The 144,179-nt window shown below is 46.4% G+C and overlaps 2 protein-coding genes, 1 long non-coding RNA gene and 1 pseudogene across 6 annotated transcripts; 2 read left to right on the plus strand and 2 right to left on the minus strand.

The window, feature by feature from the left end:
- Window positions 1–13,930: 13,930 nt before the first annotated feature.
- Window positions 13,931–80,364, minus strand: LOC145520236 (uncharacterized). 4 transcript variants are annotated; one of them, XR_014064330.1, is made up of 12 exons: window positions 80,212–80,364; window positions 76,037–76,166; window positions 74,135–74,278; window positions 54,448–54,584; window positions 53,997–54,090; window positions 47,767–48,096; window positions 46,072–46,245; window positions 45,390–45,511; window positions 44,789–44,952; window positions 16,300–16,424; window positions 15,902–16,032; window positions 13,931–14,132 (listed from the first exon to the last, which is right to left on the minus strand). It is a non-coding gene; the product is annotated as an uncharacterized LOC145520236 (long non-coding RNA). The 4 variants fall into 4 exon arrangements; XR_014064329.1 differs by lacking the exons at window positions 53,997–54,090; window positions 54,448–54,584; window positions 74,135–74,278; window positions 76,037–76,166; window positions 80,212–80,364 and adding an exon at window positions 49,390–51,207; XR_014064331.1 differs by lacking the exons at window positions 44,789–44,952; window positions 45,390–45,511; window positions 46,072–46,245; ... (4 more) ...; window positions 76,037–76,166; window positions 80,212–80,364 and adding an exon at window positions 66,822–66,885.
- On the plus strand, window positions 33,287–40,189 carry LOC145520242 (histone-lysine N-methyltransferase PRDM9-like; annotated as a pseudogene).
- A 1,490-nt stretch (window positions 80,365–81,854) lies between the features above and the next one.
- On the plus strand, window positions 81,855–92,314 carry LOC145520954 (histone-lysine N-methyltransferase PRDM9-like). The gene is made up of 7 exons (XM_081528490.1): window positions 81,855–81,875; window positions 83,825–83,892; window positions 85,018–85,211; window positions 86,876–87,485; window positions 90,047–90,166; window positions 91,812–92,073; window positions 92,153–92,314. Exons 1-7 carry the CDS (start codon window positions 81,855–81,857, stop codon window positions 92,312–92,314), a joined length of 1,437 nt encoding a protein of 478 aa, XP_081384616.1.
- Window positions 92,315–123,480: 31,166 nt separating this feature from the next.
- Window positions 123,481–130,587, minus strand: SEC61G (SEC61 translocon subunit gamma). The gene is made up of 4 exons (XM_081526147.1): window positions 130,527–130,587; window positions 128,951–129,049; window positions 127,314–127,416; window positions 123,481–123,645 (listed from the first exon to the last, which is right to left on the minus strand). Exons 2-4 carry the CDS (start codon window positions 129,042–129,044, stop codon window positions 123,636–123,638), a joined length of 207 nt encoding a protein of 68 aa, XP_081382273.1. The 5' UTR covers window positions 129,045–129,049; window positions 130,527–130,587; the 3' UTR covers window positions 123,481–123,635.
- Window positions 130,588–144,179: the final 13,592 nt, after the last annotated feature.

Consider the following 144,179-nt stretch of genomic DNA (forward strand, 5'->3'; position numbering starts at 1 on the left):
AATAATAAAAGCACATGGAAAGATACTCCACACGAATCATCAATGCCAATCAAAACTACCATAAGGTATCACCTCACGCTGGTCACAATGGCCATCATCAAAATGATCTACAAAAAATAATGTTAAAATAAATAAATAAATAAAAGATCTGCAAAGAATATACAGAAAATGAAATCCTCCTACAAGCTTTTTGAGAATGTAAATGGTGAAGCCACTATGGAAAACAGTATGGAGCTTCCAAGAAACACAAGACATAGAGGTATCATATGACCCTGAAATCCCACTCATGGGCTTAGGTCCAGAGAAAGTGAAGAGAAATTAGCTCAGTCGTGTCTGACCCTTTGCAACCCCATGGACTATACAGTCCATGGAATTCACTAGGCCAGAACACTGGAGTGGGCAGCCTTTCTCTTCTCCAGGGGATCTTCCGATCCCAGGGATCAAACCCAAGTCTCCCTCATTGCAGGCGGATTCTTTACCAGCTGAGCCACAAGGGAAGTGCAGGTCCGCAGAAAATCACAGTTCAAAATGACACGTGCCCCTTGATTTTCAGGGCAGCACTATTTCAATAGGCAAGACATGGAATCCACCAAAAGGTCCACTGACAGAATAATGAAGACTAGGGGGTACATCTATACACTGGAATACTACTCAACAATAAAATAGAATGAAATAAGGATGCTGTCAGCAGCATGGATGGACTAAGAAATCATCACAGTAAGTGAGGGAACTCAGAGAGAAAGATAAACATGTGAGATATCACTTACAGGTGCAATCTATAAATTCATACCAATGACTTAATATACAAAACAGACTTCACAGCCTGAGAAAATCAAACTATGATTATCAAAAGAAAGTTAGAAAGAAGGGATAATTAAGAGTTTAGGATTAACTATACACACTAATATCTAACAAATTAATAATCAAATAGGACCTAGGGAATAGAACAGGGAACTCTACTGAACAGACTGTAATCATCTATAATACGAGGGAAAAAAATGGAAAAAGAATAGATACGATTATATGTAAAATCAAATTAAGCTCCTGTACCGCTAAAACTAACAAAACAATGGAAGTCAACTTGACTCCAATAGAAAATAAAAATTAAATTACCTGAAATCCATCTGGGGAACCGCAGATACTGGTGACCCTATAGATTAGATATGTGATATGCTATGACATTAATATGACACCACCAAAGGTTTTCACTCAGCAGAACACAGAGCAGCAACCCATTCAAAGGTGCCTGACCTCATGTGAATGTCCCAAGATGAAGAGAAGAAAAAAGACCACAGGTTAATCAGGGCAACACCCTCAATTCAGATGTTGGGAATCTCCGAGGGGCAGGAGCAAACACGGGGTCTCCAAGTACGGGATCTGGACCCACGTGGATGGGGTGAGACACACACAATCCCCGGACCCTGCATCTGGGGTCGCGTGACTCTTGGTTAGGACACCAGGTCTCTGCTGGCTGGGCCCCTAAGGCGGAAACGAGTGGGTTCCTGGAACCTCCTGGGATGGTAGAAAGAAGCGTAGGGTCTCCCCTCCCCACACTTGTCCCAGGGAAGTCCTCCTCTCTCGCCCTTCGGTTCTGTCTGATACTGTTTTTACAGCTGTCACGATAATGTTGAAGACACTACCTTGGTTCCAGCAGGTTCGGTCCTTCGTTTTCCCACTGAGGTGTTGAGAAAACACACCAGGCGCGGGGCTAGGAGACGAGGGGCAGGTCTGGTTTCTGCTGAGCAGGGACGGCCGACCGGAAGGCGATCACCATAGCAACCTCACCTGCTGCCCGTCGGTTTTCTGCCTCATCCCAGTACCCTGGAATCAATTTACCAGGTGACCCTGCCTTCCTACTCAAACTGAATGTGCTGGAAAATGGGACTAATTACCAGGTAGCCCACCTGAGGTGTCTCCGTGAGCCCCAGGGCAGGGGAACCTGGCAGGAGGAAAGACTAAGAGCCCTACTGCAGCCCTGACCCCTGCGAGGGCCACGGAACCCCACTCAGAGGAGGGCACGTTACCCAGAGGAGCCCACCTCAGCTCCAGACCCCAGGCCTCTGAGCACTGACATTCAGACACAGGCACGGAGTTTTCCAGGACAGAGGAAAGGCCCAGTCTGCACCCAGGTCTCCACGTCCTAGTGCACACAGAACATGGTCGGTGTCAATATTCTCACACTATTTCAATAGGCAAGACATGGAATCACTGTAGAAAGCACGCGGTCTTGTCTAAACATAATCAGTGCAGACGGGATTGAAAAGTCAAGGTGTTCGTCACTCAGACATGTCTGTTTGTGACCACATGGACGGTAGCCCTCCAGCCTCCTCTGTCCATGGGATTCTCCAGGCAAGAATACTGGAGTCGGTTGCCATACCCTTCTCCAGGGGATCTTCCCGATCCAGAGATCAAACTCAGGTCTCCTGCACTGCATGCAGATTCTTTACCATCTCAGCCACCAGGGAAGCCCCTAGACAAGACTTAGGGAGGTCTAAATTACCATGTAGACAGAACGTGGTCAGGTTTAAACTAGCATAAGGTTGCTCTCCCTGGAGGCACAGGTCACACACATGCAGGGTCTCTCATCGTTGGACAGGGGCCTCACCCTCATGTGGGAATTAGCAAGTAAGTTTCTTAAAGAAAAAACCATCACTGGGCTCCACATGTCACCCACATCAGGAAACTGAAAGAACCTTTGTCATTAAACACTTCAACAGGCAAAACCAAACCGTTACCAGTATCTTTGGGCACGTGGTGGTCAGGATCCAGGGGAGATCCAGGGATTTCTTAGAGTTGAGCCCAGGGTCCTGTACAGACAGACAGAAAGTGCCCTGATTCCATCACCCAAGGCTTCCAGGAGGAGGTAGCCACACTGGAAGCCTTCTAGAAAAGGGTATTCTTTATCAGAATAAAAATTGTTGAAATTGAAAGCATATTAGTTAGTATTTGCCAACCTAAAATATTCTTAAAAGCCTGGCCCCCAGATCTTTGCAGTTCCCACTGGTTCCTTTGTGTTCAGATTGTCAGGGTAGAAACAATCCATCCTTTGAAATTAGTTTCTTCTAATTCTGTTTATTTGTTATTATATGAAGGAAAGGTCACACTTGAAAAACTACATCAGAAAATTCCTGCAAAACGATTGAGTCGAGGAGCCCATAAGCTGCATGAACTCTGCCTTCTAACAGTTTCCTTTTGAAAGACTGAGGGTGGAAGAAGAGGGGACGACAGAGGACGAGATGGTTGGATGGCATCACCGACCTAATGGACATGAGTTTGAGCAAACTCGGGGAGATGGTGAAGGACAGGGAAGCCCAGCGTGCTGAAATCTATGGGGTCGCAAAGAGTTGGACACGACTGAGTGACTGAACAGCAACAAGCTTCCATTTTCTGCCTGGAGAAATCTGATAAAATAGGCATCCTGATTTTGTCACTTCTCTGTTCAAAGGCTGCTAAAATGAAATTGATCTTCATATCAACATGTAAGAATTTCTGGGTTTGGAGATGTCACACCAAGGTAAGAGGTGCTGGTGAAAATAGAACGCTACTAGTAGGCAAAACATTCTTAAAGCTTTGTTTCAAATTGGATTTAAATACAACACTACATGGTTACATGAAGTATGAACCGAGAGTCTAAACATAGCAGGCAATATGTGAAAGCAAATTTGATGTCCCATATGTGAGAGTAAAAGCTGCTGGGTTTTGCAGGAGTCATGTACGGATGTGAGAGTTGGACCACAAAGAAGGCAGAGCACCGAAGAACTGATGCTTTCGAACTGTGGTGCTGGAGAAGACTCTTGAGAGTCCCTTGAACTGCAAGGAGATCAAACAAGTCCATCCTAAAGGAAATCGGTCCTGAATATTCATAGGAAGGACTGATGCTGAAACCAAAGCTCCCATCCTTTGGCCACCTGATGTGCAGAGCTGACCCACTGGAAAAGACCATGATGCTGGGAAAGACTGAAGGCAAATGGAGAAGGGGATGACAGAGGAAGAGATGGTTGGATGGCATCACCAATTCAATGGACAGCAGTTTGAGCAATCTGCAGGAGATGGTGAAGGACAGGGATTCCTGGCGTGCTGCAGTCCATGGGGTCACAAAGAGTCAGACATAGCTTAGCAACTGAACAGCAACAACCACGTGAGAGTAACTGTTTCTTGTCAGATCTGCAGCTGGTATACACAAACTGGAGAGCACTCTCCAACACAGATTGTCTCTAAGTCTGATTAAGTGTGTCACAAGGGCCTGAATCAAAAGGTGATGTATTCATTCCAGGATGGAATAGAATGTTACTTTGAACAGTCTGTAAAACTTACACAGAGTCTGTAATCCACTCAAGATGTCAAATAATAAAACAGTTACCTGCAATTTAAAGCCTCTTGGAAAGTTGTGTTCTAAATATTTCATAGATTTCTTTTCATAATCATTTTTCACAGTGATAACACTTTAACTCCTCAGTTGTTGATGTTATTACCAAGATAAACTTGTCCTCATGGGTGTGGGAGATAAAGTTGATCCATTGTGATTGTTCTCTGGTCAAATGACTCCCGCAATTTCTAATTAAGTTCTACATTCACAATATTTTTTTTTTATCCATCAAAGTCTACTCAGATCTTCATGTATACCAAATAATAGATACCTGGTGAGTTCAGATTATATTAAACACTCTTTCCATAGCTTTTCCCATGTCAATTGAATCAGAACAAGGTGAAGCAGGGAGAAGAGTTGAAATTTTCAATGATTCCTAGGGCCTCTAAAAAAACATTAGACAGAAATCCTAGCCTTTACTGGTCTGTACGAAAGAATCACAATGTGCCTTTTTCGTGAAATTGCAACAATTGGCTAACTAGAGTTGCAATAAGTTGGAATTATGCTTGAAATGATTTGAGATGAAACAGTTTGGATGTGGGCATGTGAGGATATATATAGCATGATACATACTTAAGGAGGTATCAACAGGTATGAATCCATAAATTGATGAGGTATACTTTGTAAACAAAGATGACCCATTGAACTTGTTTTCACTATCTGACCCTTCCAGAATTTGCCATCATCTACTGACTCCCCTGTGGACTTGGTTTATTGCCACCAGATTAAAACTAGTTACAGGAATCTTTGTTCTCTTTGTTTGAAATTGTTTATGTTTCTCTCTCCTAGGATGCTCTTATAAATGCCACTATCTGTATCACTTATTTTGTCTATAAGGTTGTCTCTTGCATTTTCCACTGTGTAACCATCTTCCATGTATACAGATATTTATATGTCTATGTATATAAATATCTATATGTATCTATAATAATTTATATCTGCATGTACATAGAGATTTATGTCTATATGTACATAGATATTTATATGTCTATGTATATAGATATTTATGTCTCTGTGTATCAAGGTATTTATATATCTATATATCTATGCACATAGAAATTTATATATCTATGTGCCTAGACATTTATAATTATGTACACTTATGTACACACAAATAGATGTTTTACCAGTGTAACAGGGTCTGGTGAAAAGGGAACACTCCTACAAAAAGAGTCAGACATGACTTGGCGACTGAACAACAAAATAGAAAATACACTCGGTTCACCTGCCACCAACAACACATAGTATATCAGTGTTACTACAATATAAAATAAAAGTTCATTTAAAAAAAGAATGCCCAGGGGGACTTCCTTGCAGTTTACTGGTTAAGATTCTGTGCTTCCAATGCAGAGGGCGAAGGTTCGATTCTTCGGCGGGGAACTAAAGATCCCACAAGCCGCATCGCATGGCCAATAAATAAAACAATTAAAACAAATAAATAAGAATGTTCAGGAAGAACCCACAGGCTTTTGGGTGTTTCTTCAGGTACGTTCCGTATTAAATTACAGTCCTGAGTTAAAACTCGAAAGCTTTCATTTCCAAGGAATCACAACAGGGCATGAAAGAATCCTGCCGCCTTGTGGCCATTCCCTGCAATAGCAACCGTAAGAGTTTTGCTTATGAGTATCTCTTTGTTGTTCAGTCCCCAGGTCGTGACCCACACTTTCCTCTCTAGGACGTGAGGCCGCCTCTCACTGGTCGGGGACGTCTTTCCTGTCTAGAACCTGACTCCGCCTCTCACTGATCCCTGCGCCGTCCTCTCTAGGACGTCACGCCACCTCTCACTGCTCCGTGACGCCTTTCCTCTCTAGGACCTGACGCCGTCTCTCAATGATCCATGACGTCTTTCTGTGAGGCCTTTCCTCTCTAGAACTTGACGCCGCCTCTCACAGCTCCGTGACGTCTTTCCTCTCTAGGACCGGACGCCGCCTCTCACTGATCACTGAGGTCGTCCTCTCTAGGACCTCACGCCACCTCTCACTGGTCCGTGATGCCTTTCCTCTCTAGGACCTGACGCCGTCTCTCAATGATCCATGGCGTCTTTCTGCGACGTGCTTCCCCTCTAGGACGTGACGTCTCTCGTCTCTAGGACCGGACGCCACCTCTCACTGATTCCTGAGGTCGTCCTCTCTAGGACCTGATTGGGGAGGGGGCGGTTCTCTCACTGATCCCTGAGGTCCTCCTCTCTAGGACGTCACGCCACTTCTCACTGGTCCGTGACGTGTTTCCTCTCTAGCACCTGACGCCGCTTCTCACTGGTCTCTGAGGTCGTCCTCTCTAGGACCTGATTGGGGGGGGGTCTCACTGATCCCTGAGGTCGTCCTCTCCAAGACATGACGCCACCTCTCACTGATCCCTGACGTCTTTCCTCTCTAGGACGTCACGCCACTTCTCACTGATCCCTGACGTCTTTCCTCTCTAGGACGTCACGCCACTTCTCACTGGTCCGTGACGTCTTTCTTCTCTAGGAGCTGACGCCACCTCTCACTGCTCCCTGACGTTTTTCCTCTCTAGGTGCTCACGCCACTTCACACGGGTCCGTGACAGCTTTCCTCTCTAGGATATGACGCCACCTCTCACTGATCCCGGACGTCTTTCCTCTCTAAGAAGTCACGCCACTTGTCACTGGTCCGTGACGTCTTTCCTCTCTAGGAGCTGACGCCACCTCTCACTGCTCCCTGACGTTTTTACTCTCTAGGTGCTCACGCCACCTCTCACTGGTCCTTGACGCCTTTCGTCTCTAGGACCGGACGCCGCCTCTCACTGATCTCTGAGGTCGTCCTCTCTAGGACCGGACGCCGCCTCTCACTGAGCTCTGAGGTCGTCCTCTCTAGGACTGGACGCCGCCTCTCACTGATCCCCGAGGTCGTCCTCTCTAGGACCAAACGCCGCCACTCACTGATCCCTGACGTCTTTCCTCTCTAGGACCTGACGCCGCCTCTCAGTGATCCCTGAAGTCTTTCCTCTCTAGGACCTGACGCCGCCTCTCAGTGATCCCTGACGTCTTTCCTCTCTAGGACCTGACGCCGCCTCTCAGTGATCCTTGACGTCTTTCCTCTCTAGGACGTGACGCCACCTCTCACTGGTCCGTGACGCCTTTCCTCTCTAGGACAGGATGCCGCCTCTCACTGATCCCTGCGGTCTTTCCTCTCTAGGATCTGACGCCGCCTCTCACTGCTCCCAGACGTCTTTCCTCTCTAGGACGTGACGCCGCTCTCACGGCTCCGTGACGTCTTTCCTCTCTAGGACCAGACGCCGCCTCTCACTGATCCCTGAGGTCGTCCTCTCTAGAATCGGACGCCGCCTCTCACCTTTCCGTGATGTCTTTCCTCTCTAGGACCCGACGCCGCCTCTCACTGATCCCTGAGGTCGTCCTCTCTAGGAGCTGTCACCGCCTCTCACTGAGCCCTGAGGTCGTCCCCTCTAGGACGTGACGCTGCCTCTCACTGATCCCTAACGTCTTTTCTCTCTAGGACTGACACGGCCTGTCACGGCTCCCTGACGTCTTTCCTCTCTAGGACCTGACGCCGTTTCTCAATAATCCATGACGTCCTTCCTCTCTAGGACCTAACGCCACTTCTCACCGCTCCGTGACGTCTTTCCTCTCTAGGACCAGATGCCGCCTCTGATTCCTGAGGTCTTCCTCTCTAGGACCGGACGCCGCCTCTCACTGATCCCTGAGGTCGTCCTCTCTAGGAGCTGTCACCGCCTCTCGCTGACCCTGAGGTCGCCCCCTCTAGGACCCGACGCTGCCTCTCAATGATCCCTGCGGTCTTTCTCTCTAGGACGTGACGCTGCCTCTCACTGATCCCTGACGTCTTTTCCTCTCTAGGACTGACACGGCCTCTCACTGCTCGCTGACGTCTTTCCTCTCTAGGACCTGACGCTGCCTGTGACCGGCCCTGACTTCTTTCCTCTCTCTATGCCCTTTTGACGGCCCCCTTAAGGTCCTCTCCGCAGACCCCGTGCGCCGCCGCTCGTCCACTTACGACTCCCCACCCCAGGTCGGCTTGACTGCTCCCCTCAGGGTCCTCTCTGCGGACCACCCCCACCCCGCGCCCAGGTTCTCTCCGTGGGTCCCCCCCAGGTCCTCTTATCGGCCAGAATCGGGTCGCCAGTTTCTCTCGACGGCCCGCCGCTGGTCCCCTCTCGTCGCCTGCCAATGGTCCTCTCACCGGCCCACTTCTGGTCCTCATTATTTCATGTCTCTGGACCTCACTACGACCTGACTCTGGTCCTCGCTATGCCCTTACTCTGGACCTGACTACACTTTCAACCCTGTCTCTGGTCCTCACTTGGGCCTGACTCTAAAAGAACTGTTAAAATATGCCATACAATACCTACATAAACAGAGTGAAGTTATTTCAAACACAAATACAGATCACTTCAAAGCAAAGGAATTCAGAAGCACCTTCCAGATGAGAGTTCCTGGAATGAACCACCACCAAAACGGGAACCAAGATTATCCTAAGTCTACATAACCACAGAGTGCATGCCAGCGAGTTATCACACAGTCTGAGTTCTTGAAACACCCCAAGTGCTACTTTCCTAGTTTCCCAGATTAATTCCTTGGAGTAGGACATTTGGAACAGTCCAGACAGGATGGAGAGAGGATTGTCCTCAAGGCAGAGTTGGTCTTGGCAGCGGCTAAGGCAGTCCCTCTTCACTGTCTCCTCCTGCCCTGGAGTTCCAGTTGCCAGATGGGGTATGACTCAGTCTCAGCCTTTCCAGTCAAGAATGCCATGTGATCTGCCCTCTAATGGAGTTCTCCAAACTTCCACTCTTGAAAGAGGCTGGCATGGAGAAAATCTTGGAGCATCTGATCAAGTCAGAGGACCCACAGGGGCCATCCCCAAGTCAGCCCGACAATGAGCACCAAATCTGATCCCAAAACGCCACCTCTGTACACCCGTGCTAAACCGAATCTCAGAGGTAGAGTTTCAGGTGAAGTAGAAAAGCATAGCTATACTGCTTTGCTAGCAAAGAGGGACACAAAAAACTCATGCCCTCAAACACTGCCCCAAGGCAGGAGGATTTGCTGAGGAATTTTGTAGCTATGGGCTTCCCTGGTAGCTCAGCTGGTGAATAATCTGCGTGTAACGCAGGAGACCCCGGTTCAATTCTTGGGTTGGGAAGACTCCCTGGAGAAGGGATAGGCTACCCACTTTATTATTCTTGGGCTTCCCTGGTGGCTCAGCTGGTGCAGAATCCACCTGCAATGCGGGAGAACTGGGTTTGATCTCTGGGTTGGGAAGATGCCCTGAAGAAGGGAATGGCTACCCACTCCACTATTCTGGTCTGGAGAATTCCATGGATTGTATAGTCCATGGGATCACAAAGAGTCGGACTGAGTGACTTTCACTTTATAGCAATGGTTAAAGGGCAGAGTTGTTGTAAGGATTAGGGTGTGTACAGGGCCTGAACTCCCTTCACCTGACCTCAGGTGGTCTCTTGGTGAGCTTCTCTGGAATGAAGAATGCTACAATTTTCCATTTTGCTGGAGAGGATGTTTCAGTTCAGTTCAGTCGCTCAGTCATGTCTGACTCTTTGCGACACCATGAATTGCAGCACGCCAGGCCTCTCTGTCCTGAGAGGATGTTTAGTTGGGTAAAAAGTTTAGAGATATTTTTATGTGTATCCCTTTTGACAGAAACAGGACCCTGACCCAAGACAAAATATGCTTTCTTGAGTGCTCTTTGCTTTTCTCTGCATCCCCTCCCTCCCCTGATTAGCACCTCTTCCAGTCTGCCCTTTGGAGCTCAGGGTAGGTCATGGAGCCGGGAGTCTATTCCCAACAAAGAAACAGGGGACATGGGAAAGGCTTCTGGGCCCAGGAGCCCCACAGGGTCCTGCTCGATTTCACTACCAGGCCCTGGACCTACACTAACTATGGCCCTGAGCTGTCCCCGATGGCCTGAGCTTTCCCAAACTGTCCTCTGAACTCTCCCCCTAACTAAGGCCCTGATGCTGGTTGTAACAAGCACCCTGACAATATCCCTGGGACAAATGGTCTAAAGTGTCTTTTACTAAGATCTTCAGTTTTCTCTGAGGCCCTGACACGCTCCCTAATTAAGCCCTTAACTCTGTATTTAAGTGACGGCCTGATGCTCTCCCTCACTTCAAGGCAATAGGGCCTTGAAGAAGTCTCTACCTGAGGGGCTGGTACTGTCTGTAACCAATCTTCTGACTCTTTCCCTAACTAACATCCTCATTTTGCCTCTAAATAACACCCTCAGACTCATCCTAATGCCCTGATGGTGTCCCTAATAGCCTTCAATATCCCTACTTTTGCCATGATCCTGTCCTTAACTAAGGCCCTGAATGTGTACTGAAGTAGGTCTCTGATGCTGTCCCTAACTAACACCCTGACACTGGTCACAACTATGAACCTGACGCTAGCCCTATTAAGGTCCTGAGGTGCTGCTAACTAACAGCCTGAACTTCTTTAAGGCCCTCAAGTTCTCTCTAACTGAAGCCTTGAAACTGTCTTTAAGCCCCAGACACTGTCCCTAGCTAAGGCCCGAACTATACTTTATGAAGGCCCTAAGCCTGTCCCTAACTCTGACACTGCCCCTAATTGAGGCCATGATACTGCCCCTTATAGCCTAAGCTGTCACAAAATAACACCCTGATCCTATTACTAAGGCCCTGACTATGTCCCTAAGAAAGTCACTGAAGTGCATCTAACTAACAGCCTGAACTATCTCTTACTCAGGCCATGAAGTTATCTCTGAGGTCCTAACAAGGTCCCTAAGTAAGGCCCTGTTGCTGGCCCTAACTCATGTCCTGCTGCTGCATCTGAGTCTCTGATGCTCTTCCTGTTATCCTTTGCCCTGCCAACAGAGTTTTGCCAAGACAACACACTGGTCATAGCAAACACCCTCTTCCAACAACACAAGAGAAGACTCTATGGTTAATACTGAAATCAGATTGATTATATCCTTTGCAGCCAAAGATGGAGAAGCACTATACAGTCAGCAAAACAAGACTGGGAGCTCAGATCATAAACTGAGCCGTAAAACTGTGGCTCAGATCATCAACTCCTTATTACCAAATTCAGACTTAAATTTAAGAAAGTAGGGAAAACCACTAGACATTCAGGTCAGCAGTGACCACAGGACTAGGAAATGCCAAAGAATGTTCAAGTTCAGATCAGTTGCTCAGTCCTGTCCGACTCTTTGCGGTAGTTTGAGCATTCTTTGGCATTGCCTTTCTCTGTGATTGGAATGAAAAACTGACATTTTCCAGTCCTGTGGCCACTGTTGAGTTTTCCAAATTTGCTGACAAATTGAGTGTAGCACTTTCACAGCATCATCTTTTAGGATTTGAAATAGCTCAACTGGAATTCTATCACAATTGCACTCATCTCACATGCTAGCAAAGTAATGCTCAAAATTCTCTAAGCCAGGCTTCAACAGTACGTGAACCATGAATGTCCAGATGTTCAAGCGGAATTTGGAAAAGGTAGGGAACGAGAGGTCAAATTGCCAACATCTATTGGATCATCAAAAAAGCAAGAGAGTTCCAGAAAATATCGACTTCTGCTTTATTGACTACACCAAAGTCTTTGACTGTGCGGATCACAACAAACTGGAAAATTCTTAAACAGATGGGAATACCAGACCACGTGACCTGCCTCCTGAGAAATCTGTAAGCAGGTCAAGAATCAACAGTTAGAACTGGACATGGAACAACAGACTGGTTCCAAATCAGGAAAGGAATATGTTAAGGCTGTATATCATCACCTGGCTTATTTAACTTCTATGCAGAGTACATCATGGGAAATGCCAGGCTGGATGAAGAACAAGCTGGAATCAAGATTGCCAGAAGAAGTAACAATAACCTCAGATACACAACAACACCAGCCTTATAGCAGAAAGCAAACAAGAACTAAAGAGCCTCTTGATGAATGTGAAAGAGGAGAGTGAAAAAGTTGGCTTAAAACTCAACATTCAGAAAAATAAGATCATGGCATCTGGTCCCATCACTTCATGGCAAATAGATGGGGAAACAATTGAAACAGTGAGAGACTTTCTTTTCTTGGGCTCCAAAATCACTGCAGATGGTGACTGCAGCCATGAAATTCAAAGACGCTTGCTCCTTGGAAGAAAAGCTATGACCAAACTAGACAGCATGTTAAAAAGCAGAGACATTACTTTGCTGACCAAGGTCCATCTAGTCAAAACTAGGGTTTTTCCAGTAATCATGTATGGATGTGAGAGTTGGACTATAAAGAAAACTGAGCACTGAAAAATTGATGCTTTTGAACTGTGGTGTTGGAGAAGACTCTTGAGAGTCCCTTGGACTGCAAGGAGATCCAACGAGTCCATCCTAAAGGAAATCAGTCCTGATTGGAAGGACAGATGCTGAAGCTGAAGCTCCAATACTTTGGCCACCTGTTGGAAAGAACTGACTTATTGGAAAAGACCCTGATTCTGGGAAAGATTGAAGGCAGGAGAAGGGGATGATAGAGGATGAGATGGCTGGATGGCATCACTGACTCGGACATGAATTTGAGCCAGCTCTGGGAGTTGGTGATGGACAGGGAAGCCTGGCCTGCTGCAGTCCATGGGGTCACAAAGTGTTGGACACGACTGAGCAACTGAACTGAACTGAAGCTCTTCCTAACTAAGGTCTTGATGAGGACTCTACCTAAGGCCCAGACACTGTCATTAATAACCTAACTCTTTCCCTATATAACACCCTAATTGTGGCCCTAACTCATGACTTGACAATGGTCCTATTTCTCTGATCCTGTTCCTTAGTAAGGTTAAGAACCTCCGCCTCACAAAGGCCCTGACACTGTCAATAATAATGACCTGACTTTTTCCCTAAGTAACACCCTGATTTTGTCACTAACTAATGCCCTGACACTGGTTCTAACTACAGCCCTGACGCTGGTCCTATTGAAAGCCCTGAGATATCGCTAAGGAACAACCTTACCTGAAGCCTTGACACTGTCCGTAGCTTAGGCCTTGATGCTGTCCCTTATAGTCTATGCTGTCACTAAATATCCCTCCGAATCTGCCCATAACCAAGGCCCTGAATATGTCCCTAATAAAGTCTCTGAAGTGTCCCTAATGAACAGCCTTAACTGACTCTTGCTAAGGCCATCAAGTTATCTCTGAGGTCCTGACACTGTCTCTAAGGCCCTGATGCTGGCTCTAACTAACGGCCTGATGCTGACCCTTACTAAGTCTTTGCCCAGGAGATGTCCCAGGCTGCTGGGCTCTTTTCTGTTTTCCTCATCTCTTGCCAGCTGCCTGCCATTGGCCAATCTAAGATTCTGCGGTGTGGTTGGTCCCACATAGGATGTGCCTGAGGAGGCTTACCTACCGGAGGATGGTCATGGCCATTCCACCCTCCAAGGGACAGTGGCTCAGGGTGGGAATCTCTCAGCCAGTGTCTGACCTCAGGTTCTGTGCCCCTATTTGTTGTAAAACCCTTGGAGTTACTTCAGTAACATTTTTAAATGGATCTCCCCCTTGGTATATTTATATGATAAATTTTTACTGAATTAAAATTCAGGAACAACATTATTAGAATGAGCAGAAAGACAAAGAATGCCCTCAATGATCTATTATTTGGAGAATTTTACAATTCTCATGAGAAAACATTCACTCTCCTTCACCCTCTAGGCATCAGCGCAAGGTAGGAATCATCTGCATTCTTTATTTATCCCTCTGAATCTTTCAGAAACTTTCCTTCAGGAGAAATCTCTGGGCTCTTCAGGAATTGTGAGTGGCGATGTCAGGTAGATCTGCAACTGAAAAGCAGAGGAAAAGAGAAGGTGAGGAGATGAGAATTCTTGATGGAGAAGCAGGGGCATCCATGTTCAATCTCAACCTGTGAGTCTGAGTTAGGATCAGTGAAAGTAAGGACCACCAGGACCTGGCCCCTTGGCCTTGTCACCTGGTGTGGGGACTGGAGACACCCAAACTGCCCTGGCCACTTTCAGAGAAATGAAGAAGCTGGGAGAACACCATGGGAGCCACATTGGAAAAGGTCACTGCTATGAAGTAAGATGTACTTTTCAAGAAAGTGAAGGATGATCCCTTGGTTCTCAAAGATTTGCAAAGATTTTGTGTTCTTCTGGAGACATGTTGAAGCCTCCAGTCTTTGAGGGCAGTGATAAGAAGGAACTGTGCTCAAAACCTTCCAGCACTCACTCCTTGAGGGTGCTGAGGATGACCAGTGTCCAGCCCAAGGGTGTTGTGGGCCTGAAACCCCCTTATCACCTGGGACGGGAGGGGCCCCACAGGCACCCCCTGGGCCAGCGGGGTCTCGGCTTGTAGGCTACAGACCTTTATTAGGTGCATGATCTGCAAACATCTTGTGCCATTTTGGATGGTGGATCTTTTTCTTACTCCTTTTGTGCATAGCTTTTGTTTTGAGAAGTCTAATTCATCTCTTTTGTCTTTTGTTGTTTGTGGTTTTGGTAGCAGATCTAAGAAATCATGGCCAAATCCAAAGTCGTGAAGTCTTTCTCTCATGTTTTCTTCTATGAGGTGTATAATTTTGGTTCTTACATCTAGGCCTTTGATCCATTTTGAGTTGATTTTCTATAGTGAGGGAAGTAGGGGTCCAACTTTGTTCTTTTGCATGTGGGATCTGGTTGTCCCAGCACCTGTACTAATTGTTGGGGGAAAATATTTGCAAATGATGCCACCAAAAAGGTCTAATTTCCAAAATACACAAACAGCACATGCATCTCAAAAATAAATTTTTAAATGGGCAGGTCTAAATAGACATTTCTCCAAAGAAGACATACAGATGATCAACAGGCACATAAAAAGACACTTCACAGTGCTAATTATTAAAGCAATGCAAATCAAAACCACAATGAGGTATCACCTCATAGTCATCAGAATGGCATCGATAAAATGTCTACAAATAACAAGTGCTGGTGAGGGGGTGGAGAAAATGAAATCTCCTACTGTTGGTGGGAACTGATGCAGCCCCTGTGGAAAACAGTATGGAGGATCCTCAAAAAACTAAAAAGTTGCCATATGAATTAGCAATCCCATTCCTGGGCATATATCCAGACAAAGCTATAATTCGAAAAGATACATTCACCACTATGTTCGTTGCAGCACTATTCACAACAGCAAAGATGTGAAAGCAACCTACCTGTCCAACAACTGATGAATGGATAAAGATGTGTGTGTGTGGCTGTGGTGTGTGTGTGTGTGTGTGTGTGTGTATATATACAGTCCATGGGGTCGCAAAGAGTCAGACATGACTAAGCAACTTCACTTCACTTCATATATATATATATATATATGAGTATCTCCCATGCACACATGAGGTACACACATTATTTAACTTATTTGTGCAACCATGTGAAAGTAATTAACATCACAAAACTGCATACTTAAAATGAATTAAATGGTTAATGCCACATTTTGTATTTTTAATGACAATGAGAAAAAAGTGTAGTGGTCATAATTGTTACAACATAAATGAATATTAAAAACGTCCTTAGTGAGAAAAGCCATACCATAAAAGGCTACCCAGATCCCATATTCATCTTACCTGCTTTAAATCCATCAAGGCTGTCCAAATGAGGGGAAAACTCAGTAATGGTTCCCGGATAAGAAAACTGGATCAGGATGGAAAAAGGTATCTTCACACAGTTGGGGCAGCAGGTGATAGTGGAAGCGGGCCTGTGTATTAAACCATAACACAGAATTCATGCTTTCCTCATGGGGGTCTAGGTGCTGGCTCCTCAGGAGAGTGTCACCGTTTTGGGTAAAACACACTGAACATTTTGTGTGAATTTGCAAATATGAGTACTTTTTGCCATTATTAAAAGCTTTCTGTACATTTTAAATTAGTGGAAAGTGAATTATTTTTCAAAACAACCATGACAATACCATTCAAGAACTCAGGCAAGACAGGCATCAGACTTTGTTATAGAGGCCAAGACTTACCAGACCAAGTTCAACCGAAGTTGTGACACTTATTTCCCTTGTAGGAGTCCATATGGTATTAGTATTAAGAGGCATCGTGGGAAAAGGGTGTTAGTAGCCACTAAGTCATGGGTCCTGTGGATGATCTGGATTGCAGGAGAAACAGTGAGATTTTAGCTTCACAATCTTTTACATTATTTCAAAAAAAAATATTAAAAGATAAATTCAGCAAAAAAAAGTGGAATACACACAAATCAATTTTGTTTTTATACATGAATAACAAACCATCAAAAAGAATAAGAAAACAATCCCATTCACAATTCAAGAAAAAAAAAAAACTATCTAGGAATAAATTTAACCAAAGACATAAAAGACCTATAATCAGAAAACTATAGGGCATTGATAAAGAAATTGAAAACAGAAAAGAAAAATATCCTATACTCATGCATCAGGAAAAAATATTTTTAAAATATTTTCTACTGAGCCCAAGAGCCTAGAAGCCTGTGCTCCACAGCAAGACAGGCCACTTCCAAGGGAAGCCCACATGCTGTAACTAGGAGCAGCCCCACGACCACAACTAGAAAAGGCCCAGGCACAACAAAGACCCAGTGCAGCCAAAAATAAAAATAAAACAAAAAATAACTTTTAATAAAAGTCTATCAACAAAAGACAAAATAATGTGGACTTTACAAAATTAAAAATTTTTACTCTATGGAAACCTTATTGAGAAAACCAACAGACGGAGCACACCCTGTATGTACGCTCAGTTACTTCAGTCGTGTCTGACTCTGTGACCCTATGGACTGTAACCTGCCAGGCTCCTCTGTCCATGGGGCTCTCCAGGCAAGAATGCTGGAGTGATACCTTCCTCCAGGGGATCCTCCCAGCCAAGGGGTCAAACCCACATCTCCCATGTCTCCTGTATTTGCAAGTGGGTTCTTTACCACTAGTGCCATTTCCAAAACACATAGCTGAAAAAGGATCTGACTCAAATCATACCAAATGACCTCTTTAAAATTTGGTGAAGATTGAAATACACACCTGGCCAAAGAAGATATATAGTAAATAAGCATACAAAAGTACACTCAAGATGCTGGTGGAATGCATGTACAGTCAACTTTGGAAGGCAGTTTGGCACTTTTCTCCAAATCTAAACAGTCTTCACCTCAGGATCCAAGAGGTCAATCTCTTGTATTTAGACAACTGCTTTGCAAAACTGAAATAAAAACTAGCATCAAGTGATGCACGAGAGCTCTAATCATAATAGTTAAAAACTTAGATATCAGGCCGTCCTTCCACAGACGCATTCATAAATAAATCAGGACACAGACATGTCAAGGGGAGCACAGTACAGCACACCCAAAATATGCGCATTTGACAAAAGGGTTATTTTGGGGCTGATTAATGTTAAAAAACAGCAGCACCAGGAGAATCTTGGAAAACCAAGTAGAAATGCCATTTTATGAAGCAGATTTACATTTGCTAAGGATATGTCATCTGTAAGGGTGTGTCCCTCTCTGGGACAGGAATTGGATGATGACTAAATATCAAGAAAAGCTTGTCTAAGCTGGATGTTAATCTGCAAAACCACCACACCCTTATTTACTGTGATTCACCTAATAAGTTCCCTTAAATGGCTTCTTCCATTCCCTAATCTCCTCCTTTCATTCTTACTTGATGATAGTGTTTAAGGTAAAATCTTAGACCATTTCTTGGACCAGTCTTGGAATGCAAAAGTCAAGAGATACCAGGAGTAACAGGCAAACTTGGCCTTGGAGTACAAAATGAAGCAGGGCAAAGACTAACAGTTTTGCCAAGAGAAGGCACTGGTAATAGCAAACACCCTCTTCCAACAACACAAGAGAAGACTCTACACATGGACATCTCCAGATGGTCAACACCGAAATCAGATTGATTATATTCTTTGCAGCCAAAGATGGAGAAGCTCTATACAGTCAGCAAAAACAAGACCGGGAGCTGACTGGAGCCCAGATCATGAACTCCTTATTGCAAAATTCAGACTTAAATTGAAGAAAGTAGGGAAAATCACTAGACCGTTCAGGCATGACGTACATCAAATCCCTTATGATTATCCAGTGGAAGTGACAAATAGATTTAAGGCATTAGATCTGACAGACAGAGTGCCTGAAGAACTATGAATGGAGGTTCAAGACGTTGTACAGTAGGCAATGATCAAGACCACCCCCGAGAAGAAGAAATGGAAAAAGGCAAAATGGTTGTCTGAGGAGGTCTTACAAATAGCTGAGGAAAGCAGAGACGCTAAAGGCAAAGGAGAAAGGAAAGATATACCCGTTTGAATGCAGAGTTCCAAAGAATAGCAAGGAAAGATAAGAAAGCCTTCCTCAGTGATCAATGCAAAGAAATAGAAGAAGATAATAGAATGGGAAAGACTAGAGTCTCTTCAAGAAAATAAGAGATACCAAGGGAACATTTCGTGCAAAGATGGGCACAACAAAGGACAGAAATGGTATGGACCTAACAGAAGCAGAAGATATTAAGAAGAGGTGGCAAGAATACACAGAACTATACAAAAAAAGATCTTCATGACCCAGATAATCACAATGGTGTGATCACTCACCTAGAGCCTGATATCCTGGAATGCGAAGTCAATGGGGTCTTAGGAAGCACAACTACAAACAAAGCTACTGGAGGTGATGGAATTCCAGCTGAGCTATTTCAAATCCTAAAAGATGATGCTGTGAAAGTGCTGCATTCTATATGCCAGAAAATTTGGAAAACTCAGCAGTGGCCACAGGACTAGAAAAGGTCAGTTTTCATTCCAATCCCAAAGAAGGGCAATGCCAAAGAATGCTCAAACTACCACACAATTGCACTCATCTCACACACTAGCAAAGTAATGCTCAAAATTCTCTAAGCCAGGCTTAAACAGTACGTGAACCATGAACGTCCAGATGTTCAAGCTGAATTTAGAAAATTAAGAGGAACCAGAGACCTAATTGCCAACATATGCTGGATCATAGAAAAAATAACAGAATTCCAGAAAAACATCTACTTCTGCTTTATTGATTATTTCAAAGCCTTTGACTGTGTAGATCACAACTGTGGAAAATTCTTAAAGAGACGGGAATACCAGACCACCTGACCTGCCTCCTGAGAAATCTGTATGGAGGTCAAGAAGCAACAGTTAGAATCGGACAAGGCACAAGGGATTGGTTCCAAATTGGGAAAGGAGCACGTCAAGGCTGTATACTGCTACCCTGTTTATTTAACTTATATGCAGGGTACATCATGGGAAACGCTGGGCTGGATGAAAGACAAGCTGGAATCAAGATTGCTGGGAGAAATATCAATAACCTCAGATATACAGATGACACCACCCTTATGGCAGAAAGTGAAGAGGAACTAAAGAGTCTCTTGATGAAAGTGAGAGAGGAGAGTGAAAAAGTTGGCTTAAAACTCAACATTCAAAAAACTAAGATCATGTCATCTGGTCCCATCACTTCATGGCAAATAGATGGGGAAACAATTGAAACAGTGAGAGACTTTATTTTGGGGGGGGCTCCAAAATCACTGCAGGTGGTGACTGCAGCCATGAAATTCAAAGACACTTGCTCCTTGGAAGAAAAGTTATGACCAAGCTAGACAGCATATTAAAAAGCAGAGACATTACTTTGCTGACCAAGGTCCATCTAGTCAAAGCTATGGTTTTTCCAGTATTCATGTATGGATGTGAGAGTTGGACTATGAAGAAAGCTGAGCACTGAAGAATTGATTCTTTTGAACTGTGGTGTTGGAGAAGACTCTTGAGAGTCCCTTGGACTGCAAGGAGGGCCAACCAGTCCATCCAAAAGGACATCAGCCCTGAATATTCATTGGAAGGACAGATGCTAAAGCTGAAACTCCAACACATTAGCCACCTGATGCGAAGAACTGACTCATTTGAAAAAACCCTGATGCTGGGAAGGACTGAAGGCAGGAGAAGGGGACGACAGAGGATGAGATGGTTGGATGGCATCACTGACTCGATGGACATTAGTTTGAGCCAGCTCTAGGGGTTGGTGATGGACAGGGAAGCCTGGTGTGCTGCAGTCCATCGGGTTGTAAACAGTTGGTCTCGACTGAGTGATTGAACTGAACTGAACTTGCACCATTTCAGGAAGTGATTCAGTTTTCCCAGGTATCTTTCAAGCATATACGAATGCATGGCATATATTAAACCTCTGACTGTTTTTCTCCAGTTCATCTTCCTTTCATTATGAGGATCTCAATGAAGAACATCGAAGGGTAGAGAGAAAATTATCTTTCCTCTCATATAATGCAATACAATAGTATTCAGAGATACAAAGGAATGAACCACCAACCCATTTATTAAAAAAAGCATGAATCTAACACATTACTAAGCGAAGAAATCCAGCCTCAAGTGCTACACACTGTACAAACTTATCAGACATTCTAGAAAAGGCAAAACAGACATGATAAACAGTTTATGGAATATGTGGTTGAAATATTTTATATGGTATTGTAGTGATAAACACCTGCCACTATGCATTTGTCTAAGCACATATATTTTTGTTTTTAGAACCCAACAAGTAAATTATTACCTATTCAAATTTATTTATTTATGGTATGGGAGTGTCAAAGACTGGAATGCAGAATTTAACTGACTGATTGAGAAATGTACGAAAAACTTCAGGACTTCCCTGGTGGTCCAGTGGTTAAGACTCCACATTGCCAATTCAGGAAAGGTGGGTTCAATTCCTGGTCAGGGACCTAAAATCCCACATGCCATATAGCACAGCCAAGAGATTTTTTTAAAAAAAGAAGAAAAAGAAAAAATCCACTCTTAGTGGTAGGACAAAATGAGCTGACCTAAGTTCACTGTGGGAAATGAATGGGATCTGCAGGCAAAGGCAAAGTGTACCATGCACAAACAATGGACTCTGTAAGTTCTTTCCTATGGGAGCGTGTAGCTAACAGGACTGGAACTACTGTATCAGTCATCTAACGGAACAGGCACTGGATTTGATAAATGACAAGTAGTGGGAGCCGGGTTTCTTACCCCTGGAGTGGGAAGTTACAGGCGGACAAAGGGAGAAGGTTACAATACCTGTGTCATAACAGGTCAGGTTGGAGACATAATTATAAACTATCTTTAGCCTAATACAAAAACACATAGCTCCCTGTGAAAATCTTCATAATTGTGTGTATGCATAGTCTGGGATACATGCATATGTATTTTCATGCGTTGTCTGCTGAGAATAGTAAGTTCCCACATGCAAGTTTTTATTACCATTCTCTAATAAAAAGGAATAAGGGTTCTTTAAATATGTGGCTGACACTAGGACTGAGACAGTAAATATGTAAAGCAAGATCATCTTAAAGTATGAGAAAGAAGTACCAAAAAATCCCATGAAAGCTGAATTATGTAAAATAAAAACAGGAGAGCATGGAAAAAGCTCTCAACAGCCAAAGCAAGAATAAACTAAGCAGTCTAATAACGTAATGCTGGATTATAACCAAAAGTTTAAAATAATTTTCATGTGTCCAAACTGGTTTTAAAAAAAAGTTACATAGGTTTTATGAGTAGTGTTGAATAAAAATCTCTATGCAGAAAGATTCTAACAATTGATACTGACACTCAGCTGTCCATCAAGTATGTGAAGCTAACTCCCCTCTCCTCAAGTGCGGGCCCTGCATCATGACTTCCTCCGTAATAAGGCACACAGGACGGACATGGGGAAAACTGACAATAAAGACAAATAACAAAGGTTGGCAAAAATGTACAGAAATTGGAACTCCAACTTTACTTGTGGAGATGTAAAATGGTGCAATCAATGTGTGTAAAACGTCAGCATTTTCTCAAAAATATAGAAATGTAATTATCACGTTTTGGAAGCTCCACTCCTAGACGTACAAACAAAGAATTTAAAACAGGTGTTCAAATATAAAGTTGTACACCAATATTCATAGCAGCACTGTTCTCAACAGCCCAAGGTAAAAACAATGAAAATGTCCACCAACAGGTGAATGAATAAGCACAATAAGGTAGCTCCATCCATAGATGCATTCCTCTGCCATATAAAGGAATATAGTATAACAGAGCCACAGCTGCAGAAAACAGTAGGGGGCTCCTCAAAAACAAACACAGAGTTAACATAGAATCCATCAATCCCGGTCCAGGGAATACACCCATAATATTTAAAACCAAGAACTGGAACAGATATCGTATCCCATATTCATAGAAGCATTAGTCACTGTAGCCAAAAGGTGGAAGCAACACGAGTGTTCCACAGATGAATAGATAAGCACAGTGTAGTATATACACAATGGAACATGATTCAACCTTTAAAAACAAGACAACTCTCACACATGCTCTAATGTGAATGAACCTTCAAGTCATCATGTGAAGTTGAAACAAGGCTGACACAAAAGGAAAGATGTTCTATGATTCCACCAGTACGAGATATCCATATAGGACAAATTCCAAGTAGAGTAAGGTAGCCAGGGATTGAGGGTGGTGATTTTTTAATGGTTACAGTGTCACTTCAGGAAAAGGAAAAGATTCTGGAGATAAATGGTGAGGATATTTTTACAACGTGAGTGCAGTTAATGTTATAGAAGTGCATGCTTAAAATGACTCAGATGATAAATATTATATGTTTGTAATCACAATTAAAAATGATACAGGTTACAACATGGAAAAAGCACTGAAAACATCCTCAGTGAAAGACGCCACACAGAAAAAGCCATGCAGATCATAGTCATCTTGTCACTTTAAATCCACGGAAGTTTTTAACATGAGGGAAAGCCCCAGTGGTGGTCCCAGAAAAAGAGAACTGCATTCGAATGGAGAAAGACATTTGCGCAAAGTTTGGGCAGCTGATGCAAGTTGAAGTGGTCCTATGGATAGGATTGTAATGTGGACACCGTAACTATCCCCCATTTTGGGGTTATGGGCTGGTTCCCTGGGAAAGTGACCCTGTTTTGGGTAAAACACATTGCATTTTTCGGTGTGAATATAGAAAACTTTGTACCACTATTTAAACTTGACACTTTTGAAATTTTACTAGAAAGTAAATTACTTTTCACTACAACCATGTAAGTCACTTGGCCAGAAAATCAGAGATGGCATCAAACATTGCAATAGAGTCCAAGACTTAACCAGACCAAATTCAACTAAAGTAGTGATGCTAACTGCCTTGCAGTAGTCCACATGGTATTAAAGGTCACCGTAGGAAGAGTAGCCACCATGCCTTGGGTACTGTGGATGGCCCTGATGGAACTGAAACTATGAGATGTCTGAATTCTAGTTTTCCATGTAACACTACACCAAAGCAACGGGCAGAACTATAAAGTGAATTCAGGGGCTTCCCTGGCAGTCCAGTGGTGAAGATTCTGCACATCCGCTGCAGGGGATATGGGTTTGATCCTTGGTCAGGGAACTAAGATCCAACATGCTGAGTTGCATGGCCAAAAAATAAATCAGTAGAACTGCAAGATCGTGTGTGATTCTCTACACTAATAGTGAACTATCAGAAAGAGAAATTAAGAAAATAATCCCCTGTAAAATTGCATCCCCCCAAAACTAGAAATTTAATGAAGGACTTGAAAGAGCTGCAAGCTAAAAACTGCAAGACACAGGGCTCAATTAAACTGAACAGACATGAAAAGATATCCCATGCTCATGGGTGACAATACTGCTAAAATCTCCATTCTAACCAAAGTAACATACACATTCATGCAATCACTACCAACATCTCACTGACATTTTTCACAGAAACAAAAACAATGTTAACATCCGTGTGGAACCACAAAGGACCCAGAAGAGCCAAAGTGACCCTGAGAAAGGAGAACAGGCTGGCAGCACCTCCATCCCTGACTTCAATCTACATTACGCACCTAAAGGCACCACAAGACGTGTGGAACTGTATCAGAAACAGGCACAGATACCAGAGAGCCCAGCAATAAATCTACAGGTTCATGGTAATCAACTTACAAGAAAGGAGCTAAGAACACACATCCAGGAAAGGAGAGTCCCCTCAGTAAACCGTGCTGGGAAAACGGACACCACACACCAAGGAACAACGCTGGACACCATTCTATACCACAGACAAAAACTGACTAAAACCCCACAACTTTCCACATCAAGCCCTAACAGTCCTGGGTCCTCTGAAGACAGACCTCAGCAACAGCCACACACAGAAAGTTTCTTCCCAATTTTCCTCACCTTTTCCTTCAGCGGCACCACCTTCCTGAAGGTCCTGAGGAAACCAGACTCCTGTCAGACTCAACTGAACCCCACAATGTACCAAAGATGAAGCCCCAGCAGGTCCTGAGGAAACCAGGCTCCCATCAGCCTGAACTGAACCCCACAATGTCCCAAAGCCAAAGCCCTAATGGGTCCTGAGGGGCCAGACTCCCATCACCCTGGATTGAACCCCAAAATGTATCAAAGCTGAAGCCCCAGTGGGTGCTGAGGAGACCCATTTCCTGTCAGCCTGAAGTGAACCCCACGATGTCCCAAAGCCAAAACTTGAGCAGGTCCTGAGGAGACCAGAATCCCTTCAGCCTGAACTGAACCCCACAAGGTCCCAAAGCTGAAACTCCAATGGGTCCTGAGGAGACCAGACTCCTGTCAGCAGCCACAGGCAGCCAGGTGCTCAGTCACAGCGGGAATTTCGCTTGCGGTGGGAGTGGGTCAGGGAGGCGGGCTCCTCGCTCCCTGCCAGCCAATGAGAATGCAGATCAAGCCTCCCTCACTCGCGCAGGCACAGCTAAGTGGAGACTCCGCCCCTCAGGGCAGTTCCACTAGGTCCATTAAACTATGGAAATTCAAACCGAAATATTGCCAATATCCAAAACTTCTCCAAAATAGTTAAAGAATAATTAACTTGGCACTATAGAATGAAATGTAGTCACCAAATTCACTCAAATTTATTAACAGACAGACATTTAAATTTTGAAACTGTCAAAACTGTGGACATAAACATAGAAAATCTACATGCCCCTGGGTTTGGCCTGTGTATCATGAGCTTTGAGTTTTAACACACAAGCTGTCAGTCCACAGAAGAAAAATATTGTGGACTTTATAGAAACAAAGATGTCTATTCTGAAAGACCTCATTCAGAAAATCAAAATACAAGCCACAAACTGGGAGAAAAATATTTGCAAAATTCATAACTGATACAGGATTTGGACACAAAATAGACAAAGACCTCTTGAACAACCCTATAAACAATAAGTAAAGATCTGAACCCAGCCAAAAAAAAAGTTATACAGATAGTACAAAACAGAAACACGCTCAACATCATACACCATTAGGGAATTACAAATTAAAGTCACGAGCTATCACACTACACATATTAGGACTGCTAAACTCTAAATATATGACAATACCAATTGCTGGAGGCTGAGGAATAGCAGGCGGAGAAGGCAATGGCACCCCACTCCAGTACTCTTGCCTGGGAAACCCTATGGACGGAGGAGCCTGGTGGGCTGCAGTCCGTGGGGTCGCGAAGAGTCGGACACGACTGAGCGACTTCACTTTCACTTTTCACTTTCATGCACTGGAGGAGGAAATGGCAACCCACTCCAGCATTCTTGCCTGGAGAATCCCAGGGACGGAGGAGCCTGGTGGGCTGCCATCTATGGGGTCGCACAGAGTCAGACATGACTGACGCGACTTAGCAGCAGCAGCAGCAGAGGACTAGCAGGAACGCTCCCTCACTGCTGGTGGGACACACGCACAGCCACCTTGTAACACAGTTGGGCAGTTTTATCCAAAGCTAAACAAACCTCACCTTGGGATCCAACAATCGTACTTCCAGTATTTAGGAAACTGCTTTGAAAAATCCATGCCCAAATGCAAACAAAGATGAACTTAGGCACAGCAGCACTATCCAAAATAGTTAAAAGCTTGAAGTAATCAGGGTATCCTTCAACAGATGAATGCATAATCAAATTTGGGTATATCCATGTCAAAGTAAGTAGAACATGCCACTCAAAATATGCCTCTCTGCTGTGAGGATTGCTTAAGTCCACGTCCATCAAAAAAAGAAAAAAAAAAAAGAGGAATCTCCGGAAACTATGTAGCAATTGCCGTTTTGTGATGGACATTTACAACAGAGAAATCTCTGCATTTAAGGGTTGTCCCTGTTTACATTCAGTAAAGCTGAATAATTTCAGATCAATTTACAATCATATAAAATACTACAATTTACAATCCTAATCAGTATACAAAAATCAGTTGCATTTCTATACACTAATAACAATCAGAAACAAAAATTAAGAAAATCCCACTTATAATTGCATCAAAAAGAGTAAAACATCTAGCAACAAACTTAATCAAGGACATAAAAGACCAGTAGTCAGACAACTAGAAAGCACTGATAAAGAAACCAAAGAAAACACAAACAGAAAACTCTTCCATGCTCATGCGCTGGAACAATGAGGAATTAAAGTGTCCATTCCAGCCAAAGCCATCAACAAATACACTGACTGCAATCACAAAATAATATTCACTGGCATTTTTCACAGAAATAGAAATATGCCTAATATTAGGTTGCTAATATTGAACAGGACCTTGAACAGCCAAAAAGACTGAGAAAGAAGAACACAGCTGGAGGCATCTTCCTCTCCGACTTCAAACTACCTCCCGGAGCTGTAGCAACCACCACAGTGAGGAACTGGCACGAACACAGACACACGGACTCGAGGAAAGAACAGAGAGCCCAGGAGTGAACCCACATGTACTGGTCAGTTCATGAAAATCAAACCAGGAACGAGCGAAGAGGAAAGGACAGTCTTCTCGAGAGACAGTGACAGGAAAACTGGCCACCTACACTGAAGAACAGCACTGGTCATCCTCTAGATCATCTAACAGAAATCTAACTGAAAACCCACCATTTCGCACATGGAGCTCTTTGCCCCCCGAGTTCTCTGTGATGGACCTCCGGTCAGCGCTCAGCTGGACACAGGAAACGTCTACTTCATCCTCATTTCTCCCTCTTGCAGCGCCTCCGTGCTGGCGGGCACTGAGGCAACCCCGCTCCTCTCAGCCTGGACGCAGCCCCGTTATCCAGAAGCCCGAGCCTTGACGGCCCTGAGGAGACAAACCTCCCGCCAGCTGGTCACCGAGCCGAGTCTGAAGGCAAAGCGTCCTGTGCCCGCGGGTCAGAGCGGGGTTTGGCGCCCCCTGCGGGCCGCCAGAGAAGAGCGGGCAGCCGCGCGCTCACAGAGCCCAGGGGGCTCACCCAGAAGCAGCTCTGCTGTGAGCACTCAGACCGGAAGCACGAACTGAAATGGAGCAGAATAGCTTCACGACCCTCCTCAAAACACGGCTAAGCAACAATTAGAGCCTATATGGAACGCAGCCATAAAAGGAACGCATTTGAGTCAGTGCTGACGAAGTGGATGGACCTAGAGCGTATTAAACAGGGAAGTCAGTCAGAAAGAGAAAGACATGGAATCGAGAAGGATGGTACGGACGAATCTGTTCACAGAGCAGCAATGGAGATACAGACACAGAGAACAGACCGACGGACAAGGGTGGGGAACAAGAGGGAGAGGGTGAGATGAATGGAGAGAGCGGCATGGATGCATGAACACCAACATTTGTAAACAGACAACCAATGGGAATTTGCTGTATGACTCAGGGAACTCAAACTGGGGCTGTGTAATAACCTAGAGAGGTGGGAATGGGTGGGACGTGTGAGGGAGATTCAAGAGCGAGGGGACATTATGTACACCTACGGTTAATTCACGTTGATGTATGACAAATCAAACCAACATTGTAAAACAACGATCAATCAACTAAAAATAAATAACTGTTAAAAAAATATGGAATGAAATGAACACAAACACAAACTTTACAACACCATAATTCAATTTTAAAAACTGTAAAAATTTTAGAAAACAACAAAAGACCTACATGACCTTTGGTCTGGTGATGAGTTCTAACACACAACAAAAGAGCCAACTTGCCAAATTATTAACATAAATTACTTAAAACATTGACTTTAACAATTTTATACACTTACTCTGTGAAGGACCTTACTCGAGAGAACCAAAAGACAAACTGTTAAGGGAACCACTGACCACCCGCCCTTGCCAGGCCCCAGAGAAGAGAAAACACTTGCAGGAGTCGTCTTACAACAAGAGGTCCTGGTACGGAGCCAGGAACTAACAAGCTGCCACCAACCAGGACTCTGGAGAGGTCAAAAGGAGATGCGGGACTCCAGCCCAGAGGGCCTACCAACCTCCCAGGATCCTCCTCGCTGGAATCCATCTCAGCTGAGGGACGCGTGTGCTCCCAGGAAGGATCCCAATTCAGAATGACGGGCAAGAGACAAACCAGAAACTAACCCAATGACCATAAAACCTGAGACTGTGAGCCGCGTGGCAGAGCAGTTCTCTCCGTTTCCCTCGCCCTCCCGCCCTCCGCCCCGGCAGCCCTTCCCAATCAAGCCTCTCGCTTGGACAGCGCTCCGGCCTCGGACAACTCACTTCCAAGGGTCAGACAAGAACCCACTCTCAAGCCCCGGAAGGAGTCCCCCTTCCTTCATCAAAACCAATACCCAGGAGAAAATATCTTCAAAATGCTGTCTTGTGGAGAAGGAAATGGCACCCCTTCCAGTATTCTGGCCTCAGAAATCCCAGGGACAGAGGAGCTTGGTGGCTGCAGTCCAACAGCAGGGCATTTCTGAGGGGAGGAAACAGTCCCAGGAAAGTTGAGGCGCTCGCCAAAAGCCCCAGATCTTTTGATAGCACAGCCAGAACTGTGGCTGAGGACTCCCAGCTGCCAGGCCTCTTCATCCTGGCCTCTCTCACCAGATACATGTGTGGAAAACTAGAATCTAAAATATGCCCTGGTGGCTCCGTGGTCAAGAATCTGCCTGCCAGTGCTGGAGATGCAGGTATGATCCCTGGTACGGGAAGATCCCACATGCTATGGAGTGACTAAGCCCGTGTGCCATGCTCACCAAAACTAGGGAAAAGCCCACAAAGACCCAACAGCCAAAAATAAATAAAATCGTTTTCCTAAAAAATGCATGTCTGACAAAGAATCTGAACTCAAATTGTCCAAGAAGGCTAGAGCAAACAAGCCCATTCATAACTGGTAAAGACTGAAATAGATGCCTGGCCACGGAGGGTATACTGATAGTAAACTATCAGACAAAAACACACTCAAGACACTGGTGGGATGCATGCACAGCCCCCTTTGGAAGACAGTCTGACAGTTTTTTCAGTAACCCCATGGGACAAGCACTGAATTCTATACATGACAAGTGGTGGAAGCCAGTTATCTTACCGTTGGAATGGGAAGTTACAGATACACAAAAGGAAAGGTTACAATATCCATGTCATGGTGGATCAGGGTGGAGACATCATCACAAATTACCTTTAACTGAATATGTCCAAAGGTAAGCTGGAATACATGTATATATTTCCATGTATTGTCAGCTGAGCATATTTAGCTCCTACATGTATGTTTTAAATATCATTCTCTAAGCAAAGGGAACAGGAAATGTCCCTGGTGGGCCGACAGTAAAGAATCTGCCTACCAATGCAGGGAACACGGGTTCAATCCCTGGTCCCAGAAGATTCCACCTGCCCAGGGGCAACTAAGCTCCCCTACAACTATTGAAGCTCGCATGCTCCAGAGCCCAAGTTCTGCAACCAGAGAAAGCACTGCAATGAGAAGTCATAGGACAGCAACTAGAGGGTAGCCTCTGCTCACTACAACTAGACATCTAGCAACAAAGACCCAGCATAGTCAAAAATAATTTAATGTTAAAAAAAAAAGGACAGAAGTTCTTTGAAGAAATGACTGAGACTAGGGGTGAGACAGTAAATATATAAACCAGGGTAATCTTACATTATGAGAAAGTAAAGAAAGTAAAGACAACTATCAAGCTGTCCAAAATGATGAAAATGAATGATTGCACAGTTTTATCTGTATACACTAGCAAATAACAATCTGAAAAGGAATTTAAAAAAACAATTCCCTTTCAATAATGTCAGCATTAATAAAATAACTTGTCACAGATGTAATGAGGATGACAAAACTGGCACACTGTAAACTATACATGATTGCTGGAAAATATCCTAAATACATGTACAGATATTCCATAGCGATGGAAAGACTTAAGATGGCAATACCATGGAATGCATCTTCAATCTGAAATGAAGATTCAATATGAATTACAAAAGGCTGAAAGGTTGTTGCTAAACCATGAAAGGTGCCAGGATTCTTGGCCTCCAGAGGAGAATTCAATCCAGGGCCAGTGACGAAGCTTGATCGCTCAGAGCTTTTGTGTCATAGTTTTATTAAAGTATAAAAGAGAGAAAGCTGCTGACACAGACATCAGAAGGAGGTAGAAAGAGTACCCCCTGCTAGTCTTTAGCCAGATGTTATACAGCCACTAACAGTCTGCTAATTAAAGAAAGGCAACGTCTCAGAGAATGGCACCAGGCCCCTCACCCACAACAAGCATTGAGATAACATTGACAGCAGGTGAGTCATCCCAGGCCATAAAATGATTGACCTGAATCTTGAAGAAAGGCAGATTTCTAAGCAAATATATTGTTTCATTAACGTAGATTAGGAGAACAAGGTAAGAGTAAAACATACTGGTTTGTCAAGTCGGTTCTGAGCCTTTAGGAGAACCAACTTGAAGACAGAGTCTAGGGTAAATACATAGCACATTAACATAACTTAAGACAAACATTTCCATAAGAAAAATGCATTGCTTACCTCAAGGTTTGAGAAAAGTTAAGTTCAGGTGGAGCCAGGAGTCGTCATGGCAACACAGATTTTTAAGAGAAACTTCCTTTTAAATTTGTATACAGAAGGGCAAAAAATGCAACACTAGTTTTTTTCCTCTCGCCTCTTAAGAGAGAGAGAAAAAAAAACATTTGACACTTGCAGCCTATTCCCTCTGTCCGGAGACCCCTGGCCTTCCTGCCTGTTACCCTCTCGAGGCCTTTAGGAAGCAATACACAAGCTGACCCTAACATACACGTGGAGTGACAAGGGACTCCAAGGAGGCAAAACAATCACATGAGTCTGCAGTTCAAAGGGCCTCCGGTGTGCTGTGCTAAGTCGCTTCAATCATGTCTGACTGTCAGAGCCCGCCAGGCTCCTCTGTCCAGGGGAATTTTCCAGGCAAGGATACTGGAGTGGGTTGTCATGCTCTCCTCCAGGGGATCTTCCCAACCCAGGGATCGAATTCCTGCATTGGCAGGTAGGTTCTTTACCACTAGCACCACCTGGGGCAAAAGTGCCTAAATGGAGATCAGGGAAACCCAGTTAGGAGAAAAGAGGAGGCTCAGAGAAAAGGAAGTGAGGGAAGGAGACTCTTAGTCACATTCAGAGAAGCCCAGCAGGTAGTTCTCCAGGTGGAAGAGGAGGAGGAAGCAGGCTGGAGCTACATAGAAGACGAAAGAGGGAACTAAAGCAGAGGCCCCCAACCTCTAGGATCTGATGCCTGATGATCTGAGGTGACGCTGATGAAATAACAATAGAAACAAGTGCCCGCTCACTCAGCCAACCCTTTGTGACCCTATGGACTGTAGCCCACAAGACTCCTCAGTCCATTGAATTCTTCAGGCAAGAATACTGGAGCGGGCTGTCATTTCCTTCTCCAGGAGATCTTCCCGACCCAGGGATTGAACCTGGTTCTCCGCGTTGCAGGCAGACTCTTTACCAACTGAGCCTCCAGGGGACAGAAATAGAAACAGAGCACACGGGAAACGGAGGGCACTGGACACATGCTGGGGAGGAGGCTCATTACAAACCCCGGAGCCAGGGTTCCCGGAAGGATATCCCATTCTCCCTTGGACCGTCCTCCACCCTCTCTGGGTCTCAGTTTCCTCATCTGTAAAATCATGGACAACTGACTATAATTCAATCCTGGAACCCAAGCCTATTGAGAGGGATGGGAAATATTACTCCAAGGCCTGGATGACAGACCAGATTTAAAGAAAAATATGGCATTGCTGCTTTTCAGTCAAACAGACAAATACAATCCAGGAAGGAGTCCCTGGCCCTGCGGGATTTGCCTAGGGGTCTAGTCTGGGAAATTCTTACACATTCGGAGATGGCTCCGAGCTGGATTTCCACAAACAAGAACATCCATGCAAAGGACAAGCCTGCGGAGCTCTGTGCCCATCAGCCACGGGAAGAGACTGCCTCCCGACAGCCAGCAGCATTTACAAGTGACCTCCTAAGGCCATCACCAAACTTCAGGGGCACCTCTGGGTTTTCTGCTTCCCTCACTTTTCTGACTCTTTTCTTAAAAACACGCACATTTCTTCATAGAATGCCACAGTGGAAGGAAAATAGGCCTTCAATTTTAGACCTCAATTTGCAAAAAACTTGAAGCTTTTTTTTTTTTAATTAAAGCGCAACATAATTTAAAGATTTTACACGTTCTAATTATTCAATTCCAAAACACCACACTTATTGCACAGGGTCCCCATGGAAAGGCCCCCTCTCAGCAGGACAGCCACAGATGCCACCATGAAAGGTCAGCAAGGTGCCCTCCTCCCTTCTTTTCTGCCTGGGTGGCCGCCAGGCTTTTAAATCCATGCACCCTACTAAGTTTCTAGGGTGCAATTCGTGGACCCCTCCCTTTCCCATCCCAGAAGGTGGTCAAGGGCCCGCTGGGCTGCAAACTGCCCCAAGCAGGGCTGGGCCAGCCGGCCAGAGGAAGGGTTGTGGAGTCCCAGCAGGTGAAATCACCAGGCAGCATAAATCCCTTGGACTTCCTGGGGATCTCGCTGCGGGCACTGGGCTGCTTGGGAAAACCGCGCGGGTCTGAGATTTACGCGACGGGGTAAAGTGGTAATAAAGGCCTTGACCCCAGTGGCGAGGCCTTTCTGCGACCGCCAGGTTAGGGGGCTCCGAGACTGTGCCAACAGAGAGGGCGGAATACGTGGTTCCCTGCTCCGCCCTGCGCCACCGAGCCCCAGTTCCCTTACCTGTGGTCCGCACCTCTCCGCTCCGCTCACTGGATGCCGAACGATGGGGACCCAGGAGCCCACGAAATGGGCGCTCCCAGCCGCAATGGAGACCCCTGAGACCCGGGACCCGCTGCCTAAGAGCTCGGAGGAGGCGCGCTCCGCCCCCGACACGGCCGGGTGTGCTCTGCCCGTACGCCCGCTCCCAGGAGAGGCACGCGGGCCTCGCTACTGCCGCCAGGTGACATCCATCCGCGAGCAAATCCACCCCACCGAGACAATCCGAGCTTTCTATCCGCTGATCTGTCTATAATTCAGGGATAAAACTATGACTACAGAAAGGAAAGATGACCTGACCTAGGATGGCCATGATATTCTATAGAACCAGAGTAAATTGGTTAAAATAAAAAAAAAATTTCTTGGAAATTGTAAAGCTGGTTCTTTTGCATATGCAATTAAGAACACTTAGCTTGTTAAAAGGCCTGCCTAGGGCAAAGCTTGAAGTTAACCGTTTCCTTGAAAAACACTGCCCACTTTGCCTGAGATCTCAGCTTTGGGTAAATGAGAACTTCAAGCCCCCCCCCCCCCTCAAAAAACAGGAGGTCAAAGAGATATTTTAGATCTCAGGCGGAAAACTAGAAGATCTCTGTCTGTCTGTCTGTATGGATTTATGTATGTATCAGTGTGTCTTCTGTTTTTTGATAATATTGCTGAAGTTGGGAGTTCTTATTTAAATAACCTAAAGAAAGGAAGCCCTTTCAAATCAAACAGTTCTAAATACAAGAAAAAAATTGACCTAAATGAATTTTAGATTCATGTGAACTGGGAAATAGTCAATATTCAATATCTAGTATTTATTTTTTTCGCTACTCTAATATCGACATGTCTAAGAGTCATTAACATTAAGCATAAAATTTTTATAGTGCCTAGGGTTATTCTAAGGTAAATATTGCTATATTGTTATATGTCACAAGCTTGTCAACAAAGAAAGTGCCTCTAAAAACAAACAAACAAAAAAACTAAAAAATGTAAATGCGATATGAGCTTTTAGATAAACTATTAAAAATAATTATATTGTAAAATATCTGTCTATAATAGTCTCGATTGAAGGCAGAGGAGAAGGGGACGACAGAGGATAAGATGGTTGGATGGCATCACTGACTCGATGGCCATGAGTTTGAGCAAGCCCCGGGAGTTGGTGATGGGCAGGGAAGCCTGGCATCCTGCAGTCCATGGGGTCCCAAAGAGTCAGACACAACTGAGCAACTGAACTGAACTGAACTTACAATAGTTTCTCCAGATTTTGGTTACCTGAATTTCTATCGTTGTGCTAAACTAAGTGGTGTATTGAATAGCTAGGTCATTTCCAAATACATTAAGGTTATGAAACATTCACTACTTGACAGGACCTTCCTCTTACACAGAAACTAAAGAGGTTTCTGACTGTCCATGAATAGTGCCTGGTGCCATCCTAAAATGTTCACTGTAAGAAAGCAATTTTTTTTTAGATAGTATCACTGATACGTATGTTCACCAATCTGTAGAATGCCAATATAAAAGTCAGTTCTTGGTTGCTTAAGGAAAATGTATGTCTTGTTATTAAAGAAGGTATGAGGAATGAAATCACATTTTATGAAGGAAAAAGAAGTAGCTCTGACTTACAGTTTCTGGCAGCTTCAGGGTGGGAGAAGCAAAGGAATGGGTACAGAAAGGGATGAGGAGGTTTTATGGAAGGTGGGCCCCCGGAAAAGAGCTCTGTGCCTAGAACAAGTTTTCCTGAGATGCCGAACTGCCTTTGCTAATGGATTTTAAGTTTCTTTACCTCTTAAGTGATCTGTTCTAGGTTTTCCTTTGAAATCTTTTGTTAACTTTGGGTAAGTGGGTAAGTATTGTTTCACAGTGACTTATGTGATCCTATCTGACTGTTATAAACCCTTTTGATATTTATGAACAAACCTTCCTAAATAATTGACTTCTAGCTAACTTTGGGATGCTTCAGAGAGCCCCTGAGACCTCCCAAAGAGAGATATTAAACAACCTGAGTTCATTTGGCCTGTTAAACTACACGGGAAGTGTTGTCAGAAGGAGTGATGAATCTTCTGAAGTTATATTGTATGGTTGATGATACCAATATAGATATCCTAGAAATTATGTGACATTCGTGAAAATCTGATATGTTCTGGTAAAATGCTGTCAGTTATAATTCTAGTTATCATATTAAAGTGTTTCAAGTCACAGCAATGACCAGATTACTTTGTCAATTTCAATTTAATCAGGTTTTAAACATGCCTTCTATGGTTTCACACTGATGCTTTTGCAAAAATACTGCTACTTCAAGATATATGGAAAAGATTTTTCTAAGCTTACCCATAAACAAAATTTTTTGTTTGTTATCTGGTGAGCTAGTATCAGACTGGAATTTAGTCTAGTCTCTAGGTTAAGAGAACACAGTTTTCTTAGAATGCAGCTTTTGATCACAGATTATGAATTTCTTTACCTTTCAATGATTTATATTTGTTTTTATAACCTTTTTTTTTCCTTCGGTAAAGTAAATAAGCATTATTTAAGATTATGGTACATGTAGGATGGACCAAGCTTTCCCCACTCCTGCAAATTCCCTTAATCCCTCAGATTCTTCTCATGGGGCCAAGGTCTCACTTCCCAGAGGAACAATCCAAGCTTTTTATCAGCTGATCTGCCCCTGATATCAGAGTCAATTTGAGCACTATCTGGTCTATAATTTAGGCATGAAACTATGACTACATAAAGGAAAGATGACTTTTTGATGCAGGATGGCCATGATATTCCTTGGACTTCAGAGAAAATGGGTTAAAATGAATCGTTTTTTTTCTTGGAAAACGCAAAGCTGGTTCTTTTAGCATATGCAGTTGAAAACATCTAGGTTGTTAGGTCAGTTTTCATTCCAGTCCCAAAGAAAGGCAATGACAAAGAATGTTCAAACTGCCGCACAATTGCACTCATCTCACACGCTAGTAAAGTAATGCTCAAAATTCTCCAAGCCAGGCTTCAGCAATACATGAACCGTGAACTTCCAGATGTTAAAGCTGCTTTTAGAAAAGGCAGAGGAACCAGAGATCAAATTGCCAACATCCAATGGATCATCGAAAAAGCAAGAGAGTTCCAGAAAAACATCTATTTCAGCTTTATTGACTATACCAAAACCTTTGACTGTGTGGATCACAATAAACTGGGGAAAATTCTGAAAGAGATGGGAATACCACACCACCTGACCTGCCTCTTGAGAAATCTGTATGCAGGTCAGAAAGAAACAGTTAGAACTGGACATGAAACAACAGACTGGTTCCAAATAGGAAAAAGAATATGTCAAGGCTGTATATTGTCACCCTGCTTATTTAACTGATATGCAGAGTACATCCTGAGAAATGCTGGGCTGGATGAAGCACAAGCTGGAATCAAGATTGCCGGGAGAAATATCAATAACCTCAGATATACAGATGACACCACCCTTATGGCAGAAAGGAAGAAGAACTAAAGAGCCTCTTGATGAAAGCAGTTGAATCCATACAGGCTGAAGAGCACCAGTGACAGCAGAGGGAAATAGTTCTTCTATTTCTTCCTACCAAAAAAATAAAAAATAAAAGAGAGAAGAAAACTTGTAACTCTTTTTCTGACACTCAGATCACCAAAGGGAGAGATTGCTATGAGTATATGGATGCAAAGGACACGTCTTTGGCCAACTGGATGAGGTGAGTGCAGTGAGTCTGCAGTTTGTAGATGTTGCTCTTCCCTCAAGCCCACACCCCTTTCCTCTCAACCTGTCTCCCTCAATAGCTTTCACATCTTCTTTCCTCTTTTCTGTCCATATCATGCTCTTTTATTTCAAAAGACATTAGAAAGAAAGAAATAAAAATATAGCATGTGCCCTCAAAATACAAGTCTATATGCTGAACAAAACTGGGGGACTTGAAAACAACTTGAGGAGTCTAGATTCACCAGGGACACTTTAACTCACTTAACTGACACTTACCAAGCACTTTATGTTTCAGTTTAGACAGTGAACTTCATTACTGAAGCAGATCACACAACCCATGGCCTTTTGGAGAACATACTGCAGACAGACATTAGCCAGACATTTTAGGAATAGTAACTTTAATTTTTCTATTTTGAGTAACTGCACAGCGCCAGGATAGTCTAACACAGGAGATGTTGAGTCCATGTGGGCAACAACTTCCCCAGGCTCGGTTCCAGTGAGAAGTGAGCCCTGAGGCCTGGGAAGGAATGGGAGGCAGGAGGGCCGTGAGCATGGCCATTCTCTGAGGGCCTCTCCTTTCATCAGGGCAGGCAGAAAGTGACTAAACTATTACTGTTCTGGGTCTCAAGCTATGTCAGAGCACGCTCCAAGTTTCCATGGGAGGAGTGGGCAAGTGAGTAGGACCCTGGATACACACGGGGAGATTGAAGAAAAGCCTCGGGAGAGAAGGCAGGCTGGGGTGAGCGCTGAGGGCTGCGTGCTAGCCGAGGAGCACCAAGTCCTGTGGAATGAAAGAGGTGAAACTTTAATTTAAAGTTTAGCGGAGCTGGAGGTCACCAGCCTCATGGACAGTCCAGGTGGAGACCAGTCTAGAACTGGGCTCTGGAAAATGGCTAATTAGGTAAGGAGAGAAAAGCATTCCAGCCAGGAAGAGGACCAGAAACAGGATCTGGAAATAGGAATTCACACGGCCTGGTCAAAGGTGTGAACAGAAGGTCTGCATGAGGGGCGGTGGGAGCCACGGCGGCCTCAGAGCCTGAAGGCAAGGAGCTGGGCATGGCCCGACCCTGGAGGGCACTCGTTACCTGAGGTTTCTTTCTGTCTCCCCGCCTCGACCCCAGGTACGTGAACTGTGCCCAGGACAACAAGGAGCAGAACCTGGTGCCCTTCCAGTATCACGGGCAGATCTTCTACCAAACCTGCCAGGCGGTCAGGCCGGGCTGTGAGAGCTGCTGGTCTGGTACGGGGACGAGTATGGCCAGGACCTGGGCATCAAGCGGGACAGCGGGGGGGAAGAGCGAGCTCGAGGCCGGGAGAGGTGAGCGCCACCCCTCTTCCAGCGCCCCAGCCCATCCTGGGGACCCTCCGTGGTCCGATTCCGAAGCAGAGTACAATCCAGTTCAAAGTCAGTCAAGTCGTCATTAAAATGCCTCAGAATTTGATTCATTTCATATGACTATTAGGAAAGATTTTTATATTAAAAATGTTAGTTCTAATTTTCAATATTTCATGTAAAAACTATGTCACATCACCTTCTGCTGAAAGGCTCAGAAGCAAAAAGCAAGTTTCCCAGCACCTACCCACCCTCTCCGCTCTCCCTGTTTCCTCCTCATTTCCTCCCATTTCTGAGCGACACGTGTGCAGTGATTTGCATTCAGTCACTGTTTCAGTTGGTTGTCATGTGAGCTCATACTCTGCACCAGACAGGGCTCCACGCACCGAAACAGACAGAACCACTGCCCTGGGGCAGCACAGGCTTCATGCCAGACAGGGGCTGGTGCTCTGAGGAAAACAGCGCAGGAAAAGTGCCTCGGATCAGTGTGATCAGAGGGTGGGCTGTGGCACAGGATGGTGGGGCAGGGTCTCTGCAGAGATAACACCCCTGGGAAAGGATTCAGGCAGGGGAGCAGCCAGTGCCGCAGCCCCAGGGCCGGGACGAGAGGCTATGCCAGTGGTCGCAGGAGGAAGCACAGAGGGCGAGGAAGGAGGCTGGACCGGAAGCCTCAGGGCCCGTGTCCACGTGCAGGCCCCAGGGGTCTTCCTGGGTGACACAGAACAACCGTGAGGCTTTCAGCTGCAAGCGGCACGTTCTCTGTTCTGTGACGATGCTTTGGTTCATTTTGGGGAAGAGACAGCAGCGGGGAGTCCCCTCAGAGGTCAGTTCATTGCCAGACATGAGGGGAGAGTGGGCTGGCTGAAGATGCACGGGAGTGAGGGTGTGAGGAGTCTGGCTGGAGATGTATTCTTAAACAGGACTTCCTAGTGCATGCTAAATGGACTAAGACTGAAGGAAATAAATGAGGTATGAATACAAGTGAGGCTTGAGAAAGGACATGCCTTTATTTTCTGATTTATGGAAAACTGAGAGAGGAGCAATTTGTGAACCAGTTGGGGCAGTAGGAGCCAGAGACCTGTAGTCAGTGGGACCTGGGCCACTCGGTCTCGTCCAGTCTGAAACCCACTTCCTGCAGAGATCGGCACAAAAGCTGCTCTTTGAACCAGGAGCCCCACGGTCAGCTTTACTGACACCTGCTCTAACTACCCCCTGTGCTCCCTCCCATATGCAGAGAGCTCCAGGCCAGGCGCCCCTAACTTAATAGACCCTTTCCCCTCACAGGGAGCTGCTCAGGAAGATTCCACCTAAGTCATCAAGAGTCTTATCTCTCAGTAGGGTAAAATACCTGTGGCCACGGTGACATGACTTTTCAGATACTTACACGCAGGGAAAGGTCCCTGCAGATCCACCTCTATCAGGAGAGACGCTGCCTCTGATGCTGCGGGAAGGAACCTACTCTGGGTGATAATGTAGAAAAGGCCCTTGACACAGGCTTCCTGGATTTCTGTAGATGTAGCGAATAAGAATGGAATGGAAAAGTGGACTGTAAAGACACACTTGGTGGGAGACAAATCATGCGCTGTCAACACTAAGATGATTAGTAGGCAGGCCTTCTCATGGCAAACCAGCTACCTGACCAAAAGCTTCCTCTTTCAGCAGAACCGAAGCCCAAGATCCACCCGTGTGCCTCCTGCTCTCTGGCCTTCTCCAGTCAGAAATTCCTCAGCCAACACGTCCAACGCAGTCACCCCTCTCAGACGCTCCTGAGACCATCTGCAAGAGACCACCTCCAAGTGGAGGATCTCTGCCCAGGCAATCAAAATCAGCAGCAGCGATATTCCAATCCACACAGCCCGAGTGACAAACCTGAGGGTCACGAGGCCAAGGAAGGGCCCTAACTTTTGCTGAAAAGCATAAGGCTGAAGAGGATTTCAAGGGCCTCTTCCTATTCACCCAGAGGACAAATGGGGGGTTCTGGGGTGCATGAGAGAATGACAGAAGAGCCCAGCACAAGCCAGAAACTGAATCCAGAGGACACAGGCAAATTATTCATGGGGGCAGAGGTCTCAGGGATTATAAAAGTCACATGCAGAGAGTGTGGGCAAGGCTCCACGGATAGGTCAAGTCTCATCACACACCAGAGGACACACACAGGGGAGAAGCCCTATGTTTGCAGGGAGTGTGAGTGAGTCATGACCAACAAACCACATCTTAGCCACAGGAGGGTTACTGCAGCCACCCCATGCCGCAGCTCTAAGGGGGCCTCAGAGGAGGTCTATGACCTGTTACTGTCCCCAAGAGTATGAGGAGAGACTTCCCAGGTGGTCTAGTGCCAAGACTCCAATGCAGAGACCCATGTTCAATACCTGATTGGGGAACTAGCTCCCACATGCTGCAACTAAGACACAGAGCAGCCGAATAAATAAATACATAAATAAATATTTTAAAGAAAGAGTGTGATAAGCACAGAATTAATTGATTAAATAGACCTTCCACTTTCCTGACAGGAGAGGAGGTAGATAAACAGCAGAGGGCTTCTTAAGTGTTCCAGAGATGTTCATGCCAATTGCCTTTGTGGTTTTTTGTACTCCTAATAAATTTTGTCTCCAAACAAATGTGAAGCCCAGACTATGTACTCATTTCCCCCTTATTTCTGAGAGCAGTGGGGTCCGGTGGTAGCTGAACCCCTGGGGTGGCATAATTTTGGAGCCAACTCAGTTAGGTCATGGGACAGTCAGTTCCTGGGTCCAGGGAGAGGAATCTAGGGTTTGAGACAGACTCTTCAGTGAAGGGAATTCCCCGGCCTCCTGGGAAGTGTGGCCTCTCCTCCTTATAGACCTTGACCCTCCTTTGGCCTCTCCTGGTTGCCCTCTGGTTTCCTCTGACTTCTGTGGCCTCGAACGTGAAGGCCTCATGCACGTGTGTGTGTGCATGTGTGTGCATGTGTGTGTGCCTGGCTCAGCCTGGGCCATCTGGTCTTTGCTGCTCCCTCAGGGTCATCACAGCATCTGGACTCCAGATTTGACCACAGGGGTCCAGTTCTCAGCCCTGCCCTCAGCAGCTGTGCAACCTGGGGCAAGATGCTCAGCCTCTCTGTGTCTCTGTTCTCATCTGTGACACACGGTGGAGGCAGCAGCATTTTAGTCTGATGCATGAGCACAGGGAGAATCTGGCAGAGGCTGGCTGAGAAGGCAAGCCCCACCTTTGCTGTTCTTGGTGTTTTTTTCTTTAACCTTTTCTTATTTTTTAATTGAAAGATAATTGCTTTACAGAATTTTGTTTTCTGCATGTCCTTCAGCCCCTACACCTTCCAGGTCTTCAGAGCTAGACGAGGAAGGGACCGTTTAGGCACTCGGCTGCCCTGATGAGTGTGTGTGAGGTCAGGGGTGCTAAGGGAGGGCGACCTCCCTTCCCATCACTGCCGTTCCTGCTGAGCGGGGCAGCTCCAGAGCCCCTCCACAGACAGGCAGTGCCAACAGTCATCCACCCTGCCGAGAACAGAGCCTGGGGCCACGTGTGCAGGAAGTCCCTGTCCGGCCCCCATCCCACCCCCACACGGAGGGTCCTCGAAGCACACACAGCAGCTTCTCTATGCATGGGCCTCGTACCTGTGTCCACGTGCTCTGGTCACCGCTGTCGCGACCTTGAAATTCTTAACTATGGAATAGTTCATCCTTACACGTCCCTTATACGAGTGAAGTCTGATGGACCCCGGGGTGTGCTGTGAGCAGAGCAGATGCGCACAGCAAGGGTCCCAGGGGTGACCAGGCTGCACGAGGGGACAAGGTGGGCACACAAGGCCCCCCGGTGAGTGAAGGTGGGGACCGCATCAGGAAGCCACGCTTGCTTTGACCCAGAACTGAGCTCCGACACAGAGTAGAGACAATGGCGTGCTAAAGAGTCGACCACACCCTCCCCTCTGTGAATGCCCTCTGCCCTGGCCTCATCCTTCCAGGATGTGTTCAGGAGGCTGAAGTTCGCCCGGTCACCAGAAGACACCAAGGGAAGAGTGGGCCGCGGGACGGGGGGCAGAGAGTGCAAACTCCAGGACTGGGGGCAACGGCCAGGCTTCCGAAGCGTCTCTACATGAACTGTGTCAGTAATAACCAACCACTATTACTTTCTCGTTTCTTTCATGCTTTCTTAAAGGAACACGTTTGTCTGTGGCTTGGTTTCCCTACAGGAAGGGAAGCCGTATAGAGTCCCCATCTTCTGCGGCTTTAGGCAGGGGCTGCGGGAGGGAGAGTTAGGGGTGGTGCAGGCAGAGGGGCTTCAACTGAAACACGGTGGGGACCGAACAACTTGCAGGGGCTTCTCACCTGCACCTCCCACCGGAGCTGGGCCTGGAATCCCCTGGAAGCCTGAGCAATTAAAGCTTCTCCTTCCCCTCTGCTCCCCTCTCTTCCGCTCAAAAAGCTGGCTTCTGGGCCAGCCCACAACACCCCCAAATCCCCCATCACCCACAGCCCCGCACAGGCCCTCCCTCACAGAAGGGGGACGACCTGCATGGTGGCGGGGACGGTATGTGACCCCAGAGCTTGGGGTCTCAGCTGACCTTGAGCAATGGGGCTGGTGCTTTCCACAGCCTCCCAGTCCAGGGAGCTGCCAGCAGCCACAAGCCACGATCTGAAGCGGGGTGTGGGGTGGGGGTGTGAGCTGTCTGAGGTCCCATCCTGTCCCCACGACAGCGGCCAGGTCTCACCTGACACCGTGACTGCTCTGCACGGGCACACAGGACAGCAGCAGTCACGGGGCCACCACAGGCTCCACTCTGACTGCAGCGCTCCCATGGCTGTACCAGCCTCGCCTGCGCGCTGCTCTGCTTGGCTGCCAGGGCTCGGGGACCCTGCGTGAGTTGGTAAGGGCAGAGCTCCAGAAACCAAGCCTGTCTTCAGCCGCCAGACCCACCCTGGTTGCCATACTCATGAGCCCAACCGGTATCTGAAGCCTTTGGGAGAATGACACCACAGACGCTGACCTCAGAGTTCAGGATCCTGAAAACTTACTAAACAGGTTGCTTTTAGTCTTTTATTAAAGTAGGAGGTTGGCAGGAAGGGGGGAGTGGAATGACTTCCTTGGTGGTGCCATGGTTAAGAATCCACCTGCCAATGCAGGAGACACGGGTTCAATCCCTGAGCTGGGAAGATCCCACCTGCCATGGAGCAACTAAGCCCATGCACAACTACTGCAGCCATGAAATTAAAAGACGCTTTCTGCTTAGAAGAAATGTTATGACCAACCTAGCATATTAAAAAGCAGAGACGTTACTTTGCCAACAAAGGTCCATCTAGTCAAGGCTATGGTTTTTCCAGTAGTCATGTATGGATGTGAGAGTTGGACTATAAGGAAAGCTGAGCGCCAAAGAATTGATGCTTTTGAACTGTGGTGTTGGAGAAGACTCTTGATAGTCCTGTGGTCTTCAAGGAGATCGAACCAGTCCATCCGAAAGGAAATCAGTCCTGAATATTTGTTGGAAGGACTGATGCTGAAGCTGAAACTCCAATCCTTTGGCCACCTGATGCGAAGAGCTGACTCATTGGAAAAGACCCTGATGCTGGGAAAGATTGGAGGAAGGAGGAGAAGGGGACGACAGAGGACGAGATGCTTGGATAGCATCACGGACTCAATGGACATGAGTTTGGGTAAACTCTGGAAGTTGGTGATGGACAGGGAGGCCTGGTGTGCTGCAGTCCATGGGGTCGCAAAGAGTCTGACACGATTGAGTGACTGAACTGAACTGATTCTTAAAGATCTTATTCAGAAAATCAAAAGACAAGCCACAATCTGGGAGAGAAGTATTTGCAAAACTCATATCTGATGAAGGATTTGGACTCAAAATAGACAAAGACCTCTTGAACAACCCCATAAAAAATGAGTAAAGATCTGAACAGACACCCAGCCAAAAAAAGATATACAGACAGTCAAGAACAAAAACACGCTCAACATCATACACCATTAGGGAATTACAAATTAAAATCATGAGATATCACATCACACATATTATTAGGACTGTTAAACTCTAAATATATGACAATATCAATTACTGGAGGCTGAGGATCAGCAGGAATGCCCCCTCACTGCTAGTGGGACGCATGCACAGCCACTTTGTAACACAGTTGGGCAGTTTTCCCCGAAGCTAAACAAACCTCACCTTGGGATCCAACAATCGTTATTTCCAGTATTTAAGAAACTGCTTTGAAAAATCCATGCCCAAGTGCAAATGAAAATGAACTTAGGCACAGCAGCGCTATTCATAATAGTTAAAAACTTGAAGGCAAGTAGAGTAGGCCACCCCAAAATAAGCCTCTCTGGTGTGAGGATTATTCACGTCGGCTTCAATGGAAAAAAAAAAGAGGACTCTCAGTCAACTAAGTAGAAATTGCCTTTTGTGAAGGACATTTACAACAGAGAAATCTCTGCATTTAAGGGTTGCCCCTGTTTGCACCAGAAATAGAATGATAATTAACTCAAGTAACTTATCAATGGAAAGGTCTCACCTTAAATCTACCAACAATCATCCTTCTTTACTGTGTCTTGCATGATAACATTCCATAACTGGCTTCTCACATTCCTCAAGATCTTCTGTCTTCAGCTGAAGGTGGTATTTAAGATGATGGCTTGGACATTTCAGGGAGTGACTCAGTTTTCTTTGGTAGCTCCCCTGTATACAGTAGGCATTTGTTGTTTTAGTCACTAAGTCATGTTCAACTCTGGGATCCCATGGACTGTAGCCCCGCAGGCTCCTCTGTCTATGGGATTCCCCAGGCAAGAATACTGGAGTGGGTTGCCAACTCCTTCTCCAGGGGATCTTCACAACCCAGGGATCAAACCTGTCTCTCCTGTTCTGCAGGCGGATTCTTTACCACTAAGCCACCAGGGAAGCACAGAGGAGGTATGCTACTGTTTTTTCTCCTGGTGATTTGTCTTTTATTATGGAAGGGCAGAATGAAAATTGTTTTTCCTCCCATACACATACAATAGAGTATTACTCATCAGTAGAAAGGAATGAACCACCAACCCTCAAAAGGCATGGTTAAATCTCACGTGCATATTACTCAGTGAAAGAACACAGTCTGAAGAGACAGCGTGAAGCCTGACCTCATTGATGAGGGATGGGCTCGGTTTGGTGGGTCCTCCTGTTTCCTGGATCTCAGAGGGAGCAGGCTTCAGGGGGCCGTGGAGCAGATATGTGCAGTTCTGCTGCAGATAAGAAATTCAAACTGAAATAGAGATGAATATCTTATGACTTCTCCAAAATAGTTACAGAACAATCGAGTGGAAACCATATGAAATGAAGTGACTGTAAACACAAACTGTAAAACTTACACCAAATTCACTCAGATTCATTAACAGACATTTAAAATGCAAAACAATCAAAATTACATGCATATATAAGAAAATATACATGACCTTGGCTTTGGTCTGCAGATCATGAGCTTTGAGTTTTAACACAGAAAACACCAATATACAAAAGATAAAAATAGTGTGGCCTTTATAAAATTAAAGATTTCTCCCCTGAAAGACCTTATTCAGAAAGTCTAAAGACAAGCCACAAACTGGGAGAAAAATATTTGCAAACACATCTAATAAAGGATTTGGACCTAAAATAGACAAAGACCTCTAAAATAGCCCCAGTTTAAAAAAAAAAAATGGGTAAAGATCTAAACAGAAACACCTAGCCAAAGGAGATACGCAAGATGCTAAATATCATAGAAAAATTATACAAAAGTATCATACTACTAGGGAATAACATTTAAAATCATGAGTTAACACACCGCACCTATTAGCACTGTTGTGCTCCGAATATATGACAGTAGCGATTGCTGGAGGGTGACGAACAACAGAAGCTCTCCTTCGTTGCTGGTGGTGTTGCAGGAAGGGGGACCCCTTCCAGGCCCCGAAACTGGTCTCTTGTCTAACAGCCGGAAATGAATTGTCCGAGGAGACACACGTGCTGACAAAGAAAGAGAATTTATTGGGAAGGGCGCTGGATGGAGAGCAGTAGGGGAAGGGAACCCAGGTTTTATGGTGATGGGATTAGTTTCCAGGTTGTCTTTAGCCAATCATTCTGACTGAGAGTCCTGCCTGGTGGTGCTGAAGGAGGAAAGTAGGCCGAACAGATTCCATCTTGGAAATCAGTCTCCATCTTGAAACCACTGTGAACTTTGGACTATATGCCTGGGTGCTCACCTGATGGACACTAAATAATGTGCCCAGTATCCATGGAGACGACGTAACAATTGGAAAACCGACCACCAGATAAAAGGCCTTCAGGACTCCTACCGAGAAATCCCGTCACCAAGGGAGTGTACTAACTTACCCCAAAGCAAAACAAATTATCTGTACAATACCTATTGATATATGTTACCCTGTTTATCCAACTAAGACTTACTGCATATAAATCATAGCTAGCCTTGATTGTATCTCTCCTTTACACTATCCAGACTAGTTTCAAGGAATTTGGGGATGTGGGTTTGGGCACGTACACTTGTGGTATATAAGGTCGTCACAAAAACTGGTCGGGGTCCTTGGCTAAGAGGAGACTCTGCCTTGGGCCCACCAGTGTAATAAATTGCTCTCCACTATTTGCGTTGTCCTTCTGAGTGAGTTTGCCTCCGGAGAGCGTGGCTACAACAGTGTACATCCTGTTCAGCCAAGATGGATGCCAGCGAGGATTCTGGGAGCTGGTCTGACATGTGGTGTCTCCTTTTGACCTTTCCCGAACTCTTTCGGTTAGTAGTGGCTTCTGAGTTCCTGTTCCTTACCAGGACCTCCAGTGGTAAAACAACTCATGCAAATGGTTACCATGGTGCCTGGGCAGGTTGGGCGGTTTCAGTCAGTGTGCTTCCCCTAACAGTGGGATGCCTGTACAGCCACTGTGTAAGACAGCTGGGCAGTTTTTTCCACAGCTAAACAAGTCTCACCTTGGGATGCTCAGTACTTAGTCAACTGCTTTGAAAACCTATCTCCAAATTCAAACAAGGATGAAATTATGCACAGCAGCACTATTCATAATAGCTAAAAACTTGAACAAATAAGGATACCCTTCAACAAATGAATGCACAAGCGAAGTGGGATACATCCATGTCAAGGCAAAGAGAATATGCCGCCCCCAAATATGCCTTTCCAGCATAAGGAATATTTCAGTCTCACTAAAAAAACAAAACAAAACAGGAATCTCAGAAAACTGTATGGAGATTCCTTGGCTATGAAGGACATTTACAATAGAAAAATTTCCATATTTAAGGGCTGTCCCTCTTTGCACCAGAAATAGAAGGATGATTAAACCTCCAGTAGCTCTTTTCAATGCAGGAGCCCTGACTGAAATCTGCAAACAAGCATACACTTCTTTACTGTGTTTTGCGTGATAACCTGCCAAAACTGGCTTCCCCTCCCCCAGGGACTTCCTCCTATTGTTTTTATCTGAAGATAGTATTTTAAATAATGGTCTTGGACGTTACAGGGAGTACCTTACTTTTTCTGGGTAGCTCCTGTATATACAGAAGGTATATGCTTAGTCGCTCAGTCATGTCCGACTCTTTGCGACTCCATGGACTGTAACCCGCCATGCTCCTCCGTCCAGGGGGCCTCTCCAGGCAAGAATACTGGAGCGCGTTGCTGTGCCCTCCTCCAGGGGATCTTCCCAACCCAGGGATCGAACCCAGGTCTCCCACATTGCAGGTGGATTCTTTACCATCGGAGCCGCCAGGAAAACCCATACAGGAGGTATACAGGTTATTAAACTTCTGTTTTTCCACTGGTAATCTGTTTTTTCTTTTTTACAGGGGAAGTCTCTACCAAGAATCTGGAAGGGTAGAAGGAAAATTGTTTTTCTTTACAAGCATATGCAATGGAACACTGCTTAGCAATACAAAGGAATAAACCATCAACTCATACACTGTTAGTGAAAGAATCCAGTGTAAAGAAGCTGCACACACTATTGAACTCAACGAGGCAGCAGTTGTAACCAGGGAGGGTTAATTTTAAATTTACACTGGATCTGCTTCTATGACTGTAACCTTTTTTTTGTTATAATAAATATACATAATGGCCTGCCTCTGGGAGATAATCTGAGCCCCCTATGAAGGACTGTAAGGAAGTGAGACTAACACATCCCCCTGCCTGAGGCTTGCCATTCTAGGAGACATCTGCAAGGATTGAAAGGTCTTCTTGCTTTGTTTCCTCACCTCCCTCCATTTCTGATCCATAAAAAAGCGTGGCCACCAGGCCCTGACAAGATGGATATTTTGAGGCACTAGCCTGCCGTCTTCTCAGTCAGCTGGCTCCCCAATTAAAGTCTCTTCCTTGCCTGACACCTTGTCTCTTGGATTCATTGGCCTGTTGTGCGACGAGCAGAGTGAGCTTGGACTTAGTAACACAGTGAGCAGGGCATGAAGCGGGATCTTAATTCCCTGCCCAGGAACTGAACCTGGCCAGCCTGGATGAAAACCAGGAATCCTAGACATCAGAGCAGCAAGGGCTACAGGCTAGAAGATATTTTCCCTTGACTCTTTGTCCCAGGGAAAAATGCATTTATCCCGGAGGAAGAGCCTGTAAATGCAAGTATAAAATTCATTATCATAGACACAGCGCAACAACAAGTGGGAGTGCACAGAGAGACACTATTTGTTTAGTTGAGACAGAAGCAAGGCAGAGACGCACATCCGGAGGGAAAGTGTGTGGGCAGCCCCCCTGGTGAGGAGGAGCGCAGTAAAGAGGCGGTTAAGTCATTCACACAGGTCGAATCTTCCGGGTCTTTGTCTTCCTTCAGCCAGTTACCTGGTTTCTTTTTCAACCTGATCTAAGCTGGGACCCTCCCCTTGGTGTGCACACACCCCTCAGCCAAGATGGACCTCAAAGTGAAAGGAGGCGCCAGACTCATTCTGGCCTGGCACTGTCCCCAGACTTTCAACCCACAAAGAACCTTCCTGTGCATGAGGAGTGTCTCCTTTGTCCCAAAGGAGGGGGAGCAGCGATTCCTGACTCCTCTTCTCACACAGGGTTTTGCCCTTCTTTGTCCTTGCCTTGACTATTACCTTGACTATTGCCATGACTGTTACTTTAAGGTGTTTCCAAGAGACAAACCCTGGCTATTTACCCTGTTGCTGTTGCTACTGCCATTTCAGAGGGCAAACAGGAGGCTGATTGTAAATGCCGTAACCGGAGTCCAGCTGTCCCTTGTCTCAGGAAATGCTAACCATTGTGAGTATCCAGCTGAAGCCCACTTCTTCATGCCCCGTGAAATGCAAACAGGAGGCCAGTTGCTAGTGTCTAACCTGGAGCCCAGCTATCTCCTACATCAGTGTGACCCCATTTATGACATCCTGGATGAGGCAAAGCTACACAGATAATAAGCAGATCATGGGGTGGGGGTTTAAAGGATTCCATGTGATACTTTAGAATGGATACCTGTCACTATGCATTTGTCTGAGCCTGCAGATGTGTATAGCCCAAGGGGTCGATTATAATCTATTTGACTTTAGTTATTTTGGGTGTAGGAGTGGAACACACAATGGGACACCGCATCTGACTGTAGTAGAACTACATAGAAAAACCTCACTGTGCGGGATGAGGCAAAAGGCACTGACAACTGTGGGAAAGAGCAGAATCTGTAGACTAAAGGCAAAACGGAGCTTCATAAACAGTGGGCTTGATTTTACAGAGGTCTCTCCAGGGTGTGGCAGCTGAGAATGCTCAAACCTCTGAACATGTCATCTGGAAAGGAGCAGCACACAGAGAAACGGCGGAGGGTGGGCACCGGGTTCCTCACTGTGGGACTGACAGCTACACATAAAGGGAGAGAGGGCCTCTGCCCTGGTGACCCTGGGTCTGGGCTTCCTGGGAGGATGACGTGGGGAGCTGACTGGCCGGGGAAACGCACAGACCTCTGCACTGGGAAGGCCCTGCCCACGTAGGAACCTCACGCCCCGTGGTTCCCCCATACCTGCTGGAAACACTCAGCCCTCCATGATCTGCGAGGTGCAGATTTTAAGACATTCTTGACCCCAGGCAGGTACAGGAGTGTGAGGGTCTTCCTTACCCCTAAGCTGTCCCAGAAGCCAGGCCCTGAAGGCTGGAGCCAGGATGGGGATGCCTGGGCCTCTAACCAGCAGCTGATTGGAAGGAGGAGCCAGTCCTGAGGGCAAGAGCTCCCTGTTGTCTGTGAGCCCTGGGGCCCTCATGGGACTCATTCCCAGTGAGGACACGGGCAGGGCCAGCAGTGGTTCTGTTTTCCCAGGGACCCTTTGATGAAAAGGCTTCCTGGGTGGCTCAGTGGTAAAGAACCCATCTGCCAATACAGGAGACACAGGAGAAGGGGATTTGATCTCTGGGTTGGGAAGATTCTCTGGAGGAGGAAATGGCAGCCCACTCCAGTATTCTTGCCTGAAAAATTCCAAGGGCAGAGGAGCCTGGCGGGCTACAGTCCCCAGGGTCAGACATGACCGAGCATGGTCACACGCCCTTTGATGAAACATTGCAACACTGGGCTCAGAAGTCTCCTGATAGGGTTTCAGACTCTGACATGGGGGTTTTATAGGAACAGAGAAAGAGGCTGAGCTCCTGACAGGCAGCCCTTTCTGGCTCTGAGTTGATTCCACCAGGACTGCACGACAGTCACCCGCGTGGAGTCTGCTATGACCCACATGCCCCCGCCCGGCCTCTCCTCTTCCTGCGACAATTCAAGTGACATTTCCAGCCTGGACCCTCTCCCAGACCAGGTGCATCTGTCCAGCCACCGCATCCCCATCTCACCTTGAGGGCCAAGAGGCCTCACAGAGGACTGTGATCCCGCTGCTCCCACACCCAGGAGGCAGCCCGACCTCCCCGGGTTGCTGAGCCCAGACGCCCAGGGCCTCCCAGTCTCCCACTTCCTTGTGCCCCAGTGACTGCCAGTTGCCCCTCCAGAGCCTATGGCCAGTCCCCACACTGATTTCCCTCTAGGGCCACAACCTTGGTTCAAGCCTGATCCCTCCATTAGGCCCTAACAAAGCTCCCTGCCCCCACGGTGAATCTTACACCCCATCTCAACATGGTCCTTCTGAAGCATAAACTGTGGAACCACATGCTGGGGTCATAGGGCAATATTTCCAGACTTAGCGAAGCTCCATGGCAACCACTGTCATGGGCCATTCTGTCTGTCATTCGTCATTCTGTCCCTTGGACTTCCCCGGTGGTTCAGATGGTAAACAGTCTGCTTACAATGCAGGAGATGCAGGTTCAATCCCTGGGTTGGGAAGATGTCCTGGAGAAGGAAATGGCAACCCGCTCCAGTATTCTCGCCTGGAAAATCCCATGGACAGAGGAGCCTGGTAGGCTACAGTCTATGGGGTCGCAAAGAGTCGGACATGACTGAGCGACTTCACTTCGCTTTTCACTTCACATTCTGTCCCTAAATAGCAAGTTCCAATCTCCATATTAGGCAAGGTGGGCAATCAAAAGACCCCCAAACCAATGAGAACATCATCCCATCTCATAGGAGCTTTCTTTGTCCTGAGACTATAACAATTGACTCAAGCCCATGAAAGAGATCAGCTCTTCCTGGTCAGTCAGGAAGTCTGCCCGCTGTCTCATCAGTGGCCCTCCCTACCTCAGTCCTCTGTTCTCAGCAAATTCTCTCTAAAATACTGTCTGCTCTGCCTGGGTGTCTCTCTGTCTCTCTCCCTGCCATGTAAGGACACAGTGTTGCACATATTATCCTTTGCTTATCCTCACAACACTCCCTTCCCCATGTAGTTACATATCAGAAAGGCCACAGAGTCACTGAACTGCTAGACTCAATTACTGGGCTATTGAAACCAGCCCAGCACTGTTTTTGTCAAGATCCTAACACCTCTGTTCCTCATCACCAAGTCCTGACTCCAGTAAGTCCTCATCTTATATAAGCCCCTGGACTCCTCATAGGAGGGGGCTCAGTTCTCGAAGCATGACCCTATGGGGTTCCCCTCTCCACTGGCTGGAAATTTCTTTTAGGAAGTTCTATGTTCTGTAACTTCAGAGTTAAATTATTATGCCTTCAAAGATTGTATAAGGCATTCAGCACAGACGTTTTTCAATTTATAAATCGAGCCAAAGCAAAAGTCCTATTTTTAAATCAGAGGTTCTGGGATGGCCAGAGTAGGGTAAAGCTGAGGAAGTCAGGCCCTTTTTGCCTCAGTTCCGCTCAGTTCAGTCACTCAGTCTTGTCCAACTCTTTGCAACCCCGTGGACTGCAGCACCCCGGGCCTCCCTGTCCATCACCAACTCCTGGAGCTTACTCAAACTCACGTCCATTGAGTCAGTGATGCCATCCAACCATCTCATCCTCTGTCATCCCCTTCTGCTCCTGCCTTCAATCCTTCCCAGCATCAGGGTCTTTCTCAGTGAGTCAGTATTCGCATCAGGTGGCCAAAGTATTGGAGCTTCAACTTCAGCATCAGTCCTTCCAATGACTATTCAGGACTGATCTCCTTTCGGATGGACTGATTGGATCTCCTTGCAGTCCAAGGGACTCTCAAGAGTCTTTCCAACACCACACTTCAAAAGCATCAATTCCACGGCGCTCAGTTTTTTTATGGTCCAACTCTCACGTCCATACATGACTACTGGAAAAAACCATAGCTTTAACTAGACGGACCTTTGTCAGCAAAGTATGACTCTTCTTTGTAATGCGCTGTCTAGGTTGGTCATAGCTTTTCTTTCAAGGAGGAAGCGTCTTTTAATTTCATGGCTGCAGTCACCATCTGTAGTGATTTTGGAGGTCAAGGGAAAAAAAAAAATAAACACTCTCACTGCTTCCATTGATTCCTCATCTATTTGCCATGAAGTGATGGGACCGAATGCCAAGATCTTCGTTTTCTGAATGTTGAGTTTTAAGCTAGCTTTCTCACTCTCCTCTTTCACTTTCATCAAGACGCTATTTAGTTCTTCGCTTTCTGCCATAAGGGTCCCATCATCTGCGTGACTGGGGTTATTCAGGCAGCCTCTCCCTCTCCTGGTGCTGGGAAGCCCAGTTCCAGCCTCCTGCCTGCGAATGCAGCCTTCTAACGCCTAAGAACCCCCAGCAGTGCACTGTGGACCCTGAAGGGACCCGTCTGGAAGGGCTGTTTGTGAGATGCTGTAGGGGGAAAGAGGTGAGACTCAGGCCCTGTCTTCTTTGCTCAGGCACATCTCACTGATTCATTGCCCAGCCCAGGAAGCCAGCTGGCCCTAAGGCTCCGCTTGCCCCCAGGATCCAAAGGTGGGCATGGTTAAGTGCTGCCACCTTGTGGCCATTTTCTGTAACTACAACATGACCACAGGCATCTAAGCTCAATCCGCAAGGCCTGGGCTTCCCTTCCAGCCTTCTGCCCCCAGGGAATGGCAGCTGATGTCCAGGAAGCCACCTGCCAAAGGAAAATCGCCCTCACACCCTTAAAGGAGAAGAAAGAAAGAAAAAAACAGAAAGCACAGACGCACTCAACCTCCCCCACCAAACAAGGCGTTCAGTATCCCTGATTAACGCAGGAATGCCAATCGAAAGGACAATGGGAAGTCACATTGCAACACTCACAAATGCCAACATGACAGTGCTATAGGCAATCAACGTGGCAGAGAGTCTGGAGGAAGAAGGACCGCCCTGGATTGTGGGTGGGAGCGCCCATTGACAGCAGCTGCTAGAAGGGAGACGGCGGACTCTGAACGCCTGAAAGAAGCACTCTCAAGTCAGGCCTTATGTCATTCCCGCACCTTGGCCTGTATCCTGAGAGCTCCATCGATCAAAAGGTATATGCACCCCAACAGACCTCCAGCACTGCTTCCTTCAGGAGCCTAGATGTGCAACCTGCAAAATCCCCAACAAGAGACTGAAGCTTAAAGAAAACGTTGTACACAGATCCGGTAGACGGTTTCTCACCCACAGAAAAAAAGATAGGGAAAGTAGGGAACTCCAACTGTGGGAGACACGGATGGATGGCCCGTGAAGGATCAGAGGCCAAGAGTAGTCAGGCAGGCAGAGGAAGAACTGGGTATATGAGATCTAGTCTAGGCCAAGTGAGGACAGACATGGAAGGCAACAAATTGACATCCCAGAAAGAGACGCTGAGAATTCAAAGTCAAAAAAAGGGTTTTGGAAAGAAAGAAAGAGCATGGCCTGGGACAAATTAGCAGGTAGGTACCCAAAGCGAAAGCAGATCTGTACCTGTAATGAATCACCGACGTGGACTGTACCCTTTCCTCCTCCCTTCCATCCACACAGACATACAACTCTGTAGCTCTAAGAGATGATCCGTACCAGTTATCTGTTATCTTCCTGCTTTCCATTGAAAAAAAGGGTACCTGGGGTAGAAAAGGCGTGAAGACCTGATGCTCACCACTCTGCTCGACCTCCTAAGGCAGATAGTCCCCCCAACACCATAGAGAAAACCCATACATGACTTCATACCTGAACCAGGGGACTGTACAGAGACAATCGTCATAGCAGGTCAACTGGACTATGCTGCGGGTAGTATTGGCAAGATGGTAAAGAAAAGGGAAGAAAAGCAGTGTCTACTGTATGACGTTCGACCTCTCTAATTTGGGACGCTACCGCATCCCTGGAGGCCAAGCAGGCTTGAGTCCCACTGCTGAACTGGGGTGGGGTCAAAACAGTCTGGCAGTGAACAATTTTTAAAGGTTTAGTGTGTGCTGTGTCAGGCTGGGACAAGATTACATTGTGGGATTGAGGCCGCTCAGAATTTCAAGGCAAAATTAAGCCAGTCTTCACCTCTGCTAGTCCTGGGGATCTTAGCTCAAGCCTCCTTCCTGACAATGCTGCCTCCTGGCATAGAAACACCCTCAGTAGTGTACTGTGGACCCTAAAATGATGAGTCTGGATTGGGTGTTTGTGTGATGCTTTATGGGGAAATAGTAGCGAGACTCAAGGCCTTTTCTGTTTGTTCAGGTAGAATCCAGATAGACAGTTCAGGTAGAATCCAAAACACAGAAAACTAATTAAACTGATCACAACAACCACAGCCTTGTCTAACTCAAAGAAACTATGAGCCATGCCATGTAGGGCCACCCAAGACAGACGGGTCATGGTGGAGAGTTCTGACAAAATGTGGTCCACTGGAGAAGGCAATGGCAAACCACTTCAGTATTCTTGCCTTGAGAATCCCATGAACAGTAGGAAAAGGCAAAAAGATAGGACACTGAAACATAAACTCCCCAGGTCAGTAGGTGCCCAACATGCTGCTGGAGAAGAGGAGACAAATAGCTCCAGGAAGAATGAAGAGATGGAGCCAAAGTGAAAACAATGCCCAGTTGTGGATGTGACTGGTGATGGAAGTAAAGTCCCATGCTATAAAGAGCAATACAGCATAGGAACCTGGAATGTTAGGTCCAGGAATCAAGGTAAATTAGAAGTGGTCAAACAGGGCAAGAGTGAACATCAACATTTTATGAATCATTGAACTAAAATGGACTGGAATGGGCAAATTTAACTCAGATGACCATTATATCTACTACTGTGGGCAAGAATGCCTTCGAAGAAAGGAGTAGCCCTCACAGTCAACAGAAGAGTTGGAAATGCAGGACTTGGGTGCAGTCTCAAAAATGACAGAATTATTTCTGTTCGTTTCCAAGACAAACCATTCAATATCACAGTTCCAAGTCTAGGCCCCAACCAGTAATGCTGAAGATGCTGAAATTGAATTATTCTATGAAGACCTACAAGATGTTCTAGAACTCACACCCAAAAAAGATGTCCTTTTCATCATAGGGGACTGGAATGCAAAAGTAGGAAGTCAAGAGATACCTGGAGGAACAGGTAAAATTGGCCTGGGAGTACAAAATGAAACAGGGCAAAGGCTAACAGAGTTTTGACAAGAGAACGCACTGGTCATAGCAAATACCCTTTTCCAACAACACAAGAGAAGACTCTACACACGGACATCACCAGATGGTCAACATAGAAATCAGATTGATTATATTCTTTGCAGCCAAAGATGGAGAAGCTCTATACAGTCAGCAAAAAACAAGACTGGGGGCTGACTGTGGCTCTATCATGAACTCCTTATTGCCAAATTCACACTTAAATGGAAGAAAGTAGGGAAAACCATTAGACCATTCAGGTATGACCTAAGTCAAATCCCTTACGATTCTACAGTGGAAGTGAGAAATAGATTCAAGGGATTAGATCTGATAGACAGAGTGCCTGAAGAACTATGGATGGAGGTTCGTGACATTGTACAGAAGACAGCGATCAAGACCTTCCCCAAGAAAAAGAAATGCAAAAAAGCAAAATGGTTGTCTGAGGAGGCCTTACAAATAGCTGTGAAAAGAAGAGAAGTGAAAGGAAAAGGAGCAAAGGAAAGATATACCCATTTGAATGCAGAGTGCCAAAGAAGAGCAAGCAGAGATAAGAAAGCCTTCCTCAGGGATCAATGCAAACAAATAGAAGAACACAATAGAATGGGAAACACTAGAGATCTCTTCAAGAATATTAGAGATACCAAAGCAACATGTCATGCAAAGATGGGCACAATAAAGGACAGAAATTGTATGGACCTCACAGAAACAGAAGATATTAAGAAGAGATGGCAGGAATACACAGAAGAACTATACAAAAAAGATCGTCATGACCCAGATAACCATGATGGTGTGATCACTCACCTAGAGCCAGACATCCTGGAATGTGAAGTCAGGTGGGCCTTAAGAAGCATTGCTACAAAAAGCTAGTAGAGGTGATAGAATTCCAGTTGAGCTATTTCAAATCCTAAAAGATGATGCTTTGAATGTGCTGTACTCAATATGCCAGCAAATTTGGAAAACTCAGCAGTGGCCAAGAGACTGGAAAAGGTCAATTTTCATTCCAGTCCCAAATAAGGACAATGCCAAAGAATGTTCAAACTACCGCACTATTGCACTCATCTCACATGCTAGCAAAGTAATGCTCAAAATTCTCCAAGCCAGGCTTCAACAGTACATGAACCATGAACTTCCAGATGTTCAAGCTCGATTTAGAAAGGCAGAGGGATCAGAGATGAAATTGCCAACATCCATTGGATCATAGAAAAATCAAGAGAATTCCAGAAAAACACCTCCTTTATTGATTACGCCAAAGCCTTTGAATGTGTGGATCACAACAAAATGTGGGAAATTGTTCAAGAGATGGGAATCCCAGACCACCTGAACTGCCTCCTGAGAAATCTGTATGCAGGTCAAAAAGCAATAGTTAGAACCAGACATGGAACAATGGACTGGCTCCAAATGCGGAAAGGAGTACGTCAAGGCTGTACATTATCTCCCTGCTTATTTAACTATATGCAGAGTACATCATGTGAAATGCTGGGCTGGATGAAGCACAAGCTGGAATCAAGGTTGCCAGGAGAAATATCAATAACCTCAGATACACAGATGACACCACCCTTTTGGCAGACAGTGAAGAGGAACTAAAGAGCCTCCTGATGAAAGTGAAAGAGGAGAGTGAAAAAGCTGTCATAAAACTCTACATTCAACAAACAAAGATCATGGCATCTGGTGCCATCACTTCATGGCAAATAGATGGGGAAACAATGGAAAAATAACAGACTTGATTTTTCGGGGCTCCAAAATCACTGCAGATGGTGACTGCAGCCATGAAATTATAAGATGCTTGATCCTTGAAAGAAAAGTTATGACCAACCTAGACAGCATATTAAAAAGCAGAGACAATGTTTTACTGACAAAGGCCCGTCTAGTCAAAGCTATGGTTTTTCCAGTGGTCATGTATGGATGTGAGAGTTGGACTAGGAAGAAAGCTGACTGCCAAAGAATTGATGCTTTTGAACTGTGGTGTTGGAGAAGACTCTTGAGAGTCCCTTGGAATGCAAGGAGAGCAAACCAGTCAATCCTAATCAGTCCTGAATATTCTTTAGAAGGACTGATACTGAAGCTGAAACTCAATACTTTGGTAACATGATGCGAAGAACTGACTCATTGGGAAAGACCCTGATGCTGGGAGAGATTGAAGGCAGGAGGAGAAGGGGATGACAGAGAATGAGATGGTTGGATGGCATCACCAACTCAATGGACATGAGTTTGAGCAAGCTCTGGGCATTGGTGATGGACAGGGAAGCCTGGCATGCTGCAGTCCATGGGGTCACAAAGAGTTGGACATGAATGAGCAACTGAACAACAAGATGTGCTACATGTATACGGTAGACTATTTCTCACTCATATAAAACTGCCACTGAAGTTATGGAATTATGACACTGGTAGTCACAGGGATGGAGTTTGAAGGATCATACACTAAGGCAGTGGTAGAACATGGTGTATGAGGTAAACTAAAAAAAAGATGTACAAGTCAACAAATTTCCGATTCTGAAAGAGACTCTGAGAATTTAAATCAAACAAGTGGTTCCAGAAAAAAATTGAAGTGAAGGGATGGGATGCATTAGGAGGTCCATACCTAAATTGACAAGAAATCAATACACGTAACAAGTAATCCACAAGGAAAATCCTCTGCCTTCCTTCCTACATTCCTTCCTTCGACGTATGCACAGAAATCTTTGTCTCTAAGAGATAACTCATAAAATTTATCTCCTATCTTCCTGCTTATATTCACAGAAAAGTGTATCTGATATAAATAACTCACAAGAACCTGATGCTCACCACTCTGCTCAACCTTCTAAGGCAAAAGTCTGGGGGGTGGAAAGTAGAGATTTCATAGATAACTTGTATTCCAGTCCCTGGTCTTAGTTCTGGGAGGTCTTGTAGGTCTTCGTAGAATCAGTATTTCAGCTTCCTCAGCATTAGAGGTTGGGGCATAGACTTGGATTACTTTGATATTCAATGAATTGCCTTGGAAATGAACAGAGATCATACTGTTGTTTTTGAGACTGCAGGCAAGTACTGCATTTCACACTCTTTTGTTGACTATCAGAGCTACTCCATTTCTTCTAAGGGATTCTTGCCCACGGTAGTGGATATAATGGTCATCTTAATTAAATTCACTCATTCCCATCCATTTTAGTTGTTATTCCTCAAATGTTAATGTTCACTCCTGCCATCTCCTTCTTGACCACATCTAATTTAACTGGATTCATAGACCTAACATTCCAGGTTCCTATGCAATATTGCTCTTGACAGCATCGGACTTTACTTCCACCCCCAGACACACCCACAACTGTTTCCGTTTTGACTTAGCCTTTTCATTCCTTCTGGATTTCTTTCTTCACTCTTCTCCAGTAGCATATTGGGCACCTACCAACTAGAGGAGTTCATTTCTCAGTGTCATATCTTTTTGTCTTTTCATACTGTGCAGCTGAATATTAAATGCCAGCTGAATTGCTAGGCAGTTAATATTCAGGGAGATCCAGGTTTTTGTAGTTGTTCAGTTGCTAAGTCACGTCTGACTCTTTGTGACCCCATGGGCTGCAGCACGCTAGGCTTCCCTGTCCCTCACTGTCCCTGGGAGTTTGCTCAAACTCATGTCTGTCGAGTGGGTAAGGCCGTCCGACCACCTCATCCTCTGCTGCCCCTCCTCCTCCCATCCTCAATCTTTTCTAGCATCAGGGTCTTTTCCAATGAGTCGACTCTTTGCCTCAGGTGGCCAAAAGATTGGAGCCTCAGCTTCAGTCCTTCCACTTCCAATGAATATTCAGGGTTGATTCCACAAGAACTTTCTCTCCAACACATACAAATTATTAGTATACCTCAGCTAAAGAAAAAACAAAAATATCAGCCAAAGGTCTAAATGAATGTTTCTCTAAAGAAGTCATAGAGAAGGTCATAAAGCACATGAAAAGATGCTCAGCATCACTAGTTCTTTGAGAAAGGCAAATCAAATGTAGAATGAGGCATCACCTCACATTGGTCAGAATAGCCACATCAAATACCTACAACAATAAATTCTGCAGAGGGTGTGGGGAGAAAGAAACCCTCCTACACAGTTGGTGGGAATGTAAATTGGTACACCAATCAGGGAGAACATTATGGCGGTTCTTTTAAAAACTAAACATAGAAGTACTCGGTGACCCAGAAATCCAACACCTAGAAGGAGATCCAGAAAAAAATGCAAAATGTCTTTTAAAAGACAGCTGCACTCCACAGATCGCGGCAGCGCCGGGTCAACAGTCAAGACAAGGGAGCGACTTCGGTGAGCAAGGACAGACAGATGGATACAGAGAATGAGGCACATATACACAATGCAATATTGCTCAGACATAGAAAAGGATGAAATAACGCCATTTCCAGTTACAGGGAAGAAACTAGAGGAGATCAAACTAAGTGAAATAACGGAGAAAGGGAAAGTCAGATAATAGAGAGGATCACTTCTGTGGAATCTAAAAATGGATACAAATGAACGTCATTACAAAAGGCAAACAGATTCACAGACTCAGAAACGTATGGAAAGGTGGCCAAATGGAAAGGTGGCAGGGGTGGGGGAGTAATTAGCTGGCACAGACCAAGATTTACATGTCAAAACGGGTGCAGCTGTTGTTGTTTAGTTGCTCAGTCGTGTCTGACTCTTTGCAACCCCGTGGACTATAGCCGGCCAGGCTCCTTTGTCCATGGGAGTCTCTAGGCAAGAATACTGGAGTGGTTTGCCATTTCCTTCTCCAGGGGATCTTCCCAACCCAGGAATTGAGCCCAGGTCTCCTGAAAGTCTCCTGCATTGCAGGTGGATTCTTTTACCACTGAGCGAGCAGGGAAGCCATAAAACAGGTGCTGAAGGGCTCTAAATAGTCACAAGTTTGACAGAGCTTTAAATGCCATCTGCCCTCAAGAAACGTCCCAGGGTATTTCATCAGAAAAGAATTCCAAACAGGGCCGAGATTCAAGAAGCCGTTTTCCAGAAGTAAATTGTACTCACAAAGTATAAAATAATAAAAGCACATGGAAAGATACTCCACACCAATCATCAATGCCAATCAAAACTACCATAAGGTATCACCTCACACTGGTCACAGTGGCCATCATCAAAATGATCTACAAAAAATAAATATAAAATAAATAAATAAAATAAAAGATCTGCAAAGAATATAGAAAATGAAATCCTCCTACAAGCTTTTTGAGAATGTAAATGGTGAAGCCACTACGGAAAACAGCATGGAGCTTCCAAGAAACACAAGACATAGAGGTATCATATGACCCTGCAATCCCACATATGGGCTTAGGTCCAGAGAAAGTGAAGTGAAATTAGCTCAATCGTGTCTGACCCTTTGCAACCCCATGGACTATACAGTCCATGGAATTCACTAGGCCAGAACACTGGAGTGGGTAGCCTTTCCCTTCTCCAGGGGGTCTTCCCAACCCAGGGATCAAACCCAAGTCTCCCTCATTGCAGGCAGATTCTTTACCAGCTGAGCCACAAGGGAAGCGCAGATCCATAGAAAATCACCATCCAAAATGACACACGCCCCTTGATTTTCAGGGCAGCACTATTTCAATAGGCAAGACATGGAATCCACCAAAAGGTCCACTGACAGAATAATGAAGACTAGGGGGTACATCTATACAATGGAATACTACTCAACCATCAAATAGAATGAAATAAGGATGCTGTCAGCAGCATGGATGGACTAAGAAATCATCACAGTAAGTGAGGGAACTCAGAGAGAAAGATAAATACCGAGAGATATCACTTACAGGTGCAATCTATAAATTCATACCAATGACTTAATATACAAAACAGACTTCACAGCCAGAGGAAATCAAACTATGATTATCAAAAGAAAGTTAGAAAGAAGGGATAATTAAGAGTTTAGGATTAACTATACATACTAATATCTAACAAATTAATAATCAAATATGACCTAGTAAATAGAACAGGGAACTCTACTGAACAGACTGTAATCATCGATAATACGAGGGAAAAAATGGAAAAAGAATAGATACGCTTCTATGTAAAATCAAATTAAGTTCCTGTACAGCTAAAACTAACAAAACAATGGAAGTCAACTTGACTCCAATAGAAAATAAAAATTAAATTACCTGAAATCCATCTAGGGGACCCCAGACAGTGGCGACCTATGGATTAGACATGCGATATGCTATGACATTAATATGACACCACCAAAGGTTTTCACTCAGCAGAACACAGAGCAGCAACCCATTCAAAGGTGCCTGACCTCATGTGAATGTCCCAAGATGAAGAGGAGAAAAAGGACCACAGGTTAACCAGGGTAAGACCCTCAATTCAGATGTTGGGAATCTCCGAGGGGCAGGAGCAGACACAGGGTCTCCAAGTACGGGATCTGGACCCACGGGGATGGGGTGAGACCCACACAATCCCCAGCCCCTGCATCTGGGGTCTCGTGACTCTTGGTTAGGACACCAGGTCTCTGCTGGCTGGGCCCCTAGGGCAGAAACGAGTGGGTTCCTGGAACCTCCTGGGATGGTAGAAAGAAGCTTAGGGTCTCCTCTCCCCACACTTGTCCCAGGGAAGTCCTCCCCTCCCACCCTTCGGTTCTGTCTGATACCGTTTTTACAGCTGTCACGATAATGTTGAAGACACTACCTTGGTTCCAGCAGGCTCGGTCCTTCGTTTTCCCACTGGGGTGTTGAGAAAACACCAGGCGCGGGGCTAGGAGACGAGGGGCAGGTCTGGTTTCTGCTGAGCAGGGACGGCCGACCGGAAGGCGATCACCATAGCAACCTCACCTGCTGCCCGTTGGTTTTCTGCCTCATCCCAGCACCCTGGAATCAATTTACCAGGTGACCCTGCCTTCCTACTCAAACTGAATGTGCTGGAAAATGGGACTAATTACCAGGTAGCCCAACTGAGGTGTCTCCGTGAGCCCCAGGGCAGGGGAACCTGGCAGGAGGAAAGACTAAGAGCCCTACTGCAGCCCTGACCCCTGCGAGGGCCACGGAACCCCACTCAGAGGAGGGCACGTTACCCAGAGGAGCCCACCTCAGCTCCAGACCCCAGGCCTCTGAGCAGTGACATTCAGACACAGGCACGGAGTTTTCCAGGACAGAGGACAGACCCAGTCTGCACCCAGGTGTCCACGTCCTAGTGCACACAGAACATGGTCGGTGTCAATATTCTCACACTATTTCAATAGGCAAGACATGGAATCACTGTAGAAAGCACGCAGTCTTGTCTAAACATAATCAGTGCAGACGGGATTGAAAAGTCAAGGTGTTCGTCATTCAGACATGTCTGACTGTTTGTGACCACATGGACGGTAGCCCTCCAGCCTCCTCTGTCCATGGGATTCTCCAGGCAAGAATACTGGAGTCAGTTGCCATTCCCTTCTCCAGGGGATCTTCCTGATCCACAGATCAAACCCAGGTCTCCTGCACTGCATGCAGATTCTTTACCATCTCAGCCACCAGAGAAGCCCCTAGACAAGACTTAGGGAGGTCTCAATCTACCATGTAGACAGAACGTGGTCAGGTTTAAACTAGCATAAGGTTGCTCTCCCTGGAGGCACAGGTCACACACATGCAGGGTCTTTCATCATTGGACAGGGGCCTCACCCTCATGTGGGAACTAGCAAGTACGTTTCTTAAAGAAAAAAACCATAACTGGGCTCCACATGTCACCCACATCAGGAAACTGAAAGAACCTTTGTCATTAAACACCTGAACAGGCAAAACCAAACCGTTACCAGTATCTTTGGGCACGTGGTGGTCAGGATCCAGGGGAGATCCAGGGGTTTCTTAGAGCTGAGCCCAGGGTCCTGTACAGACAGACAGAAAGTGCCCTGATTCCATCACCCAAGGCTTCCAGGAGGAGGCAGCCACACTGGAAGCCTTCTAGAAAAGGATATTCTTTATCAGAATAAAAATTGTTGAAATTGAAAGCATATTAGTTACTATTTGCCAACCTAAAATATTCTTAAAAGCCTGGACCCCAGATCTTTGTGGTTCCCACTGGTTCCTCTGTGTTCAGATTGTCAGGGTAGAAACAATCCATCGTTTCAAATTAGTTTCTTCTAATTCTGTTTATTTGTTATTATATGAAGGAAAGGTCACTCTTGAAAAAATACATAAGAAAATTCCTCCAAAAAGATTGAGTCAAGGAGCCCATAAGCTGCATGAACTCTGCCTTCTGACAATTTCAATTTCAAAGACTGAGAGCAGAAGAAGAGGGGATGACAGAGGACGAGATGGTTGGATGGCATCACCGACCTAATGGACATGAGTTTGAGCAAACTCTGGGAGATGGTGAAGGACAGGGAAGCCCAGCGTGCTGAAATCTATGGGGTCGCAAAGAGTTGGACACGACTGAGTGACTGAACAGCAACAAGCTTCCATTTTCTGCCTGGAGAAATCTGATAAAATAGGCATCCTGATTTTTTTTCACTTTTCTGTTGAAACTCTGCTAAAATGAAATTGATCTTCATATCAACATGTAAGAATTTCTGGGTTCGGAGATGTCACACCAAGGTAAGAGGTGCTGGTGAAAATAGAACGCTACTAGTAGGCAAAACATTCTTAAAGCTTTGTTTCAAATTGGATTTAAATACAACACTACATGGTTACATGAAGTATGAACCGAGAGTCTAAACATAGCAGGCGATATGTAAAAGCAAATTTTATATCCCATATGGGAGAGTAAAAGCTGCTGGTTTTTGCAGTAGTCATGTACGGATGTGAGAGTTGGACCACAAAGAAGGCAGAGCACCGAAGAACTGATGCTTTCGAACTGTGGTGCTGGAGAAGACTCTCGAGAGTCCCTTGGACTGCAAGGAGATCAAACCAGTCCATCCTAAAGGAAATCAGTCCTGAATATTCATAGGAAGGACTGATGCTGAAACCAAAGCTCCCATCCTTTGGCCACCTGATGTGCAGAGCCGACCCACTGGAAAAGACCATGATGCTGGGGAAGACTGAAGGCAAATGGAGAAGGGGATGACAGAGGAAGAGATGGTTGGATGCCATCACCAATTCAATGGACAGCAGTTTGAGCAATCTCCAGGAGATGGTGAAGGACAGGGATTCCTGGCGTGCTGCAGTCCATGGGGTGACAAAGAGTCAGACACAACTTAGCAACTGAACAGCAACAACCACGTGAGAGTAATTGTTTCTTGTCAGATCTGCAGCTGGTACGCACAAACTGGTTTAGAGCACTCTCCAACATAGATTGTTGATGTTATTACCAAGATAAACTTGTCCTCATGGGTGTGGGAGATCAAGTTGATCCATTGTGATTGTTCTCTGGTCAAATGACTCCCGCAATTTCTAATTATGTTCTACATCCACAATATTTTTTTTTATCCGTCAAAGTCTACTTCTCAGATCTTCATATATACCAAATAATAGATACCTGGTGAGTTCAGATTATATTAAACACTCTTTCCATAGCTTTTCCCATGTCAATTGAGTCAGAACAAGGTGAAGCAGGGAGAAGAGTTGAAATTTTCACTGATTCCTAAGGCCTCTAAAAAAACATTAGACACAAATCCTAGCCTTAACTGGTCTATATGAAAGAATCACAATGTGCCTTTTTCGTGAAATTGCAACAATTGACTAACTAGAGTTGCAATAAGTTGGAATTATGCTTGGAATGATTTGAATTGAAACAGTTTGGATGTGGGCATGTGAGGATATATATACGATGATACATACTTAAGGAGGTATCAACATGTATGAATCCATAAATTGATGACGTATACTTTGTAAACAAAGATGAAACATTTAACTTGTTTTCACTATCTGACCCTTCCAGAATTTGCCATCATCTACTGACTCCCCTATAGACTTGGTTTATTGCCACCAGATTAAAACTAGTTACAGGAATCTTTGTTCTCTTTGTTTGAAATTGTTTATGTTTCTCTCTCCTAGGATGCTCTTATAAATGCCACTATCTGTATCACTTATTTTGTCTATAAGGTTGTCTCTTGCATTTTCCACTGTGTAACCATCTTCCATGTATACAGATATTTATATGTCTATGTATATAAATATATCTATAATAGATATTTATATCTGTATGTACATAGATATTTATATGTCTATGTATATAGATATTTATGTTTCTGTGTATCTAGATATTTATATATCTATATATGTATGCATATAGATATTTATATATCTATGTACCTAGACATTTGTAATTATGTACACTTATGTACACACAAATAGATGTTTTACCAGTGTAACAGGGCCTGGCAAAAAGGCAACGCTCCTACAAAAAGAGTCAGACATGACTTGGCGACTGAACAACAAAATAGAAAATACACTCGGTTCACCTGCCACCAACAACACATAGTATATCAGTGTTACTACAATATAAATTAAAGGTTCATTTAAAAAAAGAATGTCCAGGGGGACTTCCTTGCAGTTCAGTGGTTAAGATACTGTGCTTCCAATGCAGAGGGCGAAGGTTCGATCCTTGGGCAGGGAACTAAAGATCCCACAAGCCGCATGGCACGGCCAATAAATAAATAAAATTATTAAAATAAATAAATAAGAATGTTCAGGAAGAACCCACAGGCTTTTGGGTGTTGCTTCAGGTACGTTCCGTATTAAATTATAGTCCTGAGTTAAAACTAGAAAGCTTTCATTTCCAAGGAATCACAACTGGGCATGAAAGAATCCTGCCGCCTTGTGGCCATTCCCTGCAATAGCAACCTTAAGAGTTTTGCTTATGAGTACCTCTTTGCTGTTCAGTCCCCAAGTCGTGACCCACACTTTCCTCTCTAGGACGTGACACCGCCTCTCACTGATCCTGCGGTCTTCCTCTTTAGGACATGACGCCGCCTCTCACTGATCCCTGACGTCTTTCCTCTCTAGGACGTCTCGCCGCCTCTCACTGGTCCGTGACGTCTTTCCTCTATAGGACATGACGCCGCCTCTCACTGATCCCTGGGGGGAATCGTCCTCTCTAGGAACAGACGCCGTCTCTCAATGATCCTTGAGGTCGTCCTCTCTAGGAAATAATGCCCCCCTCTCACTGATCCCTGGGGGGGGGTGTCTTCCTCTCTAGGAAATGACGCCGCCTCTCACTGATTCCTGACGTCTTTCCTCTCTAGGACCTGACGCCGCCTCTCACTGATCTTTGATGTCTTACTCTCTAGGACCTGACGTCGTCTCTCAATGATCCATGACGTCTTTCTGTGACGTGTTTCCTCTCTAGGGCCTGACACCTCCTCTCACGGCTCCGTGACGTCCTTCCTCTTTAGGACGTGACGCCACTTCTCACTGACGCCTTCTCTCAGTGATCCTTGAGGTCGTCCTCTCTAGGACCTGACGCCGCCTGTCACGGCCCCCTGACGTCTTTCCTCTCTAGGACCGGACGCCGCCTCTCACTGATCCCTGAGGTCATCCTCTCTAGGACCTGACACCGCCTCTCACTGATCCCTGACGTCTTTCCTCTCTAGGAAACACGCCACCTCTCACTGGTCCGCGACGCCTTTCCTCTCTAGGACCTGACGCTGCCTCTCACTGATTCCCTGAGGTATTTCCTCTCTAGGACCTGACGCCGCATCTCACCACTCCGTGACGTCTTTCCTCTCTAGGACCTGACACCGCCTCTCACGGCCCCCTGACGTCTTTCCTCTCTAGGACCTCACTCCACCTCTCACTGGTCCGTGACTTCTTTCCTCTCTAGGACGTGACACCGCCTCTCACGGCTACCTGACGCCTTTCTTCTCTAGGACCTGACGCTGCCTCTCACTGATTCCCTGAGGTATTTCCTCTCTAGGACCTGACGCTGCATGTCTCCACTCCGTGACGTCTTTCCTCTCTAGGATCTGACACCGCCTCTCACGGCCCCCTGACGTCTTTCCTCTCTAGGACCTCACTCCACCTCTCACTGGTCCGTGACTTCTTTCCTCTCTAGGACGTGACACCGCCTCTCACGGCTACCTGACGTCTTTCCTCTCTAGGACCGGACGCCGCGTCTCACTGATCCCTGAGGTCGTTCTCTCTAGGACCTGACGCCGCCTCTCACTGATCCCCGACGTCTTTCCTCTCTAGGAGCTCACGCCACCTCTCACTGGTCCGTGACGCCTTTCCTCTCTAGGACCTGACGCCGCCTCTCACCGCTCCGGGACGTCTTCCTCTCTAGGACCCGACGCCGCCTCTCACTGATCCCTGAACTCGTCCTCTCTAGGACCAAACGCCGCCACTCACTGATCGCTGACGTCTTTCCTCTCTAGGACCTGACGCTGCCTATGACCGGTCCTGACTTCTTTCCTCTCTCTATGCCCTTTGACTGCCCCCTTCAGGTCCTCTCCGCAGACCCCGTGCGCCGCCACTCGTCCACTTACGACTCCCCACCCGAGGTCCGCTTGACTGCTCCCCTCAGGGTCCTCTCCGCTGACCAACCCCCCCGCCCAGGTTCTCTCCATGGGTCCCCCCAGGTCCTCTCATCGGCCAGAATCGGGTCGCCAGGCTATCTCGACGGCCCGCCGCTGGTCCCCTCTCGTCGCCTGCCAATGGTCCTCTCATTGGCCCACTTCTGGTCCTCACTACTCCCTGACAGTCCTCACTATTTCACGTCTTTGGACCTCACTATGACCTTACTCTGGTCCTCGCTATGCCCTTACTCTGGACCTGACTACACTTTCAACCCTGTATCTGGTCCTCACTTGGGCCTGACTCCAAAAGAACTGTTCAAATATGCCATACAATACCTACATAAACAGAGTGAAGTTATTTCAAACACAAATGCAGATCACTTCAAAGCAAAGGAACTCAGAAGCACCTTCCAGATGAGATTTCCTGGAATGAACAACCACCAAAACGGGAACCAAGATTATCCTACGTCTACAGAAACACAGAGTGCATGCCAGCGAGTTATCACACAGTCTGAGTTCTTGAAACATCCCAAGTGCGACTTTCCTAGTTTCCCAGATTAATTCCTTGGAGTAGGACATTTGGAACAGTCCAGACAGGATAAAGAGAGGATTGTCCTCAAGGCAGAGTTGGTCTTGGCAGCGACTAGGGCAGCCCCTCTTCGCTGTCTGCTCCTGCCCTGGAGTTCCAATTGCCAGATGGGGTATGACTCAGTCTCAGCCTTTCCAGTCAAGAATGCCAGGTGATCTGCCCTCTAATGGAATTCTCCAACCTTCCACTCTTGAAAGAGGCTGGCATGGAGAAAATCTTGGAGCATCTGATCAAGTCAGAGGACCCACAGGGGCCATCCCCAAGTCAGCCCGACAATGAGCACCAAATCTGATCCCAAAACGCCACCTCTGAACACCTGTGCTAAACCGAATCTCAGAGATAGTTTCAGGTGAAGTAGAAAAGCATAGCTATACTGCTTTGCTAGCAAAGAGGGACACAGAAAACTCATGCCCTCAAAACCTGCCCCAAGGCAGGAGGATTTGCTTAGGAGTTTTGTAGCTACGGGCTTCCCTGGTAGCTCAGCTGGTAAATAATCTGTGTGTAACGCAGGAGACCCTGGTTCAATCCTTGGGGTGGGAAGACTCCCTGGAGAAGGGATAGGCTACCCACTTTAGTATTCTTGGGCTTCCCTGGTGGCTCAGCTGGTACAGGATCTACCTGCAATGTGGGAGACCTGGGTTTGATCTCTGGGTTGGGAAGATGCCCTGAAGAAGGGAATGGCTACCCACGCCAGTATTCTGGTCTGGAGAATTCCATGGACTGTATAGTCCATGGGGTGGCAAAGAGTCTGACTGAGTGACTTTCACTTTATAGCAATGGTTAAAGGGCAGAGTTGTTGTAAGGATTAGGGTGTGTACAGGGCCTGAACTCCCTTCACCTGACCTCAGGTGGTCCCTTGGTGAGCTTCTCTGGAATGAAGAATGCTACAATTTTCCATTTTGCTGGAGAGGATGTTTCAGTTCAGTTCAGTCGCTCAGTCGTGTCCGACTCTTTGAGACCCCATGAATTGCAGCATGCCAGGCCTCTCTGTCCTGAGAGGATGTTTAGTTGGGTAAAAAGTTTAGAGATATTTTTATGTGTATCCCTTTTTGACAGAAACAGGACCCTGACCCAAGACAGAATACTCTTTCTTGAGTGCTCTTTGCTTCTCTCTGCATCCCCTCCCTCCCCTGATTAGCACCTCTTCCAATCTGCCCTTTGGAGCTCAGGGTAGGTCATGGAGCCGGGAGTCTATTCCCAACAAAGAAACAGGGGACCTGGGAAAGGCTTCTGGGCCCAGGAGCCCCACAGGGTCCTGCTCGATTTCACTCCCAGGCCCTGGACCTACACTAACTATGGCCCTGAGCTGTCCATGATGGCCTGAGCTTTCCCAAACTGTCCTCTGAACTCTCTCCCTAACTAAGGCCGTGATGCTGGTTGTAACGAACACCCTGACAATATCCCTGTGACAAATGGTCTAAAGTGTCTTTTACTAAGGTCTTCAAGGTTTCTCTGAGGCCCTGACACTCTCCCTAATTAAGCCCTTAACGCTGTATTTAGGTGACGGCCTGAGGCACTCCCTCTCTCAGGCACTGAAGATGCGCCCCTGATGCTCTCCCTCACTTGAAGGCACTAAGGCCTTGAAGAAGTCTCTACCTGAGGGGCTGGTACTGTCTGTAACCAATTTTCTGACTCTTTCCCTAACTAACATCCTCATTTTGCCTCTAAATAACACCGTGAGACTCCTCCTAATGCCCTGATGGTGTCCCTAATACCCCTCAATATCCCTACTTTTGCCATGATCCTGTCCGTAACTAAGGCCCTGAATATGTACTGAAGTAGGTCTCTGATGCTGTCCCTAACTAACACCCTGACACTGGTCACAACTATGAACCTGACGCTAGCCCTATTAAGGTCCTGAGATGCTGCTAAGTAACAGCCTGAACTTCTTTAAGCCCCTCAAGTTATCTCTAACTGAAGCCTTGAAACTGTCTTTAACTAAGCCCCAGACACTGTCCCTAGCTAAGGCCTGAACTATACTTTATGAAGGCCCTAAGCCTGTCCCTAACTCGGACACTGCCCCTAATTGAGGCCATGATACTGCCCCTTATACCCTAAGCTGTCACAAAATAACACCCTGATCCTATTACTAAGGCCCTGACTATGTCCCTAAGAAAGTCACTGAAGTGTATCTAACTAATAGCCTCAACTATCTCTTACTCAGGCCATGAAGTTATCTCTGAGGTCCTAACAACGTCCCTAAGTAAGTCCCTGTTGCTGGCCCTAACTAATGTCCTGCTGCTGAATCTGAGTCCCTGATGCTCTTCCTGTTATCCTTTGCCCTGCCAACAGAGTTTTGCCAAGAAAACACACTGGTCATAGCAAACACCCTCTTCCAACAACACAAGAGAACACTCTACGGTCAGTACTGAAATCAGATTGATTATATCCTTTGCAGCCAAAGATGGAGAAGCTGTATACAGTCAGCAAAAACAAGACTGGGAGCTCAGATCATAAACTGAGCCATAAGACTGTGGCTCAGATCATCAACTCCTTATTGCCAAATTCAGACTTAAATTTAAGAAAGTAGGGAAAACCACTAGACATTCAGGTCAGCAGTGACCACAGGACTAGGAAATGCCAAAGAATGTTCAAGTTCAGTTCAGTCGCTCAGTCGTGTCCGACTCTTTGCGGTAGTTTGAGCATTCTTTGGCATTGCCTTTCTCTGTGATTGGAATGAAAACTGACCATTTCCAGTCCTGTGGCCACTGCTGAGTTTTCCAAATTTGCTGACATATTGAGTGTAGCACTTTCACAGCATCATCTTTTAGGATTTGAAATAGCTCAACTGGAATTCTATCACAATTGCACCCATCTCACATGCTAGCAAAGTAATGCTCAAAATTCTCTAAGCCAGGCTTTAACAGTACGTGAACCATGAATGTCCAGATGTTCAAGCTGAATTTGGAAAAGGTAGGGAACCAGAGATCAAATTCCCAACACCTGTTGGATCATCAAAAAAGCAAGAGAGTTCCAGAAAAATATCGACTTCTGCTTTATTGACTACACCAAAGCCTTTGACTGTGCAGATCACAACAAACTGTAGAAAATTCTTAAACAGATCGGAATACCAGATCACCTGACCTACCTCCTGAGAAATCTGTATGCAGGTCAAGAATCAACAGTTAGAACTGGACATGGAACAACAGACTGGTCCCAAATCAGGAAAGGAGTATGTTAAGGCTGTATATCATCACCTAGCTTATTTAACTTCTATGCAGAGTACATCATGGGAAATGCCAGGCTGGATGAAGCACAAGCTGGAATCAAGATTGCCGGGAGAAGTAACAATAACCTCAGATACACAACGACACCAGCCTTATAGCAGAGAGCAAAGAAGAACTAAAGAGCCTATTGATGAATGTGAAAGAGGAGAGTGAAAAAGTTGGCTTAAAACTCAACATTCAGAAAAATAAGATCATGGCATCTGGTCCCATCACTTCATGGCAAATAGATGGGGAAACAATGGAAACAGTGAGAGACTTTCTTTTCTTGGGCTCCAAAATCACTGCAGATGGTGACTGCAGCCATGAAATTCAAAGACGCTTGCTCCTTGGAAGAAAAGCTATGACCAAACTAGACAGCATGTTAAAAAGCAGAGACATTACTTTGCTGACCAAGATCCATCTAGTCAAAGCTATGGTTTTTCCAGTAGTCATGTACGGATGTGAGAGTTGGACTATAAAGAAAACTGAGCGCTGAAAAATTGATGCTTTTGAACTGTGGTGTTGGAGAAGACTCTTGACAGTCCCTTGGACTGCAAGGAGATCCAACTGGTCCATCCTAAAGGAAATCAGACCTGAACAGTCATTGGAAGGACAGATGCTGAAGCTGAAGCTCCAATACTTTGGCCACCTGTTGGAAAGAACTGACTCATTTGAAAAAACCCTGATGCTGGGAAAGATTGAAGGCAGGAGAAGGGGATGATAGAGGATGAGATGGCTGGATGGCATCACTGACTCGGACATGAATTTGAGCCAGCTCTGGGAGTTGGTGATGGACAGGGAAGCCTGGCCTGCTGCAGTCCATGGGGTCACAAAATGTTGGACACGACTGAGTGACTGAACTGAACTGAAGCTCTTCCTAACTAAGGTCTTGATGAGGACTCTACCTAAGGCCCAGACACTGTCATTAATAACCTAACTCTTTCCCTATATAACACCCTACTTGTGGCTCTAACTCATGACTTGACAATGGTCCTGTTTCTCTGATCCTGTTCCTTCGTAAGGTTAATACCCTCCTCCTCACAAAGGCCCTGACACTGTCAATAATAATGATCTGACTTTTTCCCTAAGTAACACCCTGATTTTTTCACTAACTAATGCCCTGACACTGGTTCTAACTACAGCCCTGACGCTGGTCCTATTGAAAGCCCTGAGATATCGCTAAGGAACAACCTTACCTGAAGCCTTGACACTGTCCGTAGCTTAGGCCTTGATGCTGTCCCTTATAGTCTATGCTGTCACTAAATATCCCTCCGAATCTGCCCATAACCAAGGCCCTGAATATGTCCCTAATAAAGTCTCTGAAATGTCCCTAATGAACAGCCTTAGCTGACTCTTGCTAAGGCCATCAAGTTATCTCCGAGGTCCTGACACTGTCTCTAAGGCCCTGATGCTGGCTCTAACTAACGGCCTGATGCTGACCCTTACTAAGTCCTTGCCCAGGAGTTGTCCCAGGCTGCTGGGCAGCGTTCTGTTTTCCTCATCTCTCGCCAGCTGCCTGCCATTGGCCAATCTAAGATTCTGTGATGCGGTGGTCCCACATAGGATGTGCCTGAGGAGGCTTACCTACCGGAGGATGGTCATGGCCATTCCACCCTCCAAGGGACAGTGGCTCAGGGTGGGAATCTCTCAGCCAGTGTCTTACCTCAGGTTCTGTGTCCCTATTTGTTGTAAAACCCTTGGAGTTACTTCAGTAACATTTTTAAATGGATCTCCCCCTTGGCATATTTATAAGATAAATTTTTACAGAATTAAAATTCAGGACAACATTATTAGAATGAGCAGGAAGACAAAGGATGCCCTCAATGATCTATTACTTGGAGGATTTTGCAATTCTCATGAGAAAACACTCACTCTCATCACCCTCTAGGCATCAGCATGAGGTAGGAATCATCTGCATTCTTTATTTATCCCTCTGAATCTTTCAGAACCTTTCCTTCAGGAGAAATCTCTGGGCTCTTCAGGAACTGTGAGTGGCGATGTCAGGTAAATCTGAAACTGAAAAGCAGAGGAAAACAGAAGGTGAGGAGATGAGAATTCTTGATGGAGAAGCTGGGGCACCCATGTTCAATCTCAACCTGTGAGTCTAAGTTAGTATCAGTGAAAGTAAGGACCACCAGGACCTGGCCCCTTGGCCTTGTCACCTGGTGTGGGGACTGGAGACACCCAAACTGCCCTGGCCACTTTCAGAGAAATGAAGAAGCTGGGAGAACACCACGGGAGCCACATTGGAAAAGGTCCCTGCTATGAAGTAAGATGCACTTTTCAAGAAAGTGAAGGATGATCCCTTGGTTCTCAAAGACTTGCAAAGATTCTGTGTTCTTCTGGAGACATGTTGAAGCCTCCAGTCTTTGAGGGCAGCGATGAGAAGGAACTGTGCTCAAAACCATCCAGCACACACTCCTTGAGGGTGCTGAGGATGACCAGTGTCCAGCCCAAGGGTGTTGTGGGCCTGAAACCCCCTTATCACCTGGGATGGGAGGGGCCCCATGGGCACCCCCTGGGCCAGCGGGGTCTCTGCTTGTAGGCTACAGACCTTTATCAGGTGCATGATCTGCAAGCATCTTGTGCCATTTTGGATGGTGGATCTTTTTCTTACTCCTTTTGTGCACAACAGCTTTTGTTTTGAAGAAGTCTAATTCATCTCTTTTGTCTTTTGTTGTTTGTGGTTTTGGTAGCAGATCTAAGAAATCATGGCCAAATCCAAAGTCGTGAAGTTTTTCTCTCATGTTTTCTTCTATGGGGTGTATAATTTTGGTTCTTACATCTAGGCCTTTGATCCATTTTGAGTCGATTTTGTATAGTGAGGGAAGTAGGGGTCCAACTTTGTTCTTTTGCATGTGGGATCTGGTTGTCCCAGCACCTGCACTAATTGTTGGGGAAAACTATTTGCAAATGATGCCACCAAAAAGTCTAATTTCCAAAATACGCAAACAGCACATGCATCTCAAAAAAAAAATTAAAAATGGGCAGGTCTAAATAGACATTTCTCCAGAGAAGACATACAGATGATCAACAGGCACATAAAAAGACACTTCACACCGCTAATTATTAAAGCAACGCAAATGAAAACCACAATGAGGTGTCACCTCATAGTCATCAGAATGGCATCGAGAAAATGTCTACAAATTACAAATGCTGGTGAGGGGGTGGAGAAAACGAAATCTCCTACTGTTGGTGGGAACTGATGCAGCCACTGTGGAAAACAGTATGGAGGATCCTCAAAAAACTAAAAAGTTGGCATATGAATTAGTAATCCCATTCCTGGGCATATATCCAGACAAAGCTATAATTCGAAAAGACACAATCACCACTATGTTCATAGCAGCACTATTCACAACAGCCAAGATGTGAAAGCAACCTACCTGTCCAACAACTGATGAATGGATAAAGATGTGCATGTGTGTGGCTGTGGTGTGTGTCTGTGTGTGTGTGTATACAGTCCATGGGGTCGCAAAGAGTCGGACATGACTAAGCAACTTCACTTCACTTCATACATGTATATGAGTATCTCCCATTCACACATGCTGTATACACATTATTTAACTTATTTGTGCAACCATGTGAAAGTAATTAACATCACAAAACTGCATACTTAAGATGAATTAAATGGTTAGTGCCACGTTTTGTATTTTTAATGACAATGAGAAAAAAGTGTAGTGGTCATAATTGTTACAACATAAATGAATATTAAAAACGTCCTTAGTGAGAAAAGCCATACCATAAAAGGCCACCCAGATCCCATATTCATCTGACCTGCTTTAAATCCATCAAGGCTGTCCAAATGAGGGGAAAACGCAGTAATGGTTCCCGGAAAAGAAAACTGCATCAGGATGGAAAAGGTATCTTCACACAGTTGGGGCAGCAGGTGACGGTGGAAGCGGGCCTGTGTATTAAACCATAACACAGAATTCATGCTTGCCTCATGGGGGGGGCTAGGTGTTGGTGCCTCAGGAGAGTGTCACTGTTTGGGGTAAAACACACTGAACATTTTGTGTGAATTTGCAAATATGAGTACTATTTGCCATTATTAAAAGCTTTCTGTACATTTTAAATTAGTGGAAAGTGAGTTACTTTTCAAAACAACCATGACAATACCATTCAAGAACTCAGGTAAGACAGGCATCAGACTTTGTTATAGAGGCCAAGACTCACCAGCCCAAGTTCAACCAAATTTGTGACACTTATTTCCCTTGTAGGAGTCCATGTGGTATTAGTATTAAGAGGCATCGTGGGAAAAGGGTGTTAGTAGCCACTAAGTCGTGCGTCCTGTGGATGATCTGGATTGCAGGGGAAGCAGTGAGATTTTAGCTTCACAATCTTTTACATTATTTCAAAACATATGTTAAAAGATAAATTCAGCAAAAAAAATGGAATACACACAGATCAATTTTGTTTCTATACAAGAATAACAAACCATCAAAAAGAATAAGAAAACAATCCCATTCACAATTCAAGAAAAAAAAAACTATCTAGGAATAAATTTAACCAAAGACATAAAAGACCTATAATCAGACAACTATAGGGCATTGATAAAGAAATTGAAAACAGAAAAGAAAAATATCCTATACTCATGCATCAGGGAAAACTATTTTTAAAATATTTTCTACTGAGCCCAAGAGCCTAGAAGCCCATGCTCCACAGCAAGAGAGGCCACTTCCAAGGGAAGCCCACATGCTGTAACTAGGAGCAGCCCCACGACCACAACTAGAAAAGGCCCAGGCATAACAAAGACCAGTGCAGCCAAAAAGAAAAATAAAACAAAAAATAACTTTTAATAAAAGTCTATCAACAAAAGAAAAAACAATGTGGACTTTACAAAATTAAAAATGTCTACTCTATGGAAGACCTTATTGAGAAAACCAACAGACGGAGCACACCCTGTATGTACGCTCAGTTACTTCAGTCGTGTCTGACTCTGTGACCCTATGGACTGTAACCTGCCAGGCTCCTCTGTCCAGGGGGTTCTCCAGGCAAGAATACTGGAGTGGGTTGCCACACCCTCCTCCAGGGGATCCTCCAAGCCAAGGGGTCAAACCCACATCTTCCATGTCTCCTGTATTTGCAAATGGGTTCTTTACCACTAGTGCCATTTCCAAAACATGTATCTGAAAAAGGATCTGACTCAAATTATACCAAACGACCTCTAAAATTTGGTAAAGATTGAATACACACCTGGCCAAAGAAGATAGACAGTAAATAAGCACACAAGAGCGCCCTCAAGATGCTGGGGGATGTCAACTTTGGAAGACAGTGGCACTTTTCTCCAAATCTAAACAGTCTCACCTCAGGATCCAAGAAGTGTATCTCTTGTATTTAGACAACTGCTTTGCAAAACTGGGAAATAAAAACTAGCATCAAGTAATGTACAAGAGCTCTATTCATAATAGTTAAAAACTTAAAAGATATCAGGATGTCCTTCCATACACGTGGAATGACAAGGGACTCCGAGGAGCCAAAACTATCACAGGAGCCTGCAGTTCAAAGGGCCTCCGGGGTGCTGTGCTAAGTCGCTTCAGTCACGTCTGACTGTCAGAGCCTGCCAGGCTCCTCTGCCCATGGGAATTTTCCAGGCAAGGATCCTGGAGTGCGTTGCGCCCTCCTCCAGGGGATCTTCCGAACCCAGGGATCGAATTCCTGCGTTGGCAGGTAGGTTCTTTACCACTAGCACCACCTGGGGCAAAAGTGCCTCAATGGAGATCAGGGAAACCCAGTTAGGAGAAGGGGCTCAGAAAAAAGGAAGTGAGGGAAGGAGACTCTTAGTCACATTCAGAGAAGCCCAGCAGGCAGTTCTGCAGGTGGAAGCAGGCTGGAGCTGTGTAGAAGATGAAAGAGGGAACTAAAGCAGGGGCCCCAACCTCTAGGATCTGATGCCTGATGATCTGAGGTGGAGCTGATGAAATAATAATACAAATAAGTGTTCGGTCACTCAGCCGTGTCCAACTCTTTGTGACCCTATGGACTGCAGCCCACAAGACTCCTCAGTCCATTGAATTCTTCAACCAAGAATACTGGAGTGGGCTGTCATTTCCTTCTTCAGGAGATCTTCCCGACCCAGGGATCGAACCCGGGTCTCCGCATTGCAGGCAGACTCTTTGCCAACTGAGCCACCAGGGAACAGAAATAGAAACAGAGCGCACGGGAAACGGACGGCACTTGAAACATCCCAAAACCTCCCCCACCCCGTCTGTCAAAAAATTGTCTTCCAGAAAAACTCCCGAGGTCAAGGAAGGAACTTCATGGGTACTCAGCTGTCCCAGGCTGCTGGCTTAGGGAGATGCTGAAGCAGGGGTGTCCCAAGAGGTAGAACCTCCCTTGCACGGGGTCCTCAACAGACCTCCGATAGCCTTGGTGATGATCGGAGAGATTTGTTTCATTTTTTTTTTAATATCCTTGTGGGAAAAACTTAAAACTTAGCAATTCTGTTACAGTCTTTAAGAAAAAGTTTTCTTTCTTTACTGATCTGTGAAGTACCAACTGTGACGATCACTGTTCTAATATACCTCATAGTGTTGCTGACACTATGGATCTAATTGTGTGAAACTGAACTTATTCAATAAAAATGATGAAGCATCTGCCCTGTGCCCAGCACGTTCCAAGGGTTGGGGAGTATAATGAAAATACTCCATAAGATGCACAGCTGGTAGGCACATTCTTTAAAAAGCCTTTTACACTTCCACCAATAGTTTATTCTCAATGTCAACACTTGCCAATTAATGACCATGCTGGGTAGGAAGCTCATTAAAAACACAGGAGCCAGGGTTCCCGGAAGGATATCCCATTCTCCCTTGGACAGTCCTCCACCCTCTCTGGGTCTCAGTTTCCTTATCTGTAAAATCATGGACAACTGACTATAATTCACCCCTGGAACCCAAGCCTATTGAGAGGGATGGGAAATATTACTCCAAGGCCGGGATGATAGACCAGATTTAAAGAAAAATATGGCATTGCTGCTTTTCAGTCAAACAGACAAATACAATGAAGGAAGGAGTCCCTGGCCCTGCGGGATTTGCCTAGGGGTCTAGTCTGGGAAATTCTTACACATCAGGAGATGGCTCCGAGCTGGATTTCCACAAACAAGAACATCCATGCGAAGGACAAGCCTGCGGAGCTCTGTGCCCATCAGCCACAGGAAGAGACTGCCTCCCGCCAGCCAGCAGCATTTACAAGCGACCTCCTAAGGCCTTCACCAAACTTCAGGGGCACCTCTGGGTTTTCTGTTTCCCTCACTTTTCTGACTCTTTTCTTAAAAAGACGCACATTTCTTCATAGAATGCCACAGTGGAAGGAAACTAGGCCTTCAATTTTTAGACCTCAATTTGCAAAAAACTTGGAGCTTTTTTGTTTTTTTTTAATTAAAGCACCACATAATTTAAAATTTTACACGTTCTAATTATTCAATTCCAAAACACCACACTTATTGCACAGGGTCCCCATGGAAAGGCCCCCTCTCAGCAGGACAGCCACAGATGCCACCATGAAAGGGCGGCAAGGTGCCCTCCTCCCTTCTTTTCCGCCTGGGTGGCCGCCAGGCTTTTAAATCCATGCACACTACTAAGTTTCTAGGGTGCAATTCGTGGACCCCTCCCTTTCCCATCTCAGAAGGTGGTCAAGGGCCCGCTGGGCTGCAAACCGCCGGAAGCAGGGCTGGGCCAGCAGGCCAGCGGAAGGGTTGTGGAGTGCCAGCAGGTGGAATCACCAGGCAGCATAAATCCCTTGGACTTCCTGGGGACCTCGCTGCGGGCACTAGGCTGCTTGGGAAAACCGCGCGGGTCTGAGCTTTACGCGACGGGGTAAAGTGGTAATAAAGGCCTTGACCCCAGTGGCGAGGCCTTTCTGCGACCGCCAGGTTAGGGGGCTCCGAGGCTGTGCCAACAGAGAGGGCGGAATACGTGGTTCCATACTGCGCCCTGGAGCCCCAGTTGCCTTACCTGTGGTCCGCACCCCTCCGCTCCGCTCACTGGATGCCGATCGATGCGGACCCAGGAGCCCACGAAATGGGCGTTCGCAGCCGCAGTGGAGACCCCTGAGACCCGGGACCCACTGCCTAGGAGCTCGGAGGAGGCTCGCTCCGCCCCCGACGCGGCCAGGTGTGCTCGCTACTGCCGCCAAGTGACATCCATCCGCGAGCAAATGCACCCCACCGAGACGGCCCGAGCTTTCTATCCGCTGATCTGTCTATAATTCAGGGATAAAACTGTGACTACAGAAAGGAAGGATGACCTGACCTAGGATGGCCATGATGCTCTATAGAACCAGAGAAAATTGGTTAAAATAAAAAAAAAACTTTCTTGGAAATTGTAAAGCTGGTTCTTTTGCATATGCAATTAAGAACAATTAGCTTGTCAAAAAGGCCTGCCTAGGGCAAAGCTTTAAGTTAACCCTTTCCTTGAAAAACACTACCCACTTTGCCTGAGATCTCAGCCTTGGGCAAATGAGAACTTCAAGCACCCCCACCACCACCCCACCACCCCCGCCAAAAGGAGGTCAAAGAGATATTTTAAATCTTAGGCGGAAAACTAGATCTCTGTCTGTCTCTCTGTGTGGATTTATTTATGTCTCAGTGTGAGTCTTCTGTTTTTTGATAATATTGCTGAAGTTGTGAGTTCTTATTTAAATAATCTAAAGAAAAGGAAGCCCTTTCAAATCAAACAGTTCTAAATACAAGAAAAAATTGACCTAAATGAATTTTAGATTCATTTGAACTGGGAAATAGTCAATATTAAATATCTAGTATTTATTTTTTTCCCTACTCTAATATAGACATGTCTAAGAGTCATTAACATTAAGCATAAAATTTTTATAGTGCCTAGGTTTATTATAAGTTAAATATTGCTATATTGTTATATCTGTCACAAGCTTGTCAACAAAGAAAGTACCTCATAAAAAATCAAACAAAAAAACTCCTAAAAATGTAAATGCTATGTAAATGATATGAGCTTTTAGATAAACTATTAAAAATAATTATACTTAAAAATATATATCTATAATAGTCTTGACTGAAGGCAGAGGAGAAGGGGACGACAGAGGATAAGATGGTTGGATGGCATCACTGACTCGATGGACATGAGTTTGAGCCAGCCCCGGGAGCTGGTGATGCACAGGGAAGCCTGGCATCCTGCAGTCCATGGGGTCGCAGAGTCAGACACGACTGAGCAACTGAACTGAACTGAACTTACCATAGTTGCTCCAGATTTTGGTTACCTGAATTTCTATCGTTGTGCTAAACTAAGTGGTGTATTGAATAGCTAGGTCATTTCCAAATACATTAAGGTTCTGAAACATTCACTACTTGACAGGACCTTCCTCTTACACAGAAACTAAAGAGGCTTTTGACTGTCCATGAATAGTGTCTGGTGCCATCCTGAGATGTTCACTGTAAGAAAGCAATTTTTTTTTAGATAGTATCACTGATACGTATGTTCACCAATCTATAGAATGTCAATATAAAAGTCAGTTCTTGGTTGCTTAAGGAAAATGTATGTCTTGTTATTAAAGAAGGTATGAGGAATGAAATCCCATTTTATGAAGGAAAAAGAGGTAGTTCTGACTTACAGTTTCTGGCAGTTTCAGGATGAGAGAAGTAAAGGAATGGGTACAGAAAGGGATAAGGAGATTTTATGGAAGGTGGGCCCCCGGAAAAGAGCTCTGTGCCTAGAACAAGTTTTCCTGAGATGCTGAACTGCCTTTGCTGATGGGTTTTAGGTTTCTTTACCTCTTCAGTGTCTGTTCTAGGTTTACCCTTGAAATCTTTTGTTAACTTTGGCTCAGTGGGTAAGTATTGTTTCACAGTGACGTATGTGATCCTACCTGACTGTTATAAACCCTTTTGATATTTATGAACAAACCTTCCTAAATAATTGACTTCTAGCTAATTTTGGGATGCTTCAGAGAGCCCCTGAGACCTCCCAAAGAGAGATATGAAACAACCTGTGTTCATTTGGCCTGTTAAACTGCATGGGAAGTGTTGTCAGAAGGAGTGATGAATCTTCCAAGTTATATTGTATGGTTGATACTAACATAGATATCCTAGAAATTATGTGACGTTCATGAAAATCTGCTATGTTCTGGTAAAATGCTGTCAGTTATACTTCTAGTTATCATATTAAAGTGTTTCAAGTCACAGCAATGACCATATTACTTTGTCAATTTCAATTTAATCAGGTTTTAAACATGCCTTCTATGGTTTCACACGGATGCCTTTGCAAAAATACTGCTACTTCAAGATATATGGAAAAGACTTTTCTAAGCTTACCTGTAAACAAAATGTTTTGTTTGTTATCTGGTAAGCTGGTACCAGACTGGAATCTAGTCTAGTCTCTAGGTTAAGAGAACACAGTTTTCTTAGAATGCAGCTTTTGATCACAGATTATGAATTTCTTTACCTTTCAGTGATTTATATTTGTTTTTATAATCTTTTTTTTTTTACTTCAGTAAAGTAAATAAGCATTATTTAAGATTATGGTACATGTAGGATGGACCAAGCTTTCCCCACTCCTGCAAATTCCCTTAACCCCTCAGATTCTTCTGATGGGACCAAGGTCTCACTTCCCAGAGGGACAATCCAAGCTTTTTATCACCTGATCTGCCCTTGATATCAGAGTCAATTTGAGCACTATTTGGACTATAATTTAGGCATGAAACTATGACTACATAAAGGAAAGATGACTTTTTGATGCAGGATGGCCATGATATTCCTTGGACTTCAGAGAAAATTGGTTAAAATGAAACTTTTTTTTCTTGGAAACTGCAAAGATGCTTCTTTTAGCATATGCAATTGAAAACATCTAGGTTGTTAGGTCAGTTTTCATTCCAGTCCCAAAGAAAGGCAATGACATAGAATGTTCCAACTGCCACACAGTTGCACTCATCTCACACGCTAGTAAAGTAATGCTCAAAATTCTCCAAGCCAGGCTTCAACGATACATGAACTGTGAACTTCCAGATGTTCAAGCTGGATTTAGAAAAGGCAGAGGAACCAGAGATCAAATTGCCAACATCCGCTGGATCAAGGAAAAAGCAAGAGAGTTCTAGAAATATATCTATTTCTGCTTTATTGACTATGCCAAAGCCTTTGACTGTGTGTATCACAATAAACTGGGGGAAATTCTGAAAGAGATGGGAATACCACACCACCTGACCTGCCTCTTGAGAAATCTGTATGCAGGTCAGGAAGAAACCATTAGAACAGGACATGGAACAACAGACTGGTTCCAAATAGGAAAGGGAATATGTCAAGGCTGTTTATTGTCACCCTGCTTATTTAACTTTTATGCAGAGTACATCCCGAGAAACACTGGGCTGGATGAAGCACAAGCTGGAATCAAGATTGCCGGGAGAAATATCAATAATCTCAGATATACAGATGACACCACACTTATGGCAGAAAGAAAGAAGAACTAAAGAGCCTCTTGATGAAAGCAGTTGAATCCATGCAGGCTGAAGAGCACCAATGACAGCAGAGAGAAATAGTTCTTCCATTTCTTCCTACCAAAAGAATAAATAAAAGAGGGAAGAAAACTTGTAACTCTTTCTGACACTCAGATCACCAAAGGGAGAAACTGCTATGAGTATGTGGATGGAAAGGACACGTCTTTGGCCAACTGGATGAGGTGAGTGCAGTGAGTCTGCAGTTTGTAGATGTCTCTCTTCCCTCAAGCCCACACCCCTTTCCCTCTCAAGCTGTCTCCCTCAATAGCTTTCACATCTTCTTTCCTCTTTTCTTTCCATATCATGCTCTTTCATTTCAAAAGACATTAGAAAGAAAGAAATAAAAATATAGCATGTGCCCTCAAAATACAAGTCTATATGCTGAACAAAACTGGGGGACTTGAAAACAACTTGAGGAGTCTAGATATACCAGGGACACTTTAACTCACATAATTGACACTTACCAAGCACTTTATGGTTCAGTTTAGACAGTGAACTTCATTACTGAAGCAGATCACACAACCCATAGTCTTTTGGAGAACATACTGCAGACAGACATTAGTCAGACATTTTAGGAACAGTAACCTTAATTTTTCTATCTTTGAGTAACTGCACAGTGCCCGGATAACCTAATACAGGAGCTCTTGAGTCCATGTGGGCAACAACCTCCCGAGGCTCAGTTCCAGTGAGAAGTGAGCCCTGAGGCCTGGGAAGGAATGGGGGGCAGGATGGCCGTGAGCATGGCCATTCTCTGAGGGCCTCTCCTTTCATCAGGGCAGGCAGAAAGTGAGTAAACTATTACTGTTCTGGGTCTCAAGCTATGTGAGAGCACGCTCCAAGTTTCCATGGGATGGGGTGGGCAAGTGAATAGGACCCTGGATACACGTGGGGAGATTGAAGAAAAGCCTCGGGAAGAGAAGGCAGGCTGGGGTGAGCGCCGAGGGGTGTGTACTAGCCGAGGAGCACCAAGTCCTGTGGAATGAAAGAGAACTTAATTTAGAGTTTAGGGGAGCTGGAGGTCACCAGCCTCATGGACAGTCCAGGTGGAGACCAGTCTGGAACTGGGCTCTGGAAAATGGCTAATTAGGTAAGGAGAGAAGAGCATTCCAGCCAGGAAGAGGACCGGAAACAGGATATGGAAATAGGAATTCACATGGCCTGGTCGAAGGTGTGAACAGAAGGTCCCCACGAGGGGCGATGGGAGGCACAGCAGCCTCAGAACGTGAAGGCAAGGAGCTGGGCATGGCCCGACCGTGGAGGGCACTCGTCACCTGAGGTTTCTTTCCCTTTCCCGGCCTCGACCTCAGGTATGTGAACTGTGCCCAGGACGACGAGGAGCAGAACCTGGTGCCCTTCCAGTATCACGGGCAGATCTTCTACCAAACCTACCAGGTGGTCAGGCCGGGCTGTGAGCTGCTGGTCTGGTACGGGGACGAGTATGGCCAGCACCGTGGCATCAAGCGGGACAGCGGGGGGAAGAGCGAGCTCGCGGCCGGGAGAGGTGAGCGCCGCCCCTCTTCCAGCGCCCCAGCCCATCCTGGGGAGCCTCCCTGGTCCGATTCCAAAGCAGAGTATAATCCAGTCTAAAGTCAGTCAAGTCGTCATTAAAATGCCTCAGAATTTGATTCATTTCATACGACTGTTAGGAAAGATTTTTATATTAAAAATGTTACTTCTAATTTTCAATATTTCACGCAAAAACTATGTCACATCACCTTCTGCTGAAAGGCTCAGAAGCACAAAGCAAGTTTCCCAGCACCGACCCGCCCTCTCCCCTCTCCCAGTTTCTCCCTCATTTCCTCCCATTTCTAAGCGACACGTGGACAGTGATTTGCATTCAGTCACTGTTTCAGTTTGTTGTCATGTGAGCTCATACTCTGCGCCAGACAGGGCTCCACCCACCGAAACAGACAGAACCACTGCCCTGGGGCAGCACGGGCTTCATGCCAGACAGGGGCTGGTGCTCTGAGGAAAACAGCGCAGGAAAAGTGCCTCGGATCAGCCTGAGCAGAGGGTGGGGTGTGGCGCAGGATGGTGGGGCAGGGTCTCTGCAGAGATAACACCCCTGGGAAAGGATTCCAGGCAGGGAAGCAGCCAGTGCCGCAGCCCCAGGGCCGGGACGAGAGGCCTTGCCCGTGGTCGCAGGAGGAAGCACAGCGGGAGAGGAAGGAGGCTGGATGGGACACGGAAGCCTCGGGGCCCGTGTCCACGTGCAGGCCCCAGGGCTCTTCCTGGGTGACACAGAAAGATGGTGCGGCTTTCAGCTGCAAGCGGCATGGTCTCTGTTCTGTGACGATGCTTTGGTTCATTTTTGGGAAGAGACAGCAGCGGGGAGTCCCCTCAGAGGTCAGTTCACTGCCAGGCATGAGGGGAGGGTGGGCTGGCTGAAGATGCACAGAAGTGAGGGTGTGAGGAGTCTGGCCGGAGATGTATTTTTAAACAGGACTTCCTAGTGCATGTTAAATGGACTAAGACTGAATGAAATAAATGAGGTATGAATACTGGTGAGCCTTGAGAAAGGACATGCCTTTATTTTCTGATTTATGGAAAACTCAGAGAGGAGCAATTCAAGAGCCAGAGACCTGTAGTCAGTGGGACCTGGGCCACTCGCTCTCGTCCAGTCTGAAACCCACTTCCTGCAGAGATCGGCACAAAGGCTGCTCTTTGAACCAGGAGCCACAAAGTCAGCTTTACTCACACCTGCTCTAACCACCCCCTGTGCTGCCTCCCATATGCAGGGAGCTCCAGGCCAGGCGCCCCTAACTTAATAGACCCTTTCCCCTCATAGGGAGCCGCTCAGGAAGATTCCACCTCAGTCATCAAGAGTCTTATCTCTCAGTAGGGTAAAATACCTGTGGCCACTGTGACATGACTTTTCAGATACTTACACGCAGGGAAAGGTCCCTGCAGATTCACCTCTATCAGGAGAGACGCTGCCTCTGATGCTGCGGGAAGGTCCCTATTCTGGGTGATATGTAGAAAAGGCCCTTGACACAAGCTTCCTGGATTTCTGTGGATGTAGAGAATAAGAATGGAATGGAAAAGTGGACTGTAAAGACACACTTGATGGGAGACAAATCGTGCGCTGTCAACCCTAAGATGATTAGTGGGCAGGCCTTGCCATGGCAAACCAGCTACCTGACCAAAAGCTTCCTCTTTCAGCAGAACCAAAGCCCAAGATCCATCCACGTGCCTCCTGCTCTCTGGCCTTCTCCAGTCAGAAATTCCTCAGCCAACACGTTCAACTCAATCACCCCTCTCAGACGCTCCTGAGACCATCTGAAAGAGACCACCTCCAAGCAGAGGATCCCTGCCCAGGCAATCAAAATCAGCAGCAGCAATATTCCGATCCACACAGACCGAGTGACAAACCGGAGGGTCGCAAGGCAATGGAAAGGCCCCAACCTTTGCTGAAAAGCATAAGGCTGAGGAGGATTTCAAGGGCCTCTTCCTACTTACCCAGAGGACAAATGGGAGGTTCTGGGGTGCATGAGAGAATGACAGAAGAGCCCAGCACAAGCCAGAAACTGAATCCAAAGGACACAGGCAAATTATTCGTGGGGGAAGGGGTCTCAGGGATTCTGAGAGTCAAGTACAGAGAGTGTGGGCAAGTCTCCAAGGATAGGTCAAGTCTCATCACACATGAGAGGACACACACAGGGGAGAAGCCCTGTGTTTGCGGGGAGAGTGGACGAAGCTTCAGTCGGAAGTCTCATCTCATCAGTCACCAGAGGACACACACAGGGGAGAAGCCCTATGTGTGCAGGGAGTGTGAGTGAGTAATGACCAACAAACCACATCTTAGCCACAGGAGGATTACTGCAGCCACCCCATGCCTCAGCTCTAAGGGGGACTCAAAGGAGGTCTATGACCCTTTACTGTCCCCAAGAGTATGAGGAGAGACTTCCCAGGTGGTCTAGTGGCCAAGACTCCAATGCAGAGACCCATGTTCAATACCTGATTGGGGAACTAGCTCCCACATGCTGCAACTAAGACACAGCGCGCTTTAATAAATAAATACATAAATAAATATTTTAAAGAAAGAGTGTGATAAGCACAGAATTAATTGATTAAATAGACCTTCCACTTGCATGACAGGAGAGGAGGTAGATAAACAGCAGAGGGTTTCTTAAGTGTTCTGGAGATGTTCATGCCAATTGCCTTCGTGGTTTTTTGTACTCCTCTTGTAACAGATTTTGTCTCCAAACAAATCTGAAGCCCAGACTACAAACTCATTCTCCCCTGATTACTGACAGCAGTGGGGTCCAGTGGTAGCTGAACCCCTGGGAAGGCATAATTCTGGAGCCAACTCAGTTAGGCACTGGACAGTTGGTTCCTGGGTCCAGGGAGAGGAATCTAGGGCTTGAGACAGACACATCAAGGAAGGGAATTCCCAGGCCTCCTGGGAAGTGTGGCCTCTCCTCGTTATAGAATTTGACCCTCCTTTGGCCTCTCCTGGTTGCCCTCTGGTTTCCTCTGACTTCTGTGGTCTCAAAGTGAAGGCCTCGAGCATGTGTGTGTGCATGTGTGTGTGCCTCACTCAGCCTGGGCCATCTGGTCTTTGCTGCTCCCTCAGGGTCACCACAGCATCTGGACTCCAGATACGACCACAGGGATGCAGTTCTCAGCACCCCCTCAGCAGCTGTGTGACCTGGGGCAAGATGCTCAGCCTCTCTGTGTCTCTGTTCTCATCTGTGATACATGGTGGAGGCAGCAGCATTTTGGTCTGATGCATGAGCACAGGCAGAATCTGGCAGAGGCTGGCTAAGGATGCAAGCCCCACCTTTGCTGTTCTTGGTGGTTTTTTCTTTAATTTTTTCTTATTTTTTAATAGAAGGATACTTGCTTTAGAGAATTTTGTTTTCTGCATGTCCTTCAGCCCCCACACCTTCCAGGTCTTCAGAGCTAGACGAGGAAGGGGCCGTTTAGGCACTCGGCTGCCCTGATGAGTGGGTGTGAGGTCAGGGGTGCTAAGGTAGGGCGCCCTCCCTTCCCACCACTGCCGTGCCTGCTGAGCTGGCCATCCCCAGAGCCCCTCCACAGACAGGCAGTGCCGACAGTCGTCCACCCTGCCGAGAACAGAGCCTGGAGCTGCGTGTGAAGGAAGTCCCTGTCCGGCCCCTATCCCACCCCCACACGGAGGGTACTCAAAGCCCACACAGCGGCTTCTCTATGCACCGGCCTCGTATCTGTGTCCACGTGCTCTGGTCAACGCTGTCACGACCTTGAAATTCTTAACTATGGAATAGTTCATCCTTACACGTCCCTTTTATGAGTGAAGTCTGATGGACCCCGGGGTGTGCTGTGAGCAGAGCAGATATGCACAGCATGGGTCCCAGGGGTGAGCAGGCTGCATGAGGGGACAAGATGGGCACAAAGCCCCCCCACACACACACCCTGGGTGAGTGAATGTGGTGACCAAACCAAGAAGCCACGCTTGCTTTGACCCAGAACTGAGCTCCAACAGAGTGGAGGCAATGGAATGCTAAAGAGTCGACCACACCCTCCCCTCTGTGAATGACCTCTGCCCTGGCCTGATCCTTCCAGGATGGGTTCAGGAGGCTGAAGTTCGCCCGGTCACCAGAAGACACTAAGGGGAGAGTGGGCCGCGGGGCAGGGCGCAGAGGGTGCAAACTCCAGGACTGGGGACAACGGCCCTCAGTTCCCTCCCTGTGCCAGGCTTCTGAAGCGTCTCTACAAGAACCGTGTCAGTAATAACCACCCACTAGTATTTTCTCATTTCTTTCATGCTTTCTTAAAGGAACACGTTTGTCTGTGGCTTGGTTTCCCTACAGGAAGGGAGGTCGTATAGACTCCCCATCTTCTGCGGCTTTAGGCAGGGGCCACGGGAGGGAGAGTTAGGGGTGGTGCAGGCAGAGGGGCTTCAACTGAAATACGGTGGGGACCCAGAAACTTGCAGGGGCTTCTCACCTGCACCTCCCACGGGAGCTGGGCCTGGAATCCGCTGGAAGCCTGAGCAGGTCAAAGCTTCTCCCTCCTCTCCCCTCCCCTCAAAAAGCTGGCTCCTGGGCCAGCCCACAACACCCCCAAGTACCCCATCACCCGCAGCCCCGCACAGGCCCTCCCTCACAGAAGTGAGACGACCTGCATGGTGGAAGGGACGGTGTGTGACCCCAGAGCTTGGGGTCTCAGCTGACCGTGAGCAATGGGACTGGTGCTTTACACACCCTCCCAGCCCAGGGAGCTGCCAACAGCCACAAGCCACGATCTGAAGCTGAGTCGGGGGGTGGGGTGGGGATGTGAGCTGTCCGAGGTCCCATCCTGTCCCCCAGACATATGCCAGGCCTCACCTGACACCGTGACTGCCCTGCACAGGGACAGGACAGCAGGTGCCTCCGCGGCACGCTCCACCCTGATTGCAGCGGCCCCACAGCTGTACCAGCCCCGCCTGCGCGCTGCTCTGCTTGGCTGCCAGGACTCAGGGACCCTGGGTGAGTAGGTGAGGGCAGAGCTCCAGAGGCCAAACCTGTCTTCAGCCACCAGACCCGCGCTGGTCGCCAGACTCATGAGCCCAACCAGTATCTGAAGCCTTTGGGAGAATGACACCACAGACGCTGACCTCAGAGCTCAGACTACTGAAAACTTACTAAACAGATTATTTTTAGCCTTTTTTTAAAGTGGGATGTTGGCAGGAAGAGGGGAGGGGAATGACTTCCTTGGTGGTGCAGTGGTTAAGAATCCACCTGCCAATGCAGGAGACACAGGTTCAATCCGTGATCTGGGAAGATCCCACCTGCCATGGAGCAACTAAGCCCAGGCACAACTACTGCAGCCCAAGTGCCTGGAGCCTGTGCTTCCCAACCAGAGCAGCCAGCACAGTGAGAAGCTCAGCACAGAAATGAGAGCGCAGCCCCCACTCCCTACAACCAGAGAGAAGCCCGCATGCAGCGAAGACCCAGCCAAAAGTAAATAAATAATCTTTTTTAAGTAGAAGGGTGCAGCATTCCCTGCTGGTCCAGAGGCTAAGACTCTGAGCTCCCAACACAGGGGGGCCGCGTTCAATCCCTGGTCAGGGCACTGGATCCCACATGCTGCAACTGAAGACCCTGCGTGCCACAACTAAGACCCGCGCAGCAGATTAAATGAATATTCAAAAGTAAGAGGCTGTTCATCTGTCGCCATAGAAAACTGCAACATTTTAGCGAAAGAAAAAAAAAAAGATCTTATTTTGCATGTTCTTGTGGTTGACTGCAAAAATTTTCTCATAATGTGCAGCTGTTTAAGAAAAAAAAGAAACTAAAACCCACCCATAAATGTGTTCAGTTCAGTTCAGTCGCTCAGTCGTGTCCGACTCTTTGCGACCCCATGAATCGCAGCACGCCAGGCCTCCCTGTCCATCACCAACTCCCGGAGCTTACCCAAACCCATGTCCATCGAGTCGGTGATGCCATCCAGCCATCCCATCCTCTGTCGTCCCCTTCTCCTCCTGCCCCCAATCCTTCCCAGCATTAGGGTCTTTTCCAATGTGTAGGAAACATCAATTACTGCAGCATCTGGCCACCACACACGGGAACACACGTGCATCTTTTTCTTCTATGAAAGCTTTCAGCCTCCACCCACCTTCCCACCGGCCTCTGCTCTGCTCACCAAGAAGACTGCGCTTTGGCCTCGTGACCGAGGGTTTCTGTTGAACTCAGGGAGGCGGGGGAGCGGGGCTGTGAGGTTGGGGGCACCGTCTGGCCTGCAGTGGGGAGAGAAGCGTGAGTGCACCCCCTCTGGGTCCAGTAACTCCAGGGGCCCCAGGGGAGCCGCCCAGGAAGAAGCCTCTCAAACTCTTTCCCTTCGGTTTCCAGTTACAGCACGTCCCACGTCTCGGGGTTCGGCTGTGGGTTAAATCCTCTCTTGTTGGACGTGAAATGTGTTTCCACAGAGAACCTGCCCAGATCTTGGCCCAGTTGGTTCTCTTGTTGGACGTGAAAAGTGTTTCCGCAGAGAATCTGTCTGGATCTCGGCCTCGGTTGGTACAGATGTAACAAGCAGTACGTTCAGGGCTCAGGGAAGTGAGTTCTCAAGCTTCCTTTAGGGCTACAGCGCCTCCTCACCCCCACCCCTTCCACGGTCATGGAGCCTTCTCTTCCAGAGGAAGGTGTTTGGCAACACCAGCCACAAAGACACATACCGAAGAGGAGCAAGGCCACGGCAGGCGGGGCCGGGTGTTCCTGGGGCAGCAGAGGGGCCTTGGACACTCCATGCTGGGCCCCTGCCCCACGGGCTTCTCCTCCCTCTCGCTGGGCATGCAGCTTTCAGCTCCTAGGTGCCTGCCAGCGAGGGGCTCCCAAGACACCAAGCTGGGGTTGGCGATGGGCGAGCTGGATGCCAGGGAACCCGAGACCCTGCCGCAGGTCAGTGCACTGTGGCCAAGGGCAGGCCTCACTGAAGGGTCAGGCCCTGTGCATCCAGGACACCCTCTCCGGACCCCAGGTGGAGGCACTGCTGCCCCCGGTGCGCACCTGGGTCTCAGGAGGAGGAAGAGAGACTGGGTTGTCCTTCCCACCTCCTGCCCAGAGAATGACAAAGGCCAGCTCCCAAAAGTCGGCGCAGGGTGGGCAGAGTGAGTGCTTGGGTCTCACGGGGTCCCTGTGAAGAGGGCTTTACGCTGACTGGATCCCTCTTGGCTGGTTCTCCTTCTGTGTTGTCTTCACATCAAATCTCACAAGGACGAGGCAGTCCTGGTGCCCAAACATCACTCGCCCAGGTGCCGACAGCCCTCCTTATTTATTACGGGCAGGGAGACAGGGTGGCTGGTGTGACGCTGCCCGGGACCAGAGAAGAGAGCCCCTAGGCTGTGTCTCTTCCGCCTCCTGAGACCCAGGTGGGCATGGGGGCAGAGCACACCCACCTCGGTCCGGAGAGGGTGTCCTGGATGGACGGGCCTCACTGTCCAGTGTGGCTTCAGGGGGGACGGGTGAAAGGGGCACTAACTCCCTTTTAAATATTTCAGACACCACTGAGCTCCTTTTGGTTTTTGGTTTCAGATCTTTTTGAGATGGTCCATTTTCAGAGTCTTTATTGAATTTGTTACAATATTGCTTCCATTTTATGTTTTGATTTTTTGACTGCAAGGCATGTGAGATTGTTACCAAGTCCAAGCTCGCTCTGCTTGCCTCACAACAGGCCAATAAATCAGAGGCGAGGTGCTGAGGCAAGGAATACGACTCTACTTGGAAAGCCGGCAGACTGAGAAGATAGCAGACTAATATCTCGAAGAAACCATCTTGTCAGGGTCTGGATGACAGCGTCTTTTATAGAACACAGAGCTGGGAGGTGAGGAAATAAAGTGAAAAGGCCGTTAATCTGGCGAATGTCTCCTGGAATGGCCAGCCTCGGGAGAAGACGTGTTACTTTCTCCCTGCTGTAGCCATCCAGAGGTGGTCAGGTCCTGAACAAAGGCAGAGGGGTAGGGTTTCCTGAGGCAGGCCATTACGTATGGACAGAATCCCTGTAGTAAACAAACCAACAGGAAGCAAAGGTTAAACTGAAACATTCAACATGGAGTCAGATTTTGTTCTTCCCTGTAGCAATTCCCCACTCTCAGTGCCCACTCCACAATCTTATGGAAAAGGGGTGATGACTGTGCTAATGGCTCCACGAGCTGCATCTTTCGGGGTGTGTCCACCGCTGGTGCCAGTGTTCCGAATGCTGAGATTTGTCTTTTGTTTTTCTTTGGAAAGTCTCTACTTCATATGTGTAGACATAAAAACATTTATAATCGAGCTGTTGAGAATTATGTTTTATTCAGTAAAAATCCTTTAGGATTTCAAAACCAGGAGGAAGCATCTAAAGTTTAGGAATTTAGCACTTTTCTGTGCATGGGAAGATGCACCAGCCATCTCACTGTAATCATCCCCTTTGATACACACCTCACCACCTGGGACCAGTATCCTGTCTTCTCCTTCCTGAGTTTCCTCAGGGCTCACTGTGGGGAGTGGCTGCAGCCTGATGGCTCCTAGAGGGAAGGTATTCTCCTTCAAGCGTTTCCCCGGGGATCACAGTGGGGAGTGGCTGCGCTTTGACGCTGCTGGAAAGCACCTATTCTTCTCCTCCCTGAGTTTCCTCAGGGCTCACCATGAGAAGTGGCTTCAGTCTGAGGCTTCTAGAGAGTAGGAGGGAGAACCTGGGTCCCCATTGAGATCATCTCAGCAGAGAGAGCAAACACGTCCTGTGACTCCAGACAATCTTCCAAGGTTCAGGGTTCAGCGTTCAGCCTGCAGGATCCACAGCCATCAGCTCGGCCACCATGCACTTAGTTGCTACGTAGCCCTGAAACCTACACTGCAGGAGGCCCTCTAAATGTGACGTCCTGTGCAGCAAACTCTCGGTCACATCCTCCAAGCCCAACCCAGGCCCAGATCCACTGAGAGGGTCACTGGGGACCCAGGTTCCCCCTCCTGCTCTCCCACATTCCATACCTGAGTGGGGAGAAGGCAGGGGCTGGGGGCACAGTGCCTCCAAGCAGGTAGGGCAGAAGTTCTCCTATCACCCCTGGTGGTCCATCCCTGGGAGCACAGTCTAATGTCACTTTTAGCAGCAGGGGACATGTGTCCCCAGACCCGGCCCACTCTCTACGGGGTGTGAGCTGTGAGCACTAACACAGGAAACCCCAGTGACCTGCTTAGGCTAAAAGACTAGTTCCTGAGATGTGAGCTGAAGTCTGAAAGTAGCTTCTCATTGGGATTAGCCTTCTCCAGACCTAGCTTAGGGGCAGCAAGAGTGCAATAAGTGGCCCCCAGCTGGGGCAGCCACACAGGGCCTCTCGACAGCCCCATGGAGACTGTGCACCAGAGTGACCACAAGCCCACATTCACCCAGCGGATGGCTTCTGAGAGGTCTGTGGCAGACCAGAGTGCCCACGATCCTGCACTCACCCAGCAGTGAATTCTTGCCTGGAGAATTCCATGGACAGAAGAGCCTGGTGGGCTACAGTCCATGGGGTCGCAAAGAGTCAGACACAACTGAGCACCTGAGCACACACACATGAAGCAGAAACAGACTCGGGCAGAGAGAACAGACTGGTGCTCTCCGAGGAGGAGGGGATGCTGGAGGGGGAGGGGGAGGCTGGGGTCGGAAGATGTAGCTTTTATAAGTAGAGTGGATCAACAAGGCCCTGCTGTACAGCAGAGAACAATATTCAGTATCCAATGATAAACTATAAAAGAATATTTTTTAAAAAGAATGTATATACGTGTATGAGTGTATCCCTGAGCTGTGCAGCAGAAATGAACACATTGTAAACCAACTGTACTTCAAAAAAAAAAAAATACTGATTTAAAAAAAAAGAACAGACCCTAGCCAATTACAACAGATACCCAACCCAGGAGCACCGAGTCCCGAGCAGTCAGAACACGGACCAACCAGTCAGAAGAGGGGCTGACAGGGGACGGGGCCCCACAGCGGCCCACAGGCTGGCTGCGAGCCCTGGGCTCCGTAAGGCACGAGTGTCGCTGGAGGAAATGAGAACTCTACCCACACGACTCCTCCTCCAGCTCAAGACGAAGCGGCTCTGCTTCCCCTGACCCCTTAACTGAAGGGGCCCCGGGACGCCCTGGCTTGGTGCTGGGACCAGGAATGTATTGGTCAGATCCCAATGCAGGGGAGGTCTGTGAGGGCAGCCGTGGGCCAGGATGAGCGCAGCAGCTCAGCCTGTTCCTTGCTGCTGCTGCTGCTGCTGCTAAGTCGCTTCAGTCGTGCCCGACTCTGTGCGACCCCATAGACGGCAGCCCACCAGGCTCCCCCTTCCCTGGGATTCTCCAGGCGAGATACTGGAGTGGGTTTCCATTTCCTTCTCCAGTGCATGAAAATGAAAAGTGAAAGTGAAGCCGCTCAGTCGTGTCTGACTCTTCACGACCCCATGGACTACAGCCTACCAGGCTCCTCCGTCCATGGGACTTTCCAGGCAAGAGTACTGGAGTGGGGTGCCATTGCCTTCTGCGGCCTGTTCCTTGAAGGTCATACAAAACAGAGCCCAGGAGGCCGGAAAGTGTTCTAATGGAGGGCAGGCCCCCACGTGCGCTGCCTCCGCTCTCTGGCTGCGGCCCAGTGCTGACCCCCCTGTGCCGGTCTGCAGCGCGTTCTGCACACATCCTGACAGCTTAGCTGCTGAGCCCCAAGGTGAAGGCTTGTGATCGCAGCCATGTCCACAGGCAGAAACAGCATAGACCACCTGGCTCCTGGCCCAACTGAGAGGTCCAGCTGAGACCAGCGGACACGTGGTGAGCTGTGGTCTAGGGTGGCCCCCGTGTCACCAGTAAATGGCAGTGTCACGATGCAGGCCAGCAGGACTCAGCCTGAAGGATTGCTAGATTCAGCGGGGACACACCGACCCATGAACACTGCCGGCCCTGGGTTAGGCAGAGACCCGAACAGGCAGACAACTGCAGAGAGCAGAGTCCACGGCACAGAGAGGTGCAGCCGTCCCTGGGCAGGGAAGGGGCTCGGGAGCCCCCAGCTTAAGCATAAAGAGGCTTCAGGCACAGGTGGTGGGAACAGACTTGGAGCTGCTCTTTAAGTCATGCAGGGCAGGACATGCAGGTAAGTGAAGGCCAGAGGGAGTTGACCATAAAAAACAGAGTGTCTGGGGAACAGACAGGCTTGAGTGGAGCTGAGCCCAAGGGGGCTGGAAGTCTGGACTCAGAAACCCTGTATGCCTCTCTCCCGTCTCTGCCTCCTAATCTACTTAACCCCCACTCTGCAGCCTGACGCCGCCTGTCCTGTGCATCTCCACACTCAGACCGTCCATTCAGTGACAGATATTTGCTTAGCACCTGCCTCTGGCCAGGTCGTGTTCCAGGCATGGGACAGGCGTGAGGAGACAGACAATAACCCCAGCCCTTGGGGAGCAGAAACTCTACCAGAAGCCAGATGCACCCCTCCTGTGGCCGAGCCCCGGCCTCGCCCTCCTCAGCCACTGGCTGGCCCTGCTGGAGCTCCAGCCCCGGATGCAGTTCCATCTGAGCATCCCTCCTCCTCCAAGAAGGTGCCTCTCTGGACTCACCGCCCGTCAGCCCCTGCCACCCCCTGCCCTGTGTCCTTCTCAGCACGTACCACCCGCTGAAACGGCCTCCCTGCCACCTGCATACCTCAGTGTACCTGCCATGTCACGTCCTTGGTGAAGGAGGGTCTCAGCTGCCCTCACGCCCTTTCTGCTGAGTTCCCTCCACAGATTCCCGTCACGGTGGCCTGGAAGGACTCTACAGACGAGTGTGGAGCAGGGGATCGGCAGGGCGGAGAGGGTGAGCCCCTGGGCCGCTCAGTGGTCAGGGTAGGCAGGGACCCCCCAGCACTGGCTCCAACCAGCTCCCTTCTCCCTGGGACCATGAGGGGGTGAGGCCATCGTCGCTGCTCAGGGTCGGGGCTGCCAGGAAGGGCTGTCAGTTCCACGGTCCTGAGCGCCCTGTGTTACACGTTTTACCTGTGTGATCTCAACTCCCTCAGGCAAAATGCTTTGGGCTACACGCTTGGAAGAATCAATAGGAGTAGTTTAAGGTCACTCAGTGTAACACAATCCAGAGACACAAGGCCCCACCGCCTGTCCAGAGGACCAGGGACAACACCCGGAAGGGAGCTGCTTGTCTCCTGCTCCGTGTCTCATGTCTTCCTTGGCATGAGTCATGCCCTCCTGGTGCCCAGGGGCTGCTGTGCCTCCAGCATCACATCACACAGTCGGAAGGAAGTGGGAAGAGGAGGGCAGGCCCACCAGCAGAGCTGCACTTTGCTCCCAGGAGCCTGAAGGTGCTGTGTGCCAGTTACCATGTGGGGGTCACGTGGTGAGCATGGCAAGGCTGGCCCTGGCACTATTCAGCTGGATACCCTGCCTGCTCTTAGTCAGCCCACTGCCCTCTCAGGTTCCAGGTGAAGCCCGCAGGATGGGCAGGGGCCCTAGTGAGACCACAGAAGCACCTGTGGTGATGCTCTGCCCTGCCCTGCGCTCTCCCAGGACTAGGTTCCCTCTTGAGGCAGAGAAGGCGTCAGGGCTCTAGACAGAGGGGGTGACAGGCAGCCACCAAAAAAGGTTTGATTCTTGTTTTTGGTAGCTTGCTTCTAACATTTGAGACTGTAATACTGGAATGGGTCGCCATGTCCTCCTCCAGGGGATCTTCCCAACCAAGGCATTGAACCCAGGCCTCCTGCGTTGCAGGTGGAGTCTTTACTATCTGAACCACCAGGGAAGCCCAAGAATATGGAATAGGTAGCCTATCTCTTCTCCAGGGGATCTTCCCGGCCTAGGGATTGAACCAGGGTCTCCTGCATTGCAGGTGGACTCTTTACCAGCTGAGTGACCAGAGAAGCCCGGAAGGGAAGGCTGCAGAGTGAAAATGATCAGTCGACACTGCTCGCCCCAGACGTGGTCCTGACATCACTCCTCTGCGTCCCACACCAGAAGGTGTTCCAGCACACATCCCCTCTGTGCCTCAGCTTCGGCCCCTGGGACACGGGGACTCTGACAGCCACCCCTTGAGCCTGTGCTGGTGATGAGGTGAGCAAACCCTGGTAATAGATTGAAAGCTGCTGCAGATTCAAACCACAAAGCTATACTGCCGCTCCCCCTGGTTGCCAACTGGAACTCACCGCTCACCTCACACACCAACGGGCTCCCTCTCTGCACTCAGCGGCCAGTGGGTGGGAGTGTCCCTCGTGGTGGCAGTATGCTTGTTCATGCTCCTGTCCCTCTGTTGCTGTTCAGAGTGGTGTCCACAAACTGGGATGTGTCCTGGGGACCCTGCGTAAGGGGGAAGGAGAAATGAGACTCAAGCCTTGGGCGTTTCTTCTGGCACATTCCACTCTAGCTGACAATCCATGAGCAGAGTTCTCCATGAGACTCAATGCCTGAGGACCAGAGTGGGGCAGGAAGCAACGCTGTTTCCTTAGAACCGTCTTCCAGAACAACTTTAAACCTAGTGCTGTTGGGCTCTTCATATTCACAAGGCCTGCGGGACTGTAAATGATCCCTCCCTTCCAGTCATGTCCCAGGGTAGATCATCAGACAGGAATTCAAAACAGGGCCACCTTTCAAGAAAACAATGTCAAGAGGTCAACTGTAGTCACTCTGTACAGTATTGAAAAGCACCTGGAAAGTCTGTCCAGCTCACTGTGTACTCAGTTCCGTTGCTCAGTTGTGTCCTACTCTTTGCAATCCCATGGACTGCAGCTCGCCACTAGGTATTACATCCACGCAAATCAAAACTCCCCTGAAAAATCCCCTCCCACAGGTCAGAACGGCCACCGTCTAAAACATCTACAGAGAATACAGGCTGCAGAGGATGGAGACAAAAGGGAATTCTCCTACACTCTTGGTGGGGGTGTAAATGGGTGCAGGAACTATCAAAACCAGCAAGGAGGTTCCTCATCAGATAAACATCCAGAAACCACATGGCCTGACAATCCCATGTGTGGGTTCAGACCCAGAAAAAATCAGAATGTTCACGCCTGCTCACTGCTTTATCTCTTTTCTTCTCAAAAAAGGGAAAGAATAAAAATCTCACTCCTCTTTTTTTCCTTGGCATGCGTTCTCAGTCACTTCAGTCGTGTCCAGCATTTTGTGACCCCATGGACTTCAGCCCACCAGGCTCCTCTCTCCATGGGATTCTCCAGGCAAGAACACTGGAGTGGGTTGCCATGCCCTCCTCCAGGGGATCTTCCCCAATCAGGGATTGAATCCATGTCTCCTGCATTGGCAGGCAGATTCTCTACCAGCTAAGCCACCAGGGAAGCCCATTTTTCCCTTCCCCCTGCAACAAATTCAACCAGGATATACATCAACAGGAAAATGAAGACAGAGTGATGCACCTCTGCACGGCAATGCTACCCAGCCCTGAATCAGAACGGAATAATGCCAGTGACAACAGCGTGGATGGATAGAGTAATGACCATACTAAGTAGAGGAAGGCCGAGAGAGAGAGACAAATATCACAAAGTATCACTGACAGGCATCTTCTTGACATTAATGCAAATGTAGGCTATTACGCAGTAGAAACAGACTCACAAACTTAGAAAACCAACTTATGATTATTAAAAAAAATAAAGTTAGGGATGTGGGATAAATGAAGAGTTGGCAAGGAACAAATAGACATCAATATACATCAAACAGAGAATCAGGAAAAAACTGTTAACAGCAAAGGGCAGCCTACTGGAGACACTGTGATCCTCTATCTGGGGAAAACGAACCCAAAAAAGAATTGATAAATGTCGGTGTATCACTGAATCAAGCTCCTGTACACGTGAAACAAACACAGTATCGGAAATCAACCCCACTCCAAAATAAAACAACAAGGAATGCACAGAAACAGAAATGTAGAAGTGGAGTTTGAAGCAAAAGCAATGCTGACACCTTGTGGCCATTTTTTGTAACAGCAACTCTAAAAGCTGTGTTCAGTTCAGTTCAGTCGCTCAGTCGTGTCTGACTCTTTGCGACCCCATAGACTGGAGCACGTCAGGCTTCCCTGTCCATCACCGATTCCCAGAGTTTACTCACACTCATGTCCATCGAGTCGGTGATGCCATCCAACCGTCTCATCCTCTGTCGTCCCCTTCTTCTCCCGCCTTCAATCTTTCCAGGCACTTAATATTCACAAGGCCCGTGGCTGCTGCTGCTGCTGCTGTAAGTCGCTTCAGTCGTGTCCGACTCTATGCGACCCCATAGAGGGCAGCCCACCAGGCTCCCCCATCCCTGGGATTCTCCAGGCAAGAACACTGGAGTGGGTTGCCATTTCCTCCTCCAATAAGGTCCGTGGGGTTGTAAATAAACAACAACTGCCCTCCAGAAGTCTCCCAGGGAGGGTCAACAAACAAGAATTCAAAACTTAGCAGACGGTCACAGAGCCAAGTTCAACAGGTACCTTTAAATCACATCCTTTAAGAAAAAAAAAATCACATGAAATGACGTCAGCATCGCTAAATATTAGGGAAGTGCCTGTCAACCCTGCCATGAGGTGTCACCTCGAGTGGGTCAGAATGGCCACTGTCAAGCCCTTTACAAACATCAAGTGCTGTAGACTCTGTGGAGAAAAGGGAACCCTCCTCCTCTGATGCTGGGAATATAAGTTGGAGACAGCCCCTCTGAAGAACAGTGTGTGGGTTCCTTGAACAATGAAAACGAGAATGAAATTAGAATATTCCCCAACACCATACACAAAAATACAAGATCTAAACGGGAAGATGGAGACTATGACATTCTTGAGGAAAATATACACAGGACACCCTTTGACATTCATCACGGGAAATTCTTTTGGGCTCCAGATCTTAGAATAATGAAACATAAATCAAAAGTAACCAAACAGGACCTAATTAACCTCAAAGCATTTGCACAGAAGAGGAAACCCTAAACAAAAGAAAAAGACAACTCTCAGAATGGGAAAATATATTTGCAATCAAACATACCCACAAGGAATTTGTGTTCAAAACATAGAAATAGTTTTGCAGCTCAACGTCAAAAAAACAAAACAAGCAACCCAAGAAATAAAAGGGCCCAAGATAGAAACATATGGAAGATATGTCTTCCAAGAAGGCTTAGAGATTCCCATAAGGCACATGACAAGATGCTCATCATCTCTATTAAACACAGGACCATCAGAAGTCCCTTGGGGTGGAAAGATCCCCTGGAGGAGGAAATAGCAACCCGCTCCAGTGTTCTTGCCTGGAGAATTCCATGGACAGAGGAGCCTGGTGGGCCACAGTCCATGGGGTCACAGTCAGACAGGGCTGAAGCAGCTTAGCACACACTTAGCAATCAGAAGCCCAGTTTGGTATAATGCCACCAACAGCATCATGAATGGACAGACTGATCTTCATACTAACTGCAGATCAGAGAGAGAAGGACAAACGTCATGAGATATCATTGAGAATTATACTCCAGTGAGTGAAGTGAAGTTGCTCAGTCGTGTCCGACTCTGCGATCCCATGGACTGTAGCCTACCAGGCTCCATGGGATTTTCCAGGCAGGAATACTGGAGAGGGTTGCCATGTCCTTCTCCAGGGGATCTTCCCAACCCAGGGATTGAACCCAGGTCTCCCACATTGCAGGCAGACACTTTACCATCTAAGCTACCTAATGCAAATGAAGTATCTCAGCCAGTTAGAAACACTCACAAACTTAGAAAACCAACTTACGATTATCAAAAAGATGTTAAGGATAAGGGATAAATTAAGAGTTTGCTAATAACATATACATATTGGGGCGTGCTTAGTCGCTCAGTCGTGTCCAACTCTGAGACAGCATGGACTGTAGCCCACCAGGCTCCTCTGTCCATGGGGGTTTTCCAGGCAAGAAAACTGGAGTGGGTTGTCATTCCCTCCTCCAGAGGATCTTCCTGACCCAGGGATCGAAGCCGCATCTCTTGCATCTTCTGCGTTGGCAGGCAGGCTCTTTACTGCTAGCACCACCCAGGAAGCCCACATACATGTTAGGAATATACACATTACTATGTATCAAAGGGAGAAGGCAATGGCACCCCACTCCAGTACTCTTTTGCCTGGAAAATCCCATGGATGGAGGAGCCTGGAAGGCTTCAGTCCATGGGGTCGCTAAGAGTCAGACACGACTGAGCTACTTCACTTTCGCTTTTCCCTTTCATGCACTGGAGAAGGAAATGGCAACCCACTCCAGTATTCTTGCCTGGAGAATCCCAGGGATGGCAGAGCCTGGTGGGCTGCCGTCTATGGGGTCGCACAGAGTCGGACACGACTGAAGCGACTTAGCAGCAGCAGCAACAGCATGTATCAAAGAGATGATCAAAAGGGACTTATTGAAGAGCACGGGGAATACACACTGTTGTCACCTATATAGAACAAGAACCCAAAGAAAGAAGAGATAAACGCCTGAGTATCACTGAATCAAGTTCCTGTACATCTGAAACAAACACAGTTTCAGAAATCAACTCTACTCCAATAGAAAATAACAATGAATGCACAGAAAGGAAAGGAAAGTCGCTCAGTCGTGTCCGACTCTTTGCGACCCCGTGGACTGTAGCCTGCCAGGCTCCTCCGTCCATGGGACTCTCCAACCAAGAACACTGGAGTGGTTTGCCATTTCTTTCTCCAGGGGATCTTCCCGACCCAGGGATCGAACCCAGGTCTCCCGCATTGGAGGCAGACGCTTTAACCTCTGAGCCACCAGGGAAGTCGAATGCACAGAAAGAGGGGGGGAAAGAAAAATCTGAGGCCTGAAGAATGCCTAGTGGCCGCTTTTTGTAACAGCAACTCCAAAAGCTCTGTTGCCTGCGGCCCGCTAAGACTCGGCGACTGCATGGACCGTAGCCCGCCAGGCTCCTCTGTCCATGGGATTCTCCAGGCAAGAGTACTGGAGTGGGTTGCCATGCCCTCCTCCAGGGGATCTTCCCGACCCAGGGATGGAACCCGCGTCTACCTGCATTGCAGGCAGGGCATCCTTACCCACTGAGCCGCAAGAGAAGCCCCACTGCCTGGAAGGGGCTGTTTATAAAGACCTCAATCCCGGCACACCTGGGAAGGGCTGGCCGCCCGGGTCAGCCAATCCTCACCCATCAGGGGCTCATCGTGGCAGAAAATGAGCCTTGTGCCGGCCAAGTGCAAGGAACAGGAGCGCAGTCCTGAGGGTCAGGATGGACGTGGGGCTACAGCTCTGGCTGGTTTTCTAATCATTATATCTGGCCCTCAAGTGGGAGGCAGTTTCGAGCAGACCTTCTCCTGGTGAGAGGAGCCCAGGAGTCCGGGAAAGGGGGGTGAGGGGGTGGAGACAGTGCCCCGGGCAGCGGAAACCTCTGCAAGTCCTGGCGTCGGGAGGACGCACAGAGCAAGGCCCAGGGTCACTGACCTTCCAGGAGCGGCTGTCAGGCAGTCCAGGTCCTGCTCTGAGGGGCCCACGGTCACTGACCTTCCAGGAGCAGCTGTCGGTCAGTCCAGGTCCTGCTCTGAGGGGCTCAGGGTCAGCTCTGGTCAGGAAACGGGCTGAGGGTGCTCTGCGATGACCCCTGTGTGCTGAGCTCTGCCCAGATGGGCCCCTCGCCTGGGCGGGGTCAGCCCACGTGAGCCCGTGCCCTGGGAGGGGCGTGTCCACAAGCTCCCTCTCTCTGCAGCTGGCACACAGTCGATTAGGGTGCAGAATAAGATCAGCTGAGGGCAGAGGGTCAAGGCCCTTTCGGTTGTGGCCCGGCAGGAATCCAAGCCCGCTGTGCTCGCCGCAGGAAAGGAGGCGTTGAGACCAGGAACACGGCTATATTCTTAGAGCAGATGACCAACAAGATGGCCAACGAATGTCTCCAAATAAACATCTCGTCGGGGTCTGTATGCCAGGTTCTTTCAGGAATCAGACATGGGGGACGTGAGGAAACTAACTAAAAAGACCCTCATTAATCTTGCAAATATCCTGGAATGGCGAGCCTCAGGCAGGCCGAAGTGCTAATTCCTTCCTTCCTGCAGTCCACAGGGGAACAGGGTTCTGAACAAAGGCGCTGTAGCTAATCAGTCAGGCAGAGGGGCGGGATTCTCAGAGGGGGGCCATTAGGTGTGATTATAATAACAAAAGCAAGTCGGACTGCAAGGCAAAAAAACTTGCTACATGGAGTCAGAACTGTCTTATTCTGCAGCGTCGGAAGGTGCAGGGTTCATGGGGTCCTACCTGTGAACAGTGGCTTCCCATTGCCTGTCCCTCCCCAGAGCCTGGCACCCCTTTCTGTCTCTGGGTTTGCCTGCATGTTTCCTGTGAATGGAATCATACAGTTTGTGGTCATTGTGGGCTGGATGTTTGTGTCCTCTGAAATTCACATGTTGAAATCATAACGCCTAGGTGATGGTGTTACCGGCGGGGGTGGGGGTGGGGTGGTAAGTGATGAGGTCATGAGTGGAGACCCCATGAACAGGATCCCGGTTTCTATGACAGACCCCCAAGGAGCCCCCTCAGCCCTTCCTCCACCTGAGGACACCGTGAAGACTCCGCCCCCCACCAGGAACGGATTTTCACCAGAACCTGCCCATCCTGACACCTTCATCTCAGACTTCCGGCCTCCACGACTGTAGGAAATGCACTTGTGTTGCTGACATGCCCAGCCTTCTATTTTGCTCTGGCAGCCCAAACAGACTAAGACAGTGAGTCCTTCTGCGTCTGCTTCTCTCTCTGAGCATCGTGTGTTCAAGGTCCAGCCACGTTGTAACCTGTGTCAGAGCTTCACTCCTTTTCATGGCTGTGTCGTATTCCACTGTGTGCATGGACCCCATTCTGTTTATCCATCCATCCATCCACCATCCCACCATCCATCCACCATCCATCCACCCATGCGTGGGACACAATCCACGGGGTCACAAACAGTCGGACACAACTGAGTGACTACGCACATGAGCAACAATAAGGGCGTTTGCCGTCTGCCTCCCTGGAGACTGAGCCCTGTGCTGCTGCGGCCGCTGACTCTCCACACCCCCGCGGGAACTCAGGGTGCAGAGTGAGGCGCTCTGGGCTCCAGGGAAACTGCTGGAACAGGTCTGTGGATAGTTAAGATATTTTCAGGAGCTGATTTCATGATCCCAATCTTTGCATTTCCTCATATCTAGAAATTAAAAGACACTGCTCCTTGGAAGAAAAACTATGAAAAACCTAGACAACGTATTAAAAAGCAGAGATATCACTTTGCTGACAAAGGTCTCTATTGTTAAAGCTATGCTTTTCCCAGTAGTCACGTATGGATGTGACAGTTGGACTATAAAGAAAGCTGAGCGCCAAAGAATTGATGCTTTTGAACTGTGGTGTTGGAGAAGACTCAGTCCCTTGGGCTGCAAGGAGATCAAACTCATCAATCCTAAAGGAAATCAATCCTAAATATCCATTGGACGGACTGATGCTGAAGCTGAAGCTCCGATCCTTTGACTCTGGTGAGATGTTACAGGGTTTGGCACCGCTGTCTGGGGACCACACACTCTCCCTGCACAGGCTGGTGAAGGAGGAGGGACTATGGCTGGGGGCCAGCTGGGGGCCCCTGGGAGGGACCTGTGCCGTGGGGCTGGGCCTGGGTGAGGGCATCCACTGTTTGCTCATCCTCCCTGGGGCTGCTCCGTCAAAACAGAATTCACAGGCCATCACTTTTATTTGAACCTATAAATAGCTGTCCCATTCCCTGAAGGAACATCAGTCAGAAAGATGAAGCCCTGGCACCTGGTCCCATGTGCATGGACCCTGAGGACACAGGAGCAGACACCAGGATCACATGTCCTTGATTTCATTCATATGAATCACCAGAGCAGCAAAGCTATGGAGACAGAAGCAACCCGAAGTTCTCAGAGGAAGCGTAGGGGCCACCGGTGACGGGACTTCCCTGGTGGCTCAGCGGTAACGAGTCCACCTGCAGTGCAGGAGGTGACAGTTCGGTCCCTCTGTTGGGAAGATTCCTCTAGGAGAGGAAACGGCAACCCACTCCAATATCCTTGCCTGGGAAATCTCACAGAGGAGCCGGGAGGACTGGTCCCTTGGGCTGCAAGGAGATCCAACCAGTCAATCCTAAAGGAAATCAACCCTGAATATTCACTGGAAGGACTGATGCTGAAGCTGAAGCTCCAATATCTCGCCACCTGATGGGAAGAGCTGACTCATTGGAAAAGACCCTGATGCTGGCAAAGATTGAAGGCAGGAGAAGGAGACGACAGGATGAGATAGTTAGATGACATCACTGACTCAATGGACATGAGTTTGGGTAAACTCTGGAAGATAGCAGAGGACAGGGAGGCCTGGCGTGCAGCGGTCCATGGGGTCGCAGAGTCAGACACGACTGAGCAACTGAACACAGCTCTCACTGCGTGGCTGTGAGAGGCAGCCGGAGGGCTGCGAGGAGGCGGAGGCCTCTGGGCCTGGAGGAAGAAGGTGGGGGCTGGGGTCAGGCAGGGGAGCAGCAGCTGCTGCGACAGTGTCCGGAAAAGTCCTGGCTGTAAAAAGGCACAAGCTTATTGTTACGTCCAGAGGTCACTGGCCGCACGTGTGGCTGTGACCAGGACGGTCCCCCACGGGGGCTCCAGTAGAGGTCAGTGCCCTGCCTGTCCAGCCCCTGAAGCTCCGGCATCTTCGAGGGGCCCTCTGTCCATATCCAGAGCCAGCAATGCCAGGGGGATGCCTTCCTTTAGGGTCTCTGGTCCCTTCTCCTGTCTCTGAACCCCCACCGCCCACCAGGGTGAGGAGAGACATCCCCTTGCTTCATGTTCAGCCGTCCAGAGGGCAATGTCCCTCCATCTGGAACCTCAGGGAAGTGTGCAGTCCTGCCCCAAGGCCACAGAAGCAGAGCCCAGAACCAAGGCCACCTCCGAGGCTAACTGAGCCCCTTTGTCCTATCCTGTTACGTCCGACTCTCTGTGACCCCACGGGCTGTAGCCCGCCAGGCTCCTCTGTCCATGGGACTCTCCAGACATGAACACTAGAGTGGGCTGACGTTTCCTCTTCCAGGGTACCTTCCCCACCCAGGGCTCGAACCCGCTCTCTGGCATGGCAGGCAGATTCTTTACCCTCTAAGTCACCTGGGAAGCCTGGCCACCAGGAGGGTTCCCCAGCAATGAGCTGGAATTCACGGTCCAGCTCTGATCCTTTGACCTCCAGCCACGATGGGGGGAAGGGAGGCGCGGGGACAAGGCGCTTCACTAGGAGGAGCAGACGGGGCTCGCGGAGGGCGAGGGACTAACCCTCCTGGGCTCTGGTCACCTCGGGCCAGCGGGTCTGCCGGTCCCCACGCCCTGGGGATCCACCTTCACCCGCGGAGACCACGCACCGCAGTCAGGGCTGGGTCAAGGGCCACTCGGGGCACAAGGGCCGGACAGTTCAGTGGAGGACTTGGCCACCTGCCGACCAGCGGCCAGCGCTCAGCCAGGTGGTCAGGTCGCCCTAGTCCAGCTCACGACCCTCGGGGCCCCCGTGGTCGCACCCAGGACGCGCTGGCATTCCACTGTCTGAGCGCTGTGCCACGGTCAGTTGGGATGTCCCCACGACGGCCCCTGGGCAAGGCTGGTCCCTGCAGACTGTCTGTCTGGAGGACCCGGGCCCCCCAACCCGGCCAGGCAGAGCTGTCCGCACACGGGGTCTCCCGCCTGGAGCCGGGCGATGCAGGGGTCGGGGCGGGGCAGGTCTGGGACGTGGTCCCCCCCACCTCGGGGAGTGGGTGTTCCTGGCATCCAGTCGGGCTTTCGAGGAAACACCTGAGGCTCCCGCGGGCGGAACGAGCTCGGCGAGCAGCCAGGAGTCCCCGCTGGACTCCGCGGTCAGAGAGTGCGCTGCGCACGCGGCGTCCCCCGGGGAGACACACGGGCAGACTCCCCAGGTGAGGCGGGGGTCCCGGGAGGTCTGCGCGCTCGGGCCCTCGGGCCCTGGGCGGCTGGACTGGGCAGCGGGAGGGGCTGGAGGGCCGGGACCTCCCGGGGGAAGGGAGGCGTCCACCCGGCGTCTCCGCTTGGAAGGAGAGTCCCTCTGGGTGGGAGCGCAGAGCCCGACGGAGCTCCTGGACTGCGGCTCGCGGGACGCGGTGACAAGCCCATCACGAGTCCTGAGCCGGTGCTGACCCTGTGCTGGCCGGTGCACTGGCGGAGGACAGCTGATGACCCAGGTCTCCATCCTGGCCTGACGTTGAGGGGGTAGGGCCACGGGCTGGTCGGAGTGGATGGGCACTTCGGGAGCCGGGGAAGTGCTTGGGGGACCCATTGAGTGTTTCAAGGAGCTGGCGAGCTGGGGGACACAGTGAGCCTTTAAGGGAGCTGCTGAGTTTGGGGGACCCAGTGAGCGTTTCAGGGGGCTGGTGAGTTTGGGGATCCAGTGAGCGTTTCAGGGAGCTGGTGAGTTTGGGGATCCAGCGTTTTAGGGGCCTGGTGAGTCTGGGGGACCAGGGGAGCGTTTCAGGGGGCTGACGAGTATCTGGAGGACCCAGTGAGCCTTTTAGGGGGCTGGTGAGTTTGGAGGACCCCGTGAGCGTTTCAGGGAGCTGGTGAGTTTGGGGGACCCGGTGAGCGTTTCAGGGGGCGGGTGAGTTTGGGAGCCTGAGCAGAGGTCTAGGAGCCTGGTGCTCGTGAAGCCTGCTGACCACTCAGGGGGCCGGGTGAGCAGGACGACAGGAACGGCTCTGTACTGGGTTGGCCGGCCCTGCGTCGCTCCATCCATTCATTCACTTGAGAACTATGTTCTGGGCGCCTGTGTGCCCGTCCCACCCGCAGATATGCGTGCGGGCACACGGGGCCTTCTCCGTGTCTCCCCGGGGCCCCGCGGGGGCAGAACCTGCCCTCACCGGCGTGCGCTCACCTGAGTGGCCCGAGAGGAATAGGGCGCGGCAGACGCGCACGAGGAAGTGCCCCGCAGAGCGGAAGCCATGGGGGCGTGCAGGGGCACCCAGCCTGCTCCCCGGGGTGCCATCCGAGGCTGGGCGGCCCTACTGCTGAGCACTCTGGAATCTGCACTTGGAAACCAGACAGCTGGGGTTCACAGCCAAGGGAGAGAGGGTAGGTCACCCACACTTGTGTACCTGGGAGACGGGAGAGCGTCCTGCAAGTACAGGATTGGCGTCCACGGGAGACGGAACATTTTCCCTCCCTTCACAGTGAAGCCACCACCGTCTCAGGCCAGTGCGAACAGGAGGGTGAAGGGCTTGTGACAGTGACCCGGATGCTTATGGAACAGAGGTCCAGGGAGGTGGAGACAGGAGGGCTCAGGACTGGGCAGGAGACCTGTGTTATGGGGAGGTCTCCTCTGTGAGGGGAAGAGACAGACAGACACACAGGTGTCCCCAGGATGGTGACACAGACTCACCAAAGGAGCCCTAGGAGACGGGGCACACACAGCCACAGGTGCTCCCCACAGTGCCCTGCTTGGGGTGCTGACACACTGTTTTGCTGTGTTCTACTTGCATCTCCTTGAAGCTGATGAACATCATATTTGGATTAGAAACGAGACTTTTATTCTGAAGGGTTATTGTGAAGAGGAAAGGGGACCATTACAGGAGGATGAGTCCTCCAGGGAGAAGGACTATTACTCTAGAGAGGGGATGATTACATAGAGGTAGGACTTTATTTATGCAAGGAGTAGTATTACTGCAGAGAGCTGACTAATATAATAGAGGGGAGATACAATAAATGGGGCTATGGCCATTTGGGGGATATTACTGTGGAGAAAGTGAAAGTCACTCAGTCATGTCTGACTCTATACAGGCCATGGAATTCTCCAGGCCACAATACTGGAGTGGGTAGCCTTTCCCTTCTCCAGGGGGTCTTCCCAACCCAGGGATTGAACCCAGGTCTCCCACATTGCAGGCAGATTCTTTACCAGCTGAGCCACCAGGGAAGCCCTACTGTTGAAAGGGGACTCATAATAAAAAAGGACTTTTACTGTAGTGGGGGACTATTACTGTGGAGGGGGAAAAGTTATAATAGGGGCACTCTGATACTGTGGGGGCTGTTACCGTAGAGGGGCTGTAGAGTACAGTACAGTACGACAATGGGGGGACTATTGTAATAAAGGGGGGCCATTCTGTAGAGGGGGACTATTACAGAAGAGGCAGAACTATTTCTGTGGAGAGAGGACTCTTACCATGGGGGGCGCTATTGCAATAGAGGAGGACTGTCACTGTTGAGAGGGAGCTCTTACAGGTGAGACTATGATAGTAGAAAGAGGTCTACCATTGAGGAGGTGGGACTATTACTGTACAGAAGAGCCTACAACAAAGGGAGAGGGACTATTATAACAGAAGAGAACTATTACCTTAGCGGGGACTGTTATAATGAATGGGGGTCTATTACCGCAGACAGGGACTATTACAATAGAAAGGGGACTACTAAAACTGAGGCAGACTATTACTATAGACGGGGGACTACTATGATAGAGAAGGGACTATTAATATAGAGTAGGGACAACAGAAAGGGACTATTAGTGTAGAGGGGAAACTATGACAATAGGAGCAGGACTGTTATAGTAGAAGGGGGACTTTGACTATGGAGGGGGAATACTGACAATAGAGGGAGATTATTAGAGGACAGACTTTTACCATAGAGATAGACTTATTACAACAGGGGGTGGACTATGACAGTAGAGGGGGATGTTAATCATAGAGGGAGATTATAGCAATGAGGACTTTTACTCTAGAGGGGGGATATCAGAGGCAGATGATTATAATTTACGAGGACTACTACAATCAAGGAGGACTATTATTGCAGAGAGGAGACGATGACACTATAGGATTATTACTCTAGGGGAGACTACTACTGTAGAGGAGGAACTTTGACAACAGAGGGGGAACTATCACTATATCGTAGGACTGTGACATTAGAGGGGGGTTATTTTAGTAGAGGAGAGACTTTTACCACAGAGGGGGGACTATTACAATAGAGAAGTATGACAACTGAGACAGGACTATTAGTGTATGGGGTGGAGGACTATGACACTAAAGAACTATTACTCTACAGGGGAAACCGTTACTCTAGAGGGAGACTATGACAATAGAGGGGAGCTAATACTGTAGAAGAGGAACTATTACTGTGGGGGGACTATGACAATGGAAGGAGAGTATTACAATTGAGGAGGACTATCATCACCGAGGAGGGGCTATGACAGTAGAGGAGCGCAGTTACTGTCTAAGGGGAATTTTGACAATAGAGGGCTATTACTCTAAACACTATGACATTAGTGTTAGTCGCTCAGTTGGGTCCGACTCTTTGCGACCACATGGACTATAGCCCACCAGGCTCCTCTCTCCATGGGATTCTCCAGGCAAGAATACTGGAGTGGGTTGCCATGCCTTTCTCCAACTATGAAATTAGAGGGGACTATTACTATAGAAGAGGAACTATTACTGTAGAGGGGGGACTATGACAACAGAAGGGGACTATTACTGTAGAGGGGGGACCATGACAACAGAAGGGGACTAGTACTGTAGAGGGGGCACTATCACAACAGAAGGGGAGTATAACAATTAAGGAGGACTATTATTACAAAGGGGGGGCTATGACAGTAGAGGAGCACAGTTACTGTAGAAGCAGAATTTTGACAATAGAGGGATATTACTCTAAACACCAAGACATTAGAGGGGGCTATTACTATAGAAGGGGAACTATTACTGTAGAGCGGGGACTATGACAACAGAAGGGGACTATTACTATAGAAGGGGGACTATGACAACAGAAGGGGACTATTACTGTAGGGGGGGGGCGTGACGACAGAAAGTTAGTTGCACAGTCGTGTCCGACTCTTTGCAATTCTATGGACTGCAGCCTGTCTCGCTTCTCTGTCCATGGGATTCTCCAGGCAAGAATACTGGAGTGGGTTGCCATTTCCTTCTCCAGGGGATCTTCCTGACCCGGGGATCAAACCCAGGTCTCCTGCATTGCAGGCAGATTCTTTACCAACTGAGACACTAGGAAAGCCCATGACAACAGAAGGGGACTATTACTGTAGAGGGGGTAGTATGACAACAAAAGGGGACTGTTACTATAGAGAGGGGACCTTAGGAATAGGGACAACCCTTGTCCTTGGATAGCAGTAAACACAATAAAGGCCCAGGCATGTGTTTGCCATGAAAGGAGTCATAATGGCACGTGAAACACAGGCCCTGACTCTGGAGGAGCCGTGAGGGAAGGCTTCTGCCCAGGCAGGGACAGTGGCTGCAGTTGGGGCTGGGCAGGCAGAACCAGCGGGTCGCCGGCCCATGTTCTGACTGGTCCTGGGAATGACCGGGTCAGCCTTGACTGACGATCCCGGGGAGGGACTGGTCTGTGTGGCCGGGTCAGGGAAGTGAGGATCTGAGTCTCTTTAGGGAGGGGTTTTGCGGAAACTGTTTCCAGGACATGATGGGTGAGGGAGGGGCTTCCTGGACCCTCGAGTCACCTTCAACACCATGAACAAGGCTCTGTCCCCTCTCCCAGGTGAGAAGACGAGGCCCAGAGGCTGGGGAGCGAGTTCAGGGTCCAGGCAGGTGGCCGAGTCTGCAGCCGCCACTCAGGGTCCCTGTCTCCAGGTGATTGTTTTAAAGCGTCTCCTTGCATCGTGGGATGGCCGCGCTTGGCCCCGCGTGGGTAAAGACGCCCTAGTGTTTTCACTCCCCTGTCCCCGCCCCATCAGGACACCCACCCGTAACAGGAGCGAGGGGACACGCAGACCCCGACCGGAGGTGCTCCCAGCTCCTTAGCTGCTCAGGTGGGTGCTTCATCCTGGGAGCCTGTCCGATCACTTTTACTGCAGCAACACCCACCAGTCGGAGCGCGCGCCTCTGGGGCCTGAAGGGGGTGTGACCTAGTGCCTGGGCCCCATCCCCCTAGGGTGGAAGCCCCCATACCTGGAGACCCGCAGGCTCAACGGGCCCCCTAGAGCCCCAAGAGGAGGGGCTGGTGCAGAGCGCGCGGGTGGGGGGCCCCCTGGAGGGGGACGCCAGCAACAGGGAGAACAGACGTGACCTGCTGGGGTCTGTCTGCTGGTCCTGTCTCCCCCTCCCCTGCTCCCCCTCAAACCCTCACTTCACCTCCCGCGTCTCTCCCCCCGCTCTGCTTCGGTCTCTCTTCACGTCTGTCCCTCTCTCTGTGTCCGTCTGTCTCTAGAGCGCGCCTTCTGCACGTCCTGTTTTAACTCCTGAGAGCCCCGGTTCCTCCCCCAGATCTCCCAGGCTCGGCCTCCGATGGGCGGGCTGGTGAGCTCGCCCGGCTCCTTCCGCGGCCTGCCCTGCGCCTCCAAGGTGAACGCGGACTGGATGTCGGCGCTGAGCCCTCGGCTCTGGGACGTGCCCCTGCACCAGCTCTCCATCCCAGGTGAGGCCTCCCGGGTGTGCGAAGCCTCAGTGTCAAACATGCAGGCACAGGCACACCGAACACACATGCTCATACATATGCATGCACACACCGTGCACACGCACATACACACACCAGCACCTTCCCTTCTCTGTCCACTTCATCCCCGTTCACCCCGGAAGGTACGTGAACCCCCGAGAGCCTGCTTTCAGGACACATGCCAGCCCTGGGGTGGGGGTGGGGGGGTCGTGCTTTCTCATCCATGTGCTACTCCCGGGGACCCCTGGGAACTTCAGGTTCCTCACCTTCGCACCCACGTTTTCCATCAGAGCTCCTGCAGCACCTTCTGCACTTGAGCCCCGAGGGCCCAAAGTTTAAGGTGTCCACCCGCCCCCAAACGACTCGGTGAGTGGTACTGGAACTATGTAATTAAAATGAGGAACCTCTGACTCCAGCCAGTTTGGTCGCAAAAAGTGCCGCAAAGCTCAGCCGTGGGCGGGCATCTCGACTTGGGGGTGCCCGGCGGTGCCCAGGCAGGCGGGCACTTCCAGGGCGACACTGCTGTGCTCAGGCCATTGGAGGGAGAGGCCAGCGGCCACCGAGGCCTGGGCGGGGAGGGTCCCTGCCGGCCAGCTCCAGCCTGCCCCCCGCCTCAAGGTGCAGACGCGCCCCGTGCACCACCTGCCCTCCTCTGGCCCCGCGGACAGCGGGGCCCTGCCCTGGCCGCGACCCTGGGCACGGCCGCGGGGAGCGCACACGGACAGCAGGCCAAACAGGAAGTGCCGTTCAGGCTCCTCCTCTGAAGTGTGCGGTTCACTGTCTCTGGATTGGCTGGAGGTGACCACCTGTGTGACACTTGGCAGCTCACTTTTCATTTCTAATCAATGGATTTGAATTAAAGGGACTTTCAGGCTCTTCCATTCATTACTCAATGAATACTTAGCAACTGAGAATTGTAACCAATGGAGGCACATTTATAAATGAGACAGATCGGGGCCCTACCCTCATGTGGCTTGCTGGAGTACTCAGACTCTTATAAATAAAATTTTAATTGTGGAAAAAATTTTGATTAGCATTATAAAGAAAAAACTGAGCTTTCCAGATGATTCGGTGGTAAAGAATCCACCTGCCAAGCGGGAGACACAGGTTCAATCTCTGGGTCAGGAAGATTCCCTGGAGAAGAAAATGGCAACCCACTCCAGTATTCCTGCCTGGGAAATCCCATGGACAGAGGAGCCTGGCGGGCTGCAGTCCATGGGGTCGCAAGAGCCAGACATGACTTAGCGACTAACCAACAACAACAGTGACAGAAAAGATCAGGATCGCATGGGATGGTAACGGGGAAACACCAGCATTAGATGGGGTGGTCCAAGAGCGCTCATCTGAAAGGTTGATATCTGAGCTGCCATCCAGATGAGCAGAGAACAGCAGCCATTTTAAGCTCTAGGACAACGGCATTCTAGGCAGAGGGAAGAGCGAGTACAAAGGCCCTGAGGTGGGTGCCAGCTTGGAGGGTGAAAACACAGGAGGCCCCGTTGACATGAGTGAGCGCACACACGGTGACGGGAAGGAGGGGGGGCGGGGGGCCAGAGCCCAGCTCAGCGCTGGCAGTCTGTGATCCAGGATTTGACCCTGCTCCGAAAGCTTCTCACATAAATGCAGCACATTAGATGGCCCGTGCCCACACAGATGGATGACACAGGGCCCTGGCAGTCAGTCAGAGTGTATGCAGTAGTCAAGGTACCAGCAAGATAACACGATCTGAGATCAGCAGGGACCCTAATGGTACCAGAGAGCCTACTTTAAACTCAGGAGACTGAAGAGCAATTTTTGTAGTCTTGCCCAGTATGAACCAAAATGAATTTATTCCTACAGTTTGCAGAACTGTTGCCTCAAAAAAAGTTGGACTTTTTATGAAGCTTATGTAGAAAGGATACATAGAACCCATGCCTAGAAATCCTACTTCCATGGGAGAAAGCCACCAGGAAAACTGCTTGGAGAGTTTAAGGAATGTGACTTTTAAATTATAAAAGAGAAAGACACTAAAATACAAGAAAAGTTCAGAGACAAAAGAGGTTGATCCAAAGTTGGCAGGCTTTGTCCTGGTGAAGGGTAGCCACCCAGCACACAGCACACCTCCCCACATTGCTGGGATTATCCCTATCGTGCTTTCCCATGGACTGTAGCCCGCCAGGCTCTTCTGTCCATGGGATTTCCCAGTCAAGAATACTGCAGTGGATTGCCATTTTCCTCCTCCCAGGGAGCTTCCTAAACCAGGGATTGAACCTGCATCTGCTGTGCCTTCTGCATTGCAGGTGGGTTCTTTACCCACTGAGTCATCGGGGAAGCCCAATATATTCATCTGTTGATGGTAAATAGAGAAGAGGAACCTTAAATTCCTAGCATCATCTTTTTTAAAGACTCAAATAATTGTGAAAACTCATTTTCTTTCAGCTGGTCCTGTCAACCTTGGCAAAGTAAATATATTTTATATTTAATTATGAAGTAAAACATCTTGTGATGATGACATCCTACTTGAAAAACCAAAATGATCTAGAAAGTTTCTTTTTGAGCCTTCATTTCAGGTTTAGGAAACAAAATGCACATCGTGCTTCTTGGAACAAAAATGCACCTGTATCCTGAATTTAAATAATGTTGGTTACCTTGATTATTCCCTCATGGACCGTGGAAGGTAGAAACTGTAAAATCCCGTGTGTAATCCAGGATGGGAGAGTAACACCCAGAGACCCTCCAGGGAATGTATTCCTTGCGGGCTGACCCAGAGTCTGGGGATTCTGTCTAAAACATACACTGTAAGAGTCCCCAAATATTATCGTTTAAGAGGACTCACTGTAAAAGACCCTGATGCTGGGAAGGATTGAAAGCAGGAGGAGAAGGGGACGGCAGAGGATGAGATGGTTGGATGGCATCACTTACTGGATGGACATGGACATGACAAGCTCCAGGAGTTGGTGATGGACAGGGAAGCTTGGCGTGCTGCAGTCCACGGAGTTGCAAAGAATTGGACATGACTGAGCTAATCTGTCCATGGGATTCTCCAGGCAAGAATATTGGAGTGGGTAGCCATTCCCTCCTCCAGGGTATCTTCCCGACCCAAGGGTCAAACCTGGGTCTCCTGCATTGCAGGCAAATTCTTTACTGTCTGAGCCACCAGGGAAGCCCAGGAAAGAACCTTAGTGACCTTTATTGACCACAGTTCTGTAGAGGTCAGTGGTGTGGTGTTTGGCTGTGTTCATGCTCTGGAGAGAGATGGACATCCACCTATAGTGCTCAGACCAAGCTTGGGAGAAGAGTTTAAACTGACTTGTTGAACTTCAGTGGGAATGCCACTGTATAATGTCTACGGTGACCACTTGACTTTTGAGGCATATTGGCTTCCCATTCTTTTGTATAGAAACACCCACTTCTCCTCCACTTGACTTTCCTTCCATCACGTCAGCCAAACCTTTTGCCAAGTCTTGAGAGACATTCCCTATCCTACCCAGGGTGTTGATGGAGGCTTGTTGTTGTTCAGTAGCTCAGTTATGTCCGAATCTTTGCGACTGCATGGACTGCAGCACACCAGGCTTCCCTGTCCTTGGCCATCTCCCAGAGTTTGCTCAAACTGATGTCCACTGAGTCGATGATGCCATCTAGCCATCTTGTCCTCTGTCCCCCACTTCTCCTCCTGCCCTCAATCTTTCCCAACATAGGGATTTTTTACAATGAGCTGGCTCTTTGCATCAGGCGGCCAAAGTTATTGGAGCTTCAGCTTCAGCATCCGTCCTTCCAAGGAATATTCAGGATTGATTTCCTTTAGGCTTGACTGGTTTGATCTCCTTGCTGTTCAAGGGACTCTCAAGGGTCTTATCCAACCCCCAAATCCGAAAGCATCAATTATTCGGCTCTCAGCCTTCTTTATGGTCCAACCCTCACATCCATACATGACTACTGGAAAAACCATAGCTCTGATTATATGGATGGAGTCGAGGACACGCAAATCTTGTCCTTGACTCGCCATCCCATACTTACTCTCTCCTGCCAAAGTCGAAGTCTTCGGCTGGAAGGGGAGGTGGGTAAGCCTCCGCGCGGCCTGCGAGCCCCTCCGCATTCACATTCGGCTTCCAGGAAACCCGACGATCTTTGGGGGTCTCAGTCTGGGGCTCCCTTGGCATTGGCACGCCTCAGGCAATCCCGGGCTCGGCCCCAGCCCCAGCCCCAGGCACGCGCGCGCGCGCGCGCGCGCACACACACACACACACACACACACACACACACACGCCGCCTCCGCCGAGACAGGTCAGGAGCCGGAAAGCACAGGTAAGGGAGACGAAGAAAGAGGGAGAGAGCAACAGCAAGAGGAGCACACAGGCTTCCCGACCCCCGGCCTCCACACCCTCCCGCCTCCATTCTGGGTATCCACCCGACCCCCAGCCGACCCGACCCCACCCTCGCCCACCGACACACACACACACTCTCACACGCTCACCCGCTGGCCTGGGGGCGGGTCTGGGTCTCGCCTTAGGTAGCCAAGCCGAAGGGGACCCTGGAGACCTCGGCTGCGAGGAAGTCTTGGGTTCCCCACGGGGGACTGCCAGCCCCAGGGCACCGCGTCCAGCCGGGCCCGCCCGGCCCAGGGCTGACGCCCCCTCCCTTGGGGAAGCTGCTGCTTCCGCTCGGCCTCTCTCTGACGGGTGTCACGGTCTGTGCCAGTGTGTCCGTCTCGGACCGGATGCCATCCTCTCTGCCCTGTGCGCCTCCCGTTTGCCGTCTCTGTCAGGCGCTCTGGGTCTCCCTCTCTGTCTCTCCCTCCCTGTGTGTGCCTGTGCGTGTTTGGGTGTGCGCTCGCGCCTGGCTGTCTTTCTGTCTCTGTCTCTGCTCACCCTCGGCCTCCCGTCCCTTCCTCTGGCCCCGGCCTCTGGCAGGTGCTCTGGCTCTGGCTCTGGCTGAGGAGCTAGCGCCGGCCGGCTGCCTCACTGGGCGTGGGTGCGTGCAAGTGTCTGTGTGTCTGTCCGTGTGCCTGCCTGTCGCTCGTCTGCTCTTTCAGGAAGGTCCTGCGCTTGGCGGGCGGCGGGGGCGCAAGGGGGGCCTCAGTAGGGCGAAGGGGCGGGGCTGCCGCCTCACCCCGGCAGTGCCCAATGCTGGAGCCGGGAGTAAAGCGACCTCTGGCAGAAGGAAGCAAACAGCCACGGGAGGCCTTTGCAAGCAGCTGCTGGGCTGCCCCGCTTTAGGGCTCCCCTGGCGAAAAACGCTAGTTTGGGCCCCTAGGCCCGGGCTCCAGGTGGGCGCCCAGGGTGTTCTGGCACAAGGAGGAACTTGTGCCATTACTCATACCCAGTGCTGTACATATATACCTGATAAGAGCACTAATGTTACTCATTTTACTAAACACATGACCAAGATGATTGGGGCCATGGATACTCCTGAGGCCTCAATTGCCTCACTTTGGGAGACGTTAACTAGTTCCCTCTGGTGGAATATTATTTTAATTACAATAATTCTGGTTTTATTTTTTCTGTTTGCTCCCCGCATGTGTAACTGTGTAACTGGATTTGTTTCTAGTCGCATGAAGGCTTTTAAGTTACAAATGGTTGCTCAAACTCCTGCTACTGCTGCAGCTTCTTCCAACTGCTACCTGGGGCCCCTGGATCAGAAATCCTCAGTAGGAGGGTTAGGAGAATATGTTGCCTCACCAATTTAGGGACAACGCCCCTTGTCAGCTCGGAAGGATTTATGGAAGGAGAAGGAAGATCCTTTTCTCTAGGCAATTAGGGAAATAATAATTCTCCTAAAAGAAAAGGGGGGAATGAGAGGGTAACAAGCCAGAAGGCCAGGGGTCTCCAAACGGAGGAAATAGGCTGCAAGTATCAGACATTTTTATCTCTCTTAAGAGGCAGGAGGAAACAAACTGGTGATATATTTTTTTCCCTTCTCTATACAATTTTAAAAGGTTTCTCTTCAAATACTGTGTTGCCATAATGACACTTGGTTTCACCTAAACTTAACTATTCTGAAACCTCGAGTTAACCAATGCATTTTCCTTATGGAAATGTTTGTCTTAAGCTATGTCGATGTACTATGCCTTTACCCCAAATTCTGTCTTCAAGTCGGTTCTGCCTAATGGCTCAGAACCAACTTGACAAACCAGTATGTTGTTCCCCTAATCTATGTAAATGACACTGTTTGTATGGTAGTCTGCCTTTCTACAAGATTCAAGTCAATCATTTTATGGCCTGGGATGACTGGTCTGGTGCCAAGATTATCCCAAAATGCATCTTATGGATGAGGGGCCTGGTGCCATTCTGAGTTTTGAGACATTCCTTTCTTTCATTAACAGTCTGCTGGTGACTGTATAACATCCAGCTGAAGACTAGCAAGGGGGTACTCTTTCTGCCCCCTTCTGATGCCTATGTCAGAAGCTTTCTCTATCCCTTTTATACTTTAATAAAACTCTATTCCACAAAAGCTCTGAGCGATCAAGCCTCGTCCCTGGCCCAGGGTTGAATTCTTCTCCTCCGGAGGCCAAGAATCCCAGTGTCTTTTCGTGGTTCAGCAACAACCTTTCATAAGTGAAGCAAAGCCAAGATATGTGCACACACACACACACACACACACACACACACACACAAATGCATGGAGGTTTCTGTGTATTCTGATTCCAGAAAACTAATACACACATACACACAATGTTAGCTTTGATACTAGCTTCCCAGCACCGAAAAAGTTGAGAATTTGCTTTGTGTACTTCAGTTCAGTCACTCAGTCGTGTCCAACTCTTTGTGACCCCATGTACAGCAGCACACCAGGCTTCCTTGTCCATCACCAACTCCCAGAGCTTACTCAAACTCATGTCCATCGAGTTGGTGTTCCCATCCAACCATCTCATGTCATCCCCTCCTCCTTCTCCCTTCAATCTTTCCCAGCATCAGTGTCTTTTCCAATGAGTCAGTTCGTTGCATCAGGTGGCCAAAGTATTGGGAGTTTCAGCTTCAGCATCAGTCCTTCCAATGAATATTCAGGACTGATTTCCTTTAGGATGGACTGGTTGGATCTCCTTGCAGTCCAAGGGGCTCTCAAGAGTCTTCTCCAGCACCACAGCTCAAAAGCATGAATTCTTCGGTGCTCAGTTTTCTTGATAGTCCAACTCTCACATCCATACATGACTACTGGAAAAACCATAGCCTTGACTAGATGGACCTTTGTTCGCAAATCATTGTGCTGTACACCTTAAACTTACAGTGCTGTATGTCAATTACATCTCAATAAAACTTAAAAAAGCAAAATATCCAGAAGGGATGGTGTAGTGGCAGTGAGGAGTGGAGGGGTAAGAAGTAGTTAAATTGTGGATATATTCTGAAGACTACCCACATTACTTATTACACAGGGTTACTGAGAGGATCAACTGAGAAGGATTAGTTTGGAAATGGTAATATTTTACATAAATGCTCCAGTCTCTACTACAGAGTCAACATCTGTGATACTGTTCATTTGGAAATCAAGTATTTGGTGGGAAGAGAATACAAATCCATTTTGATTAAATTGTAATTAGTGAATTATCCGATATTTAATGAACTTTACTAAATTGTGGAATCAAGTTACCTCAAGAGCCTTTTCTAGGTGCTGTTTAAAAAAGCCTACAGAACAGTTTAATAACCAAGGCTGACTGAAAAAAAAATAAAAAAGGCAAGCTCCATTAGGAGATAGGCATATACACTAATACAGCAGCGGAAAGGGAGTGAGAGATGCTGTATGTAAAAAGAGCCTTGCAAAACTGCATCCATGGGACCTGGGAAATCTACCACAAGACTCTCTAGAGCACAACACCATGATGTGTGTTAACTCGAGGTAGATCTCAGCTCCTCTGGGGCAGAAGCTTTCTGATACAAGATGAACTCTAGAAACAGAAAACATGATGGTGCCTCCCGCAGTCAGTGAAACTCAGTACGCTTTCTTCCAGGCAGAACACAAATGTCCCAAGAGGGACAGAGTCTGGCACAAAGTGCTGCTTTCCAGCAGTGCCAGAGCAACTGAAACAGGAACTAGGCTTTACTTCCTGCCCTCTCCTATGAAGACTCTGCCACCCTGTCTGGACTATTACTGACTCCTTCTCTGATGGGTCTGTTGGCTTTTGTTGTTAAAAGCAGGTTTTAGTCTAGGTGGTCAAACACTTGGTTGTAAGGTGTAGGGGTTTCCTGGAAATGGCAAAACTGCCACAAGGGTGGTAGCATGTTTTACTGTAGGTATTAAGACTTAATAAAACGTAAAAAACAAAAAAGTAAAATATCCAGGAGGGATGTGTAGTGGCAGTAGGAGTGGAGGGCTAAGAAGTAGTTAAATTGTGGATATATTCTGAAGACTACCCACATTACTTACTACACAGGGTTACTGAGAGGATCAACTGAGGATTAGTTTGGAAATTGTAATATTTTACATAAATGCTCCAGTCTCTACTACAGAGTCAACATTTGTGATACTGTTCATTTAGAAATTTTCACCAGAAAATTATCAACAGCTTTAAAGTCTTAGCACTGAAGTGTGTTCTGTATACCAAAGCATCAGCAGGGAGGCAGAAATGCAAACTCTCAGGTCCCCAAAGCTGCTGACTCGGACTCTTCAGGATGGGAAGAAACTCCCTCAAGTGATTCTTAAACTTGCTTAAGTTTAAGAAGTACTGTTCACAACACAAATGCATTAGCTCTTAGATGTACTAGGGGTGTGGCTAGCAAGAAAAAGCTAGTTCTTTATTCTTTCCTATTGAAGAATTCAATTGCTGAGTGTGAAGGTTATTCTCCTCTATCACCGCAGGCCTTGATTAGCCCTCACTTCACATTTACAAACACAGAGTATTTATGTGATGTCTTACCAACCAGTGTGTCAGGAACCAGTAAGTCAGCAAAATAAAAAAATGAGCTGCACAAATGCATGCTATGAATAGAGACTCATAATTAACTTACATCAAGACATTAATGTTCAAATCATTTCATCCTACAAGAAAATATACGCATTTGCCAGAAGCAATTCTTACATTTTACCAAGAATACATTTCAGATTAATTTATAAGTAAGCAGTTAATATATATGTGTATATACATAAAACTGTATGTGTACAGATATTCAATATACGCATGTTTGTATAAACGTATGTGCAAACATACACATACACACACATGCACATATACACACTCTTCTAGCCCGTAAGGAGCTAGCTAACTAGCCAATTGTCAAATGTGGCTACATGGTCTCCTTAAAAACAGAGGTGGCCAAGGCTTTATTTCCTCAAAGACAGCAATTCATTCAAGACTAAACAATATTTCAAAAATAGGCCGAAAATCTCTTCTAAAACTATTAAAATGTATCTCACTCTCTGAACCACCGATCTCAAAACTAAGGAACTCTGCCCAGCAGTACCCGTCAAGGCACCTGTCTACTTTATTCACAAAGACTCAGAGGACACTCACCAAACATGTGCTGCTAAACAATTTTTTAAAAAAGAAAAAAATTAGAACCTGGGAAATAAAGGTTCAATAATTAAACCGTGAATGAATAAATTAATGTCTTACACAGAAAATTGAGAATAAACCGTCTCAACTTAAATTATTATTTTTTAAAGGGGAAACAAGACCCCTTTTCATCTCATATTATCAGTAAATTCTTTAAAATATTCAGAACTCCAATGTTTATGACAGTGTGACTAATTATGGTTTATCTGAAGAGGAGCTCTTAAAGTTTTTAACCATGATTTTCAGGACGCTATTTCAAGTGGCACGTAAACTTTTAGAGGAGCGCTAACTACCTATGTACACTGTGATTGCTCAGAGACAAAACTCCTACCCTACCTTCAAACTCTCTCACCATCACTACCATCCTTTATTTGCTGTTCCTTCTTTCATGATAAGACTGAGAGAATAAAACTCAGAAAGTGCAATATTCCACTGTGCCTTTTAATTTTTCCTGTAAACCAAAATATGAAGGTGTGAAGGAAGGAATGAGGGAAGAAGGAAACAGAACCCATTATTTCTTACTGGTAAAATTCGATAAGTATCTGTGATGGAAAAAAGAGAAGACATCTACTTTAAAATTATTTTAATTTACAAATAGAAAACATCTTGGAAGAAAAAAACGAAAGAAAAACATAAAACAGACAAATTTCTGCTCCATCAGCTTCTCAAATCCTCACTTGTTCACCAATCCCCAAGATGAAAAATACTTTTCTAAAAAGGTATTCAGCCACCACTGTAAAAGAAAGAAAGATGGTCAATTTTGAGTATATATAAGATTTTAATAATAATAATAAATTTGAAATGCAATATGCTGTAATTTTATGGAACCAGAACCAGTTATTTGAGAACCACATCTGTATTACTCCAAAAGAGCACAAAAGAGAAGAAACTGAACTTTAAAACCTTGAAACTGAGAAGGCCCTTACAGATTGATGTGGCTGTTGGAACAGGCTTAATCTGTTAAAACTCAGAATCCTCATTTGAAAAACACGCTTAACAGCACAGCATAATGTTTCATAACAAGATGAAAACTATGAATTACATAACAGGACTGTTAGGTGAGAACCTTTCCAATTTGATGTACAAACTGGTTCTCAACCACTGTATCTTACCCGAACCACTCAAAAACCTGGATTAATGATAATAACAAAAATTGCCTTCCCTATAGAAGAACATCTAAGTTCAACAGCATGAACATTAAAATAATATACTGAGATACACGTTTTAAAACTAATGTTAAGGAAAGAAGATAATTCCAGTACTAGATGAAAGTTCATTTGGGATTTTCTGTAATATCTTACTGAAAAACCTGAACAAACAATTTGGCCAACCCAAAAATACTAAAAAAAATAGCCCTGCATCTAAACTTTAACATAAAGTACTAACGGCTTATATCATTAAACTGTATTGCTGAAACTAAAATACCCACAACTATATAAATCCTTTAAGTTATAACCCTGTGGATATTAATTCTGACTGCTATAATTGTACAGAAGAGGAAAAAAAATTCATCATAAGGAAAACAGAGTGATAATTCAGCCTAATGAAAGAGAAGTTTGTTTATTCTTCACTTGCTATCATCTCAAAATGATTTTAACAGTGACTTATATGCTCTTTCAACAGGAAAAAAGATTTCTTTCAGTTTTACAGTTGTCATGGCATATCATGAAAAGAGTAAGTTTTCTGATAGCTTTTTTCACAGAATGTTTTATTTGGCCCTCACTTTAACGTAAAAACTATGTCGAGAGATATATATTTTTAACTCTTTATTTTGATACATTTTTGTTACTAGAAGAATAGTTTTCTAAGCAACTAGCTTCCAGAAAGTCAGAGCTCAACCATATCTAAGCAGTAAGATTTGCAAAAGATATACTGTGACTGCTGTAGAAATTAGAATTAAGAGAAAGCAAATTTTTAACACTTGTTTCAAAGACCTGTTGGGAACATCTCAATTTCAAAAAGGTACACTGAGAGTGCCTCATCCTAAAAGGTACTTTAGACCACAACTCATATAATGAAATAAAAGATGTGCTAATATAAAACTAAGATAAATAACAATGCTGAAGAGATTGAAAATTCAGAAGTCTTCTATAAGGGAATCTAGCAACAAGCAATTTAACAAGGATAATGTTCCATTCTTAGGCTAAAAACAAACCACTCCAAGTAAACCCAAGATAAAGGAAATTTATTTAGCAGTTATTTGTGAGAAACTATCTGAAGACTTGAGTCTTTAGCAAGAAAATATCCACAATAGGCAATGGATTTTAGGCACTGGATTTTTAAGAGGGCTAATGAAATGCAAACTGGAGCCTGAAGTGAGGCCTGTGAGTCAGAATGATTAATGGCCTGTACAGTGGTTAAGAACCGAGGCTCCGGAACCTGGATTTCACATGCTGCTCTACCACTTACAGGCATGCAGTATACTTAACTCTCCATGCCTCAGTTTCTTCATCTATAAAATGGGCATAACAACTGTGCTAATCTCACACAACTGTCAAGAGAGTTAAAAAGGTCAACTCACACTAAGCTGTGTGTCCTCGGCACACACCAAGTGCATAATAAATGTCAACAATTATTACTACCATCATGATTATTAGAAAAAGGTTAAGAACCTTACGTTGTTCACTTAATTCAACACTTACTCAAGTGCTTTCAATATGCACAAGAGAACACTGTACTAGGTTCTGTAGTACATATATACACACATATCTACAATACAGACATATATATACACATATGCATGAATATATATGGTCATATATTAGTATTACATTATCAATTAAAAAATAACTCTGTAAGTTACACCTGTCTGACAATGGGCTAGGAAGCTGCATAGCAGAAGCACTGAGCTAACATCAGACTCCACTCTACCCATTCTATTTACTGATTAGGTAGGGGTTGTAGCCCAAAGACATCGAGGCTCAGCTTTCCTAATTCTACTTGAGGATTTGCTCCATGATTCCAAAATTCCAAAAATGGCTTTCCTCACTAGGAATACAGCAGAGATTTCTGAACTGATGGAGGAGATGAGATACCTGGTCCTTTCCAGGTCTAACTCTCTGTGATTCCTTGTGGCATGTCTGCATAACAGCTACGAAAACCTGCTTAAGAAATCCACCTGACCAAGCTCATTCAGTCACATGTCATTTAAAAGACAACTTCCACAAGCATCCATAGTAAAATATCCAGTACTTAAGAGGTTTATAGTTTACAAAGCATCTCCACCCTATAAAATAAGCCTAAAAGGCTTATCTCATGATTATCTAAATGACAGGTAAGGCTCAGAGACCAAGCAAACACAAAATCACAGAGCAAATAAGTACCAGGGTACCAAGTCTTGACGTCAGCAAAACTGCCTGAGCTGACTGCTCTAACTGCACACTGCCACGAGGTGTCCCAACGCACAAGCTTAATCAACCCCCAAAGCAAACGCATTTAGAAAGGAATAAAGCGACTCCAGTGCTTCTCCGTTTTTCTCCTCCTCTCTAACGTACTTAAAAGTGTATTAGTATCAGTGGTTCATTACATTAACCACAACTTCCATTTAGGTTTGAAAATTGTTGTTTGGGGTCTTCCACGACTTAAGTCACTTACCTTTTCTATAGCCCTGCTGCTGCTGCTGCTAAGTCGCTTCAGTCGTGTCTGACTCTGTGCGACCCCATAGACGGCAGCCCACCAGGCTCCGCTGTCCCTGGGATTCTCCAGGCAAGAGTACTGGAGTGGGTTGCCATTTCCTTCTCCAGTGCATGAAAGGGAAAAGTGAAAGTGAAGTCGCTCAGTCGTGTCTGACTCTTCGCGACCCCATGGGCTGTAGCCTACCGGGCTCCTCCGTCCCTGGGGTTTCCCAGGCAAGAGTACTGGAGTGGGGTGCCACTGCCTTCTCCGTCAGGAACTATTATCCCTATTGAATAAACTGGCACAAAGGAGCCAAGTTGTCCAAGGTTATGACAGCTATTAAGTAACAAGAAAAATCTGAATATAGGCAACCTGGTTTAGGTTTGAACTCTACCACTATAGTGGTCTTCAGATGGGGAATACTTCCTCCGCACCTTAATGCTGCCAAGTCAATGGACTGCACAAAGAGAACGTGGATTGAATACTGGTTCTGTCACTGAATACCAGTTTGATCTCATACTGAGTACCTTTAACTAGCTTCCCCAATCCCTTAAAATTCTACTTATTAAAAAATGTGTGCCTATCTCACAGAGGAGCTTTACAAATTATGTAATATCTAAAGTTACTTTGAATTATCTGGTCCTCAGTAAATAGCAGTAGATTCTACCAACATTAAAAAATCAAAGAAGCATTATCTATATATTAACCAAATAGCAGACTGTCAACTCAAATGGTCTGCATTTTCATTTTATCCTTGATAGTGTCTGTTTCAAAAAGTTTACTTACACAATGATGTTATTAATAGGAATATGGATCAATTTCACAAAAAAGCCAATGAATCCCATTATAGCGAATCCTATTGCTGTTGCCATGGCAATCTTCTGGAATTCTGGATTTAGAAACACAAAATTTACATTACTTTTTGCACTGTCACTGCAAATATAGGGGAAAAAATTAGCACTGACATAAATAAACTTACTGGTATCCACCTCTCCTGATAATAAGAATGCAATTAAAAAAAATGACAATATTAATAGTAAATAAATTATGACAGATTTTTAATTTTCCTATTTTACTCATATTCAAGGAAATATAAAAATGAAATGCATGTTCATGCTAGTGAATCCATCAATAAGCAGAGAAATATTTATCTTCCTAGCAAATGACCAGAATGCCAAAAAGGAAACATGAATACACAGTATTTGTCTTAAAAAAATTTTGTAACATTGATAAAAATATCAACTATAAAAGCACAGAACGTAACTTTTTATAAATAATAGGTCCACTGTCTTTGATATTATAATGAAGCCAAAAAACAAGGCTTGAAAAACCAAATGGGGTCAAACACAGTTTTATGTAAAGGTTCAGAACCTATAATGTTTCCATTTAACACTACTTCCTCAGGGAAGCTCTCCCTGCTTGGTTAGTCCTCCTATCACATGCTGGCAGACCTTCCTCTACCTACCTTACATAATACTTACCACAGTAGTAACTAAAAATTATAATTGTCACTATTTGTTTAGATTGTCTTCCCTCAAAGATTCTAAACTCCATAAGAGCAAGCTGCTGCTGCTAAGTTGCTTCAGTCGTGTCCGACTCTGTGCGACCCCATAGACGGCAGCCCACCAGGCTCCGCCCGTCCCTGGGATTCTCCAGGCAAGAACACTGGAGTGGGTTGCCATTTCCTTCTCCAATGCATGCAAGTGAAAAGTGAAAGTGAAGTCGCTCAGTCGTGTCCGACTCTTAGCGACTCCATGGATTGCAGCCTGTCAGGCTCCTCCATCCATGGGATTTTCCAGGCAAGAGTACTGGAGTGGGGTGCCATTGCCTTAGGACCATTCCCTACTACATATTTTTATATATTATGCTATATATGTAATATAATACATAATATTATATTGTCTATTATATTCCCAGCTCCTAACTCAGGCAGCAGTCAAAAAAAAGAGCAGAAAAAGACAAATTCTAGTGCATCTTTTAACACATGAATTACGATAAATAAGAAACTTCCTAGGTTGCTACCAACTATGCTGTTGATTTCATTTTAAGGCCTTTTTTGTTTGAGGGAGGTTTAGGGGAAGAGTGACATAGCATGAAGAGTTTCAAAAGATTTTCAGAGTAGAAATGCGAAAGATACTAAAAATTCCATAAAGTCATTACATATGACCAAGGCAAAAGCAACATGGAAAATAAGGCTGTAACAAATAACCTTATAAGCCTGGAAAACAGATAAAAAAGAAAAATCTATAAGGGATGCACAAAGTATACAAAATGTAACAAAAACTGACAATTTCAAAAAACAATAAAGCAAAAATAAATTTAAAAAAGTGATGAAAGAAGCACAATTATTAAACAGGAAGACATTAATAAAGGGCTTAGAGAATGCAAAGATTTAATTTTTTCTCTCATTCCAAAACTATTACCTTTTCTATCAGGTTTGGTGCATCTTTTAACCAGCCGAATTGAGTCTTTCACAAATTGCCGACTTGGCTCAACGAACTGCATTACCTGATCCATGATGTCTGTTTAAAAAGCAAAAAGGAAAAAAGATAATCACTGGTGTTACTTACTATATAACAAGGACTTGCTGACTTATATCAAAATGTAAATGAGACCATCTTGATATGGGTGGGTGGATTTCATCTCATTAAAAAAAAAATTAGACTCCAAGAGTAAACCGACACTATTTTTTGTAATCTCCAGCAAACTACCAAAACAAAGGCAGTAAAAAAAAACACAGGTCTTGCCCCTTTTCCCAATGATCAAGGCGCATGCTCTTAATATAAAAGAGCACTCACTACTAAAGGCTAAGCACCTGACAATACATCCACTCCTTCCACACCCTGCAGTCCTCTCACTGTTCCTGTTAAAGAATCAACAGTGTTGGGATGCAGCCAAGTACTTTCTATATTTTACTTTAAACTCCCGGGACACCAGTGTCTAGCGCAGTGAGTGCCAACTGGGATGCTTCAAGAGCCTAGAGCAGAGGCAAATGCGGACTTCAATCTGATTCTCTATCTATGCAATTTTTAAAACCACAAAACCTGGCTAAACCAAGATTCAGATTTTCAGAAGCTATTTAGCTAAATTCTAAATCTTTAGCTTTGGACACACCTTTTAAGGAAAACGGCTATACATTTTATTAACAGGTTCTTCGTGGAATCTATCACACAACAGGCATGTTATCCAATCTTTAACAGTCACTGGTATTTAATATAAGAGCTAATCGAATCAGCTCCTTACTTGTACTTCACTTATCTAGCGCTTACAACAGTGGCCAGGGACAGAAATACTCAGGAAGTTTCTGTTGAATTAAGGCCATTCATAAGAGCAGGTGGTGGTTCTTCAAATCCCTTCCTATGAAACGTAGCCTCCCTAGGTCCTAGTTTTCTCACCCAGGGTGGGTTGCTAAAACAAGATATATGAAACACTAAAAGTATATCAGGAATTCTATAAACATTCTAGGCCAGGTATGCCGGGCCCAGAATGTTTTCATTTAACTGTTCTTCAACTTCAGTGAGGTTAAAATTTATAGGTATCTTGATGAAAGCGAAGAACCCTTTCTCCTAAACAAACAGAACGCGTTAACACCCGAAACGCTGCACTGAATGTCAGGGAAGGGGATCCAATAACCCAGCACTCTTGATTCACTCTCTAGATTCACCCTCCCATGTCACAGCACAGGACTGAGCTCTCAAGACACACTCCACACCCACGGCCCCAGCGCCGACCCCGAAAGGACCCCCTCTGACAGCAGCACCGAGCGGAACCGTTCCCACAGAGGTAGCCAAGGTCGCGCGACCTCAGAGCTCAGGCCCGGGCCAAGACTCGGCCGGAGGGGCCGAGGCCCTGGAGGCCCTTCTCCGTCGGACTCGCGGCTGAGTCAGCTTTCCCCGACGCCTTGTGGGCAGGCAGCAGGCGGCCGGAGGGCTCCCCCACACCCTCTGCCTTCGCTAGTGCCCAAAGGGTAGCTCCGAGCCCAGCCACACGAAAGCTCACCTGCCCCGCGTCCGCTCACCAGCCAGAGACACGTAGCCCAAGAGCCGACCGCCCGACGCCCACAGGAACCGGAAGCCAGGCCCGACTACCAGCGGCCCACCCCTCCGTTCATTGGTCTTTTGGGCAAACGTCAGCGCGCAGGCGCAGCCCGATGGTCGTCTGGGCTCCGCTTCCGGAAACGGGCGCCCCCCGATTGCACAGAAGCGGCGCCGAGCTCGGCTTAGGCCTTTCGCGGCGTGCGTGGGGAAGGGGGCGTTGCGCTTGTCGCGCGGGCCCCTCCGCTGCCTGGGCGGGGTGCGTGGCGCGGGCCCCTCGGCGGTATGGGCAGGGCTTACTGCTGGTCGGGTTCCTAGTCCCCGGGCTTGCCCTTGGCGTGTTACTTTTGCAGAGCGGGTCCGTGCGACAGGGGATTGGCTGTAATGGGTTTCGTCTTGGACGGTTATCTCCTGACTGCCTATTTGTTTGCATGTATTAAGTGTATTGGTTATCATGAACCTTATAAGTAATACAGTGTTTTATGACCAGTCTCACTCGACCGTCTCACACCCCCAGAAGCTCGCTTTCCTCTGTGTTCCTCTGTGGAGTTCCCTTGGAATTGAAGCCTCCATTCTCTGGGTTTGCCAGTGGGGACGTGGTACAATGTATGTATGTAATCTCGACTATGGGTTTTCCTGAGACTATTATGACGGTTGGTGGTAGGTGGTGAGCTTGTCGAGGTGTGATTTTATATTTTTAGAGTGAGTCAATCTTTTCAACAGTTAGTTTCCAAGCACCTACTGTGTATAACACTTGCCTAGGTGCTGTGAATGAGCCAGACATGTCATACCCTCTTACGGTCTAGTAAGGGAGTTTACAGAGTAGGGAAGGGAACAAACAAGAAAACAAAGTAACTATAGTTAATAAAATACTGTATGCAAATAAGAAACCTTCAGGGGTCACAGCCATGTCTTTAGGAAGGGGCCTACATAACTCAATGGAACTATGAGCCTTGCTTTGCAGGGTCACCCAAGATGGCCAGTCATAGTGAAGAATTCTGACAAAACATGTTTTATAAATAAAAAGGGTGTTGTGAGGAGGGGGAAGAAAGTAAAGGATGGCAGTGTAAAGACAGCATTCCTTTGGATGTTCACTATAGGACTCTTAAGGCCATGGCACCTGGGCTAAAGGCCTAGAGATGAAGAATTATTTAAAACCCCAATCTGTCCAGAATTTTAAAATTCTTTAAATTAAGGCAGAATACGCATGTGAACCTGCTGTATGTATGGAATACCTGCAGTGCAGTGTATGAAAACTGTTGAAAACATAAATTCCTGATCTCTACCCACTGAATCAGAATATTTGGACATTTAGGGGTTAGAAACCTACACAGTTTTAAAGCTGACTAGGATTTCTTAGGTGCTGAAGCTCATAGCACTGAGAGGTCTAACCCCTCTCTGAGCTCTGCCCTCTCAGCTGCTCCCGTCTGTGCCTCTGGAGCCCTTGTGCTCCACTGTTAGGCCAAGAGAGGAGGTGTTTCTCAGACCTCTGGGCTTTGAGAAAGTTTTTACTCTGCTTCATTACCAGCATATCCTGTAGTCAAGTATTTTCTGCAATGACTACTGATATTAACAGGGTCCAGTATTTTGTTTTGACATGGACAAAAACCCGTAATCGTATCATCACATATTTGGAAAACCTAGGGCTAGAAAACACATATATTTGTATGTGTGTGTGTGTGTATATGTATATATTTATATATATATTTGTGTATATATCTGTATATGTATTTGTGTATATCTGTGTATATATATTTGTATGTATATATACTGTATATATGTACATCTCAGGTGCCCAGCACCCTGCTAGATAGATAGGTATTTATTTATATATGCAGAACAGCACACCATGAGCATTGTGGACACCACATTCAAATATTATGTCCTTGTTACTTAGGTGAGAAAATATTTTTATATTCGGGACTTCCCAGGTGACGCTAGTGGTAAAGAACCCGCCTGCCAATGCAGGAAATGCAAGAGATGTGGGTTCCATTCCTGAGTTGGGAAGATCCCCTGGAGGAGGGTACAGCAACCCAGTCCAGTATTCTTGCCAGGAGAATCCCATGGACAGAGGATCTTGGTGGGTTACAATTCATGGGGTTCCAAAGAGTCTGACACAACTGAAGCGACTTAGCACACACGCACACATATTTTTATATCCACACTTGAGTAATTAAAGTTTCAATTTCTTGAATTCTGAATTTACAGACATAGATATGGAAATGCCAAATGTCATACAAGTTTAATACAGCCTTTTACCATGGAAGAGGTGACTAGAACTATACTATAGCAACATTCCTCATGAAGTGGTTTAGTAGACTATGCGACCACTAAAAAATAAAACCTACTGTATAGTTTGTCACTATACAGCTGAAAAACCAATTGTGTGTTAGAACAGCATGAATGCCATTTCTCTGAAGAGAAATAACAATCCACCCAAAAGCCAAAAGGAGGCAGGAAAGGAGGAAGAGAGAAAAGAACATTAAAAAGCAGGCCGGAAAAACAAACAAAACAGGAGAAGTAAGTATAACCACATCTGTAATTTCATTACATCTAAATATAATTTTTAAGTTTAAAAAACAAATGTCAAAGTGATTGAAAAAAACAAAGATTGAGCTATATACTGATTGCATAAATACACTTTAAATGTAAAGACATAGGTTACAAGTAAATAGATGGAAATGAAAGCATTGAAAAGATGTCAAAACTTAGTACCAGGGTTTGTTGATACCAGATAATAGTACATAACGTAGACTTTAACATAGGAATTACTGGAGCTACAAAGAGGGTATTTTCATAATGATAAAAGGTATATCAATCATAATACCTTCACCAGGAAGGTATATCAATCATAAATTTGTGTGCACCTATTAACAGCTTCAATATACAGGGAAATTACAAAAAGACAATTCTACCAACAAGCAGAAGATTTTAAGTCTTCATTCCACAACTCACAGCATTAGACAAAAAAGAAAATCAACAAAGAGATAGAGGACCTGAGCAACTTTGCAACTGCTCTACCCTAATTAGTCTACAGGTGGAGCACCACCCCCAAAAGTGCAAATATACATTGATTTCAAGTGCACATGGTAACTTCACGAAAATATAACATACACTGAGTCATAAAATAAGTCTTAAATAAAAGAGCAATCAAATCACACACTGTTTTTCCTGACCAGTGTGGGATTAGAAATCTATAAAAACTAGATACCTAGAAAAATCCCAAGTATTTGGATATTAAATAACATGCTTCTAAAGAAATAATCCAAAGAGTCAAAGGAGTCACAAGAGAAATTAAAAAATTTCTTGAACCAAATGAGAATGTAGTATATAAACTGCAAGATCACTATACACTCACAAGAATGTGTAAAAAGGTTGACAACATCAAATCTGGGCATAAATATAGATCAATCAGAACTCTTATCATTGTCAACAAGAATGTAAAATGATACATAGCAGTTGTATAAAGCTAAGTATATGCCACCCTATCATCCTTCAATTTCAATGTTATTTACTAAAGAGATGTGAAAATATTTTCACCAAAGGACTTGTACAAAAATATAGCCAAAAAACTAACAGTGAGTCAAGGATACATCAGTAGAGAAGGGATGGACAAAATGATGTATTTTCACACCATTTCCGCTAATTCACGGTTGAGAAAATATATATATAATATATATTTTTGTATATGTTTATGTAACAACATTAAAAGTGAAAGTCACTCAGTTGTGTCTGACTCTTTACGACCCCGTGGACTACATAGTCCATGGAATTCTCCAGGCCAGAATACCGGAGTGGGCAGCCTATCCCTTCTCCAGTGGATCTTCCCGACCCAGGAATCAAGCCGAGGTCTCCTACATTGCAGGCGGATTCTTTGTCAACTGAGCTATCAGGGAAGCCCATAACAACATTGATGAGTATCAAAAACACTGTGGTGAGTGAAAGAAGTCTATGCAAAAGACTGCATACTGTAAATAATATTCGGAAGACATTCTAGACAAGGCAAAATTAATATATGGTGAAAACAGTGTTTGGGCGTAGGGAACTTGGCGGTGAACGTGATGCAATTTGCCAGGGATTAGGATTAAATAGGAGCCTTAGTTCAGACTGAGAAAACACCACCAACTGGATGGCTTACACAGTAAACACATTTCTCACAGTTCTGGAAGATAGAATGCCAATGTGCTTGGGTTCTTAGTAGAGGGTGTCACCCTGTTACCAATGGCTGTCTTCTCAGCTTATCCACGATTACTATAATCCCACCATGGGGGCTCCACCCTTATCCCCTGATAACCTCCCAAAGCCCCACTTCCGAGCGCCATCGCACTTCCGAGTGCCATCGCACTTCCGAGCGCCATCGCAGAGCTGCTTCGACGGTGAGCCCGCATTCATCGCTGAATATTCGATCCAAGCGGACAGCTGTGTGCATTTCTCACAGCTCACCAAATGGCACTCTTACGGTGTGCCTTCTCCCTTATTTAAGATTTACCTCAAAAAGCACTATACACAAATACTGAACTCTAGCTGGATGATATAACCGCTGACAGAAGTAATGTGTACAAGATATAAATTTGATAATGCTTGCTAATATAGATTTGATAATGTTCAACTTTGGTTAACATTGACAATTTTTACTAGTTTAAATTTCTTAAATTTTTCAAGTTCTTTTTTTTTAAGGTAATAAGATATTTGAAAAGCAAGAGATAGTAAAACACTACAGATGACTTAGTTTTTTAAAAAAAATTGCAAGAAAAAAAGGACAATGAGTCAAATATATCTAAAAAGCTTACCAACCTATGATAACTTATATTTATTTTGATTTGATAGGCAAGCTGCTATTTTATAGGCTAGTTATAATATTAAAATTATTGTTAATCATTAGGACTGGTACTCCTATTGTCCTAAGCTTTAAGGTATATGAAATAAGACTTCCTAATTGGGGAGTGAAGAGGATAATCCACCAATTTAGTTCTTCCATAAACTGGATTCTGCATAATAATTAAGTCTGGTATTGTACATTTTTCGGTTAATATAGCATTTTAATCCATCATGTAAAGGCAGACAGGAAAAGATAAGACAGTGGCTTCTGTTAATACCTAACCCCCAAAGTTATGCAGTACTGCTACAGAGGGTAGAACCTGTGTAAACATGTGTAAATATGGAGTCAAAATCAAACCAAATATCGTATATTTAGAGCAAATTCCATCCATATTTCAGAGAAGGCAATGGCACCCTACTCCAGTACTCTTGTCTGGAAAATGCCATGGATGGAGGAGCCTGGTAGGCTGCAGTCCACGCTAAGAGTCGGACACGACTGAACGACTTCACTTTCACTTTTCACTTTCATGCTTTGGAGAAGGCAATGGCAACCCACTCCAGTGTTCTTGCCTGGAGAATCCCAGGGACGGGGGAGCCTGGTGGGCTGCCGTCTATGGGGTCACACAGAGTTGGACACGACTGAAGTGACTTAGCGGTAGCAGCAGCAGCATCCATATTTGGAAATACAGCTATTTCTTAACTTTCTTGGTTGTTGAGTACATTTGTGAATATATTTCTGAAATAATTTCAACAAAAATAATACACGCTAATTATTTTAAAAATTTAGACAATACTGCTGCTGCTGCTGCTGCTGCTAAGTCGCTTCAGTCGTGTCCAACTCTGTTAGACAATACATACAAGTACAAAGAAAATGCTAAAAATCAACCACCATCGTTTATCTAGTAAAATGCTTCACTAACAGATGAACCTAACTTCAGTTCTCCCTCTGTCAGTATACAGATAGAAACATATCTAGATAAATAACTAGAAAAAGTATACAGACAAGTAATTTAAAATATGATCATATTAACATTATGTTTAAAATATTAAATTTACTTTATCTGAGTTTAACAGAAGAAAAATGAACTGAAATGAAAATGAAAGAATTTGTAAATTTCTGAATGTAAGATAAGTATTTCTTTCAGTTCAGTTCAGTTGCTCAGTCATGTCCAACTCTTGAGACCCCATGGACTGCAGCACGCCAGGCCTCCCTGTCCATCACCAACTCCCGGAGTTTGCTCAAACTCATACTCATTGAATCAATGATGCCATCAAACCATCTCATCCTCTATTGTCCCCTTCTCCTCCCGCCTTCAATCTTTCCCAGCATCATGGTCTTTTCCAGTGAGTCAGTTCTTTGCATCAGGTGGCCAAAGTATTGGAGTTTCAGCTTCAACATCAGTCCTTCCAATGAATATTCAGGACTGATTTCCTTTAGGATGGACTGGTTGGAGCTCCTTGCAGTATTTCTTTACCACATGCTATATTGCTCCTTAATTACAACTCTTAGATCAAGAGAAAACATTAGGTTGAACTAAGTATAAGATATTTGTTCTTGGGGATACTTGTATACCTATGGCTGATTCATGTTGAGATTTGACAGAAAACAACAAAATTCTGTAAAGCAGTTATCCTTCAATTAAAAAATAAATAATTTTAATAAAAAGTATTTATTCTTAACATGTTTTAATTTTAGTAAAATTGGCTCTCTGCTGTGATGAGAAAATTCACACACTTCCTCTCTCTTTATTCCCCTCCTCTCCAGTTTCTGTTAGTGTTTTGGAACAGCCGCTTCCTAAGGAATGAATCTATTGGTTGAAGCCCACTTTAACTCGTAAAACAATGAAGTAAAAATTGCAAGACCCCCACAGTCATATTCATCATCATACTAGAAATCCTAGTCCACCACGTAGAAGGGTGGTGGTGGGGGAAGGCATGTAGACTGAGAAGAAAAAACCTTGTCTTTTTTCACAGATGACATGATAGTCTGTGTAGGAAATCCCAAAAAGTTCAACAATCAAATCTCCTGGCACTGACAAGCAGTTAGTAAGATTACAAGATACCAAGTTAATATACAAAAATCAATTGCTTTCCTAGACACTAGCAATGAAAAATTGGAATTTGAAATAAAAGTCCTTCATTTTTATTAGCACCAAAAAAGGGGGAGAGGGAGGGAAGAGGGAGGCAGACAGGTATAAATTCAACAAAATACATGCAAGATCTATACCAAGAAAACTACAAAACTGATGAAAGAAATAAAAATCTAAATATTAATAAGTAGAGAGATATTCCACATTCATGGATAGGAAGACTCAATGTTTTAAAGATGTGATTACTTCCCAAATTGTTATTCAGCACAAAAATCTTATCAAAATCCCAGCAAATTATTTTGGATATCAACAAACTGCTTCCAAAATTTATGGAAAGACAAGAGTAGCCCACACAATATTGAAGAAGAATAAAGTTGAAGAATTGTCACTACTAGACTTTAAGACTTACATACATCTGTAGTGATCAAGAAATGTGGTATTGGTGAAAGAACAGATAAATAGATCAACTGAACAAAATAGAAAATCCAGAAGTAGACCTACACAGATGAGACAACTGATTTTTGACCAAGGAGCAAAGGCGATTCAATGGAGCATAGGTAATCTTTTCAGCAAAATGTACTGAAACAACTGCACATTCAAATACAAATCTTAGACTTTTGCAAAAGTTATCTCAAAATGGATCATAGACTTCATTGTAAAATGCAAAATTCCAAAATTCTAGAGGGTAACATAAGAGAGAACAGAGGTGACATTAGATTTGGTGATTTATTTAGATACAACACCAAAAGCATGATCCATGAAAGAAAAAAATTAGCATGACGTTATCTAGATCAAAACCTCCTGCTCTACATAAAGACATAGCTAAGAGAATGACAAGACAAGTCACCAACTGGGAGCAAATATATGCAAAACACCCGTCTGATGAAAGATGCATTCAAAATATGCAAAGAACACTTAAAAGTCAGCAACTGAGAAAATTCAAAATGGCAAAAGATCTGGACAAAAAAAGATATACAGATGACAAATATGAAAAAGTGCTCGATATCACATGTCATCAGGGGACTGCAGGTTAAAACAATGACATACCACTATATGCCTGTTAGAATCCCTAAAACACAAAACACTGACAGCAGCAAGTGTTAACGAGGCTGTGGAACAACGAGAAATCATTCATCGCTAATAGGTATGCAAAATAGTACAATTACTTTGGAAGACACTTTGGTAGTTTCTTACCAAGCTAAACAAAATCTTGCTATACTATCCAGCAGTCACACTCCCTGGTGCATATGACAACCCAAATGAGTTGAAAACCTACAGAGGGATTTTTTATAGCAGGTTTATTTATCGCTATGAGATGTAGAGGCAACCAAGATGTCTTTCAGTAGATGAATGGATAGACAAACTCTGATACATCCACAGAGTGGAATATTATCCAGTGATAAAACTGATGGTGACAGAAGGCTATCAGGGTTTGAAAGGACATGTTGGAAGCTTCATGCATATTTCTAAGTGAAAGAAGCCAGTCTGAAAAGACTATTTACTGTATGATTCCTGCTACATGACATTCTGGAAAAGGCAAGGCTGTAAAGACAGTAAAAAGCTAGTGGTTGCCAAGGGCTTCGGGGAAGGAGAAAGGAATGAGTATGCAGAGCATGGGATTTTGAGTGCATGGAAACTATTCTGTGTGATACCACAATGGTGGCCACATGATAGTATGCATTTGTCAAAACTCATAGAACTGTACAACACAAAGAGTGATCAGTTCAGTTCAGTCATCAGTCGTGTCCAACTCTTTGCAACCCCATTGACTGCAGCACACCAGGCCTCCCTGTCTGTCACCAACTCCCAGAGTTTACTCAAATGCATGTCCATTGAGTCAGTGATGCCATCCAACCATCTCATCCTCTGTCGCCCCCTTCTCTTCCTGCCGTCAATCTTTCCCAGCATCAGAGTCTTTTCCAGTGAGTCAGTTCTTCACACGAGGTGGCCAAAGTATTGGAGTTTCAGCTTCAACATCAGTCCTTCCAATGAATATTCAGGACTGATCTCCTTTAGGATGGACTGGTTGGATCTCCTTGCAGTCCAAGGGACTCTCAAGAGTCTTCTCCAACACCACAATCCAAAAGCATCAATTCTTTGGCGCTCAGCTTTCTTTATAGTCCAACTCTCACAGCCGTACATGACCACTGGATAAACCATAGCCTTGACTAGACGGACTTTGTTGGCAAAATAATGTCTCTGCTTTTTAATATGCTATCTAGGTTGGTCATAACCTTTCTTCCAAGGAGTAAGCATCTTTTAATTTCATGGCTGCAATCACCATCTGCAGTGATTTTGGAGTCCCCCCAAATAAAGAGTGATACCCAATGTAAATTGTAGACTTTGGTTAATAATATATCCATCAATGGTAACAGATGTACACTACCAAGTTGTCAGTAAGAGGGAAAACTGTACAGATGGAGCGGGAGTAGCCGTTTTCTGTGCTTTATATTTAATTTTTCTGTGAACCTAAAACAACTGAAAAATAAATTAAGTGGAAAAAAGCCTATAAGACTCCAGGAAATGGGAAGAAATGAGCTATTCTTTCCATACTGCTCATGAAGTTCTTATGACAAGAATACTAGACAGCGTATTAAAAAGCAGAGATATCAGTTTGCCAACAAATATCTGTATACTCAAAGTTACAGTTTTTCCAGTAGTCATGTATGAATGTGAGAGTTGTACCATAAAGAAAAGCTGAGTGCCGAAGAACTGATGATTTTGAATTGTGGTGTGGGAGAAGACTCTTGAGAGTCCCCTGGACTACAAGAATATCAAACCAATCAATCCGAAAGGAAATCAACACTGAATATTCATTGGCAGGACTGGTGCTGAAGCTGAAGCTCCAATACTTTGGCCACCTGATGTGAAGAGCCAACTCATTGGAAAAGACCCTGATGCTGGGAATGACTGAAGGCAAAAAGAGAAGCCAGAGGATGAGATGGTTGAATGGCATCACCGACTCAATGGACATAAATTTGAGCGAACTCTGGGAGGTAGTGAAGGACAGGGAAGCCTGACATACTTCAGTCCACGGGGTTGCAAAGAGTTGGACATGACTGAGCGACTGAACAGCAGCAAAGAGTCCTTCTGCTGTTTCCCTGATGCTCTATCAAAGTCAGCCCCTCAGTCTTTGTGTCCTCACGGACTGTAGCCCTCTGTCCATGGAATTCTTCTGACAGGAATACCAGAGTGGGTAGCCATTCTCCTCTCCAGGGGATCTTCCTGACCCAGGGATCAAATCAGGATCTACTGCATTGCAGACAGACTGTTTACCATCTGACCCTCTAGGGAAGCCCAATGCTCTATCGAAACCACTGTTAAACAATATTGAGCGTCCTGTGCTCTTCCCCTCTACCAGTCAGCCTTTTTCTCCCCCAAGATTGTGAGAAGTCCAGCCTGTTTCCAAGGCAAAGTGGATGGGATTACTTTGATCACAAACCTAGTTATAACCAGTTGACTCATTTCAAGAAGGCAAGAGATTCTGAACTTTTCATTGCATCCCCTGAGGCTTAAATTGTGGAGCATGATGACATTCATTTTGTACTTTCTTTATGTCAAGGCATAGAGACTGTTAGGGGCTGAATTGTGTCTCCCCAGAACTTACATGTTGAAATCCTAAGCCCCAGAACCTCAGAATGTGATTGGGTTAAATATTTGGGGATGGGGCCTGTAAAGAGGTAATTAAGTTAAAATAAGGCCATTATTGTGGCTCTATTCCAGTGTGCTGATGTTCTTATAAGAAAAGCAAGTTTGGACACAGACAGGTGCAGAAGGCGGGTGGTATGAAGATGCAGGTATGAGCCTGCAGTTAAAGAGAGAGATCTCGCAAAAACACTGCCCTGCTGATATCTTGATCTCAGACTTCCAGCCTTCAGAATTGTGAGAAAATAAATTTCTGTTTGTGACACCACCCTTACGGCAGAAAGCAAAGAGGGACTAGAGTCGCTTGATGAAAGTGAGGGAGGAAAGTGAAAAATCTGGTTTCTAACTCAACATTCAGTAACAAAGATCATGGCATTTGGTCCCATCATTTCATGGCAAATAGATGGGAAACAATGGAAACAGTGACAGACTTTATTTTAGGGGGCTCCAAAATCACTGCAGATGGTGACTGCAGCCATGAAATTAAAAGACACTTGCTTCTTGGAAGAAAAGCTACGACAAACCTAGACAGCATATTAAAAAGCGGAGACATTACTTTGCCAACAAAGGTCCATCTAGTTAAAGCTATGGTTTTTCTGGTAGTCCTGTATGGATGTGGGAACTGAACAATATTAAAGGCTGAGCGCTGAAGAACTGATGCCTTCAAGCTGTGGTGCTGGAGAAGACTCTTGAGAGACCCTTGGACTGCAAGGAGATCAAACCAGTCAATCCTAAAGGAAATCAACCCTGAATATTCATTGGAAGGACTGATGCTGAGGTTGAAGCTCCAATACTTTGGCCACCTGATGCAGAGAGCCAACTCATTGGAAAAGACTCTGATGCTGGGAAAGATTGAAGGCAGGAGGAGAAGGGGACGACATAGGATGAGATGATTTGATGGCATCGCTGACTCAATGGACATGAGTTTCAACAAACTCCGGGAGATGGTGAAGGACAGGAAAGCCTGGCATACTGCATTCCATTGGGGTCACAAAGGTCAGACATGACTGAGCAACTGAACAACAACAAAAATTTCTGTAAGTCATCCAGTCTGTTATGGTGCTTTGTTATGGCAGTCATACAAACTAGGGAAGTTTTTATTGCCTTTTTTTTTTTTTGCTTTGTTTTCTAACAGAAATAAAAATTCAAGGAAGTATAATTTTTGGACACACAGTAACATCATATGAATATAAAAATCATGAAATGTTGTCTTCCATTGTTGCACTGTAGAATTAACCTTTTAGGAAGACATTTATAGGGCTTTGTGAAAATTCGTATGGAGAAAAGAATCACAGATTTTATTTTTTGATCAGTTAAATTTCCTTGTCAAGAAGTATTACTTTTTAAAAAATGTTCTATAGACACTGCATTTCTTAAGTTCACACATGTTTGAATATATGTCTTTTTATTTTAGTGACATGCTGCTAAGTCACTTCAGTCGTGTCTGACTCTGTGCGACCCCACAGACGGCAGCCCACCAGGCTCCTCCGTCCCCGGGATTCTCCAGGCAAGAACACTGGAGTGGGCTGCCATTTCCTTCTCCTTAGTGACATGAGTGGGTATTAAATTGTGTCACTTTATTATTTTTAAAAATTTGGCTGAAGTTAATTACTTCACTATACCCTAGCACTCAGTGTTACTAAGGAGAAAATTGACACTAGCTTGAAATGTTTCCATGTTACTTTGTCCCCTCTACGTGATTAAAGGATCTTTTGTCCATCCCTGAAACTCAATGCAAATAAGATCTGCCTCAATAAAAACTGATATTCTGTATAAATTTTTACAGAGACCTTGGTTCTTACTTTATGGAAATTTTGTAATAAGTTTTCTGTTTGAATCTGCTGGGGTATCTGTTTAAGGAAATTACATTTTTGTCAGCTTTTCTTTTTTCTTTATGTATTATATTTTTGAATTATTTACCTTGCCTGTTCCTCTGTTCACTGTGATTAGCTCAAGCCTTTTTGTACTTTATTATTTAAGATTTTCACTCCCTATTCTATTTCTTACTGTTTCTAATTCAGTCTCTGATAGTATTTGGTTCTCAATTTTTCTCCAGTACTACAGTTTTGTCGTTTTTAGTCTATTTTGAAAATTTCACTGACAAGAAATCATTTTCTGGAGTTCAGGTCCTTATTAAGTTCCTTTTGTTACAAAAAGTATTTGTAGAGAATTTTCTTTGAGATTTCTACTCTTTTTCTTCTTATGATATTGTCATACGCCTTTGTATTTACCTTTCAGCATAGTGTTCGTATAATTAAAATTTAAGCAATACTTTAAAATGTTTTAAAAATTTAAAACCAGAAAAATACACAGAATGGTATAATTATGTCATTTCTTTTTAAAATTAATTAATTAATTTGATTGCTCCAGGTCTGAGTTGCAGCATGTGGGAACCAGCTCCCTGACCAGGGATCGAACCCAGGCCTCTGGCACTGGGAGCACAGAGTCTGAGCCACTGAACCACCAGGGAAGTCCCCGTGTCATTTCTTTTCATGTAGATACTTATACTTTTCAAGATTTTGTCACCAAGCCCAACCTCATACTGCTCACTACATGACAGGCCAATAAATGAAGAGATGACTTATTAGGATAAGAAATAATGACTTTATTCAGAAAGCCAGAAGATCAAGAAAATAGTGGACTAGTGTCTGAAAGGCCCACCTTGTCAAGGTTTGGATGCTAGTTTCCTTTATAGAACAAAGAGGGGAGAAGTGAGGAGGTATAATAAAAAAGGTTATAAGTTACTAAAAATATTTCCTGGTTTCCACCAAATTTCAAAGGGATGTATTAATTTCTTCTTTCCTGTAGTCATTCACAGGTGGACCTGGTCAAGATGTTTCCTGTGAGTTGAACAAAGAGATTTTAGCTTTGTGTTCAGGGATGGGAGGTGCAGTTCCCTGAGACAGTCCATTATGTGTACTTTGAGTTATAGGCAACATTCCTTTAGTGATTAACTTGTAGCAAAAGCAGTAGAATATGAGTTAAAGTAAAAATAAACATCCAATATGGAGTCAGGTTTGTTCCTCCCTACTGCAGTTTCTTTTTAAACTTTACCTGACCTTCCT

Source organism: Giraffa tippelskirchi, chromosome 9, assembly GCF_054371585.1.
Source record: "Giraffa tippelskirchi isolate mGirTip1 chromosome 9, T2T-mGirTip1v1.2.pri, whole genome shotgun sequence".
Classification (NCBI taxonomy): domain Eukaryota; kingdom Metazoa; phylum Chordata; class Mammalia; order Artiodactyla; family Giraffidae; genus Giraffa; species Giraffa tippelskirchi.

Coding starts and splice junctions, on each gene's coding strand:
- LOC145520954 (XM_081528490.1), top strand. CDS start 81,855: ATGAGAGAAGTAAAGGAATGG. Junction 83,893..85,017: donor TCTTTGGCCAACTGGATGAG/GTGAGTGCAGTG, acceptor CCTCGACCTCAG/GTATGTGAACTGTGCCCAGG. Junction 92,074..92,152: donor AACCCGAGACCCTGCCGCAG/GTCAGTGCACTG, acceptor TCCGGACCCCAG/GTGGAGGCACTGCTGCCCCC.
- SEC61G (XM_081526147.1), bottom strand. CDS start 129,044: ATGGATCAGGTAATGCAGTTCGTTGAGCCAAGTCGGCAATTTGTGAAA. Junction 127,417..128,950: donor CACCAAACCTGATAGAAAAG/GTAATAGTTTTG, acceptor TTCTAAATCCAG/AATTCCAGAAGATTGCCATG.